General features: G+C 38.7%; 1 protein-coding gene across 2 annotated transcripts; it reads left to right on the top strand.

Moving 5' to 3' along the window:
* The first annotated feature begins 43,492 nt into the window (after positions 1-43,492).
* On the top strand, positions 43,493-116,414 carry FAM117B (family with sequence similarity 117 member B). Of its 2 annotated transcripts, none has more exons than XM_032860058.1 (8): positions 43,493-44,307; positions 80,898-81,049; positions 88,453-88,545; positions 89,806-89,919; positions 102,315-102,458; positions 103,970-104,138; positions 106,265-106,385; positions 112,466-116,414. In XM_032860058.1, exons 1-8 carry the CDS (start codon positions 43,710-43,712, stop codon positions 112,782-112,784), a joined length of 1,710 nt encoding a protein of 569 aa, XP_032715949.1. In that variant the 5' UTR covers positions 43,493-43,709; the 3' UTR covers positions 112,785-116,414. The 2 variants fall into 2 exon arrangements, with proteins under 2 accessions (XP_032715949.1, XP_032715948.1); XM_032860057.1 differs by having other exon boundaries at positions 43,494-44,307; positions 103,970-104,195.
* The last annotated feature ends 5,681 nt before the right edge of the window (positions 116,415-122,095 follow it).

The following is a 122,095-nucleotide window of genomic DNA, read 5'->3' as shown; positions in this document are numbered from 1 at the left end:
ATTAGTGGTAAACTACATGTTCAATATGTGTATAAAGAGCCAAAGAAGACTTTAGTGAGGAAATGATTATTGAGAAGAGTCTTGAAAGGATAGGTGGGGTTTCAGTAGGAAAAATGAAGGCAGGAAATTTGAAGTGACCAGAAAGAGATAAGGAAGAATAGGGACTGGAAATAAAGAAGAAGTAGATCCAAATATCTTTTGAAAACCAGACCCAGGTGTCTAGACTTGCTGTCGTAGCCAACGAGGAGACCAAATCTTAGCTAGGAAGGACCTTGACAGGAATTTTTAAAGAAGTTTGGACTGACAGGTATGCAGGATAGATTAGAAAGGAAAGTGATTAGAGTGAGGGCATGAAAGAAACTGCAAATAAAATGCAGTTTTCATTGTGATCAGTAAGTTCCTTTTTCAGAGGCTTATCAAAAAAATTTCTGAACACCCAGTGTGTAACAAGTACCATAGTAGATAAAAGACACAGCCCCACCCTCAAGTTTGCTCATAGTTGATTTGGAGAATATTATAGTACAGGTTGTAAGTATTATGATAGAGTGAAAGTCCAGTGTATTATGGAAGTACACAGCAAAGGTATCTAATCCATTCTTACTGAGTCACAGACAATTTCTCCTTTTGAAAGAACTTTCCTCACTGTCTTAAAATATGAGTAAGAATTAATTAAGAGATGAGCCATGGCCCTCTAAGCAGATGTTATAGCACCCATGAAGCCCTACAGAGGGGCTAAGAGGGTGGAGCTTTTTCAAGGGGCTAGGAGGATATTAGATTGGAATAGAGTTTGGGATACTAAGTGAAAGTTACGAAGAGAAATGGCACAGAAGAACCTAGATGACCCAGCTGGGACATATCACAAAAGAGCTAGCATGTTATGCTAAGAGTTTGGACTTACCCTGGAAGTCAGTGGAAGAATTTAAGCAGAGGAGTTTCCGATTTAAGTAACTCAGCTGGTAATATAAAGAATCAACTGAGAGGAAAGAAACTAAATATAGAAGCATAGGAACTAGTGTGGAACTGGCAAGAGATAAGGAGCGCCTTAAAACAAGGTTGAATCAGTGATGGAGAAGAAGCAGCAGCAGGTTGGGTCAGGATTAAAGAGAACCAGTGGGACCCAACAAACTACTGAGATGAGCACTGTAGAGGCAAAGATTGTAACCTCAAGGTCCTAATATGGCAAAAGAATGTGAGAAATTAAAAATCTCAGAGAATATGCAGCTCATTGCCTTTATAGATTTTTAAAATAGAACAATTTTGACATCATGTGTTCCAGTTTTTGGTTCCAAAAATGTGTGCAGACACCTTTCACTTATTACCTGTAGAAATGCTTCAAGAACAGAGTCTTCTCTAGGTAAGTCACACAGAAGTCCGATTTTATCTTTTTTTTTTTTATCTTTTTGAGTGAGTGCCTATCTTTCATTATTTATCTTTTATCTCTTTGAGTTGAGTCTACTACCAACTTGTTGCACATAGTAATATACTAGGCCATTGGGGGTGGTGCTTGCTATAAAAATGAGTTTCAAGAGCAGCCTTAAAAGGAGCAATAGCAAAAAAAAAATAAAAATAAAAATAAAAAAGGAGCAATAGCAATAAAAAGATAGCCTAAGATGGCAGATGGTGGAAAGATAATGAGGAAGGGTAGCTGGGTGATCTTCCAAGAAGTTCTCGAGTCCTCCTGCCGGGAGCTCCTTTCTCCCATGCTGTCCTCAACCTACTTAACTTCTCAACCCTCGAGCTCTTCCTTCCCTCTCTCCACAATTAAAAAGGATGGTAGAAAAACCCAGGAGCTATTAACTATTCAGGGACACAAGTATCCTAAATGCGTGTTTGGTTTGTTTTTAATTGGATAAAGGAAAGAGATAAAAGAGGAAGTTTTCTTTTGCTTAACCTTTCCATAGATTGAAACAATCAAGAATTTATGTAAGACAGCATAGAAGATATGCATAAATTCCCAAGGAAAATATATTCAAGAAAACAAATTATTCTCCTTAGATGTCATGTAGAACTTCAGACCTACTCGGGTCTTTTTTTTTTTTTTAAGATTTTATTTATTTATTTGAGAGAGTGGGTAGATAGAGCTTGAGGGGAGCTAGAGGGAAGTGGGGCAGAGGAAGAAGCAGGGAGACTGACACAGGATTTGTTCCATCCAGGATCATGACCTGGCCAAAGGCAGATGCTTAATTGAGCCACCCAGGTAACCCTACTTGGGTCTTTTAAAGTGAAAATTGTATTGTTTTTAAAGTAAGTAAATAAGTTTATTAAACTTGTTTATCCATGACACTGGTGAAGCCCTCTAGGAGTCACATACTCTCATATGTAGAAAAGTAAACATTTTCAGTAAAATTTTATAGTAAAAACTCTTAGCTGTATCTCCTTAACTCCCATTGCCCCTTTTAACTGAGTTTCAAAACCCCACTGTGACCTGTTGCAATAGGCATTTAGTCTTTTTTTGTTTGTTTGTTTGTTTCTCCCTACTTTAAGCAATTTTACACTCTGGTTGTTTTTGGTGTTTTTTTTTTTAAGATTTTATTTATTTGACAGAGAGAGATCACAAGAAGGCAGAGAGGCAGGCAGAGAGGGGGAAGCAGGCTCCATGCTGAGTGGAGACCTGGATGTGGGCTCGATCCCAGGACCCTGAGATCATGACCTGAGCCAAAGGCAGAGGCTTAACCCTCTGAGCCACCCAGGTGCCCTGCAATTTTACACTCTGTTGCCAGTCATCTTGTTAATACTCTTACCAAGTTACCCAATGGCTCAAACTCCTCAACCTGAAATTCCAAGTTGTAGCAATTTACTTTTCTAGCCTTATCTTCTACCACTCTACTAAATAGTTTCTAGTTACTTGTTTACTTTATATCCTTACTAGGTTGTCAGCTTTTTGCATCAGGAAGGGAGTCTTGCCTTTTTTTTTTTTTTTTGGCCTGAAGTACTGATTTTTTTTTTTTAAGATTTTATTTATTTATTTAACAGACAGAGATCACAAGTAGGCAGAGAGAGGAGGAAGCAGGCTCCCCGCTGAGCAGAGAGACCAATGCGGGGCTCGATCCCAGGACTCTGGGATCATGACCCGAGCCGAAGGCAGAGGCTTTAACCCACTGAGCCACCCAGGCGCCCCTGAAGTACTGATTTTAATTGATGGGTAAGCTGATACCAAAATAGTGGGGTTTTTAAAAATTTTTTTAAAGATTTTATTTAGTTCTTTGAGAGCAAAAGCAGAGAGAGAGAGAGAGAGAGAGAGAGTTTGATCGGGGGTGGGTGAGGGAAAGAGGGAAAGTGAAAAGCAGATGCCCCACTGAGCAGGGAGCCGGATGTGGGGCTCAATCCCAGGACTTTGAAACCATGACCTGAGCAGAAGGCAGACACTTAACCTATTGAGCCACCTAAGAGCCCTGGTTTTTAAATTTTTAAGTAGATTTTCATTTAACTTCCACTAATCAGGTTTCTTAATCTGAATTCTCTGTGTGCTTGAAAGTCATCTAACTATAAGTCAATCAGTGAAGTTATTCTGTGAGATTTGTGGCCTCTCTTTAGGGTTAAAACTGACCAAAGTGATAAGCACTGAGAAAATGTATAGATGTGAGAGAGAGAGAATTTTAAATAAATGAGTAATGATACCATCCATAAACTACTTTCAGCAGGTATGGTTTTAGAAAAAGTGAGAGTAAGTGGGTTTGGGAAAAGGTCCATTAGTTAAATACTTTTATCTTTTTTGGTTTTTACTGCAGTGTTTTTACTCTTTACTTTCTCAGTCATGTTAATAAAACAAAATCACTCTTCTTCAGGTACCCAGCAACAAGACGGTGTACCACTTTGACCACTAGGCGGCTCCCTTATTACATGTTCTAAGAACTGGAGCTGTCGCCATTCTTTTCCATGTCTGGCTGTGTCTTGTTAAATTTGGTTCACAATGTTCTCTTATTGAATCTGAATAATAAACAGAACAGGCTCCATAAACGCTATTTAACTTTAGAAGAGTCCAACGCTTTACAGTAACAGAGGAGATTGAGGTTACCAGGCAGAAAGTTTACAGGTTACCCCTTCTCCCCAGAAGAACACAAACACCAAAGCCAGGACTTAATAAACAAGACCTTGTTAAGACCTCACTTTAGTCCTGCAATGAAACATAATTTACAATTCCTGAGACACTAACAGAGGTGTCTAATACACAGTGGTTTGACATTTTCGTGCAACACTAGCATTTGCCAGGATTCTATCAAAGTTTAGCAGAGCTCTATGAAGGCATTTTATAAGCAAAGTTAGGCTTTAGAGTTTTTTAAAAACCATCATTGACTTTGGCTTTCTTGATATTCAATTTTTTGCGAAAAAATTTCTATTTTCTCCCCTTATTTTCTCTTCTCTGATTATTTTCTATTGTTAAAATTGCATTTTAACAATATTCAGAATTGTTGAATAGCCTTCAGGATTCCTCATTTTATGATATACTATCATAAAACAGAAAAAAAAAAGTATTAATTGCTCTAAAGCTTTCGTGTTTTTAAGTTTTCATTAAGAAGCCTTCAGATGCATAGGGGTACCTGGCTGGCTCAGTCCATGGGACATGTGACTCTTGACATTGGGATAATGGGTTCAAGCCCCACATTGAACGTAGAGCTTATATTTTTAAAAAATGAAAAGAAAGAAAAAAAAAAGAAAATTTCAGATGTATAAAATGACAGGAAGTTCCCCAAATATAAGGTCATATTTGGAATATTGGGTGGTAAATGCAGCTACCGATATCTCCTTTACTGAAGATGAAAGTATAATAAGGAAGAAAGAGATACCACTACATCTATCCTAATAAACCAAAATATCCAAAATGATGAGGGAAATGTTGAGCTATCACAGATCATTTCTGACTTGAATGTGACTCAGGTTGCCTCTTTCGGGAATGTTGAATAATTTTTAATATTACTTTATTACCTAAATCTGAGCAGCTATTTATTCATATGTTTTCAAAAGAGAAATTATTTACTCCCATCTTCCAAACATTAATCCTTCTGGATCTGAAGACTGTTTCTACTAAAACACATTGATTCAAGTCTTCCACATGTTTCAAGCAGAACCTCTTCAACTTGAAAATTCTTAGAAACATGAAGAATGAAGTCCTCACACAGGCTGTATAGGCAAAAACCAGAAAGGGCAGTAATTGACATCTTGTTGTTGTTACTGTTTATAGAAAGGGAAAGGGGCAGAAGGAGAGGGAGAGAGAATCTTAAGCAGGCTCCGTGCCCAGAGCAGAGCCTAATGCAGGGCTCCATTTCACAAACCCGAGATCATGACCTGAGCCAAAATCAAGTCAGATGCTTCACTGACTGAGCCACCCAGGTGCCCCATGACTTTTAACCTATGAAGAAAAAAGCTGCATCCTTACGAAGAGGTTCACACACAAATATTTTATATTCCCCAACCTGTTAAAATTAGAAAAATCAGAATTAGGATTCCTTTAATTCATAGATTGTCTGAAGTTTTGGAAATAACCTGTCTTAAGGTGAGTAGAATCAGTTAATTGTGCCCTGTGTAGATCTTCTTCTTAATTAGTTTTGATTTTCTGTATCATTTACATACCTAAGAGGATACATATAAGAGGAAACTAATTTAATATCTATTCTCCAGGAAAGGAATAAAATCATGATGAGCCTACAGCTGAATCATCCAAGTCCGTTGTATTTTGCTCGACCTGTATATTTAAAATTTGATTTTATTTGAATCCCTTTTTGGCAGGACCTGGACTCTTCTAAAACCCAGCAATTCTTAATTTCTTCTACCCATCAAGTCGTACTCATTTATGTTATCTTTTTTTTTTTTAAGATTTTATTTATTTATTTGACAGAGAGAGATCACAAGTAGACAGAGAGGCAGAGAGAGAGAGAGAGAGGGAAGCAGGCTCCCTGCTGAGCAGAGAGCCCGATGTGGGACTCGATCCCAGGAACCTGAGATCATGACCTGAGCCGAAGGCAGTGGCTTAACCCACTGAGCCACCCAGGCGCCCCTTATGTTATCTTTCTAATGTTTGTAAACTTTTGGTCTGTGCCCCCTGTTCCAGGAATTTCCATCGCAGGCATTACCTGGATATAAGGGCCTTGATGAAATGCTTGGCATATTGGAATAACTCAAGAGGAGAGCCGGCTAAAACTGAAGTAAGGCAGTTTGTTTTGCTCTCTCCACTGGTGAGCACTTTTCTTCTTTCATAAGAAGTTAACTATTATTTCTTTATTATTCCTCCATCTCTCTTTGAAACCCTGCACATGAACACCCATTCATGGGGTGAATGACTACTTCATTTTTTTTTTTAAACGTTGTTTGAAAAGGGAGGGAGGGGTGCATGGGTGTCTCAGTTGATTAAGAGTCCGACTCTTGATTTTGGCTCAAGTCATGATCTTAGGGTCATGAGATTGAGCCCTGCGTCAGGCTCTGCACTGGATGTGGAGCCTGCTTCTCTTTCTCACTCCCTCTTCCTCTGCCCCTCTCCCAACCACTTGCACTCTCTCTCTCTCTAAGTAAATAAATAAGTCTAAAAAAAATTTTTTTATAGCTGTGTTATTCTATCCCAATATGGCTTTCTTTAAACCAAAAGCAAACTTCTTTATGTAAGCATCACCATGCAAAATGGAATAATCAGCAATCACCCCTTACTGAACCCTGCCTGGTTGTTTTTACAGAGGTTTCTCTTTCTTTTTTCCCTTTTTGGGAGACTTCTTTCTTTCTGGGTTGTTTTTTTTTTTTAAGATTTATTTTTTTATTTGAGAGGGAAGGGGAGAGCAGGGGGAGGTAGAGAGGGAGAGAGAATCCTCAAGCAGACTCCCCAGTAGAGCATGGATCTGATGCAGGGCTCAATCCCAAAACCCTGAGACCAGGACCTGAGCCAAAATCAAGAGTCGGATGCTTAACTGACTGAGCCATCCAGGAACCCTGAGGGCTTCTCTTTATTAATGCTTTCTTTTTTAACTTGGTAGGAGGACAATCAGCAAAAATAGAAAAGGGAGGCCACTCTTGAGAAAAGAAAAAGAGACAGAAAGAATTTCAATTCCTGCTTTTAGAATGGTCAGACCAGAGAGAAGAGGCATTCAAAAACTTATTTGCTGTAGATCAGTCCCTTGCTTCGTAGCTAGTTCAACCAAAGATGTGTGGAGCTGTGTGCTACTGGCCTTCTCAGAAACTCACCTCAGTGTCCTTTCCCTTCACAGTCAAGACTTATCCATGCTGAAATCTATCTATCTATCTATCTATCTATCTATCTATCTATCTATCTTTCCTTCCTTCCTTCCTTCCTTCCTTCCTTCCTTCTTTTCTTTCTTTCTTTCTTTCTTTCTTTCTTTCTTTCTTTCTTTCTTTCTTTCTTTCTTTCTCTTTCCTTTCTTTCTTTTTTAAGATTTATTTATTTATTTATTTGCGAGAGAGATCATGAGTGGGAAGGGCAGAGGGAGAGGGAGAAAGAATCCCAATAAGACTCTGCACTGAGTGTGGAGCCCCACCCAGAGCTGAAACCAAGGTGGGACACTTAACCGATTATGCCACCCAAGTGCCCCTCTACAATTTTTCTGGTTGTAACCCTGGGTTATTTATTCTTTTAGTTGCTTGTGTCAAATGAAGCACTTGGTGATACGGTCTTAAATAGATAGATTTCAAAGTTAATATAAAATCTCCCCTACAATTTTTCTGCTCTGTACAATAAAGTCTCCATCTTGTTAGTCTCTTTCTCATATGCCTTATTTTGAAAAGCTCTCCTTATTTGTGGCTAACCTTTCTCTGTTTTGTTGTCACCTAAATTATAGGAGCCCAAATCAAAACTTTAATACTTTCAATTTAGTATATAGTGAATAATTTATAATTTCATTTTCCAAGGTTTATGTTTATTGTACAGCATACAGAGAGACCTCGCTAAGCAAATCTACTATCCAAAAGCCTGACTTTAGAGACTATAAATGGTTCTTCAATTAAAAGGATTTACCGGGTGCCTGGGTGGCTCAGTGGGTTAAGCTGCTGCCTTTGGCTCAGGTCATGATCTCAGGGTTCTGGGATCGAGTCCCACATTGGGCTCTCTGCTCAGCGGGGAGCCTGTTTCCCTCTCTCTGCCTGCCTCTCTGCCTACTTGTGATCTCTCTCTCTGTCAAATAAATAAATAAAATCTTTAAAAAAAATAAAATAAAATAAAAGGATTTACCAATACTTTTCTTAAAAATAAACTCTCCTCCAGTAGAAATAGTCTTTTCAGGAACATTTCATGCAAATTAGCATGTGTTTGTATTATTTGGGAGAGTAAGAAGAGAAAGTATTTGCAAATTGAAGCAATTTAAAGCTGCCAATTTTAAAGAAAGTAACACTATGTCTCTGTGTCATGTTATTCTACACTGCTCTTTCCCACACCTTTCTTAGGAAGTCTCCAATCAAAGACAAAATTTAAAGGGTTTCATTTCTACTGCTATCCTCCAGCCTAAGTAATTAAACTCCTCCCCAGATAGTAGGTAAAACAGAAATCAAATTAACTTCTCAATTAAAAGAAGTAAAAGCAAACATATGTATTAAAAATCTCTCTTCTTCTTCCTCTCTTCCTCTTCCTCTCTCTTCCAAATAATTAAATTGATTTGGACTCTGATTCTTTGTTTTGTAAGATTACATTTTAACTGAAACAGAGAAAGCAAGAACTTCCCTTAAAATTCAAACAGTTCCTTGAATTTTTCAGTTAAGCTCCACCCTTGGCAACTGACTTCTCAAAGGTATGAGCCAACACCCAAATCCCCTTTGTACCTGGGATTAGGGAACAATATTTCTGTGTGTGTGAGTGTGTGTGTGTGTGTGTGTGTGTGTGTGAGAGAGAGAGAGAGAGAGAGAGAGAGTCAGAGTCAGAGACAGACAACAATTTAAAGCTGAGAAAACTGGAATTCATAAAACCCTTTTGATCCCTAGAGTAGTGGAAAATCCATTTCACTTACATTGTTACCCAGAAGTTAGAAGTGGCAAAACATAGAGCCCTTACTGTCCTAGAAACATATCAGGCCACACTGGTAAAAGAAGTAAGTGGTTTGAATAGCACTGCCTATTCTTTTTTTGTTGAAAAAACACCCTCTTCCCACCTTTTTCCAGGAAACTACCTGTAGGAAGCTCCGCGCTTCTTTTTGTACTTACCAATTCTACACCTTTGTCTGGTAAACTCAGGAATCTGCATTTCCAAAGGGGGTGGCTTACATCACAGAATTCGTGGGTCATTTTAAAATGATTTCTTTCTGATATGGTCTAGGTTAAAGCTTGATTTCATTGTCATATTCTGGGTAGGTATGCTTTGCCACTTGAAAGAAAATTTGTCTAGTCTTGCATCTTCTGTAAGTAAGTAGGTTTTACCAGGTGGAAATAAAATTGTCTTTTTAATATGTAGGCTTATTATTTTGGGAAAAGATTAAATCCTTACAGGTTAGTTACTTTTAAAATTGACTAATTCATACATTCAACAAATATTTTTGATCATCTACCATCATTGTCATTTCTAACATATTTTAACCTATATATATTGGTTTATTCATGAAAAATGATATATTAGCTTATTAAAAAGAATAATAATTTTAAGAATAAATTTCAATTTTAAAGGTTTTCAAATTCAGTAAAATGGTTCATGTATGAACTAAAATATGCACTAACCAGATGAAAATGTCACATCATGTAGTGTGCACTCTATTTCACAATTTTAAACTTAAACATAAATGAAACTTTAAATGATTATATAGAATGAGAGAATAGAAATCCTTGTATATCTTAATCTCTACAATCACATGGTATCATTTTTTTAATCTACTGTTTAAATTCAAGAATATTACATACTATAGGAGTCTGAGATAAAAACTAGTCTCCAAATAAGCTGAACAATTCTGAACTGCTGTGAATTTATTCTTTTTTTTTTAAATTTTATGTGAATTTACTCTTAAAATGCCTTTGTGTAGATTAATCTGCACATCTTGAGAAACTGCTATTTAACTGGGAATTCTCAGAATCAACTTTTATGTAAAATAAAATGCTTATTGAAGCATAAGTAATACAAATGTGCTAATTTGAAGCTTCCACTAGTGAGACTCGGTAATAGCATCAATTGGTACAGAATTTATACCAACAAAAGAATTTGGGAGGGAGTGTTCCATCATTGACATTATTAGAATCAAAGACTAATGGTGATAATAAAAAGCAAATCAACTCCTAGTTTGTTTTTCTTATTGTTTTTAAACACAGCTCCTTATTGCCTGAGCTAGGAAAGTACTACCCCTCCTTCTCTGTTCTCGTTACCCAGCTGCTGACCAGAGCCCAGCGTGCTGTCAAGTGTTGGCACGCCATGTTGGGCAGAACAAATGAACTCCTGTGTTCATGGTGCTTCCAAGTTCATGGGAGATCAACAGAGAATAAGTAAACAAATAAGAATTTATAAAATTCAAAGGGCTATGGGGGAAATTAATCAGATCCAGAGATGGAGAATTATAAGAAATCTATTAGGCAAGGTGGTGAAAGAAGGCTCTCGTTCCTGGTGCTTGATGAGCAAGGGAGGGGCTGCAAATTGAAGTTGGCAGAATTGAAGTTGGCTTTGAAGAATTAGGCTTTTATTCAAAGCGCACAGATAAAAAAATCCAAGTTTTAAGCAGTGGAATGACATAAGCTTATGTTTCCAAAAGATGACATTGGCTACTATGTGGAGAACAGATTGAATTCTGGCAAGAAGAGATTCTTGAAAACCTGCTAGAGTATTTCTAGTCCTGGAGAAAGATACTCGTGGCTTGGCCTTGAGAGATGGCAATGGTGTTGGAAAAATGAGCAAGATGTTTTCAGTAGGAATGAATGAAAGCAGGGAATGAGGTAAGGCAAGTTGTCAAGAATGATGCCCAGGCATTGGCTTGCATAAGGAGGAGAATGCTGATTTTTACTTAAATGAGAAGTTTGGTAAGGGACATGTTTCCTAATAGTAACTTGATCCAACATGCATCTCTCTGTGAATTTTTAGTAGGTTTTTTTTTTTTAGTAGTTTTGTTTTTAATAGACTTTATTTTTACAACAGTTTTAGGTTCACAGAATAATTGAGTAGGAAATACAGAGAATTCCCATATACCTCCTGCCTCTCCTCCTCTTCTCTCCGCCCCTAGCCTCTCTATATCAACATTTCACATCCGACTGGTACATTTGTTAAAATCAACTAATCTACATTCACACATCATTATCACCCCAAATTAATACTTTACATTAAGGTTCACTCTTCTTGTACATCGTACAAGTTTTGACCAATGTATAATGACACGTATCTACCATTATAGTATCAAACAGAATAGTTTCACTGCCCTAAAAACTCTCTGGGTTCTGCTTATTTATCTCTCGCTTCTCCTAACCCTTGGTAATCACTGAGTTTTCACCTTCTCCAGGGTTTTGCTTTTTCCAGGATGTCGTATCACAAGAATTATATAGTATTTAGCTTTTTCAGACTGGTTTCTTCTCTTAGTAATATGCACTTAAGTATTCTCTATGTCTTTTCATGGCTTAATAGCTCATTTCTTTTTTAACATGGAGTAATATCCCATTGTATGGAAGTATCACAGTTTATTTATCCTTGGTTGACTTCTTGGTGTTTCCAAACCCTGCAATTCTGAACAAATCCATAAACATCAGGTGCAGGTTTTTAGGTAAAGAGAAGTTTTCAGTTCATCTGGGTAGATACCAAGGAGCGCAATCGCTGGGTCATATGGTTAAGAATATGTTTAGTTTGTAAGAAACCGCCAAACAGCCTTCCAAAGTGGCTATAACATTTTGCATTCCCATCAACAATGAATGTTGCTCCACATACTTGCTAGCATTTCATATTGTCAGTGTTTGGATTTTCACCGTTCTGTTGGGTGTCTAGTGGTATCTCATTGTTGCTTTAATTTGCAATTCCCTAATGACATATATGTTGAACATCTTTTCATATATGTATTTGCCATCCGTATATCTTTCCTAGTGAGGTAACTGTTCAGGCCTTTTGCCCATTTTTTAAAAAGATTTTTATTTATTTATTTATTTCCTACTCAATCTTTTTTCTTTTTCTTTTCCTTTTTTCTCTAGATTTTATTAATTTATTTTAGAGAGAGAGAAAACACAAACTGGGGTGGAAGGGACAGAGGAAGAGGGAGAAGAAGTCTCTCCACTGAGCAGGGCACCCAATGCCGGGCTTGTTCCATCCCAAGACCCCGAGATCATGAGCCACCCAGGTGCCCCTCTGTGTATTTCATTTTTTAAAGCTTTTAAAAGAGTTCTTTGTGTATATATTTTCTCATTTAAAAAAATCTTAATTTCACCATAGTCAACATACAGTGTTATAATAGTTCCATGTGTACAATATAGTCATTCAATAATTCTATACATTACTTAGTGCTTATCATGATAAGTGAACTCTTTAATCCTTTTCACCTGATTTACCCATCCTCCCACCTGCCTCCCCTCTGGTAACCATCAGTTTGTTCTCTATAGTTTAAAGTCTGTTTCTTGGTTTGTCTCCCTCTCTATCTTTTTTTCCCCATTTGTTCATTTGCTTTGAGTGAGATCATACAGTAGTCTTTTTCTGACTGATTTATTTTGCTTAGCATTATACCCTCTAGCTCCTACCATTTTGAGTTTATTTTTGCCTATGGTGTAAGAAAGTGGTCCAGTTTCTTCTTTTGTTTTTGTTTTTGTTTTTTTGTGTTTTTTAAATTTTTTTAAAAATAAACATATAATATATTTTTATCCCCAGGGGTACAGGTCTGTGAATCGCCAGGTTTACACACTGGTTTTTTTTGTTTGTTTGTTTGTTTTTGCAAGTAGCTGTCCAGTTTTCCCAACATCATTTGTTGAAGAAGTTGTCTTTTTCCCATTGTATATTCTTGCCTCCTTTGTCAAAGATTAATTGATCCTATACCTATGGATTTATTTCTGGGTTTTTTATTCTGTTCCATTGATCTGTGTGTCTATTTTTGTGTCGGTACCATACTTTTTTATTACTATAGCTTTGTAATACAACTTGAAGTCCAGAATTCTGACACCTCCAGTTCTGCTTTTCTTTTTCAAGATTGTTTTGACTATTTAGTCTTTGTGGCTTTATACAAATTTTAAGATTGTTTGTTCTAGTTCTGTGAAAAATGCTGTTGTTATTTTGACAAGGATGCCATTAAATAGGTTGCTTTGGGTAGTATGGACATTTAACAATACTTGTTCTCCCAATCCATAAGCATGGAATATCTTTCCATTTTTTTGTGTCATTTTCAATTTCTTTTATCAGTGTTTTATAGTTTTCAGAATACAGGTCTTTCACTTCTTTGGTTAGGTTTATTCCTGGGTGTTTTATTATTTTTGATATAACCGTAATTGGGATTATTTTCTTAATTTCTCTTTCTGCTATTTCATTATTAGTCCATAGAAATGCAACAGATTTCTCTATATCAGTGTTATATCCTGTAACTTTACTGAATTCATTTATCAGTTCCAGTAGTTTTTTGGAGGAATCTTCAGGGTTTTCTATATATAGTACCATGTCATCTGCAAATAATGGAAGTTTGAGCTCTCCCTTACTTATTAGAGGGCTTTTTATTTCTTTTTGTTTGCTGTGGCTAGGGCTTCCAGTACTATGTTGAATAAAAGTGGTGAGAGTGGACAACCTTGTCTTATTCCTGACCTTGGGGGAAGAGCTCTTAGTTTTCACCATTGAGTATGATGTTACCTGTGAAATTTTCATCTGTCACCTTTATTATGTTGAGGTATGTTCTCTGTAGACCCACTTTGTTAAGGTTTTTTTTTTATCATCAGTGGATATTGTACTTTGTCAAATGCTTTTTCTGCATTTATTGGAATGATCATATGGTTTTTATCCTTTCTCTTGTTGATATGATGTATTTCATTGATTGATTTGCAAATATTGAACCACCTTTGCATCCCAAGAATAAATCCCACTTGATCATGGTGATTGGTTTTTTTAAATGTATTGTTGGATTAGGTTTGCTAATATTTTGTTGAGGATCTTTGCCTCTATGTTTATCAGAGATATTGGCCTGTAGTTCTCTTTTTTTATGGTGTCTTTATCTGATTTTGGTATCAGGGTAATGCTGGCCTTATAGAATGAATTTGGAAGTTTTCTTTCCTCTTCCATTGTTTGGAATAGTTTCAAAGGAATAGGAATTAACTTTTCTCTGAATGTTTGGTAGAATACACCTGTGAAGTCAACTGATTCTGAACTTCTGTTTGTTGGGAGTTTTTAAATTACTGATTCAATTTTATTGCTGGTGATCAGTCTGTTCAAATTTTCTATTTCTTCCCAATTCAGTTTTAGGAGGTTATTTGTTGATAGGAATTTATCTGTTTCTTCTAGGTTGTCCAATTTGTGGCATATAATTTTTCATAATGTTCTCTTACAATTCTTTGTATTTCTCTGGTATTGGTTGTTATTTTTCCTCTTTCATTTTTGATTTTATTTGAGTCCTCTCCCTTTTTATTATGAATCTGGCTAAAGGTTTATCAATTTTGTTGATCTTTTAAAAGAACCAGTTCCTGGGGTGATTGATCTGTTCTATTGGTTTTTTGTTTGTTTGTTTTTAGTTTCTATATCATTTATTTTTGCTAGTCTTTATTATTTCCTACCTTCCACTTGTTTTGGTTTCTATTTGTTCTTTTTCTAGCTCTTTTAGGTGTAAAGTTAAATTATTTATTTAAGATTTTTCTAGCTTCTTGAGGTAGGCCTAAATTGCTATAAACTTCACTCTTAGAACAAGTTTTACTATATCCCAAAGATTTTGGACCATTGTGTTTTCATTTTCATTTATTTCCATGTATTTTTTTCTTTCCTCTTTGATTTCTTGTTTCAGTCATTCATGGTTTAGTGCAGGTAATTTAACCTTCATGTATTTGTGTTCTTTCCAGATGTTTTCTTGTGTTTTTTTTCTAGTTTCATAGTGTTGTGATCGGCAAAGATGCATGGTATAACCTTAATGTTTTTGAGTTTCTTAAGACTTGTTTTGTGGCCTAACCAGTGACCTATTATGGGAAATGTTCCATGTACACTTGAAAAGGGTGTATATGGGGTGCCTGGGTGGCTCAGTGGGTTAAGCCTCTACCTTTGGCTCGGGTCATGATCTCAGGGTCCTGGGATTGAGCCCCGCATCAGGCTCCCTGCACAGCAGGGAGCCTGTTTCCCCCTCTTTCTCTGCCTACCTCTCTGCCTCATTGTGATCTCTCTCTCTCTGTCAAATAAATAAATAAAATATTTTTTTAAAAAGGAAAAGAAAAGGGTGTGTAGTCTCCTGTTTTAGTTGGAATATTCTGGATAGAGAATCTGATAGATCCATCTAGGCCAGTGTATTGTTCAAAGCCACTGTTTCCTTGTTGATTTTCTGTTTGGATGATCTATCCATTGATGTAAGTGGAGTGTTAACGTTCCCCTACTATTACTGTATTACTATAGATTACTTCCTTTTATGTTTGTTGTAAGTTCCTTTATGTATCTGGGTGCTCTCGTTCTGGGTACACGAATATTTACAGTTGTTATATCTTCTTGTTGGATCATTCCTTTTGTGATTATTTAGAGTCCCTCTTTGTCTCTTATTACAGTCTTGTTTTAAAGTCTATTTTGTCTGAATAAGTATTGCTACCCTAGTTTTCTTTTGACATCCATTTGCTTGATAAATATTTCTTCATTCTCTTACTTTAAATCTGTATGTGTCTTTCAGTCTGAAATGAGTCTCTTGTAAGCAGCATATCTTGCTTTTTTATTCATTCACTCACTGTATGTCTTTGACTAGAAGGTTTAGTCCATTTACATTCAAAGTAATTATCGATACAAATGTACTTATTGCCATTTTGTTACTTATTTACTGGTTGGTTGTTTTTGTGGTTTTGTAGTTTTTCTCTCTTTCTTCTCTCACTCTCTCACAGTTTGCCGACTCTCTTCAGTTATATATTTCAATTTCTTTCTCATTATTTTTTGCATGTCTATTACTGTTTTTTATTTGTGGTTACCATTATGTTTATATATAGTATCTTATGCATATGCAGTCTATATTAAGTTGATGATTGCTTAAGTTTGAACCCATTCTTTTTTTTTTTAAGATTTTATTTCTTTAATTGACAGAGACAGAGACAACTAGAGAGGTAACACAAGCAGGGGCATTGGAAGAGGGAGAAGCAGGTCTCCTGCTGAGCAGGGGGCAGGATGCAGGGCTCGATTCCAGGACCCTGGGACCATGACCTGAGCTGAAGGCAGACACCTAATGTCTAAGCCACCCAGGAGCCCCAAGTTTGAACCCATTCTTTACTCCTCACTCTCCCATGATTTAGGTATATGGCGTTATACTTTACAGCCCTTTATTTTGTGAATCCCTTAACTGATTTTTATAGGTATATTTAATTCTACTGCTTTTGTGCTTCCTACATTTCTCACTCTTATTTATGGTCTTTCCTTTCCATTCAAAGTGTTCGTTTGAACATATATTACAGGGCTGGTTTAGTGGTGATGAATTCCTTTAACTTTTGATTTTCTGGGAAACTCTATCCCTCCTTCTCTTCTGAATGACAGCCTTGCTGGATAGAGTATTCATGGTTGCAGGTTTTTTTCTTCTAGCACTTTGAATATACCATGCCACTCTGTTCAATCCTGCAAAGTTTCTTTCTTTTTTTTTAAGGTTTTATTTATTTATTTGAGAGCGAGAGCAAGAGAGAGAGCATGAGTGGGGTGAAAAGCAGAGGGAAAAGCAGACTCCCCATTGAGCAGGGAGCCTGACGTGGGGCTTAATCCTGGGACTCTGGGATCATGACCTGAGGCAAAAATGGACACTTAACTGACTGAGCCAGTTTACTAGATTACCCCTAGCCTGCAAACTTTCTGCTGAAAAATCAGCTGACAGCCTTATGGGTTTTCCCTTGTATGTAACTGTTTTCTTTCCTCTTGCTGGTTTTGAAACTCTTTCTTTATCACTACTATTTGCCATTTCAATTACTGTGTGTCTTGGTGTAGACCTCCTTGGGTTGATTTTGTTGGGGGCTCTGTGTGTCTCCTGGATCTAGATTTCTGTTTCCTTCCACAGATTCAAGAAGTTTTCAGCTGTTATTTGTGTAAATAAATTGTCTGTCTCCCTTTCCCTTTCTTCTCCTTCTGGGATCCCTATAATGTGAATGTTATTACGCTTGATAGTGTTGTTGAGTTCCCTTAGTCTATTTTCATTTATTATTATTTTTTTCTCTCCTTGATCACTTTCCATAACTTTGTCTTCCAGATTGCTGATCCCTTCTTCTGCTTCCTCTAGTCTACTATGTATTTTGTCCAGTATATATTTAATTTCAGTTACTGAGTTCTTCATCTCTGACTGATTTTTATGTTTTCTATCTCTTTGTTGAAGATCTCACTGAGATCTTCCATTCTTTCCTCTACTCCAGTGAGTATCTTTATGACTGTATTTTAAATTCTCTATCAGGCATATTATTTATCTGTTTTGTTTAGTTCCCTTGCTATGATTTTGTCCTTCTCTTACATTTGTCTCTCTGTAACTCTTTATATGTGTTAGAAAAATCAGCTACGTCTCTTGCTCTTGAAAGTAGTGGCCTTCTGAAGAAGTTCTATAGTGTCCTGCAGTGCAACAGCCCATGTTCAACAGAACCTGGGCTTTAGGGGTGTCTGCTACGTGTGTTGCATGTGCCCTACTGTTATGGTTGAGCTGCATTTGCCTTCAGTCCAGTCATCTCCAATGGCTCTCTCTGCCTATTGTGTGCAAGGTTTGGTCCCTGTGTTGCAGTCTGGGGCTGCCTTTGGCTTGAAAGACCAGACCAGGCATTTTTCCCAGGGATGCAATAACACTGAAGTGCAGAGTGCTTTCCCTATATCTTCCTTTTGAGAAGCTTTTGTTGGTGGGTGGGGCTTGTAGTCAGACCCAGTGTCTGCCCCTGCACACTGCTGGGGCCACAGATGGACTGGTGTGTGTGGTTATTTTCCTTTCTCCCCAAGACAGGAATCACGTTGGAGTGGTTCTGTCCCTATCGGGGCTGCTTGCACACTCCCAGGTTTGTGGCACTGCTTTGGGTGAGCTCTGGCCAAGGGCTTATTATAGTGGGAAGATCTACAGGAGAATATGAGGGTGGAGTGTGAGATGCCAGAGAAATCCATGCTGGTCCACTGCAGGGGGTGGGACGTGCAGCCTCTTGGGAAAATTCCTCTCAAGGCCAGCCAAGTTGGAAGGGGCAGATCTGCAGAAGGGAGAGGCAATGCATACTGTTAACAAGGAAGATGGCGGGTATGCTGCTATGCTTTTTCCAGGAGGTATCCGTTTATCTGGGCTTGGGCAGGGCAGGGAAATGGCACTTGCCAGCTCTTTTGTTCTTGGAGAGATTTCCCAATGATCCCTACCCCTCCAGCTCTGAGATTAGTAAATGAATCTTCCCATTTACCCCAGGCATTTATCAAATTGTTGTGTCTATGCTATATCTCAGTGGGGCTGTTTGTTGTGCCGTCTCTTGAAGAGCAGTGACTCAGTTTCCTATTGCCCTCTCAATCTCTCAGGTGTTAAGCCCCACTTATTGTAAGAACTCAGAAGTTTAGGTCCTTCTGATTTTCAAAGCCAAATGTTATGGGGATTTGTCTTCCCAGTGCAGGTCCCTCATGCCTGGGGTGCCTGGTGTAGGGATCTTCTCCTCTCCCCACTCCACACTCATCATGTCCCTCCCTCCTCTGGATAGTCCAGTGGGTCATTTTGGCTCCTGACTGGGTCTCCACCCTTACTATTCTCTTCGGTGTGGCCTCTACATTTAGCTCTGGAGAGTCAGTTCTGCCAGTCTTCAGGACATTTTCTGGGTTATTTGTACAGATTTGGGTGTTGTATAGTTGCATCTGTGGGAGGAGGTGATCTTGGTGTCTTCTATTCCACTATCTTCCCCAGAAGTCCTTAGGTAACAGTTCTTTATCAGATTTATCTTTTGCAAATATTTCTTCCCAGTCCGTGGCTCACCTTCTCATGCTCTTGATTAGATTTCCGTTTTATATCTTCAAACCACTGTTTCATGTTTCATTTTAATTCAGTTAAATGATGAAATCTTTTATATTCTATAAGGCTTTCTTTTCTCTCTCTCTCTCTCTCTCTATATATATATATATATACATATATATATATATAAAGGGGGCAAGCAGGGGGCAAGGGGCAGAGGGAGACGAAGAAGCAGACTCCCTGATCAGTGGGGAGTCCTGTGGGACTCAGTCCCAAGACCCAGAATCCCAAGACCGTGACCTGAGCTGAAGGCAGATGCTCAACTGACTGAAACTCCCAGGCACCCTAAAAATAAATATATTTTATTATTACAAAGGCAATATGTAGTCTTCATGGAAAATTTAAAAAACACATAATTCGGAAAGAGAGGAAGATCCTGTGAAAAACTCTGGCACCTAGAAGACTAGTGGCCTTGGGAATATCTGGAAACCACACCCTTGGCCTGGGCAATTTGACAATACATGCCAAAAGCCTAAAAAAGATACCCACCCTTTGTCCCAACAATCCATGTTTAGAAATGTATTCCAATAAAATAATTGGATGTGTGCCCAGAGAACTAAATACAAGGATGTTCCTAATTGGAAAAAAAATTAGAAACAACTTATATTCGTTTGCTAGGGCTACCGTACAAAGCACCACAGACTGGGTGGCTTAAACAACGGGAATTTATTTCTCACAATTCTGGAGCCTAGAATCCAAGATCAATATAGCAGCAAGATTTGTTTCCTCTGAGGCTTCTCTCCTCAGAGAAGGAAAAACAAAAAATATTTTACTTATTTATTTGACCCAGGAAGTGGGGGAGAGCATGCACAAATAGGGGGAGTGGTAGGCAGGGGAGAAGCAGGTTCCCTGCTGGACAAGGAGCCTGATATGGGACTTGATCTCAAGACCCGCCCAACCGACTGAGCCACCTAGGTGCCCCAGTATTTTTTGATAACAGTTTTCTGCCATGTTATTTTCCTTTAGCCATCCTTCTAGATGGCCATCCTCTCCCTGTGTCTTCATATAGTCTTATGTCTTATGTCTTCTGCTTACGTCTATGTCCAAATTTCCTCTTCTTATATGGGGACCAGTCCTAGTGGATTAAGTCCCACCCTCATGACCTCATTTCAACTTAATTATCTCTTTTAAATCCCATCTCTAAATAAAATCACATTCTGAGATACTGGGGTTTAGGACTTCAACATATAAATTTTAGGGAGACATGATTCATCCCATAACACAACCTATTCCAAGAATTGGGAATTAATAAAATAAATTATGATATAGTCATAAATCCATAATTATAGTTCATATATGAGTTTTTAATTCAATTTAAAATATGGTATTAAAAATAGGTCTAGAAATTTACATGGCACAGATAGACTTTCATGATATATGTTGCTCGATGGAAAGAATGGGCTACACAATAATATGGGTATTTTCTTTTCTTTCTTTACTTCCTTCTTTCCTTCCTTCCTTCCTTCCTCCCTCACTCACTCATTCTTTCTCTTTCTCTCTCTTTCCTTCCTTCCTTCCCTTCCTTCCTAAGTAGGCTCCACACCAGCATGGAGCCCCATGCAGGGCTTGAACTTGCAACCCCGAGCTCATGACCTGAGCAGAGACAAAGAATCTCAACCAGCTGAGTCACCCAGGCACCCCTGATTCTTTTTCTTTCTCTGTGTGGAATAAATACACAAAAGCACAGAAAAATAGCTGAAAAGGCTTAACAGCAATTACATTTGGGAATTGATATGGTTGATATTAATTTGTTTTATTTCTGTTTACTTATTTGTTGCTTAACTATGCATCTACATTTTTTTCCACGGTAAGTTTGTGCACTATTTTAAAAGAAACTTCTCGTGACACAAACACCTTCCCCCATCCCCACCAAAAAAGGGGGAAATCTGCCCTATGTCTAAGTATTTTTTTAAAATATTTTATTTATTTGACACAGGAAGCGGGGGAGAACATGTACAAACAGGGGGAGTGGTAGACAGGGGAGAAACAGGCTCCCTACTGAACAAGGAGCCTGATGTGGGACTTGATCTCAGAACCTCCCCAACAGACTGAACCACCTAGATGCCCCAGTATTTTTTGATAACAATTCTCTGCCATGTTATTTTCCTTTAGTCATTCTCCTTTCCTGCTCCTAAGCTGAGTTTTAGTGGAAGATGAAAGCTCACTGTTTCTATTTGTCCCCATATAATGATAACCTGCTCATTTAATGTGCAGTGAAGTACTCAGTGTACTTAATTCTTTTTTGGAGATTATTTGGGAAGGTTTTTGCTTAATCATAAGGCATTACTGAAGCCAGTGACATTATGATGAAATGATTCATCTTGGTTTAGGGCGTATGATCAGATAGGCTCTGAGCTCTATTTTCAAATTTATAGAGAAAACTAAAAAAAAAAAAAAAAAAAAAAAAAAAAAATAGAGTGGATTCCCAGAAAGAGAGGAGGGTGAAATACATTCAGAGTCTTGATCTCTGTGATTTCTAGCTTAGGAGGCAGAGGGTGACTAGTCACACCTCATTCACAGGAGAGTGAACTATAGTCGTTTTTCTTCTAAAGTCTGCTATTTCTTCAGAGGCTGAGAAATTACTCTCTTTTAGGTCGGCTCCTCATTCCCCCACTTCTGTAGCTTGGGTAATTTATGCACAAAATAAGTAATGTTTGAATAAAAAGACAACAGCTAAGTTAAGACATGATAAAGAAATTTGAGGCTACATGTATGCAGATATACACATATCAAGCCTTCACTTTGCATTATATGCCTGCATGGCCATTGAAGCTTTTGGTGCACTGAAATGTAGCAGCTCCCTAGGTTGTTACATGTAGTAGTGATGGATTTAGTGTCACTACACCTGTGTAAGCAGGTGGTCTTCACCAAGAGCACAACTTGAGAATTTAGTCTTGTAATAAAGACGGTGTTTTGTATTGAACACCTTTGTTTACACCTCTGGCAAGTCTTAACAATTCGTCTAAAATTAAGAATCCTCTCAAGAGGCACATATTTCATAGACTGCTTCTTGCCCTCAACTTACCAAACAAACAGAGCTGCTTATGCTGATTTATCCATTTTCAGAGCAGAGTAATGATCATGCACTCCAGATTCCTAGCATTTTGCTTTGATCCAGAATAAAATTTGATTAAATGACTATTTACATCTATTATTTACACCGCTCTTGGTGAGCAGCCTTGATTACAGTGTCTGACCTCCATGCTCCTGGCCAGTAAGTGTGAATTAGGGATGCTCTTCAGGTCGGTTCTTGCAGTGGCCAGTCAGCCCTTACTACCTTGTAATACTTGGGAGTTGGTGAAAATGTTAAGAGGGGAAAGAAACCAGAAAGTTGCCTACCAAGGTGTCTCTGGCAGAACTCTCTTGAATAGTTGTTTGATCTTTGGTCAGACCTGGATTGTACTTAGATAAGAGATTATCAGTGAATATAGAGTCTTACAGGTCTTTCCTCTAGGCTGACAGCAATTCAAGGGCATGGGCCATGTCTCTGTCTTGAGAATTCTAGGCCTCGCACAGAACAGGCACATAATATATATCTATTCGATTTAATTCCCAATCAACCACCTACTTCCTTATGACCCTCATTTTATATATATTTTTCTGTTACTAACCTGGGATAGGATAAAATTCTATTAGGGTTATGAGGCTTGAATATTATTCTACTATTACTTGATATTTTGGAGAAGAATGACACACCTGAAACTAATGTAATATTATGTGTCAACTATACTTCAATTAAAAAAATAAACAAATGCATACTTTTTTTTTTTTTAAGTAGACTCTATACCCAACATGGGGCTTGAATTTGTGATTCCAAGAACAACAGTCACGTGCTCTACTGACTGAGCCAGCCAGGTGTCCCAAATCAATAAATATATTTTTAAAACATTAGAGATGAAAGAGACCTTAGAGATATTACTAGAGAATGCCTTCATTTTACAAATGGGAAACTGAAGTCCACAGAGGTTAAATGACTTCAAAGCTGGTTAGTGGCAGAGATGAAGCCAGAAGACTCCAGGTCCTTCTGGCTCCCAGTTAATACTAAATACCCCTGAGCCACTAAGAAGACTGCGTCTGCTCTAAGTTATACTGTTTGGTTTTTTTCTTTCCTCTTCTTCTACCTCTCTTCACATATTAGGTTTTTTGGTTTTGTTTCCCCCCTCCCACATGGACGTGAGATCAGCACGCAAATCAGAGAACTTGGAAGTTTTTAGAAAAACTGGGCTATATTGTGTTGTGGCCCAGCATGGTGGGGGTGGAAGTTTATCTTTCTGGAAAGGTATTATATTTTCTCATGTCCTCTGAGCTGTGGTCGAATGTGAGAGCTTACCCAAGTACCGATATCTTTACTGCTCAGTGAATGTACCTTGCACTGGAATGTCAGGAGACTGATTTCTCTTCTTGGCTCTGTCACCATTCCTGTGGCCTTGGGAAACTTAATTTTCCTCCATGGGTCTCAGTTCCTCATTTATAAAATATAGAACCTGGACCAAACGAGCCCTAAAATCATATGATTCTACCTGTTTCCACTTCTGTTTATAAACATTAAAAAAAACCATTTTCTACTTTTAAAGTAAAAGCCACACTTAAGCCCCCGTGGAATTTGGTCACCCTTACATTTTTATGTGAATGTTGACAGGTTTTCTCTGCTCTCTTTGGTATAACTGGAATGATTTAATTTTTTAATTTCATTTTTTAAAGATTTTATTTATTTAATTGACAGAGAGAGAGAGAATGAGAGAGAGACAGCAAGACTGGGAACACAAGCAGGGTGGGAGAGGGAGAAGCAGGCTTCCTGCTGAGCAGAAAGCTTGATGCAGGGCTCAATGTGTGGGTTGGGGATATGGGGGGAACTCAGTCCCAGGACCCTGGGATCATGACCTGAGCTGAAGACAGAGCTTAATGACTGAGCAACCCAGGCGTCCCCTAATTTTTTAATTTCAGTGGCTTCAATTACTATCTTCTATTTATCATTCTACCAAAGAAGTAATTGGCACAATGGTTAAAGTCGATCTATGAGTCTGTTCCTTCAAGCCTTATTTCAAGCATTACTTCGAAAATCTCTAAACCTCTTCTAGCTGTCACTCATCTGGAGTCACGCGGTGTCTATGGATCCTGTCGTTTTTGCTTCTTGTGGAACTGGGAGAGAGGGAATAGTGTCTCCTCAGGATCAGGAATCCTGGGAGGTGCCCGGAGGGGGAACATTGAGTAGAGGGAGGGAAAACGGCCAGAAGGCTGACTCTGCCATAGCAGGTGACAAGGAGTTAGTTGCAACCTGACTCCTCTCCCCACTGTGGGGTTACTGGCTTTGTGTTGTCTCCACAAAGTCCCCTAGACATGTCACGGCAGCCTATCCCCTGCCTCTTCTGCTTACATACCTCCACACCCCGGAATGGAGAATCAAGAGATCAGCTTTTCTGGCTGCAGTTGAAAGAGGCAAGTGGCCTGACTTATCCTGAAAATTACCCTGATGTGCAAAGCTGCCAAATGCAGTTGCTTGTTACCTGCACTTACAGGAACACGAGGCCCAGCGTGGCATTACTTTGCCTCTAGCAGACCTTTCTCTTTTGCATCAACTGTTTCACACCATCAATCACTCGACGGCATTTATGAAGTCCTTGCCTTAAGCGTGAAGGAAGGTTGAGAAGGAAGAGAAGCCATGATCTCTGGCTTTGAGGACAGAAATTGAGGAGAGAAGACTTGAGAATGCATAAAAACACTAAGTACTACATAAACAAGTATAAATGAACATAATGGAGAGTATTTCCAGACATTTTAGGAGTTAACTGGCATGATCAAGCTTGGGTGAAGTTAGTCAGAGAAGACTTATAGTTTCTTAGAAGACGGTCACTGCAAATTTAATTGAATATATGAATATACTTACCTAGAGAATCCGGGAAAAATTTTACAAAGGATTGAAATGATTACAGAAAACCCCACCAAGTCATATTCTAGAGAACACCAAAGACACAAATGAAAAAAAAATCACATGGCAAACATGTGAGAAGGGCTTGATAGAGAGACCGAGGAAGCTAAACAGGTGATCTGTAGAAATACACCTGAATGCCAAGCTGAGGATTGGATCTGATCAAATTTGTAACAGGGAGCCACCGGAGGTTCTTAAAAATGGAAATGGCATATGAAATCATCAAGGAAGATTAATCTTCCCACTATATATAAACTAATAGAGAAAAGTTAGTGGCAGGACCCAGGTCAGGGCTGTAGCTGTGGAAATGCGGTGAAGATAAACTGGTGGGATGAGAGGGAATCAACCAGCAGGGCTTGACCTGGGTTTGGACAATAACAGCCAACATTCACCGGTTGCTTTCTACGCGCGAGTCACAGGGCTGAGGGCTTGTCACGTGACTTAGGACTCTATGAGAAGAAATTAAATAACTTGCTCCGGATCATACAACATGAGTGAGGAACTGGAATTTGAACGGATCGCTGGCTCTAAAGGACTTAACTACTGTGCTAGATTGCATCTCTGAAGTCAAAGAGTAAGGGAAAAAATTACCCTAGTGCTGTAGCTGAGAGTTTGCCTTTCAGGTTCAGACTCCCTGGGATTTCATCCTGTCTTATGACACTAGCTATCCACTCCTGGATAGTCCACTGAAAATCCTACCCTTCCTTTTCCTTGTCTATAAAACTGGAAATAAATAGGGGCGCCTGTGGCTCCGTCGGTTAAGTGTCCGGCTTCAGGTCAGGTCATGATCTCAGGGTCCTCGGATCAAGCCCCACATCGGGCTCCCTGCTCAGTGGAAAGCCTGCTTCTCCCTTTCCCTCTGCTCCTCCCCCTACTCGTGCTCCCTTTCCCTCTCCCTCTCTCTCTTTCTCAAATAAATAAAATCTTTTTAAAAATGAGGATAAATAGTACTTGTGTCAAGGACTGCTATAAAGCAGAAAAGTGTTATAGTATGTACTCTACTCGTCCCAGTGCCTGACACTGAGGACAGAAATTGGTGAGTGTTCAGTAAATGTTAACTACCAATAAAATTGTTGTTATCATCCTACGTCTTGGATCCTGGCAAAATAGTGCTATAATTGCCAGAATAATAAAAAAGGGGAAATTTGGTTTAAGGTTATTTTCCTCTCACGAGTCCTTTGCTCTTGAGTTATAGAAGATTTAGGGATCAGTTGAATCACACTAAGGGATTTGATGAGAAATGTAGTGATGTCCCTAAGAGAAGAAAATGCCAGTCTTACAGATCACTGAAGAAAAATCATGCTAGAAGTGAGGGAGAGGGAGGGAGGCTAAGACTTTGGTTAGTGTAGAGTCTCTTGGGTTGTAGATAGGGAGGAATTGGATTGCCATTTTATTAACTTATAGATGAGCATGAATTTACCTTCCCCTTTGGTTTCCTCTTTTTCATCCTCACTATTAATAGACTGTGCATATACTGAGAAGTAATCCATGCTACAATGCTTCCTCAGAACTGTATGCACTGAAAACGCAGCTAGTAGGGAAACTTTAAAAGGACATTGCTTAAAGAAAAATACAAAAAGCAATAACATGACAGGTGACTGTCATTGTTCATAGATCAGAGGGCTGCTAGTCCTCTGAAGCCCTTTTCTTCCTAAAGAGAGCTCCAAGAGGTCTTTGTGCCCCACATGTAATGACTACTTAGGAGCTGAGTCAAACAAGGACTCTTATTTTAGTTTTCTAAATACCAAGTCTGGGCAGGCCTGTGTTTTCACTACGTGGGTGGGGTACGTGGTTAAGCTAATTCACCTCACAGGGTACCATGGCTCAGTTAATTCTCTCAAATGACCAGAGACAGCCTAAGTGGGGAGCTAAGCTACTTCCCACTGAGCTAACAGGAAGTAGGGATTTGACATTCTACCTTTCCAGTTCCTTCTGTATTCTGGCGTGGCTAAGTGATATTGAGAAAAGACAGAGTAATCATTGGTGATATTAGTGCTCTCAAAGTTATTCATTTGCAAACATTTATTGACAATGGTGAGTATATGTATAGAATACAATATCAGGTACATAGTAGAAAGTTATATGTTGTTGGCTATGAGCCAGGGTTTGGACTGCACATTTGCCAATATACAATATTTAATTGGATAAGTCTGGTGATGGGTATTAAGGAGGGCACGGATTGCATGGAGCACTGGGTGTTATACGCAAACTATGAGTCATAGAACACCACATCAAAAACTAATGATAGGGGCGCCTGGGTGGCTCAGTGGGTTAAGCCTCTGCCTTCGGCTCAGGTCATGGTTTCAGGGTCCTCAGGGTCCTGGGATCGAGCCCCCCATCAGGCTCTCTGCTCAGCTCGGAGCCTGCTTCCTCCTCTCTCTCTGCCTGCCTCTCCACCTACTTGTGGTCTCTGTTGTTAAATTAAAAAAAAAAAAAAAAAAAAAAAAACTAATGATATACTGTATGGTGACTAGCATAACATGATAAAAAAAATTGCATTTCTTTTTATTTTTAAGTAATCTCAGGCTCGAACTCACAACCCTGAGATCAAAAGTTTCATGCTCTATTGACTGAGCCCACCAGGTACCCCTTAATGGCATTTCTTTCTTTCTTTTTTTTTTTTTTTAAGATTTTATTTTTTTATTTGACAGAGAACACAAGTAGGAGGCAAGGGAGGGGGCGGGGGGGGGGGGGGGGGGGGGGGAGGGTGGAGCAGGCTCCCTGCTGAGCAGAGAGTTGGATGCGGGGCTCGATCCCAGGACCCTGAGATCATGTCCTGAGCCTAAGGCAGAGGCTTAACACACTGAGCCACCAAAGGTGCCCCCTTAACTGCATTTCTTTAAGCAAAATTCAGCTCTATCTACAGATAAGAAAGATTAGGTACAATATAGATTGGGTGCATTTTCTCACTTTTGAGAAGATGTGAAGAAATCCCAGCTTCAGTCTAGCCATGGCAAAGTGATGGCGATTACGCAGCAGTGACTGGTGTCTGTGAGCTCCTGTTAAGTGGTCGTTACAGAATTTGAAAGGACAAGGCATATTTCATGTACTAGTCTTCAACCATCTCCATCAAGCTGTTACCATGGAAACAGAAAACTTAAAGACTTCCTTACAATCATTTTGGAAGGGAAATGTCTATTTCTAGCTGATATTTGGCCTCCCTAAAGTAGAGTTTATGAAGAGTTTCTTATTGTCTACTATGTAGTGAGAAATTTAGCACAAAACAGGGAGCAACATTGTGGGGCAAAATGATTAGCAATCACAAAAAGGAAAAAACCCACTTTGATGAGCACAGAGCTAGGTCCTACAGGTCAGTTATGACCTGAATATAATTTAGGTACTCTAGAAGTAACTTATCTTCATGTTCTGTGGCCTGCCTCTCTCTAGCTTGCAGCTGAATAGTTTCTTGCCCTAACTATTCTCATAACCTTACAGAACAATCACCACTTTGAGATTAGATCTCCTTGGTTAGTGTAGAGAACACCCAAGTCATAAACTCAATATCAGTTACCAAAGATCATCTAGCTAAGCATTTTTTTTTTACCTGCTACATCCTTAAGGGTAAATAAGACCTAGCACCTCTTGATAGGTTTCCATTTTTGTCTCTACAGCTATGCCAATTAAATAGCTTTTTTTGAGAATCTAATTTTGTTTTCAAGAAAGATGAAGAATTTAGTGTTTCATACAGCCTATGTTAATACTAGTTCTGAAGCAAAGTGGAACCCATGGAAAAGAAGAATTTATTTCAGTCTATTTTACCACTTGGAACATTAATTCCATAAGGCAAATACTTTATTAAATTCTGCTGGTATTTAAAGCTTATGAAATGCATTTGCTTGGTTCTTTTAAACCACATTGAACTTTTTTCTTTGGATGCTTCCAAAATTGCATTGGAATTTATCAAATTTTAAAATGCATGTTCTTAGATACCACAATTTCCCCTCAAGGAATTTCTTCCAGAAAAATATTCCCATTAAATGAAAGACCATTCTGAACTTGAAGCTGCTCAGCCCGGTTTCTGTCCTTGGCTCCAAGAATGCCAGACAAGAGACTGGCCGATTCTCTTCTGAAAAAATTTAACAGCACAAGAGAAATGACTTTTGGAGGCCCTACAACAAAGCGGGTGGATTCCTGCTTCATGACCCCAAAGTAAAGCCCACCAAGAACAAGCCCCATTTGAGTACACAGAACTAACAACTACCTATTATGTGAAAGTCACTTGACATTTGAGGAATGTCTCTATCATGAAAGGCAGACACCAAAACAAAGGAATTTTTGGAAAGTAGACACAATGCAGGAAGATAAATTATATCCGTGAAACATGAATAAACAACAATGGAGTACTATATAAAAAAGGAAGGAGTGATCCAAGAATAAAGGGAGCTCTTGGAAATGAAAAATATGATTGCTGAAATAAGATATTCATACAAGCATTGGAAGACAAAGAAAAGGGAATTTCCCAGAAGGTAGATCTAAGAGATGACATAGAAACGGAGTAAAAGAGAAAGTAACAGGGTTAGTCCAGGAAGCTCAGGATTTCTTGAAAAATGGAGAGACAGAGATACAGAGAAGAGAACAGACTACATCAGAGTCCCTATAGCAAACCCACTTCATCCCATATAGTGCAAATAAAGAGATTTTTACCAAGTGACTACTTAAAGAATGGAAAGCAGGAAGGATTAGGGAGCACATAAAGGTGGTAGAGTGTCCAGAGACTAGTCTCAGTGAGAAACTTCGAGTCCCAGAGCAGAAGAGGCTGGGTCAGAGCAGATGGTGTAAATGGAAGTCAGTGACAACCCGAGCCCAGGAGGAAGGGCCTCCCAGGGGGAGATACAGCTACTGTTCGAGAGATGTGATTCTTCATAAGGGATACAGCAGAGAAGAAATACTCTGGCTTCTCTCTCTTCCTGTGATCTGATCTCACACTGGCCAACCCTAGCCAGAAACCAGCTAACAGAATTATAGTGCACAGGAACCATTCAGGGCAGGGCAGGGCTAAAACGAGTGAAGAGAAAAACATTGGTAAAGAATAATACAACATTTTCCCATCTGAAAAAAACAGCTGGTGTCCATCCCAGGGAATCTAAAAAACAAAATAAAACAGCGCCCTACATAAGGCACAGCATAATGAAATTTCAGAACACCATTAACAAAGAGGAGATCCTAAAAGCTTCCGGAGAGGAAAAAACAGATCATATATAAAGGATCAGAAATGACAATGGCATTGGATAAATGAACAGCAACACTGAATGCTATATGACAATGGAATAATGTCTTCACATTTCTGAGGAAACATTCTTTCCAAGCCACATTGTCAATCAAGTGCAAGGTGGAAAAAAGACATTTGCAAACATGCAACGTCTCAAAAAATTTACCTTCTATACACGATTTCTTAGGAAGCTCTTATAAAACAATGGAGTAAACAAACAAAGAAACACAAACGGAAGACTCTGGATTGAGGGAACTTGATATATGCACAGCCAAGAAGGGAATGTAAATCCTAGGCTGACAGCTGTGCAGAAATCCTAGAACATATCTTGTTTAAACAGAGCAGGAGGAAAGAAGCCTCCATTAAGATGTCTTTAAGGGAAAAAAATCACTGATCCTTTTCAGAGAGTTTTAACAATTCTTTGGAGGGTTTGGGAAAGGCAATGAAAATGAAGCAAATGACTGCTAAAGAAAATCAGCCTTCTAAAGCTATTTGATTTCTTAATTTGTGTATACGTATTGCTTTCATACAACATTAACTTTAAAAGACTCTCACAAGAATGCAAAGTGTAGGTACAAAGATATCATTATATCACTGTATGTTATATCACAAAATTGAAAATAACCTAAATGTCCATCAGCAGGACAATGATTGAATTATGGTATAGCAAATGATAGCATACCATGTATCCTTTAAAAAGGAGAGGGGCGCCTGCATGGTGCAGTTGGTCGAGCATCCAACTCTTGGGGTTTTAGCTCAGGTCATGATCTCAGGGTTGTGAGATAGAGCCCCACATCCAGTTCTACAGGCAGCTCCAAGTCTGCTTGTGATTCTTTCTCTCCCTCTGCCCCTTCCCCCCAAACCTGCTTGCATGCTCTCTCTCCCTCTCCCTAAAATAAAATAAAATATTGGAAAAAAAAAAAAAAAAAGGAGAGAGAATCTAGATGTATACTGAGTGAGTCTTAGAAATTTGTTCGGGATGGGGGTAACAGGTTTCAAAACTTGTACCCATAATGTAATATTATTTTTAAAGTAAAAAAAAAATTTTATAAGGGGGTGCCTGGGTGGCTCAGTCAGTTAAACTGCTGCCTTCAGCTCAGATCATGATCCTGGGGTCCTGGGATCCATCCCCACATCCATCCAGCTAGTTGCTCAGTGGGGAGCTTGCTTCTTCCCTGCCTGCCTCTCCCCCTGCTTGTGCTTGCTCTCTCCCTCTCTCTGTGTCAATAAATAAATAAGAATCTTTAAAAAAAATTCTTTTAAGTATATATTACCTTATATGTAGAAAAACAAAAGATTGGGGAAGTATGGATTTTTACTTTCTAATTAAATTTTTTAAATTTTTTATTTTTTAAATTACTTTTCAATGTACTAGAATTCATTGTTTATGCACCACACCCAGTGCTCCATGCAATCCGTGCCCTCCACAATACCCACCACCAGGCTGGCCCAACCTCCCACCCCCCGCCCCTTCAAACCCCTCAGATTGTTTTTCAGAGTCCATAGTCTCTCATGGTTCATCTCCCCTTCCAATTTCCCTCAACTCCCTTCTCCTCTCCATCTCCACATGTCTTCCGTGTTATTTCTTATGCTCCACAAATAAGTGAAACCATCTCTCTGCCTGGCTTATTTTACTCAGCATAATCTCTTCCAGTCCCAACCATGTTGCTACAAAAGTTGGGGATTCATCCTTTCTGATGGAGGCATAATACTCCATAGTGTATATGGGCCACATCTTCCTTATCCATTCGTCCGTTGAAGGGCATCTTGGTTCTTTCCACAGTTTGGCAACTGTGGCCATTGCTGCTATAAACATTGGGGTACAGATGGCCCTTCTTTTCACTACATCTGTATCTTTGGGGTAAATACCCAGTAGTGCAATTGCAGGGTCATAGGGAAGCTCTGTTTTTAATTTCTTAAGAAATCTCCACACTGTTCTCCAAATTGGCTGCATCAACTTGCATTCCCACCAACAGTGTAAGAGGGTTCCCCTTTCTCCACATCCTCTCCAACACACATTGTTTCCTGTCTTGTTAATTTTGGCCATTCTAACTGGTGTAAGGTGGTATCTCAATGTGGTTTTAATTTGAGTCTCCCTGATGGCTAGTGATGGTGAACATTTTTTCATGTGTCTGTTAGCCATTTGTATGTCTTCATTGGAGAAGTGTCTATTCATGTCTTCTATCCATTTTTTGACATGATTATCTGTTTTGTGTGTGTTGAGTTTGAGGAGTTCTTTATAGATCCTGGATATCAGCCTTTTGTCTGTACTGTCATTTGCAAATATCTTCTCCCATTCTGTGGGTTGCCTTTTTGTTTTGTTGACTGTTTCCTTTGCTGTGCATCTAATTAAATTTTTTTGTATTGAGTTGTTGTTTTAATCAGGATGGACTTTGTGTACTCAGAAAAATCAACATAGATGAATTTCCAATAAGATTACTTTGGGGCTTAGAAATCAATTTTTCCATACCTTCACTTAACAGTATTCATTTATCAAACTATTGTGTTTGGTATTGGAGAGACAGAGATAAATAAAATATATTTTCTGCCTTCAGTTTTATCACAGTCTGGTGGAAAGGTTTTTAAACTGCCCCGTGCTTCAGGGATAAAATAAATGTTTGATCTGAGTTTCATTTTCAAAATATATTTTAAATATTAAAACATCTGTAACAAAATCATTTAATTTAATATAAAAAATTTTAATACATTGAAACCACCACTTTTTTTTTTTTTCTTAAAGATTTATTTACTATTTTCTTTTAAAGAGAGAGTGTGTGTGCATGAGAGCTGGGGAGGGAAAGACAGAGAGAAAGATTCCCTACTGAGTATCAGGAGCCCAACATGGGACTCAATCCCATGACCCTGAGATCATGACCTGAGTTGAAATCAAGAGTCAGATGCTTAACCCACTGAGCCACCCAGATGCCCCAAGGGACCACCCTTTGTTAATGTCTACTGTCAGGTAAACTATCATTTTTGTCATATGTAAATTTTTCCTGTTACTTTAAAGCATATATTTGAATTTATTGTAAACATGTCATTATATAGAAAGGTTGTAGCTTTACCTTGGTCTTTTTAAAATCCAATGCGCATATGTCTGCTTCTAGAAAAATCTGCAGGTGACTGCGACCATAGCATGAGCGCATTTAAATACACAGCAGAGTTCATCTGCCTAGTGTATATTTTTCTTTTAAAGTAAACTACATCCAATGTGAGATTTGAACTCACATCCTGAGATCAAGAATTACATGCTTTACCAACTGAGCCAGCCAAGCGCCCACTGATGTACATTTTTATGTGCAATTATAAATAAATGGATAACATGTCAGGTAGCACAGGTAGAGTTTTGCAGGTTCTTTAATTTAGAGCTTATAAGTTTCCCATGTTTGACTTTTATAATATAAGATATGGACAGTTGCCTATTTTTGTGAACCAATTTTTAAAAGATTTTATTATGGACACTTTGAAGGAGACACAAAGTAAACAACAGAATAATGAACAACTTTATATTTATCACCCAGCTTCCACAATTACGAGCATGCTATCATTCTCATGTCGTCCAAATCTCCATCTGTTTCCCCACTTGATTATTCTTTCCAATAAACATTTCCTATCACTCCCATTTCAGGTTTCTGAATCTGTCTAGTTGAAGAACTATTTCCATTTGCAGTCATTTAGCTATGTTGATTAGCTTTGTTTCTCAATATTATCCAATCTAGAGGTGCCTGGGCGGCTCAGTGGTTTAAGCCTCTGCCTTGGGCACAGGTCATGATCCCAGGGTCCTGGGATCCAGCCCGGCATCAGGCTCTCTGCTCAGCAGGGAGCCTGCTTCCCCCGCTCTCTCTGCCTGCCTCTCTGCCCACTTGTGATCTCTCTCTCTGTCAAATAAATAAGTAAATAAATAAAATCTTCAAAAAATATATTATCCAATCTAAACAAAATACAGAAAAATGTTGGATACTGAAGCTTACACAAATCTGCACTTATCATTTACAAGTCCTAATTTCAAACTTTCATGTTCACCAGAATAACCTGATTTTTGAGATTTTTTTCTTACATTAAATTTTTTTTGGTTAAAACTAATAAAGAAACATGCTTTAAAGACTTCAAATATCGGGGGCACCTGGTGACTCAGTTGGTGAAGCAGCTGACTCTTGGTTTTGGTTCAGGTCATGATCTCAGGGTTCTGGGATCAAGCCCCACATTGGGCTCTGCACATACTGTGGAGTGTGCTTGAGATTCTCTCTCTGTCTCTCTCCTTTTGCCCCTCCCCCTGTTCATGCTCTCTAAATGAATAAATACATAAATAAATAGAATCTTTTAAAAAAAAAAAAACCTTCAAAAACTGTACGGAGTGTGGATAAAAAAAATGAGCATCTCCCTTCCCCTTCCTACCTAGTTCCTCTTTTCAGCGGCCAATTTCTTTGTTTTTTTTTTTTTATATTTTGTTTTATTTCTTTTTTAAAAAATTATTTTTATTAACATATAATGTGTTATTTGTCCCAGGGGTACAGGTCTGTGAATCATCAGGCTTACACATTTCACAGCACTCACCACAGCACATGCCCTCCCCAATGTCCATAGCCCAGCCACCCTATCCCTCCCCCTAAGCCCCCAGCAACCCTCAGTTTGTTTTGTGAGATTAAGAGTCTCTTATGGTTTGTCTCCCTCCTGATCCCACTTTTTTTTTAAAAGATTTTATTTATTTATTTGATAGACAGAGATCACAGGTAGGCAGAGAGGCAGGCAGAGAGAGAGGAAGGGACGCAGGCTCCCCACCGAGCAGAGAGCCCAATGTGGGGCTCGATCCCAGGACCCTGGGATCAGGACCTGAGCCTAAGGCAGAGGCTTTGACCCACTAAGCCACCCAGGCGCCCCCTGATCCCATCTTGTTTCATTTTTTTTTCCCCTCCCTACCCCCCACAACTCCCCACCCTGCCTCTCAAATTCCTCATATCAGAGAGATCATTTGATAATTGTCTTTCTCCAATTGACTTATTTTGCTCAGCATAATACCCTCTATCTAGTTCCATCCATGTTCAGTGACCAATTTCTTGAGACAATTTCCAGAAATACTCTCTGCATGCACATACAAGCATGTACATAACTATAATCCTTAAAAAAAAAGTGCTGGCAGTGTACACTGTTTTCTACCATGCTTTTGTTCATGACTATATCTTTTTAATGCATGGATCAGATCAAAGAGTTTCTGAAAAGGCACAGAAACTGCTGGTATAGGGAAACTATATCTCTAATAGCACAACATCAAGTGAACACAGGGAAGAGGGAGCCAATATCTTGCTTTTGGAAAGTAGAAAAGCCATATGATATTCGAGCTGAATCTTCATGGAAACACCTACGTGGCAGAAAAGTAGAAGATTGTTTTAAGTGATGACACTTACCAATTCCAGACCTAATTTATTTGGGTTTTCTTTTTTTTCTTTCTTCATGGCAATTGGCAGGTACAAAATATCTAGAGCAGCTGCTCGTTTGTCAAAAGTCATCCCTACTAGAGTGAAAGAATATTAGAATATGAATCCAAAGACCTGGGTTCTAGTTTTAGGAAAGTCATGTGACCTTTTTAGTTTCCTCATTTGCATAATGGGGATACCATGTACTTGTGTTTTTCACCAGGTTTTTGAGACTAGCTGCTGAACTCAAGTACTATCTTATGGGAAAGCAAATTGTCTTTGGGTCTAAGGGACATAGGTTTGAAGTCACTGTTCTGCTGCTGTGAATGGTGCAGTTGCTAAATCATTCAGTCCACTCACAGGAAATTATTGAGTATCTGCTATACTCATAGTGCAGACACTGTCCTAGGCATGAAAATAGAAGAGTGAAGAAGACAGGAACTTAAATTGTTTTTTCAGCAGTATGGGCTGGCACTGTGCTAAAACCAAGAAGTAGTGGTAAATCCTTAGGCAGTCTCATTTGCTCGCACAGCTACAAATTACATCTATATGCTGAAAATCCCCAAATTTATACCTCCTGGCCTGACCTCTCTGAACTTGAGTCTTACATATACAACTGCTTTTTCAATGACTCCTTTTCAATAATTCACAAGAAACTCAAACATCATACTTCCAAACCTAGACTGATTTCAGGCTCTCAAGGCTATCCCTCCCACCTCTCTTCCCCATCTTTGCAAACAGACCACCAATGACCAAGGGGTTCAAGCCAGAGATCTGGGGGACATCCCTGACAGCTCCTCTCTCTTACCTCCCACAACCTGGATCCACCTAGATCTTGAATCCACCCACTGTCTTTCTCTCTGTAATCCCCCATGCTTTTTTGTCCCCCCCTCTAAGATTTTATTTATTTATTTGAGAGAGAGGGAGAGAGAGCGTGCATGAGTGGGGATGGGAAGAGCAGAGGGAGAGGGAGAAGCAGACTCCCGACTTAGCAGGGAGACCCATGTGGGGCTCAGTCCCAGGACCCTGAGATCATGACCTGAACTGAAGACAGATGCTTAGCCAACTGAGCCACCCAAGTGCCCCATCCCCCTTGGTTCTTTGCAATAGACTCCTCCCCATTTTCCTTGCTACTTCCTGCTCCCCAACAAGTCATTGGCCACAGTGGCCAGAGGAGATTCCCAGCATGAAAGCAAAGGCAATGGTACTGATAACAAACACAAAACAAATTAAACAGAACTGAAAATATAAGAATTCCTTCATTCCCACATCTTTCTAGGAAGAATTCCACTCTCCCAATCAACCCCCCCACCCCCCACCCCAAGCCTGGGGCTTCTGTTGTGCTTATCAGGATAAATTTGGTTGAGGTGCAGATTTAGGTCAGAAAGCATAGATGGACTTACATTAACAAGGGCAGGAAATGGAATCTTGAAGATGAGAGAAGGAAGCCAACAAAAGAAGAGCCAAGTCCAGATCTGGCCCACTTTTTGGGGGTAATATTCAGAGAGAAGAGAGATTGGAGAGTGTTGCTGTGCTGAGTAGAACTTAGAAAGATAGATCAAGACTTTTTTTTATCATGTTTACTGAGACTCATACACAGAAATTTCCATTTTGTGCTTATTTCATAGACTTCAGTAAATATTAGACTGCTTCTCATTTTTATATTCAGTATCTGTTGTTTCCTTTAAGTGAGATCTTATGCTGATATGGGCAATGAGTGGGCTCAGCTTTATTTAAAATACACCACAGCACTTAAGATAAAATCTAAAACCATTACCAGGGCCTAAAAATCTCTAAATCATCTAGTCTCTATTTACCTCTCCAGTCTTCTCTCTGAACTCATTTCCCCTTTACTGACACTGGTCTTCCTTTGGTTCCTCAAGCACACAGAGCCTTTTCCTTCCTTAGTCTCTACACAGCTATTCCTTGTTTGGAATTTTCTTTCCATGGATGACTCATTCTTATCTTTTATGTCTCATCTAAAATGTCACCTTTTCAGAAAGTGCTTTCCACCTAGCTTAGCTAGATCTCCATTGTTGTTGTTGTTCATGGCAGTCTATGGTTTCCTTTGTAGAACTTTTGCAGGTGGTAATTTATTCACATGTGTGGTTATGCGTACGTGCACACATGCCTGTTTTGCTCATTGTCTGTCTCCTGCAGATTTAAATCCTAGAAGACAATGAGCTTGTGGGTTTGTTCATTGGTCTAGAGCCAGTGCCTCACAGTGCTCTGCACAGAGAAGGCTGCCAATGACTATTCGTTGAGTGAACAAACAAGCTCTTGTAGAGCTTAACATTGACAAGAAAATACAGATACTGAAGATAATGTGTTATGATGACTACAACAGGGAAGTATGGTGTTACTATGAACTTGAGGAAGCTAATTTAAGGGATACCTGGGTGGTTTAGTCAGTTTAGCATCTGCCTTTGGCTCAGGTCATGATCCCAGGGCCCTGGGATCAAGTTCCACATTGGGCTCCCTGCTCAGCTGGAAGTCTGCTTCTCCCTCTGCCCCTCTCCCCACCCATGCTCTCTCTCTCCCCCTCAAAAATAAATAAATTTTTTAAAAATCTTTAAAAAAAATAAAAAAGGAAGCTAATTTAAGTGGGGAGCAAGACAATCCAAGCTTTCCTGATCTAGGAACAGATCAGGAATTGGACTAGTAATGAGAGTGAGGAGTGTTCCAGGCAGAGGAAATAATGTGTGAAGGCCTTAGGACGAGAGTATGAAGTATTTGGGGGAAACCAGAGAAGACAGTATGCCTGGAGCCTAGAGAGGAAGAGGTAGGCCCATGGAATATGTGGTAAGCCTTAGGACTGGGAGCTTTGTCCTAAGAGAAATGGAAAGCTTCAGATAGTAGAGCAAGGTAATTAAGTTTGTAGTTTTAAAAGGCTACTACTCTAGCTGTGTGGGGAATGGATTACAGGTGAGGAACGGGGAGCCTGGAGAAGTAAGCTGGGGCAAGGATGATCTAGGGCGACTGGCTAGGTGAGTGTAAGAGGAAGACCAGAGAAGATAGAGGCATGGCTAGAGGCAGTGGTGAGTTTGGAGAAGATTGGTGGATTCACAAAATATTTAGAAGCTAGGGTAGTTAAGATATGGTGAGTCATTGGACTTGCCATAATGGAGCGTGAGAGCCACAATGACTTCCCCAATTTTGTTTTAGAATGCTGAGTAGTAGTTATTTAGACGAGGGAAAACTGGAGGAGGAGCCAGTTGTTGTATGTGATGAGTGGAGGGAAGATGATGATCCACCTGTGGACAGGGTTTGAGGCACCTGTGAGGGACACAAGGTGAGATGCCCGGAAGGCAGTTAAATAGATGGCAGTGTGAGGGTCAGTCAGTGGAATTCTGCGTACAAATGGGCTATCGGTCTAGGGAGTGAGTGGAGTCAAAGGCTTGGGATAGAGTCCCGAGGTCTCTTACCATTTAAGGGTCAGAGTGGGAAGAAGCCAGGAAAAATGACCAAGGAGTAGAGAGGTGAGAATAACACCAGAATGTGTGAAGCTATGGAAAGCCTTCATGAAATGTTCTTAGACAGGGACACCTGGGAGGCTCAGTCAGTTAAGCGTCTGCCTTTGGCTTAGGTCATAATGCTACGATCCTGGGATCGAGTCCTGGATCAGACTCCTTGCTCTGCGGAGAGCCTGCTTCTCCCTCTGCCTGCGCTCACCCTGCTTGTGCTCTCTCTCTCCCTCTGACAAATAAATAAATGAATAAAATCTTAAAAAAAATAAAAGAAAAGGTCATAGACAAAAGTCTCTTTGAAGCAGCAGTCAGATTTTGAGGAAGAACATCACTCAGCAATTTAAATTCTGATAATTCTGCTCTTTCATTAGGAAATTGTATACAGTAGTCCCCTCTTATCCAAGGGAGATACATTCCAAGACCCCCAGGGGATGACTAAAGTTGCAGATAGTATCAAACCTTATGTACACCATGCTTTTTCCCATACACACATACTTATGATAAAGTTTAATTTATAAATTAGGCAGAGTAAGAGATAAATGATAACTCATAACAAAATAGAAAAACATCCTGCAGTAAAAGTTACATGAATGTGGTCTCTCTCAAAATATACTTACTCACACTTCTTGTGATGATGTGAAATAAAAAGCCTACAAGAGGAGATGAAGTGACATGTCGTAGGCATTGTGACATAGTTAGGCTAATAGTGATCTCTAAGTATTTGTCAGAAGTGGGATCATCTGCTTTCAGACTGAGGTTGACTGTTGGTAACTGAAACCATGAAAAGCAAAAACATGGATAAGCGGGCTATTGTACCAGCATTTTTTGGGGAAGAGAATACCTCCTCAAATCCCATCTTAAAAATGACTATTTTCTTTTCATATTAGTATCTTACCCTTCAGTATTTGTTTATAATGCATAAACTTTTTTTTTGTATTATTGCAGTTACAATGGATACATTTTAGTTTTTCCATTTTGAAGTGAAATGAATTTATGATTTTGTAATTATCATTTTAGTGGTTGTATAATGTTCCATTAGATGACATTTTAGAGTTACAAAAGGCTATGTCTGACTTCACTAAAACTAAAGAAGAAAAAGAAAACTACAGGAAGATAAACTTTTTCTCAGAATACACCCTCCTTTACCAAAACAAGATCACTTTTTTTTTTTTTAAGTAGGTGCCACACCCTGTGTGGAGCCCAACACACTATGCGGTCCAACATGGGGCTCAAACTCATGACCCTGAGATCAGGAGTTGGCTACTTAGCCAACTGTGCCACACAGGTACCCTAAAAAGATCATTTTAAAGAGTTAGTTAAGAAAACACAGAAGCAAATGAGCCTATCAGTAATGTTGTCTTCTGGAGTTTAAATACAGATAAACCAATTTCAATATGATGCTTTTTCAACTTCATACATAAGTTGAATGATATCATAAGAACAGGGTTAAACCGGAGGGAGACATGTTTATTCTGTTGATCCTTGAAATACAATGACTTACTTCATAAACTGGGAAACTGAAGACCAGTATACCACCTTGATGTACATTGTTCTATATCTTCAACAACAGATCATAAAGTCAAGGGCAAGAGTAAATGATGCTTTTATGCATTGACATTATATCTTAAAAACAAGGGCACCTGGCTGGCTTAGTAAAGTATGCAATTTTTTTTTTAAATTTATCTGACAGAGAGAGAGCACAAGCAGGGGGAGGGGCAGAGGAATAGGGAGAAGCAGACTCCCCACCAAGCAGGGAGCCCAATGTGGGGCTCTATCCCAGGATGCTAGGATCACCATCCAAGATTAAGGCAGACACCCAACTGACTGAGCCACCAAGATGCCCGGAGTATGCAACTCTTGATCTCAAGGTTGTGAGTTCAGGGCCACATTGGGCGTGGATCCTACTTAAAAAAAAAAAAAAATTAAAAAAAAATTTTTTAAGAATTTTTTTAAAGATTTATTATTTTTTAAAGATTTTATTTATTTATTTGACAGACAGAGATCACAAGTAGGCAGAAAGGCAGGCAGAGAGAGAGAGAGAGACGGGGAGGAAGTAGGCTCCCTACTGAGCAGAAAGCCCAATGCGGTCTCCATCCCAGGATCCTGGAATCATGACCTGAGCCAAAGGCAGAGGCTTTAACCCACTGAGCCACCCAGGCACCCCTAAAAAAAAATCTTAAAACAACAGACTGAAGAGTTCTAAGGTATCCAAGAACTGTACACACACACACACACATATATAAACTTATGTGTGTGTGTGTGTATATGTATATATATATAGCTTTCTTTGATGACTTCACACCTTCAAAGTTTTATTTACAAGCCATCACCAATATCCTTTAGTACAAAAGGGCTAAAATGGTTAATACCTGCTTTCATTTGTTTCAAGTTCACCCCTAAACTGATGAGTGAGGTAAGCTGAAAAAGAGGCATTTTCTGGAACTGTAGTTTTCTCTATAAGAAACATGACTAGAAGCAGAAGGTGAACTCATGATTGATCCAAGGACACTTTAACTCTTTAATCTAGAGATTATGTGTTGAATTCAGCACATTAGCTCAGGAAAGCTAAAAGTCTCTTGCTCCTACAAATAGCTCTCTGGTTTGGTGACATCAAAAGTAATAGATCAGGCACATCTGAAACAATATAACATTGTGTATCAACTATACTCTAAATTTTTTTTATTTAAAAAGAAAAATAAACACACTGAGGATGGAGGGATTAATTAAAAGGGTAAGCAAGAATATAATAATCTTGAACTCATCAGGAAAAGAAAAATTGATCAGGAAGCCCCAAATATGAGGGCTGCTGAACTCCCTCAGTTTAATTCAGTTAAGTTTGTATTGAGCTCCTGCTTTGTGCAGGACAAAGTGTCAGATACAGCGTCCATGACATCTTTATTTAAAGGTTTATTTTATCTCTTATTCATTGTTTTAAGATGGGACTTCACTATCTGCATGGATCTTGTCGCCAGTTTCCTGTGTGTCCTGTCTCATGAGCAGCTGTTTTTGTCTTACCCCAGATTGTTGGGAACCGTAGTGATACAAGATCTTTTCCGAGCACCAGCCGGCTTAAGGCAGGTTCATGGGTCAAGGGCTTGGGGTCCTTTTTGTGATAAGGGGAGAGAGGAGGAACGGGTGATAAGGAGAGAGGTGGGCCTCTGAATCACAGGGAGGCTCTGGAATTACTGAGTATCTTCTATACACTATATTCTCATTTACCCCTTGGTTAGTTATCATAATTATATGAAGGAGATGGTTCTGCATTTTACAGATAAGGAAACTGGTTAGTGATCTATCTATCTAAGTTTATGGAGTAAGTGGCGGGTCTGGGATCTCCGAAGGCTTTCCTCCACAGTGCACAGTGTCCCAGTAGAATTTCAAGTCCAGAGTGAATCATACTGTGCCCTTCACTTTCACATTTTTACAAGACGAAGTCTGTCTAGAATGTACATCTAATAACCTAGTAAAAGAGGTCATGGGCAGGCAATTTGTAACCTGAGAAGTCAAGTCAGTATGTAGTGTTGGGTCTAACTTTCCTTTTGGGGGGGGGGGGAGGGCGTCTTTATAAGGAGCTCCTTAGATTATTTTAGACTAGTGTTATTGCGTGTCTCCCTAAATTCTTGCCCATACTACAAACACAATTCCTTCATTACACAAATATATGAATTTATAGGAGTGCAGTTCTGTCTGAAATAATGATGTATCAAATAAATCCCTTTGCAAACTATGGCACTTTACAAACTGGTAAGGTAGCACACATCTTTCCAAGGTATCGCGGAACAGTGAAGTAGCTGATTAAAATAAATTCTTGATGGCTGGAGATACAGGAAGGTAGCGATAGAGCTTGGTAACTGGACTTTGTAGCCACAATCTAAAACCACATTCTAACCAGCAATTTTAATCTTTCTGAGATCTGCCTCTTTGTAGAGATTTAAACAAATAAACAAAAAGGGGTCGAGGTGTAAAATGCCAATAAAATCAATTAACTCTCTCCTCTGGGCTCTGTCCAAACGTTGACGGAATTAGGACAGAACAAAAAGGGATGCAATTCCACACCCTCTGAGCTCTAAAACTGAGGTAAGAGGTAAAAGACTTCAGACATCCTTGGGACCGCTCTGGGTCGGGACATTCCCTTGGCAATATTCCAGAGTCTTGAGTCCCCAGGGCTCCCCCCAGTGGGAAGGGAAAGACGCGCGTGGCCAGGCGCGCGTACGCGTACATTCACGTGTACACACACATACACACGCGCGCGCGCACACATTACACATACACACGGCCTGTTTCCTCCGCTCCCCTTTCCCCGGGGGGCGGGGTCTCTTTCTCTTTAAAGAGCAGACGGTCTGGGCGCAAACCCAGGCTCTCTAAGGCCCCGAGGGCCCGAGACCCGAGCTGCTAGCAGCCAATGGGCGCGGTGGAGCGGCTCGAGCGCGGCTGACGCTACACCAATGGGCGTTCGCGGGGGGCGGGGGCAGCGGAGGAGACACTATTGTTGATGAGCAGGAGCGGCGGCGGCGGCGGCGGTGGCGGCAGCTGCACCACCTCGTTGCTGCCGGCCGCGGTCCGGGCGCCCCCTGCTCCCCGGATTCCGGCTTCGTCACCCCGTCGCGGGGACCTTCCCTCCGGCCTCGAGAATCCAACCCCTGCAACCCAACAACAACAATCGTCCCCCCCGTCTCGCCCAGTCACCGGGAAGGGGGGGGGACCATGTCCCAGCGGGTGAGGCGCAATGGGTCCCCCACGCCGGCGGGCTCCCTCGGGGGCGGTGCGGTCGCCACGGCCGGGGGAGCCGGGAGCCGCCTGCAACCCATGAGGGCGACGGTTCCGTTCCAGCTGAAGCAGCAGCAGCAACATGGCAGCCCCACGCGGAGCAACGGCGGCGGCGGCGGCAACAACGGCGGCTGCTGTGGTGGCGCCTCAGGCCCCTCAGGCGGCGGTAGCGGCGGCGGCGGGGGCCCGCGCACCGCCTCGCGCAGCACGAGCCCCACGCGCGGCGGCGGGAATGCGGCCGCGCGCACTAGCCCCACAGTGGCCACGCAGACGGGCGCGTCCGCGACGTCCACGCGAGGCACCAGCCCCACGCGCGGCACCGCGCCAGGGGCTCGCGGGAGCCCCCCACGGCCACAGCCCCCGCCGCCGCTGCTGGGCACCGTGTCGTCGCCTTGCTCGTCGCCCACCCACCTGTGGACTGGCGAGGTGAGCGCGGCCCCACCCCCAGCCCGCGTCCGGCACCGGAGAAGGTCCCCGGAGCAGAGCCGTAGTTCCCCGGAGAGGAGGAGCCCAAGCGCCCCGGTTTGCAAAGCAGGTACGTGCTGGGGACCGCTCGGCGAGGGGAAGGCGGCGGGAAGGGGTCCTGGGAGCGCGCTGCTTTCGCGCGGGGACTGCGGCGCTACCGCGGAGCGGGGCGGCCGGAGGCGGGGCTGGGGGCGGGGCCCGGGTGGTGCGGTGCCGCCTTCCCGGGGCGAGCCCGGCGCGGTCTTCACCGCTCCCTGTTTGTGTTGTTCACGCCTCTGCCGACCTTGCGCGGGTCCGGGATCGTGCAGGTGGGGCCGCTAACCTTGTGGTTGCGCTGAGACGTGTTAATAATAAACCTGGGATTCTGGCCGCCGACGGGTTACTGCTCGCCCTCCCTTGGGGGCGAGGCTGGGAGTGGTTTGTCACTTTGTTGAGGTGATAATGGTTACTGTTAGTATAGCACATATCTGCTGCGAAGTATTTCTCTTTCGCAAAACAGTTTCAGATTGTAAAGATCGAATTCATTAGCGTAGCAGATTTGGATCCCTGAAGACAGGGGAGGCTGGGAGTGTCGTGGGCATTTCCTAAGACCTGATAAGTGGGTAGCAAGAAACAAGTTAAGGAATATTCCTTTGGAAGGATTATGGGCTTTATCGTAGAGTCTGGGTGTATCTCTGAAATACTGATACTGTTTAGATGTAAAACCATTTATTTGTTGTATTTAAAAAAAAAAACACCGTTTGTCTTCCTTGTTATTATTTTAGGGACCAAAAAACCCTGTTGTCTTTCTGTGTACTTGGGAGCTTTCTTGGAAAAGGTTCTGAATGGAGCTGTTTGGTTCCGCTGGCGTCATTCATAAAGAGTAACTAAAAAAGAAATTGTGAAAGTGGAGAAATACTTGTCATCTGATTACCTCCGTTTTAGAATCTGCTGGAAAAAAAAAAAAAAGAAAAGGGTGGTTTTTAGCTTATGCATTTATATTATAGACATGTAGCTTTGTTTTTCCCATGCCAAGAGAATGTCTTAAGAATCTTTGAGGCAAAATTACTGGAAATTTCAGGAAACTTAGTACAGTACTTCCCAACCAAATAAAAGAGATTATTAAGTGGTTTCAAGAGTCCCTTCAAAAATGCAGGGAGCAGGATGAATCTTTCTTACTGTTATTTTATCAAAGAGTTTAGACAGTGGATACGTTTTTCAGAGAGATTGCCCTGGAAAGTGATCAGTAGTGTTTCCTAGTTAGAAAAAGACTGTTTTAAACTTTTTGAAAATGCAGGTTTTTTTCAACGTCAATTGTTAGAAGTACTAGAATCTTCCTCCCCCCTCAAATAATAGTTATCACTTTACTGAGCTCCTGCTGTATGTTTGGTGATTTACCTACAAGACCTCATTTTAACTCTCAGGGTAGGTTTCAGAGATTAAGTAACAAGTGGTAAAGTTGATACTTGAATTCTGCTGGGTGATACTCCAAAACCATGTCTTTTACATCAAGAGGGCAGCTTCGTGTTGTGTAAGATAGAACCTGGGTATATATAACACAGCAAAATTACACATGCCTAGGTTTTGAAGCATCTCTTAGGTGTACCTGGTGACCACGATTACTTCAGTTTGCCTTCAGCCGGCATAGTGTGGAAAGTGGAAGGGAAGAAGGAGGTGGTGACCCCAGTCTGATAACAAAATGTGGCTACCTGCTCAGCTGTGTGCCCCTTGAAGCAGAGCAGCAACCTGAGGAGAGCCTGGTTAAATTAAGTATTGGCAAAGAGTGGAGGAAGCTGTTCTTTTTTTCTGCTCTTTAAGACTCTTTTTTTCTGGAATCTCAGTCTCCTCATGTACTCTTTCTTCATGTTTCCCAAAGCTCCCTTGTCCCAGATCTGTCATTCCATTCATGCTGTAAAATTAACCCTTCTCAGAAGCTCCCCATCTCCCCACCAAAACCAAAAAACACAAGCCAGAAAATAAAAACTTCCTCCTCTAGCGCAGCACGCTGAACTAATTAGATGTGAAAGGAGTAGTGTCTGTCATTAAGTTACACTGAAGTGAATGTCTGATAACTTCCTTCCCAGGAATGTCTTGTTTCACTCTAGTGAGTTTTTATGCAGAGTACAACTTTCGGATTTCAAGTCTGCATAACACAAACTAGATAATTTGCTGTTTTCTTCAGACTCAATCTGGAAGGAGAGAAGAGGGAAAAAGGAGAATCTGTTTAATCGCCGAGACTCCTTTTTTGATTAAAGGAGAATTATCACCAGTTTCCAGCCTCAGTGAAATGTACAAATCCTTACAGGTAGTGGGAAAGGGACTGTAGTTTTATAAACCTCATATGACTCAAATTCCAGGGACCATCTAGATAAGGCTCCAACTTCAAGGTGTCTCTGATGCCCTAACCTTTTAGGGAATCCAGTATCTGAAAGCCTCTGAGTTGAAGGTGTCAGAGTCTTTAGAGGGGAATCCCCATTCTTCCACATTCCTACTCGGTTGCTTTATTCTCCCAGCGTTAAAGATAATCATTTGTTAATCCAGAACTTTCTTCTCTTGACTACTATAAAGTAATCCAAGCACCTATTCCTGACATATTTTAAACTTCTCACCTTCAGTGCCTGCCATCTCCATGGCAAACTGGTTTGCCATTAGGAACTGAGAAATGCTTAGAGAGGGTAACTAGGCAACAGTGTTAACTATAGATAAAATGAGGAAGAAAAAAAAATGAGGAAGAAGGTGAGGTTTGTTTTTGTGCTTTCCCTCCTTTTTTCTTAATAAAATGTCAAATAGGCATATTACAAGTGGAGAGGTGGCATATTAGAATAGGCTTTGGATAGGCAGTCTGGATTTAATATCAGTTTTCCACCACTTAGAAGCCATATGATATGGGGAAGTGAATAACTTTCTAACCCTAGACTTTCTTATCTGTAAAATAGGTGATGATGGAAGATATCTACTTTATATGGTGGTAAGGATTAAATGAAAGGAAATTGAAAAATACTCAGCACAGTATCTCGGTATAAAAGTTAGATATTGTGTATCCTATTAGTTTTGCTTCTAGTTTTAGTGGATGTAACATAAAGTTGCCAGTGTAGGCTTAGTTTTCATGGTTGTATGCAATCTCAGATTGGAGAGAATATTGCCTGTGAGCATCCAGAACTGTAGTTCAAGTGTGGTCTGTGCTTCATCTGTATCAGAATTACTTAGGGTCCTTGCTACAAATGCAGACTTTGAAAGTCCCCTACCGCAGGCCCCTGTGATTTTGTTATGCACCAAATTAGAAAAGCGGGCACTAGAAACCCCAAAGGAAAATAGTTTGAAAACTCATTGCAGAAGAGAACACTAGTGCAGTGTGTAAAAATTATTTTTGCAGTGTGGCTGGTATGTACATAGCAATATGTGTTTTTACTAATTTTCTGCTTACTTGTATACATTACGTTATGTATGAATTTGGTAGTTTATTAGAGTAAGGAAGTGGCAAGAGCAGCAACAAGAGATGGACTTCTCTGGACTAATAATCAGGAGGTCGGTTGCCAGGACTTCATATCTGCGGCATCTTAGACTTCTGCTTTCTAGTACTTTGTGAAATATGCAGCTTTAGGAATTCAGTGTTTCTCTAACTTTTGGAGGATCGATGCTAACGTCATACCTTCAGGAGAATCCTTTTGGTTTGTTATGTCTGTATTTTACCGTTTGAAGATGAGGCAAAGTGGAACCTTACTATTCAACATCTTGGCTAGCAGAATTTACATTTGATTCAGTTCTGTAAGGGCGCCTGGTTCGCTCAGTCGGTTAAATGTCTGCCTTCAGCTCAGGTCATGATCGCAGGGTTGTGAGATTGAGCCCTATGTTGGGCTTCACTCTGGGCGTGGAGCCTGCTTAGGATTCTTTCTCTCCCTTTCTCTCTGCTTCTCTCCCCCCTCCTGTCTCTTAAAAAAAGGCGGGGGAGAGGGGGGGATACTAGTAGTGTTTACAGTAGAGGATTGTCAGAAGGATAAAATCTTTTTAAACTCTGTGTGGTTATAGAAATCTCTCAATATTGGCTGTTTTCATTTCATCTTTATCATCCTCATCATCCAAGGGTTTAGACATTTGGGGTAATTTGTTAGTGGTAGTAGTATTTATTTTTTTTTTTTTTTTTTTTTTTTAGTATTTACATTCTTAGGATGTGTAGCATTTATAATTACTTAGGATGAGTAGAACATGAATTTGAGATGGGAGAGACTGTAGAATAGTAACTAAGGCATCGAGCATGTGAATTTAAGTGCTAAAGAAGTGGGAATGGCAAGGGGAAAAGAGAGTGAGGAGACTTTGATTTGGTAACCTGTTGGACATAGGGATTGAGAAAGAGGCAGTTGAGGATAATTGGTTGGTTGATGGTACTAATTGTGATAATACAGGAGGGAGTGCAAGCTTGTGAAAAGAAAATGAGCAAAGTTTAGTTTAAATGTTTAGTTTTTCTTCTCAGGAAATCCAGGTAAATGCCTAGATTGTGGCAAATACAGTTTTAGAACTCAGGAGTGCAGTTTGAATTGGGGCAAAAAGTTGGGACTCATTGATTTCAGTTCAGTAAACAGTCATTTAACATGTACTTCGTGCTAGGCATTTGCATGTGGGCAATGCTTGAAATGATGAGAATGGGTCAGATGATGGGGAGAAGGCTCAGGATAGAACTCTGGGAGAAAACAAGCATTTTAAGGGTAGAAAGAAAAGCCAGTGAGACGCATGAGAATGGAATGAGAAATGGTAGAATAGTGTTGAGAAAGCCAAAAGAAAGATTGGATTTCAAGGAGGGGATGATAAGGATTTTCAAATTCTGTGAAGAGAACAAGTAGGGTGGCCCTGGAGAATAGGCTTTTGAATTTGATGATTCAGATGATCATCAGTTGATGATGGCTGAGTGAAAGTAGATTGCTAGGGGGACAGAAATTGGATTAAAGTGGTAGGTGAGGGTTATTAAGTAAGGGTAATGAGGGGAGCCTGGTTGGCTCAGTGGGTTAGAGCCTCTGTCTTCAGCTCAGGTCATGATCCCAGGATTCTGAGATTGAGCCCCGCATGGGACTCTCTGCTTGGTGGGGGTCCTGCTTCCCCCTCTCTTTGCCTGCCTCTCTGCCTACTTGTGATCTCTGTCTGTCAAATAAATGAATAAATTATTTAAAAGAAAAAAAGTAAGGATAATGATTAAAAATGACTCTTAAGGAGTACAAATTTCTCTTATGTCACTGAAAGGAAGGAAAGTGACAAAACAGGATGAAGAGTTGAGCTAAGGTTCATTTGTTTGTTTATAGAGTGGGGAAATTTTATGCATGTTTTTTAGGTGTGGGGAAAGGATTCAGGGGAGAAAGAGACTGCTAGTATAAGAGAAAATGAAAATAGTAGATGGACCAAGGTCATGGATAATGTGAGTGGCAGTGGAATCTAGCTCACCCAGTTTGAAAATCTCAGATGTGACTAAGGACACTTCTTTCTCCGAGAATAAGAAGGTGGTGAGGGTGGGTTAAAATGACAACTTTAGCAAGAGAAGGGAAGGAAGCAGTAGAAGGGAAGGAAGTTGAGAAAGTCAGCTACTTGTGTGTCCAAACTCCTTGAAGAAAAAATGGCATAATTGTCGAATACTATATTTTTAAATTTAAATTTTGTTTTTATCAAAGTACATTTATATAATTAAAAATATCAAATAGCACTGGGGTCCCTGGCTGGCTCAGTCGGTAGAGCATGTGATTTTTGATCTTGGGGTGTGAGTTCAAGCCCCATATTGGGTGTAGAGATTACTTAAACCTTAAAGAAAAAAAAATCAAATAACACTGAACTTACAATCAAATAAGATGTTTTCTGGTCACATCTCTCTCTCCTCCTACCTCCTGCCCTTAGAGACAGTCCCTTTCAACTCTTAGTACTCTTTTTTTCTGGGGAAAGTTTTTTAATCACTTCTCCTTTCTGTTTGTTGTATCTTTTTGGAACTCCTGCTATGTGGAACCCCTTGGATTGAACTACTACTACTTTTCTTATTTCTGTCCTAGTTTATCTTTTTGTTCTTTTTTCTAGCGGCTTTATTTTATCTTCTTTCCTTTAAATTGATTTTTAAATCTTGGTCATCATATTTTCGTTTTTCAAGAGAATTTACCTTGCTGTGTGATTGTCAGAGTCTACTAAAAATGTTTATACAAGGTGTAAATACCCTCACAGTTGCGGTCTGCATTATCTTCAGAGTTTTTGTCTTGAACTTTTCTTCTGTCATGTTGAAAAGTAGTTTTCGATTAATATTTAAATAAGACCCGAAAATGCTGATTAGGTGTTCTGTCTGGCTAGGTCAGGATGGTGGACTGGGGGATCTTACAAGAGAATGATGACAAAAGGACTCTGTAGTATAGGGTTTTTTCCTGCCTGGTTTCCCAGGGAAGGGTTCTATAGTATCATGCCTGAGGTTAAATCCAGGGTCTGCCTAGTCTGCCTCTCCAAAGCAGTTTTTCCCAGTCTTTTTGCTTGGGGGATAATTTCTGTTTCTCAAGGAACTCCTGCTTTTATGGTCACTAAGCTGAGATATAATGGTATGTTGGTAATTAATACACTGAGTACAGACTGATCTCTCTGTGGATCTATTTGACCAATGTATTATAAGTTTATTCATTTTGTATAATTTTCCCTGCTACCTTTTCTTGGGGAAAAACAGTTTAGCTCACCTTTCTTGAAATCAGTCTTCCTTCTTTTCTCTTTCTCACCCCTCTTTCTTCACTCCTTCCTTTCTGTCCTTCCATTCTTTCCTCTCTTTTCTCCTCTCTCCCCTCATCTTTTCCTCCCCTCTCCCCCTCTCTTTCAGGCTCCATGTCCGCCATGGGGCTCAGACTCATGACCCAAAAATCAAGAGTTGTGTGCTCCACTGACTGAGCCAGCCAGGCACCCCAATCTCTTTCCCTTTCATAGACTTTTAAAAATTCCTAAGACAACCACAATACATTTTGCTTAAATGACTTAAACCAAATGGGATTTAATTTTTCTAAAGGTAGACTCAGTAGTGATGTTAGTAAAGTTGGTTTTTACAATATGAAAATTTATTGACAAAGGTATATAATAAAGCTATGGAAACCATAACCCAAGATAATATGAAAAAAATAGCCTGAGACACAATTTGTATAATAGTTTGAAAGAATTCTTTCCAAGTAATGTGATCTGTCTCAAATATAAGTTATGCAGAATTGTACACATCTGTTGGTTCCTTGATCTCTTTTTTATACACTAAAAGTGATGTTTCAGAAATAAAAACAAAATTTATCTCTTTAAGGCAATACATGTACAGTTTTGCTGTACAAATACTCAATTCTGGGTTGAACTTGAAGTGAGCACACCCACATTTCATTTTCAAATGAAATGAAACATTTCTGTCCTTGCTCTTGATGCTTGTTAAACAAGAAAAAGTTTGTTTATTCATATAAGAAGTTGAAAATGCAGCAAATTATTCATTGCTTTACTGTGAATGGCAAGGCACTTTTCTTTGCACAGAAATCTAGAACTTCTGTTGGACAGTTCAGGAAGTTTTGGGTTGAGTTAAAATTAGATTGCAGCTAATTTATCACTTAATATATCTGCCTTCAAAACTTGGTTGAAACATCTTTTCTGATGTTGTCTTTTTTCCTGTCTGTTGTCCTTGGGGGCTATACCTTTCTATTCCTTCTGTATTATAGGAGTATAATAGAAGAGCTTTCTGTTAAAGGCTTGCATACAGTGGAGGTGAAATGACCTATAGTTTATTCCCAGTAAACCTACATGAAATTTTTAGTTGACCATTCTTCTTTATGAGCTAGTGTAAAATTCTTCTGGGAGTAAACTTAAGTATTTTGGGGGGTTCTTGCTCTTAAAGAGCTGATTTTGTAGTTTTATGTTACAGTCTACCTACCAGCATATATTCCTCCCCCTGCTTTCCTTTCTTTTTCTGCAGATAATATGTACACGTGGTGAAAAAAATTATAAATAGTAAAAGAAAATAGTCTTCTTCAGACTTGTCTTTAAGTTCATTATTTTCAGAGAAATTAAGTTAGCTATTTCTTGTATTATTCCAGAGTTATTCTGTGGCATATACAAGTATGATTATGTGTGTCTGTGTTTACAAGGTTATTTACCATTCATTATTTCATCAGGCTTTTAAAAAACATTTATTTATTTACTTTTAAAGATTTTATTTATTTGAGAGAGAGAGATCACAAGTAGGCAGAGAGGCAGGCAGGGGTGGGGGGAAGCAGGCCCCCGCTGAGCAGAGAGACCCATGTGGGGCTCGATCCCAGGACCCTGAGAGCATGACCTGAGCCAAAGGCAGAGGCTTAACCCGCTGAACCACCCAGATGCCCTTTTTTTGAACATTTAGATCATTTCCAGTCTTCTGCTGTTCAGTGGCACATTATGTTAAATATTCTTGTTTATACTTCTTTGTGTACTTAAGAGTTTATCTGTAGGATGAATGCTTAGAAATGAAATTTCTTGGCCAGAGATAAACATTTTTCTTTCTTTTGTCAAGTATATGTCAGGACTTGGTATCAGTTCATACATGACTTCCAGGAGCCTGTTTTTTTTCCCCCCTGTCTTCCTTTGGATTACTATTTTTTTAAGATTGCATTTTATCTCCACTATTAGTTATTAGTTATATCTCATCTTACTATGTTGTTAGTGGTTGCACTCGAGCAGGACTGTCCAAGAGAACTTCCTACAGTGATGGCTATGTTCTATGTTCTGTGTTGTCTAATATTTCATGTTATAATCTTCTGTTAATACACTTCCATTTCCTGCCTCCTAAATATTCTGCTTCTCTATAAATTTGTAATTTATATTACAAATCCTGTAATACATTGTTACTGTTCTTACTTTAGATGAATATCTTTTATAAGCAATTAAAAATAAAAAATCTTTTATATTTACTCATTTTTACATCTTCAGTACTCTCAAATAGTGTGAAAAAGAGTCGTAGTGTGAATGGAAAAGGGCTTATTTGAGAAGCAAATAATTGATAGGACTTGTTAACTGATTACATTTGAGGGATGAGGGAAATGAGAGAGCATAATGAAGGCTGAGATTTTTGCCCTAATTGGGTGATTAAGTTAATAATGTTAATGACAACTGGTTTCATAAATGCTACTGTATTCTACAGGCATACAAAGTAGATCATACACTTTTGGAGCGTGGTGCACTGACACTTTTAATAATAACATGGACATTTTGGAAGATAAAAAAATTTTTTTACACTTCTACTTTAGCATTCTTTTTTTTTTTTAAGATTTTATTTATTTACTTGAGAGACAGAGATCACAAGTAGGCAGAGAGGTCGGCAAAGAGAGAGAGAGAGGAGGAAGCAGGCTCCCTGCTGAGCAGAGAGCCCGATGTGGGGCTTGATCCCAGGATCTTTTAACACACTGAGCCACCCAGGTGCCCCTAATTTAGCATTCTTAAAAATTATTTTACTTGGTGTTTTACTGAGATTTTCTAAGCTCTGGTAGTTTCTGGAAAACCATTTCACATCATTTATGTTTTCCTATTGTGCGTGTACTGATACTTCTAAAGATAAGGATGAGTAATGTCTCTTTATATTATTTTAGGACTTAAGCTCACTCTGTGCAGAGTAGCTTAAAAGATATTAAGAAGACATCCCTGGCCTTACAGACTTTAGAATTAAGGAGAGAGGCAATATAGAATTTTGCAATAGTCAAGGTTAATATTGATTTGTTCCATAAAAAGAAAATATATAACATTACTAAGAAGAGTAACATTGAATGGCAAAAGCCTGATAATGGCCATATGGGACACTGTCATGAGTCAGAGTGCTTTATGTATAGATATGGATTGCTAAGTGATTTGCAGGTAGATGCTCTTCACTTTCCTAGAAAGGAGTTGCATTAATGATATTGCTAAGAATTCTTGGAATGTCTGCTCCTGTAAATTGATTTAGTGCCATACGAATGCACCTGATGTACTTCAGAAATGTTATGTTTCTTGTATAAGAAAGGCTTGGAACCCGTATCTTTGGACAGTGTCCCTACCAGTTAATTTTTTTTTAAATATCATGTGGCCCACCCATTACTTCTGTTAGAATTAATCTGTGCCTTTCTCCCTTCTTCCTTCAGTTGGGGGAATTGAGGTAGGGAGAGCTTGTTAGATTTAAATGAGAACCAGTAAATATTTTGTTTGAATGAATGGATGGATTCCTGTCTTTGAAAAATACTTATAAAGACCCATGCCCCATCCTCGATTTTTTGGTCTGTTTTTTCCCTATTTGTTTGGAAGCCTTGGGTACAGTGGATTTCGCCTGAATACTTGAGTACTTGCTTGAGTACTATTTTTTTGCCTTATAAATGAACTTCGTGTATGAAAATTATACCGCTAGCTCAACCATTGAGTATATTATCTCCAAAAATCCTTGGCGTCCTCCTTTGGAGATTCCTTTAATACTGGAAGGTTGTATATTTCTAGTAACAGTTTATTAGATTGTTCTGGTCCATCTATACACTCTTGACTAATACTATTTATTTATTTTTTTTTTACAATTTTATTTATTTGACAGAAAGAGAGCGAGATAGGGAACACAAGGCTTCCTGCTGCACAGGGAGCCTGATATGGGGCTCAGTCCCAGGACCCTGGGATCTTGATCTGAGCTGAAGGCAGATGCTTAATGACTGAGCCACCCAGGCGCCCCTTGACTGATGCTTTTTAAGTTAATAGTATACTTTTCATTGCTAACTGGTTTTATTTTTTTTTAAAGATTTTATTTATTTATTTGTTAGAGAGAGAGAGAACAAGCACAGGCAGACAGAGAGGCAGGCAGAGGCAGAGGGAGAAGCAGGCTCCCTGCTGAGCAAGGAGCCTGATGTGGGACTCGATCCCAAAACACTGGGATCATGCCCTGAGCTGAAGGCAGCCGCCCAACCAACTGAGCCACCCAGGCGTCCCTGCTAACTGGTTTTAAAGCTAAGTGTAGTAAGACATTATAGAACAGTTTCCCCCTTTTAAAGCTTTGAAAAATGTAATGTTAAGCTTTTTTTTTTTTTCTTCTTAGAGTGTGGTGGGGTGTAAGGGGCAGAGCGAGAGGGAAAGAGAGAATCCTAAGCAGGCTCTATCTCCAGGGCAGAGCCTGGGTTTGGTCTCATGACCCTGAGTTCATGACCCGACCTGAAGTCAAGAGTTCTACACTTAGCTGACTGAGCCACCCAGGCACCCTATGTAATGTTAAGTTTTTAAAGTAAAGCCAAAAAAAAACCCATAACACTCTATGGATCTCAGACTTGTACCATTTAAAAAAATATGTGTGGGGGCACCTGGGTGGCTTAGTGGGTTAAGCCTCTGCCTTTGGCTCAGGTCATGATCTCAGGGTCCTGGGATCGAGCCCCTAATAGGGCTCTCTGCTCAGCAGGGAGCCTGCTTCCCTCTCTCTCTCTGCCTGCCTCTCTGCCTACTTGTGATCTCTCTCTGTCAAATAAATAAAGAAAATCTTTTTAAAAAATGTGTGAAGTGACATAAATTTTTTAATGAGTCTGAACCTTCAAATAAGAGGTAAGAAAGTGTGCTATGCTATTTGTATTGTAAGGTTGAAATCTCTACCAAGTTTATAAATTTTGGCTTAAGCATTCTCCTGTTTAGTGGACATTTGTTTCTATTTTCCTCCTTATAAATTACTTTAATAAAAATCTTTGTAATGTATTTCGGGGGCATTATGAATATACACTTATATATATCTTCTTTAGAAAAAGGTCCCAGGATTGAAATTATTGAGTGAAGTTTTTTTGTTTTTTTGTTTTTTTGTTTTTAAGATTTTATTTATTTGACAGAGAGAGATCACAATTAGGCAGGCAGAGAGAGAGAGGGAGAAGCAGACTCCCCGCCGAGCAGGGAGCCCGATGCGGGGCTCAATCCCAGGACCCTGAGATCATGACCTTGAGCCGAAGGCCGAGGCTTAACCCACTGAGCCACCCAGGCGCCCCTATTGAGTGAAGTTTTAAATAATGTGATTTTTTTTTTTTTTTTTGTAGCATTGCTTTCCGAAAAAGGATTGAATCACTTTACCCTGTCAACAGAAAGCAGTATATCTACCTGTTGCTGTGAAGCCTTGCCAGTATTAGACTTGATGCAGTTTCTTTAGTTTTTACCAGTTCAGTGTGTACAATAGTATACATCATGGTTTTCATTTGTATTTCCTTACATATTTCCATAGTGAGTATTTGAGACAATATTTTAATCATTCTCAGGTAGTAGCTACTTAATACCATTTAGTAAGAAACAATGCTGTTACTAATAACAGGGCTGAATATCCTTTTAAAATGTTTACTCACTGTTCATGTGGAGTCTTAACTTTGTATTTATTGACTGATGCTTTATTCACTGAGGATGTAGCATTTTTAGCTATTCCTATTTTTATTTTTATTTTTTTTTAAAGTTTTTACTTATTTGAGACAGAGAGTGAGAGAGATTGAGAGAACGAGTTGGGGGAGAGGCAGAGAGAGAAGCAGACTCCCCATGGTGTAGGGAGCTTGATGGGCTGCTCGATCTCAGGACCCCAGGATCATGACCTGAACCGAAGACAGACGTAATGGACTGAGCCATCCAGGTGTCCGCTATTCCTGTTTGGCAGGTGTGTGGGGTATAAGCTTTATTGAGGTATAATTTACATACACCAAAATTCATCCTTTTTAATATACTGCTGTGTGAATTTTGATAAATAACACAATTGTGTAACCACAACCATGGTCAATGTATAGAATATTTCTGTTACCCGTAAATGTTTCTCACACCTGTTTAAGCCAAAAGCCACTCCTTTTGCCTCTAGGCCAGGCTGCAGCAACCACTGATATTTTTTTTTAACATCATATAAATGAGTTACATAGTACTTTGTTTCTTGAGTCTGGCTTCATTTTCTTAGCATAATGCATTTAAGATTCATTAATGTGGGGCTCCTGAGTGACTCAGTTAGTTGAGAATCTGACTCTTGATTTTAGCTCAGGTCATGATTCTCAGGGTTGGAGATCTGATACTGCGCTGGGCCCCGCATTGGGCTCTGCACTTAACAGAGTCTGCTTTCTCTCTCTCTCTCTCTCTCTCTCTCTGTCCTCTCTCAAATAAATTAAAAGAAAAAAAAAGATTCATTAATGTTATTGCACATAACAGTAGTTCATTCCTTTTTATATCTAATATTCCATTATATAAATGTACCCCAGTTTGTTTATTCATTCACCAGTTGAAGGATATTTGGGGGTTCTCATTCCTGATACTAGAAATTTGTGCCTTCTCTCTTTTTTTTTATAGGCAGTCTTAGGTTTATCATTTTTGTAGATCTTGTCAAAGAACCAGTTTTTTGTTTCATTTACATTGTTATTTTTCTGTTTCATTGATTTCTGTTCCTGTCTTTATTATTTTTCTTTGTTCTACTTGATTTAGGTTGAATTTGCTTTTTCTGGTTGCTTCTCTGATGGAAGCTTAAATTACTGATTTGAGACTTTCTTTTCTAATACAAGCATTTGATGCTGTACATTTTTCTCTGAGCAGTTTACCTGCATCCCACAAAATTTGATTTTTAAAAAATTTGATTTTAATTTTTTTAGTACTTAATGCTGTGAAACAACACTGTATAGAAATTATCTTCTTTCATGAAGATAGAAGTGTTTTCAAATGTATGTGTGGAAGCATTAGGCAAGTGCCATTTTCTTCACTTTGTGCACCAACACTGCGTAGAAAGCATTTTAAAAAAATTTTTTAAATTTAATTTTACTTAATTTTGTCAATTAAATTTTAAATTTTAACATACCGTGAAAGTTTAGTATTTTGCATTTTCATTTTAACTCAGTTCAAAATATTTTCTAGTTTCCCTGAGACTTCTTTTTTGGCTCATGAGTTATTTATAAACATTTTGTTTGAGGGTTTTTCTAGATTGCTTTCTTTTATTGATTTTTAAAGAGAACACACTTTTTTTTTTTTTAAGATTTTATTTATTTATTTGACAGAGACACAGTGAGAGGGAACACAAGCAGGGGTTGTGAGAAAGGGAGAAAAAGGCTTCCTGCTGAGCAAGGAGCCCAGTGAGGGGTTCTATCCCAGGACCCTGGGATCATGACCTGAGCCAAAGGCAGATGCTTAATAACTGAGCTACCCAGGCGCTCTGAGAATATACTTTCTATAATTTCATTTCTTCTAAATATTTTAGGGTTTGTTTTATGTCCCTGGGTATGATCTGCCTTGCCAAATGTTTCATCTACCTTGACAAATGTGCCCTTATGCATTGTGCTGTTGTTGAATGGAGTGTTCTGTAAATTTAAATTAGATAAAATTGACAGTTTTGAGGTCTTCTATATTCTTGCAGATTTTCGGTCTACTTATTTTATCAGTTCCTGAGAGAGAAGTTGAATTCTCCAAATATAATAGTGGATTTTTCTTCCATTTCTGTTTGCTTTGGCTTTGTATATTTTGACACTTACTTTTTAATCTGCAGAAACATCTAGAATCATTATGTCTTTTGGGATTGACCTTTTTAATCATTATGCATTTTTTCTTTATCTCTCTGGTAATTTTCTTTGTTCTGAAACCTACTTTGATTAATGTTTGTGTGTGGTCTATTTTTTCTGTCCTTTCTATATTCTATATTTCCATTTTGTCTGCATTGTATTTGGTGTGTTTGTCTTGGAGACTGCATATAGTTGGGTTGTGGGGATTTTTTCTTTTTATTTGTTTGTTTGTTTTTTTAAGTAGGCTTTATGCCCAGTGTGGGACTTGAATTCATGACCCAGAGATAAAGGGTTGCATGCTTCACTGACTGAGCCAGACAGGGGCCCCGGGGTCTGTTTTTTGTTTGTTTGTTTTTGTTTTAATTTAACCTGATGATCTCTGTTTTTAATGTGTTTAGATCATTTACATTTAAAGCAATTATTATATTTTGCTATAGACCTGCTTTTTTATTATTTGCTGTTTTCCCTTCTTTTTTGTGTGTTACCCTCTTACCTGTCTTTGGATTACTTGGCTATTTTTTAATAATCCATTTTAAGGTAAATATTGGCTTTTTGGCTTTCTCTTTGTATAGATTTTTTTGTTGTTGATAGCTATGTGGATTACAATAGAGATAACTAACTTTTTACATCCTTCAAGTAAAAGGTAGAAATTCTTTAATCGGTTGTCTCTCTTTAGACTTTTCCTTTTATGCTATAGTCTATATATTACATCTTTATATGTTGAAAGCCTTATGCAGATCATATATGATTGTATGTATGGACCTGTACACTTTGCCCTTATAAAATTTGACATAATAATAATAATTGTTTTAGAAGAAAACTCAATGATAAAGGTTCTAACTGATTAAAATTTGATATAGTAAAGGTAGATTGGGTCTTTATTATAAGCTTCCTATTGAAAACAATTGAAATGGAAGAAAATTATTTTAGCAAAATAAGCGTGAAGTTGGAAAAAATAATTTATGCTCCTCAATAAATTAACCAAAAACTAAGCTGGCTCAGTAGAGTTTGCACTGGAGAGTACTTTGTAAAAAACTTGTTACAAACACACATATACGTACTCATAGCTTTGGGTGAAGATGTAGGGACTAAAGACTCGAAGAGTTAGAGAAGCTGTAACTGGGGCATCTGGGTTTTTTGTTTGTTTTTTCCTGTCTGAGTGTGTACATATGTACATTTATGTTCTGAAAAGTGTCGGGTATTTTTATGTGCTACCCGGGTTTCCACTGATCAGGTGGGGAAATGCAGTACAGATAACTTTTTTTTTCCTATCTTTTTTTTTTTTTAAACTTTCACTTTCTACTTGAACAGTTCTGTTTTTTTAATACTTTTAAATAGAATGTTTCGGGGCTCCTGGGTGACTCAGTGGGTTAAGCCACTGTCTTTGGCTCAGGTCATGATCTCAGGGTCCTGGGATCGAGCCCCGTATCAGGCTCTCTGGTCAGCTGGTAGCCTGCTTCCCTCTCTCTCTGCCTGCCTCTCTGCCTACTTGTGATATCTGTCAAATAAATAAGTAAAATCTTAAAAAATAGAATGTTTCATTTCTGTAATAAAATGGCTAATAAAATATCTGTTTGGTGGGTGCCTGGGTGACTCAGTTGGTTAAGCATATGACTCTTGATTTTGGCTCCGCTTGTGATCGAGCCCTGTGAGGGGCTCTGTGCTGTGTGTAGAACCTCCTTAAGATTCTTTCTTTCCCTCTCCCCCCAATCCCTGTGCATAAACCTGCTTGCTCTCTTTCTTTAAAAAAAAACAACAAAAAAAAAAACCCAAAAAATCCGAAACTATTTGTATTATAGCAGTGATTTATAATGGAGTTAAATGTTAAAAAAAGAAAGATTAAAAATACAGCATTAGTGTTAGTCCCACTTTTTCCAGGCCTCTGTTTGGACTGTTTTGGTAAATTTTTCTCTTTGAACTGGCTTCTTCTATATATGTGTTCTCTATTTTTGTAGAAATGTTGTTCTGTTCTTAAAGCTACTGAAGAAAATAATTACATCTAGAGGAACAGCTTTGTCTTGGTGCCCTTGGTTGGTACTTTTATTATGTTTTAGACCAATCTCAAGATGAACCTTAGCCATTGGGCCCCACTATGACATTTAGGGGTCTAAGTTAGAGTAAATAACTTACACTGGATTATTCTAGTTGAAGAGGTGTGCTGACTGTGTTTATTTTTGCTAGGTTTCCATCTTTTGAAGCCCTTTGGATAGTGGCAGTTTAGGGTAGGGAAGTGGTCGTCTGGTATGGTTGAACCACCAAAGAGTAGCGGACGAGGTCGTGGAATAGTACAGAGGATAGCAGTCGAGTTAGAAGTAAAATCACTATTAAATCAGTGTTCATATGACTGGTCAAAATGACTAGGTCGTAAAGATTTTACTGAGAGGTACCTGTCAGATCAATGGGCAGAACTACCCTACATGCATTAAACTTAGTTTATCTAGAATATCTAAACATTTAGGAAATACAATTTTTAAAATATTCTGTTTTATAGTTTTAAAGAGATACTAGTACTAATCCTCAGCTGACATAAGGATTTATTTAAAAGCGGCATTATTCAGAGTGTAGAACAGAACGTTGGATTTAGAGTGCAGTTTTCTTTATTTTCTGTATGACCAAAGAGGAAAGGAAGTATGTTTGAATTTATGCCTCTTTAATTGGATGCGTGCCTCCAGATTAGGCTATAGTTATTCCCATTTCATAGATGAGAATTCTTGGGACCCAAAGAGTTAAGTCATGTAGTATTTCTGAGAGTTAATAAATGTGGGATTTTGACTCCTACTTCATTTCGAGACCTGTTTTGTCCCCCCCCCCCCCCGAAGATTTTATTTATTTATTTGAGAGAGTGAGCATGAGCCAGGAGTTGGGGGCGGGGGGGGGGGGCGTGGCGGGAATGACAGAGGGAAAGGGAGAAGTGGGACCCTGGGATCATCACCTGAGTTGAAGGCAGATACTTAACTGAACCACCTAGGCACCCCACGGCCTATATTTTTAAATTTTGACACAATATTATTTGACATAATTTAGCCAACATTGGATAATTTTTACAAATAGATATCATAGTAGGCTGGATGGTTTGAAAGAAGACAAAAATAAAGCATTGTGTATACCAGAAGTTCCTTCCCTCTTCCTTCCAGTTGGAGGAGTATCTAGTAGTGAGTGCCTCTAAGATTGTCTAATATAGAAGTAGTCTTAGGGGAAGCAGAGAATAAATACACTGATAAATCAGTGGATAGAGTGATCTGGAAAAATTGGTTGAACAGGTTGTAAAACAGGGCATTTCAAGTAGAAATGTTTTTGAGTGTTTTAAAATTACATCAGTATTTGGTAAACACAAATATTATATTGTAATGTTAGAAATTTCATAAGAGACATGATTTCAAAAATAAAGCAGCGGTGATTCAAGGAGAGAAAATTGTAATTGAAAAAGAAAAGTATGTTTTGTTTTTTTAACAGTAGTTCTGAGGTAATGTCAGTGTGTTTACTTGCCAACAGGTTTGTCAGTCACACATAGTGTAGAAATCTTTTTACTTATGGAAATCTTTGTTTTTATTGCTGGAAGTGCAATAAAAATACCAACTTTGCAAAATTAATAATCAGGAAATAGTTTGCTTATTTTGGAAAGCAGAGGGAGGGGAGATGAACCGGAAGATTTTTTCTGCTGAAATTATTCAGATCGTTGTTTTTTTTTAAAATCTGTTAACTGAATCAAGCTTAAATTATAACAGCGATTCTTGGAGATATTTTGGCCAAGAGGGAACATAACTAAGAGAAATGTTCCTCACACTGTTTCAGCTGGAACTTTCAGGCATGTCATTGTAAAAGTATTTCCTTAAGTCATCCTTCAGAAAAAACAGTAGCCGACTGTTGCTTTTTTTTCTTTGGAATCCTCTCTTTCAGTGCTTTATTAGGTCAGAGATGAAGAAATGTTAAAAGCACCAATTTGTTTTACCCCTTTTTTTGATTTTTCCTTTGTTTGCTTCAGGTAGTATTTTTCTAGACTCTTGGTTGTAAATAACAACCCAACTTCTGAGTAGAATGGCAATAGAATTCATAAAATTCTGAATAACCAAGAACTTGGATAGATGGGTCCACAAGGATAAAATGTTTTCAGGATACTTTGTAATAATCCCTTAATCTTTCATCTGTGTCTGTTAACTTCACTCTGTTCTGCTGTCTCAAATTAACATTTATTGAGTATCTACTATGTGCTAGACACAATTTTAGTTGCTGGAGAAACAATTGAAATAAACAAATGAAATAAAACAGTAAGTTTGTGTCCTCAAGGATCATACTTTCTAGTGTACGAACTTTCTCTCCATAGCTGGGAACAAGGCCACAGACTATTCCAGACTCATATTTTCTTCTGTAAAACCCATGAGGCAAGTGGGCTTCTTCTCTACCAATTCCAGCTAAAAAAAATTCCAGGGAAGGACTTAGGTTTTGTGCCCTTTCCAGAACCAGTAACTACACCCAATAGGATGAGGTTCTATTTTTAACCAAGTCTGGGTCATTGGTTAAATGACCATGACTCTGGGTCATGCTGTTCAAAGACCAGAGTCTATTACCAAAAGAAGGAGCGAGGTCGTGAAAGAGTATATACTACACAGGCAGATGGTAGCTCTTCCCTGATGTTTACATTTTGAAGTTTCAGTTCTTGTATTCAGAGTTTCAAATGAACTTACCAAATATGCCAACACTTTTCTAGCTTTGAAAGCTTGAAGGTGTTGGTCTCTCTTCTATTTTCTAAATCAAGGGTAATTGTAGTCTTCAGTTTGATGCCCAAAGAGCCAGACAGATAATTTAAATGCTTCAGTATATTGTTTCCTATATTATTTGCCATATTGACAAGAGTGTTGTCTTGTAGAGTATAAAGACATAGTTTTAGATGTTCATGTTACATGGTGTTTTGAAGTTGCTAGGTGCCTCAACATTTCATTAATTTTAATGGTGGTCTCTAAGACCTGTAAATTTTATTTTTTCCCCCTTAATTGTATATTGAGCATGTATAGCTAACCAGTGTTTCCTTTATTGATGGATACATCAGAAACAGTAAAAATAAGGGCAGTTAGTTTTCACAAAACTGAAGATTCATTAGTTTATCTTCTAGCAAAGAAATGCAGTGGAATTTCTTTCTCTTTGAATAAAGTTTTGGCCCTGCTTAGTGTAAAAGTTTTTGAAAAGGTTTTTCCAGGGACACCTGGGTGGCTCAGTCGGTTAAGCCCCTGACTCTCGATTTCAGCTTACGTCATGATCTCAGGGTCATGAGATCCAGCCCCACGTAGGGCTCCCTATACCCCTTAGCTGAGGGAGTCTGCTTCTCTCCCTTGGCCCCCTCCCCTTGCTTTTGCTCGCTCTCCCTCTCTCTAAATAAATAAATAAAATCTTTAAAAAAAAAGAATAAAGGTTTTTCTGGTGGCTAATTTATCTACATGATAAAAAGTACAGTTTCATATAAAACTTGAATAATTTTCATGGATTCCAGTATGTTCTCCAATCTAAAAAATTTTTTAATAAAATTTATATTAGTTTATTATAGGGGGTTTAGATAAAAGGCCTATGCTTAACATTTTCAAACACACAATGCTGAGGAGGTGAACACCTCACCTGTGCCAGTATACATGAAAATCCTCCTCAGTTTAAGTTGAAAAATGATTGCAGGAAAATAGCTGGTAGAGGAGAACATGTTGAATATGTGGTCTCAGCTCAGTTTCTTTCTGATGACTTCAACATTAGGTCTTATTTTTAAATGAAACATGTTCTCTTCAAAATAGAAAGTATCTATAATTATGTTAAGAAAATATAAACTGTTAGGGCGCCTGGGTTGTTGGTTGGTTAAGTACTGACACTTGATTCCAGCTAAGGTCTTGATCTCAGGGCTGTGAGTTCAAGCCCACCTTTGGTCTCCTTGCTGGGGGTGGAGCTTACTTAAAAAAAAGTATGTATTGTCAAAATTTTAGTAGAATTTTGGTTTCTGTAGGAGGCTGTAGTTAAGAAAACAATAGGAAATTATCATATCAAGTGTACATTATTGCTCTGTAAATTGATATTCCTTAGCCTACTCGATTTTCCAATGGGAAGACTATGAAGAAAGCTCAGGGTCATTATGCCAGATATTAGACTTACCAGGAGAGGTAAACCTTTTCTGGAAAGGGCCAGACAGTTAATATTTTGAACTTGTATGCCATATACTTTCTGTCACAACAGTCATCTCTGACATTGTAGCAAGAAATCAGCCATAGATGACATGTAAATAAATGAGTATGGCTATGTTTTAATACAGTTTTATTTATAGACACTGATATTTGAATTTCACGTAATTTTTACATGACACAAAATACTCTTGGTTTTTTTTTCCAACCTTCTAGAAAGTAAATACCCATTCTTAGCTATGTGGCCCATGGTCATAGTTTGCTGATCCCTGCTGTATTCTATAATTGATCAAGGTGACAAGGAATACCTTCAGGGATCTTATAGCCTAGTGTGAGAGACAGACTGTTGAGTTCAGTAGACTGTGTGGCAAGCACTCAAGTGTATATTCAGTGCTGATAGGAACACAGAAGAAATGTATTTGGCCTAGAAAGTTGGGGAAAGTTTCTTGGATATGATTCTTTTTTATTTTTTTATTATTATTTTTTTAATCTACTTGACAGAGAAATCACAAGTAGGCAGAAGTAGACAGAGAGGCAGGCAGAGAGAGAGGGAGAAGCAGGCTCCCCGCTGAGCAGAGAGCCTGATGTGGGGCTCAGTCCCAGGACCCTGAGATCGTGACCTGAGCCGAAGGCAGAGACTTAACCCACTGAGTCACCCAGGAGCCCCTGGATATAATTCTTGAACTGGGTCTTAAGTAAGAGTGGGTGGGCTTTCATCAGGTTAAGAAGAAAGGAAGTTAGCCAGCCATACTCTATATCTGTGGCCTTGCCATGTTGACTGTATTTTGATTTCTTGAGCAAAATACTCTCTTCTGCCTTATGTCCATTGCACATTCTTTATTCTTCGCTTGAAGAACTCTTCCTGTCTACTTAACTCATGCAAATTCTTCAGGTCTCAGCTTGATGATACCTCTGTTTCACAAGCTTCCAGAGCAATCTGTTCTGCTCCCTTCTTAAGAGTCATTAGGTTTGGGGCACCTGGGTGGCTCAGTGGGTTAAGTCTCTGCCTTCGGTTCAGGTCATGATCCCAGGGTCCTGGGATTGAGCCCCGCATTGGGCTCTCTGCTCAGCAGGGAGCCTGCTTCCCCCTTTCTCTCTGCCTGCCTCTCTGTCTACTTGTGCTCTGTCAAATAGATAAATAAAATCTTAAAAAAAAAGGGCTTTATTAAAAAAAAAAGGTGGGGTCATTAGGATTCTGATTGCCTGTTTAGAACCTGCCTATCCCAACAGATGTAAATGAGCATAGTGCCTGGCAATATGTTGGTTTCAAATTATTTTTAATTTTTAAAAATAATATTGTACATGGCTAAAAGAAACTTATGCCTCATGGAAGGATTTAAAATGGAAAGTAAATATTCTTCTCGATGGCCCCTTATTAACAGTTTTTTTGGATATTCTTACAGAATTTTTGTATATGATACACTCCTGCACACATACCCCACATGCATCCTATATTTTATTTTTTATTCATTTATATTTAAGATTTGGTTTATTTATTTGTCAGAGAGAGAAGGAGAGAGAGAGAACACATGTGTACAGCCAGGGGGAGTGGCAGGCAGAGGCAGAAGCAGACTCCCTGTGGAGTAAGGAGCCGGATGTGGGACTCGATCTCAGGACCCTGGGATAGTGACCCGAGCCAAAGGCAGAAGCTTAACTGACTGAGCCACCCATGTGTTCCTTCATACATATGTTCTATAAATTTTTGGCAAATTTCATACTGTATACAGAGTTACATGTTTTTATTGTTGAACTTGGAATGTTTTCTATACATAGAGCCATTTCTCTTTTGAAGAGACTATTTTTAACTTTTATTTTTAGGTATAAACAATTTATATAGAATAGAACTCACTCATTTTATTGAGGGTGTATTTTATATGTAGATATACATGATTTAATAAATTTAATTGAGGGCGCCTGGGTGGCTCAGTGGGTTAAGTCTCTGCCTTCGGCTCAGGTCATGATCTCGGAGTCCTGGGATCGAGCCCCGCATCGGGCTCTCTGCTCAGCAGGGAGCCTGCTTCCTCCTCTCTCTCTGCCTGCCTCTCTGCCTGCTTGTGATCTCTCTATCAAATAAATAAATAAAGTCTTTAAAAAAAATTTAATTGAATACATAAACTAGGAGGTCATAAGTATATCTAGATTAATACTTGAAATTTTTTATTTTTTATAAAATACGTATGATGTACCAGGGATGGTTCTGAATGCTCTGCATAAAATTTTTATTTTTTTAAACAGTCTTCATAGGAGATCTTAAGCAGAGTATCATAATTATCCCCTTTTTACAGATGGGGAAACTGAAAGTACAGAGATGTAAATAATGTGCAAAATAATATATCTGGTAAATGATAGACCAGGGTTTTTAATCCACACAGTGTGGTGGACAGAGCCTCTGTTTTAACCACTGTATTCTATTGACTCTTTCTAGGAGCAATAGAAAAAATAGGAAATACAGGCTGGGCACATTTGGAGGAGTGTTTAAATGCCAGGTTAAGATTATAGATTTTATTCAGTGTGTATTGTGGAATCATTGGAAACTTCTGAGGGAATGAGTAACCTGACCAGATGGTAGCAGAATGTAGGATGGAGGGAGTGGGGAGAAACCTAAGGCAGACGAGTTTGGTGTAGTAGTTCAAGAAGTGATGGAAAGCTGAAATTAGGACCATAGTAATTGGTGTGGGAAGGAAGGAATGACTGGAAATATATTGTCTTGGTAAATGTTACAGTTTTTGTTGGGAGGGTTGAGAGGAGAGGAGAGGGTCAAGTGTTTTCGGGAGGCCAAGAGTGCTTCTACCTCAGGGCATTTTCACCTTGTTCTCTCCAGCATCGCTTCTCAGATGCCCTTGTCTCTCTCCTGTGTCTGTTCCTAAGGTCTTTACTCACATGTCACCTTACCAGAAAGGCTTTCCCTAACTTCTGTATAAAATGGCAACCCCTCAGGGGTGCTTGGGTGGTATAGTCTGTTAAGCATCTGACTCTTGGTTTCAGCTGAGGGCCCTGATCTCAAGGTCATGATCTCAGGATCGCGAGGTCCGGCTCACATCAGGCTCTGCATAGAGTCTGCTTAAGACTCTCCCTCTCCTTCTGGCCCCTGCACACTGTTGTTTCTCTCTTTAAAACAAATAAGTCTTTTTTTAAAAATGGCGACCCCTTGCAGCATGCTCCCTAACTCCTTCACCCCACTTTGTTTTTCTCTGTTGTTAGTATCTAACATATTTGTTGACTTAATGGTCTACTTTCCTTGTTAGAGTATGTTTTCCAAAAGCAGGGACCTTTCTCTTTTCTTCATTCCTGTATCTGTAATAGATGCTTAGTAAATATTTATCGAATGAATGCTGTTGAAGGTAGGCAAAATAGTATGAATAGAGAAGGGAATAGAAATGATAGGTTCAGAATTACTTGTGTATTGCTCTAAACATGCGGTAGGTAGTTCTAAATTTACATCTCATGCAAAGGAGAGAGAGAACTAATGGTATGGATGTTAATAAGTACAATATGTGTTTACTGAATGCTATTAAAATTCTAAAGTACCTTTTGAAATAGGAAGCTTAAGTTCTTTTTACTTTTTGTATTTTATTCCTTTATTGTCACTCTTTGAAGACTGCTGTTAGCAAGTATTTATTAGTTGCAGATGGATTTGTTTATTTTAGTTTGGGCTGGGGTTTTTTTGTTTGTTTTCAAGAAAAGTGAAGGACAACAGTGGGAGCCCAGAAAAGAGCTATGGCATATTTATGAACTGAAGTAGCATAACATTTGTTTACAGTTGGCTGGTGGTATATATGTGATAGGGCTAAGTCCTTGTTTCACCACAAAACATTTCCTCTTACTGCTTGTTTTGGACTTGATTTTGATATAAAAAAAAGTTGCTAGTGCCAGCTTCAGAATGATGAATTAAAGGCCAATCATTCCTTCGTAAAGTTTTACTTTATTTCTTTCCCTTCTTAAGAACTTTTATTAAAGGATCATGTCTAACTTTTTGCTTTCTATTCATGCCTCAGACTATCCAATGTGACTTCTGCCTGTTGGCTTTATTGAAATGGCTTTTGACTTTTGAAGGGAATGCAGTATCCTCTACATGCTAGTAATTTTATGTATTTTTTTCTTCTTAATCCTCACAGGGATCCAGAGGCAGTATTTCTCAAACTTCTCTTTCTTTGCAGGACCCTGGAATATACCTGTTTCTAGGGTTTCAATCAGTCCTCGTTTCTCTTATGCATCATCAGCTGTTTGTTTACCAATAGCTTTTTACACAGATTACTTCCAAATTTGTCCTTCTGGCATAGAACTCCAGACACACTCTGTAGACCCATTAATGTGTAAAACATTCTATACCTATATGAAACTTAGTGGGGGTGAAATTGAACTAATTATATTCTGGTTGCCCAAACCTGAAATTTTGGAAGTCATAATAATGGTAGATGCTGTTCACTGTGCATAAGCTTTGTCATTTAGTCCTCATAACATCCCTGTTTATTTTACAGATCCATTAAGAGAGGTTCAGAACAGTTAAGTAACTTAACCAGGTGACAGTATAGCTGATGGAGTTGGATTTGAACAAGGTCTGGATAGTTTCAGATTACATATTTTTTCTAATCTGCTGCACTTCTGTTCTGCTCCTTTCATCATGAACATAGTGCACATAGACACCCCTAAGAGGACTCAGTACTATGGTCTCTTGAAATGCTCAGGAATATTTCATGTCTTGATTCTGTTTGCCTTGCTCACTTGGATTATTTTAATAGCCACTTGATATATTTTCCTGACTTAGTTTATTCTCCATCCATACTGCTGCCTAAAAATTTTTACTAAAATACAAATCTGATTATGTCATTTCCCTCACGAAATCCAAAATCTGGGGTGCCTGGGGGGCTCAGTTGGTTAAGCTTCCAACTCTTGATTTTGGCTCAGGTCATGGTCTCAGGGTTGTGAACCCAGGCCCTGGGTCAGGCCCCGCACTGGGTTTGGAGCCTGTTTAAGATTCTTTCTCTCTCTCTGGGATGCCTGTTAAGCGTCTACCTTTGGCTCAGGTCATGATCCCGGGGTCCTGGGATCGAGTCCTATATCAGGTTCCTTGCTCAGCAAGGAGCCTGCCTCTCCCTCTGCCTCCTGTTCCCTCTGCTTGTGCTGTGCTGTCTCTCTCTGACAAATAAATAAAGAAAATCTTAAAAAAAAAAAAAAGATTCTTTCTCTCTCTCTCCCTTTGTTACCCCTCCCCTCTCCCCACCCCTGTGTGCATGTGCGGGTGCTCTCTCTCTTAAAAAAAAAGAAAAGAAAAGAAATTCAAGGTCAAGTGGCTTTTGCAATAATCCAAGTGAGCAAGGCAAGACCTTTTCTAGCCAATTCATGGTCATATTGCATCATTCTTTTGTTTCAGCCATTATAAAGTACATGTAGTTCTTAGAGCTATATTTCACTTTTTTTTTTTCTTTTGTCATGTCCTTTTCTATTGGCATGACTTTGGAACCAGGCAGTGAATGCAGGTTGTAAAACTTTTGTTGATCATGATAGAGAAGTTTGTTTGAGCAGACTATAAATTTGGGCTTTGAAGAATGTCCAAGTGAGGGCTCAAAAGGAAATGAGAAATGTATCGTTGAAAACTGAAGGAAGAGGGTTTCTTGTTCTGCCGTGGCAGAAATCTTAGCAACACTCTTGCCTTCAGTAGGATGGAGAGTAGGAAATGTGCCTAATGAACTAGGTGATCTATGGATCTGTGGAGATTTCTAAGCAAAATGTTGAAGGATTTTTAAGCAAAAATGTGGAAGAGATTTCTTCTTGCTGCTTTTAGTAAAATGTGAGGTCTCTGTGAGTCTTCCTCTTAACACTGTGGACATAACCAATCTTGTAGTATTTGTCATACTATGTTGTATGTCCTTAATTACATGTATTTCTTAAGTAGGCTGTGAGTCCTGTGACAGACCTTTTAATATAGTCATGTAGATCTTGCTCAGAGTCCAGTTATAGAGAGATTTACACTCAAACCTTGGCTCTGTCTCTTACTTTGTAACGGTGACAAGTTATTTAATTTTTCTAAACCTCTATTTCCTCATCTGGAGAACGGGATTAATGATGATAAACTCCTAAAGATTATGCATTCTGACTTTCACACTCACCACTATGTCACCAGTACCTAGAAGAGTCTAGTAATAGGTGTTTAATAAAGATTTATTGAATTAATGAACTGAGTAATCTCTGCCTCAGAGTGTTAAAATGAGGTAATGCATGGAAAGCAATTAGTACAATTCCTGATATGTATTAATTGCTCAATCAGTGTTAGCTGTATTTAGGTATTTTTTCCTCATTATTTTTATTTTCATCTTTATCCTCATTATTTATATAGTTCCATGTGCATCAAAACTATTCTGTGAATAAAATAACTCACTAAGCAAAAGATTTGTTTATAGTTCTGGATAATAGCTCAGGAATAACTTGATGTGATTATTTGCACCTGAAGAGATTTCTGCTTCTGGCCCTGAGGAGAAATCATCTCTGAACTTAACTTCCTATGGTAAACAGTGAGAAAATTGGACAAAAGACATGATACAGCTGTTTTTAGATATTGGACAACAAGCAGTGTGGGAATGTGATTCGTGAGAAAAGGGGAACAAGTAAGATGAGTGCTATTAATTTCCCTGGATTTCTGCTAGAAGACACATTTCAGAGCATAGTGCAGGCAGGGGAAGTCTTGTCAGTCCATTATGTCTGGTTGAATTGATGAGATAGAGATTGTAGTTCAGAGAGTTTGAAGTGGCTGAAAATTGCTAGACACAACTTCAGAGAAGAGGGAGCCATGTAGCAAAAGAGTTCTAGAGATCTGCATAGGGGCTTCCTTTAGCTGTTGTTAAAGGAGCGTGTAGAATGTGTGTATGTACAGTAAAACTCCATGAGCCTGGACAAGGATTGACTGGGGAGCTGTAAGTTGAATAATTCCCAGAGCTGAGGAACTGCTCATGCACTTAGTAGATAGAATGGTGAGACCTTCCCCCTGCCACCCCCTCCCCCCACTGCCTTTTATCACCCAGGATGTTCAGTAGAGATCCCAAAAGGACCATGCCTTAGTAGTAAGGCTAACCCAGATGAGAATAAAATCTACCCTCAGTCTGTTCTAAAACTTAAAAACAAACTTCAAAGATGAAGCCGATCCACAGGTTACTTAATTGACTTTTTTTTTTTTAAAGATTTTATTTACTTATTTGACAGAGAGATCACAAGCAGGCGGAGAGGCAGGCAGAGAGAGGAAGAATTAGGCTCCCTGCTGAGCAGAGAGCCCGAGGCAGGGCTCGATCCCAGGACTCTGAGATCACGACCTGAGCCCAAGGCAGAGGCTTAACCCACTGAGCCACCCAGGCGCCCCAAAGACTAAGATAACAAAGACAATAGAATTAACAGACAAAAACTGTAGAGTGGGCCTTATAAATATGCTCAGAGATTTAAAGGAAAACAGTGTAATGAGAAGGAAAAGTAAATTTTAAAAAGAATGAATAGAATTTGTACAGGTGAGAAATATTAAGTGAAATGAAAAAAATCACTGATTGGGATTAACAGCAGTTTTTTATCTGATGAAGGAAAAATTAGTGAACCTGAAGACAGCAGTAGAAACTATCCAAAAATTAAACAGAGAAAAGAAAGATAGAAATAAATGAACAGAATTTTTGTGATCTGTGGTATATTATGGGTATAATTTTACTCCAGAAGTAACAGGGAGAGGGGAAATAGTTTAAAGAAATAGTGACTGAAAATTTCCCAACTTTATAGAGATCATAAACCTACTGATCCATGGGTTCAATATCCCAAGCAGAATAAACACAAAGACCATACTGAGACACATCTCAATCAAATGGCTGAAAACTAGTGTTAGAGAAAAAGTTTAAAGCAGCTAGAGAAAAATGACGTTTTGTGTACAGAGGGATAAAACATGACAAATTTATTCTTAGAAGTAAAACATGACAACATAATGTAAGGACATCTTTTTTTTTTTTTTTTTAACTTGAACTTGAATTTGACATACCATGTTATGTTAGTTTCAGGTCTACAACATAGTGATTCAAGAATTCTAAAGAGTGCTCACCATGACTCCTATTCTCATTTTAAAATTTATGTTAACAATACATAACATTTGGTTTTTTACTATTACATTTAAAAATATATGAAACTACAAAGACCTGAAATTTATATTGAAATGCAAGTAGACAATATTGAAAATTGCTTCAAAAAACATCATTAAGAAAATAAAAAGGCACATCTCAGACTAGGCAAAAATCTTCACCTACATATAGGTGACAAAGGACTTGTGTCCAGAATGCAGGCATACCTTGGAGATATTGCAGGTTTGGTTCCAGACTGCCACTATAAAGTGAATGTTGCAATAAAGTGAGTCAAATTCGTTTTTAAATTTCGCAATGTATATAAAAGTTAACGTTATACTACACTGTAGCATATTAAGTGTGCAATAGCATTATGTCAAAAACAAAAACAAGGTATATACCTTAATTGAAAAATGCTAACCATCACGTGAGCTTTCAGCTAGTCATCTTTTGCTGGTGGAGGGTTTTGCTGTGATGTTAATAGCTGCTGACTGAACAGGGTGGTGGTTGCTGAAAGTTGGGGTGGCTATGGAAATTTCTTAAAGTAAGGCAACAGTGAAATTTGCCACATTGATTGACCTTTCCTTTCATGAATGATTTCTCTATGGCATGTGATGCTTTTTGATAGCAATTTTACCCAGAATAGAACTTTTTTCCAGAATTCAGGTTAAACCCTGCTGCTGCTTTACCAAGTTAATGTAATATTCTAAATCTTTTGTCATCATTTCAACAGTCTTCATACATAGCATCTTCACCAGAAATAGATTTCATTTCAAGAAACTACTTTCTTTGCTCATCTGTCAGAATCAACTCCTCATCTGTTCAAGTTTTATCATAGAACTGTAGCACCAATCTTCAGACTCTACTTCTAAGTTTTGCTGTTTCTGCCCTATCTGTAGTTACTTCTGCCACTCAAGTCTTGAATCCCTCAGTCATCCATAAGGTTGTGATCCATGTCTTCCAAACGCCCCTACATGTTGGTATTTGGACCTCTTCCCCCAAATCATAAATGTTCTTACTGGTATCTAGAATGGTGAATCCTTACCAGAGTTTTTCAATTTTACTTTGCCCACATCCATCCAAGGAATCACCATCTAAGTAGCTACAGTCTTATGAAATATATATTTTTTTAAGATTTTTATTTATTTATTTGAGAGAGAGAGATCACAAGTAGGCAGAGAGGCAGGCAGAGAGAGAGAGAGAGAGAGAGTGGGAAGCAGGCTCCCCGCCGAGCAGAGAGCCGGATGCAGGCCCCGATCCCAGGACCCTGAGATCATGAGCTGAGCCAAAGGCAGAGGCTTAACCCACTGAGCCACCCAGGCACCCATGAAATGTATTTCTTAAACAAGACAAGTCAAAATGACTCCTTGATCCATGGGCTGTGGAATGGATCTTGTGTTAGCAGGCACGAAAACATTGATCTGACTGTATGTGTATCTCCATCAGAATTCTTGGGTTACCAGGTGCATTATCAGTGAGCAGTAATATTTGGAAAGGAATCTTTTTTTCCTGATGAGTAGGTTTCAACAGTGGGCTTAAAATATTCAGTAAACCATGTTGTAAACGGATATGCTGTCATCCAGGTTCTGTTCTTCCATTTATAAAGCTTAGGCAGAGTAGATTTAGCATAATTCTTAAGGGCCCAAGAATTTTCAGAATGCTTAATGAGCATTGGCTTTACCCTGGTTACCAGCTGTATTAATCCCTAACAGAACAGTTAGTCTCTCATTTGAAGACTTAAAGCCAGGCATTGACTTCTCTCTAGCCATGAAATTCCTAGATGACATTTTTTTCCTATATAAAGCTGTTTCATCTACATGAAGAATCTGTTGTTTGGTATCGGCAATCCTCTTTTAATTATTTTAGCTGGGTCTTCTGGATAACTTTGTATAGCTTCTATATCAGTACTTGCTGCTTCATCTTGTACTGTTATGTTATAGAGATGGTTTTTTCTTTTTTTTCTAAACATTATTTATTTTTTTAAAGCAGGCTCCGTGCCCAACATGGGGCTCAAACTGACGACCCTGAGTTCAAGAGTCACATGCTCTACTGACTGAGCCAGCCAGGGGCCCCAAGGTGGCTTATTTTCTTAAACCTCATGAACCAACGTCTGCTAGTTTCCAGCTTTTCTTCTACAGCTTCCTCACCTCTCTCAGTGTTCATAGAATTGAAGAGAGTTAGGGCCTTGCTCTGGATTAGGCTTTGACTTAAGGGAATGTTGTGCCTGGTTTGATCTTCTATCCAGACCACTAAAACTTTGTCCATATCAGTAATAATGTTGTTTGGCTTTCTTCCCATTCATATGTTCACTGAAGTGAAATTTTCTTTTTTTAGTATTTTATTTATTTGTTTGACACAGAGATAACGAGGGGGAGAGAGAGAAAGTGTGTGTGCAAGAAAGCACACAAGCAGGGAGAGCAGCCGGCAGAGGGAGAGTGTGAAACAGGCTCCCTTCCACTGGGGCTCAGTCAGGATCCTGGGATCAAGACCCCAGCCAAAGGAAGATGTTTGACCAACTGAATCACCCAGGCACCCCTGGAGTAAACTTTTAATTTTCTTCAAGAACTTTTCCTTTGCATTCACATCTTGGGTAACTGTTTAGTACGAGAGTGCTGGCTTTTGGCCTTTCTTGGCTTTGGACACACCTTCCTCCCTAAGCTTAGTCATTTCTAGGTTTTAATTGAAAGTGAGGGATGTGTGATTCTTTTTTTCACTTGATCACAGTGTAGGGTTATTAATTGGTTTAAGTTCGATATTGTTGTGTCCCAGGGAATAGGGAGCTCAAGGAGAGGGAGAGAAAAGGGGGGACCTGCTGGTTAGTGCAGTGATCAGAACACACAGCATTTATCAGCTAAGTTTACCATCTTATATAGGTGTGGTTTGTGTTATCCCAAAGTGATTACAGTAATAATAACAAGGATCACTGATCACAGATACCATAACAAATATAATGATGAAAATTTGAAATACTGCAAGAATTATCAAAATGTGACACAAAGACATGAAGTGAGCAAATGCTGTTCAAAAAGTGGTACAGATAGACTTACTCAATTCAGGGTTGCCACAAACCCTTAATTTGTAGAAAATGCAGTATCTGTCAAGTGCATTAAAGTGAAGCACAATAAAATTAGATATGCTGGTATTTCTTTCCATAGACATTTTGAGGGATGGGGAGTATGTGTGTGTGCGTGTGTGTGTGTAGGAGGAAGTTTAGACAGTGGATGAAAAGGCATATACTTCATAGGAATTTAATCAGACTATGCATATTTAATATAAAATTGACTACATTTTACTTGAAATTAATGAGAAAAGGAAGCTAAAATGAAACTGAAGCAACTCCTCTAATTTAAATATTTCTTCCACAGAAGAAAAGATCTCTATAAAATTAAGAAAAGAGAGATCAGGAATAATATTTTTAAAATACTGCTAATGTATAAAAATATAAATTGCCAGTAAAATATGAATATTTTATAACTCAATAATTGAAATGCAAATAAAATGGTATTTTTCATCTTTGTCAGAAATTGATGAAGTACACTGCAGAATATGGGCAAATAAGTATTCTTAGGAGGGCAGAGTACTTTCTGGTGGAAAGCAGTGTGGCAGTACTTAACATTTTAACCTATGTATGTCCTTGGATATACAATTTGATGTCTAGAAATTTTTTTCACCGAGATAATTAAATGTAAAAAGATATATATTTGCCTCTGGAAATGTCCATCATTTATGGGTTTAAGTCAAGGTATATCTATTCTGTAGGACCATATACAGCTATTAAAAATGGTAATGTAGGGACGCCTGGGTGGCTCAGTTGGTTAAGCGGCTGCCTTCGGCTCAGGTCATGATCCCAGTGTCCTGGGATCGAGTCCCACATCGGGCTCCTTGCTTGGCAGGGAGTCTGCTTCTCCCTCTGACTCTGCTGCCTCTCTGTCTGCCTGTGCCCATTCTCCCCCCCCCCCCCCCGCAAATAAATAATCTTATTTTTAAAATGATAATGTCTTGTAGATTTATATTTATTGCAATGGAAATAGGTCCTCAACAAGCCCATTTTATTTCTCAGCAGTAAGTAATATCACACCTAATGGGGTCTCATTTACATAAAATTGGGTGAGTGGTAGACAAATTTCTGCAAGAAATAATCATTAAAATGGTTATCTCTGAGTGGTGGCCTTTGGGATTACTTTTATTTGTACTGTTAGGTTTCTTTATGAGGCGTATTTATAATTTTTATACTTGAAAAAGGAGAGATACCCCCCTCCCCCCGCTTCTGAGCAAATATGAATACAGCCTTTTAAGCCAGTACCTGATTAAGTTCTACAAATACCTAAATCTAACAAGGGCTGTAGAATGTGTTAATTTAATACCTAGGGGCTGTGGTTTGGGACACTGTACTGCTGTCGTTTTGAAGTCACTCAGGAACCTGTAGAACTGGTCGCAGATAGTTGGGGAGTTCTGAACTCCAGAGCCCAAGGCGACTGCTGTTTTTAGTGCCACACCCTGCTGTGGTTAACTTCTTCAAAGACTTGATTGTTAAAAACACAAAGTCAAGTTTGAAGCTTTGTTTTGTTTTGATTTACTACCCCCTACCCAGCTTTATTGACATAAAATTGACAAAGTGGTAAGATATTTAAAGTGCATACCTGATGATTTGATAAACCTGTACGGTGTGAAAGGATTCCTCCAATCTGTTTAATTCATGCGTCCATCACCTCACATACGTCTCATTCGGTTCTGCACTCCGCAAAGTTGAATTGTGCAGTGCTGTTAATCAGCCCTGACACCATATTACATGTGAGGTCTTCAGACCTTGTTTATGGTATAGCTGGAAAGTTTGTACCCTTTCATCAACCTCTCCCTATTTTCCAATGACCCAGCAATCGCTTTTCTATGAGTTCTACTTTTTTTTTTTTTTGAAGATTTGCATGTAATTAGTACCAGGCAGTATTTGATTCATTTGCTTTACTTTGGATTAATATGAGTATTGTAGTTTATTATGCACACTTGCCCTTGTTGATGAAGAATAGTAACATTAGAAGTCATTATGTTCTCTGCATTTTATCAGGTACTGTGTTAATCATTGGGATGGAGGGGAAAGAGAGTTCCTGCTCTCCAAAATCTCATTCTCTGTGAATTCAAGGGACATTCAAGGGACTACTTCTGTGAACCATGCTGTGGCAACACACGATAGGTCTCTTCTGACTTAAAAGTTGGTGTGTTTCTTGGGCTTGGGTAGCTGTTGAAGGAAGATTTTCCAGAGCAAATACCTGAACTGAGTTTTGAATTGCAGTTTAGACAGCCGAACTGAAGTTTGAAAGGTTAAACATGAATTAGCCATACCAAAGAAAGGGATATCTAGGGAAATCTAAGTAGAGACAAAGGTGAGGAGGCGTGCAAGGACATGGCACTTGTTGGGAACTGCAGGTCATTCAGCGGGTAGGGATTGAGTTGGTACAGGCAGTGGAGGGAGACTGGAGAGGCCTGATCAAGAAGGGTCTTGTCAGCTGTCAGAGAGGTTCTTTCTCAGAACTTCCTCATAAATACAGCCTTTGTTCAGGTAGGATGGGAATCTTTGAGTCATTTTGACTCTTGAGGCTCCTTCCCCTCCCTTAAACTCCGCCATAATTAAGCACCAAATCCTGTCGATTTTGGAAACTTAGATTGAAATGTAATAATGACAAGCTAAATGTAGACTGTGCTCTTTACAGCAGACTGTAACTTAGTCTTTTTAATTTCTAGGGCTTTGCACTGGCTCACAGACCTTTAGTAAATGTTCAAATGAATGGGTTACAGGAAGGGAGTTCCAAAGAGAGAATGTTTAGTATATTCACATGTGACCATGTATAATTTTTCTGATCTCCCATTTCATTATGGAAAATTTAATAATCTTAGGAGGCCTAGTTGAAAAGTCAACCCTTGGATAATTAAAAATCTTCAAAATGGAATCAGACCCATTAGTAAGGACTGTTTGATTAGTGTACTGGTGGGTAACTGAAGCAGCATCACAGGAGGGAAATAAGTACCAGACAGTCGGGGCGCCTGGGTGGCTCAGTGGGTTAAAGCCTCTGCCTTCGGCTCAGGTCATGATCCCAGGGTCCTGGGATCGAGCCCTGCATCGGGCTCTCTCCTCGGCGGGGAGCCTGCTTTCCCCTCTCTCTCTGCCTGCCTCTCTGCCTACTTGTAATCTCTGTCTGTCAAATAAATAAATAAAATCTAAAAAAAAAAAAAAAAAGTACCAGACAGTCTGGCAATTTCATTTTGATGAATATACCCGTTTACAGAGTATATGTGTCTTTTTTTTTCCCTCCCCCCAGCTGAGAACAATCTTCTTGTGACCATTCCAGTAGAGATTAATTTTTTAGTTTAAGGAAAATCGTGAGCATGTACATTTATTGCTTTTTACTTGTCATAATGTGAGAACGTGCTTTCTTGAACTTATGGATCTGTACTCTATTTTCTGTTTATTATAAAAGGAGGACTACGGAGAGATGGTTAGCATTTGCAACAATTAGGCATTGTTTTAGTGAAATAATTGTGCCATTTGGAAGCAAATTATGTATCTGAGGCATATCTGTGAAGCAGCTTTATGATTATCAACAACACAGCTGCTGTAACTATTATGTTAGTGGAATTGAATCTTTTGTTATATGGGTCAGGGAACCAGCAGCTGAACTTTTATACTTGTAACTATGCAAGATTCTTATTAAGACATAATGTATTACAAAGGGGGGTGGTCTCAAAGTGTTTTCATATATGGGCTTGAGAAGAGTAAGGTATTTGTTATATAGAACTAGAATGATAGCATTGTAATACAGTCCTACTTATGCATATATTTATATTTATTATTTTTAAAGTCTTTTCTTTCTGTAATTAATATTTTGAACCTTTTCTTTTTTTCTTCCTTGCCTGCTTGCTTGCTTTCTCTTTTTCCTTCCTTCCTTCCTTCCTTCCTTCCTTTCTCTCTCTTTTTCTTTTTCTTTCCGTTTAAAGCATAAATTACCTAAGCCCATTTCCTTCCCCCATTTAAAAAAAAGAGATATAAAGGTGTTTTTTCTGTGTCACCTCTCACTTCCCATTACCTCTAATTTTTTTAGTTTTTATTTTTTGCTTACATCTAAATACATATCCTGTGTAGCTTGAAATGGAAAAGACTTTTGCATATGGCTTCAATGATAGCTCCTGTAGCCTGGTTAATATAGTTTCATTGTAACAAAATCTTCCTGAGATATGTGTCATATAGAGCTGATTAAAATGGAATTTTCCCACAACTTTATCTTAACTGCCTTGTATCATTTTGAGTATAGGTGGTGTAATGGTAAGTATTTTGTGTGTTATACCTATTTAGTCTTAAAACCAAGATGAACATTTTAAAAATGGTTAGATATACATTTGTCTTATTTTCCGTTTTTCTGTAAAGGTGATTACAGTTGTAACAAATAATACAAGTTTTGTATACTTTGCCCTGTCTCCCTCAATGATAACATTTTGTAGAACTGTAGTACAATATTACAGCCAGGATATGGATGTGTTGTACAATCTATTCCTCTTAATTCGGATTTTTCGTTTGACTTGAACTTACTCGTGCATGTATCTAATTCTTGCACTGTTTAAGCTCCTCTGCATGTTTGTCCATCTATCACTGCAGTCAAGCTGAATAGCTCCTTATCACAAGGGTCTCTCTCGTTGCCCTGCTACAAGGCCGCTTCATTTTCCCTCTCCTACCTCTAACTTTGGCCACTACTAATCTTTAGTCCATTTCTAAAACTTTTTTCATTTCAGTATTGGTGCATAAATGAAACCGTAGAGTGTGTAACCCCGGGAGACTAACTGTTTTCACTCTGTCTCACTCCTTGGAGACTCATCCAAGTTTGTGTGCATCAGTAGCTTATTCATTTGTTTTTTATATTTATTTCTACATCGTTTAAAACCTAGTTTCTACTTTGTTTCCTTCATAATCCATTTTTAAAATACATATATTTGTTTCAAATCTAGGTGACAAAACACGACCACCATCCTCAAGTCCCTCCAGTATTATCCGCCGGACTTCCTCTCTGGATACTCTGGCTGCGCCGTACCTTGCAGGGCACTGGCCTCGTGATAGCCATGGGCAAGCTGCTCCTTGCATGCGGGACAAGGCTACACAGGTAGGTTTATTCACATTCTTATCCTGAAGTGTTTTCGCCTGAAACTGTTTCTCATAACATTATTTGTTTAATGCTGTGCTGAAATTCTTGAAACATTAGTGTGTATTAGAATAACCTGAGAAGCTTATCAAAAGTGCAGATTCCCAGGCCTGACCTCCAGATACTTTGTAGTAGGCTTTGGTTCAGGCTTGGAATTGTGCATTTTAAAGAGTTCCCAAAGTAATTCCAATACATAAGGATAATTTATGGACACACTTTTCACCCCATTTCCTCTTTATTGTTAGTTTAGAACATCAGAATATGTTTAATATATTGAATTTATAAGAGTAAGAATTAATTTACTTTCCATCTAACCCTTTATTTTGGTGCCAAAATTCATTATGTGTTGGGAGATGGGGATTATATTATGTTGCAGATAGATTCTGTAAATGTAAACATCCTGACAAAAGAGACCCTGGGAGCAAAGTTTTATACTTTCAGATTTATGAGGTTTTTTATTTTATTTTATTTTTTAAGATTTTATTTTTTATTTATTTATTTATTTTTCAATTTGACAGAGATCACAAGTAGGCAGAAAGGCAAGCAGACAGAGAGAGGGAAGCAGGCTCCCTGCCAAGCAGAGAGCCCGATGCGGGGCTCGATCCCCGGACCCTGGGATCAGGACCTGAGCCTAAGGCAGAAGCTTTAACCCACTGAGCCACCCAGGTGCCCCTTATGAGGTTTTTAAATTAAAAGAATCTTAGGAGGGACCCCTGGCTGGCTTAGTTAGCAGAGCGTGCAACTCTTCATCTTTGGGGTTGTGAGTTCAAAGCCCACGTTGGGTATAGAGATTACTAAAAATAAAGGTTCTTATGAAATCATTTAGATCTACTTCCTGATTTTACAAATGAGGAAGCTGAGGTCCAAGATCATAAAGCCAGGTGATGACTGCATCTATAGTTTCTTTCATAGCACTTACTATAATTAAAGTTAATCAGGTAGTTGTCTATTCATTTATTTAATGTTTCTTACACTCATTAGATGTTGAGCCCGTGGCCTGGCTTATCCATTTCTGTGTTTTCATCTCCAGGATTTAGTATGGCCCTGAGAGGATAAGCCCTCCAGGGTTATTTGCAAAGGAATGGATGAGCAGAACGATTAAAGCTGTATTGCTAGTGAAGAATGAAAATCAGTTAAAGAGTTAAAAGGTTCTTTATATTGACTGTTGAAAATCAGCTAAGGTATATCTTGACTTAGACTTCAAATTTACATCACTTATGGTAGCTTGATCCCAGCACTTTACGAAGAGAATGTCCTTTTATTAGAACCAAGTAAACACACTTTGTGGTTTTTGGATTTGCATTTTGGTTTCCACAATTCCACATGTTCTTGTTGGCCTTATTTTGTTTTCTGTTCTGATATTCTTGAAACTGAGTCCCACTGTTAGAGTAGATGCCTGGGATATGAGATTACCTTGAGGTTTATATTCCAGTGGCAAATACAGAAATGAAAACAGAGTCTGTGCTCCTCAAAATTATCAAATATTTTGAGAAACTGACTTTAACCAGAGTTGTAGAAGATTTTTCCCTTTATTCAAAATCCCTAAGTTTGCTGAGATTAGGGCATATAGTATGGAAAATGAGCACTTCCTTCTTGCTTTCTGCTTAATCTACGTGCCATGTTTAAATTACTCTGGGTATCAGAGTAATTTAGTACTCTGGTCATCCTTGAACATTTCTGCAACCCTTGATATCTCCTCTGCAGTTTCAGGTTCAGTGGGTTCAGATATTTTGTCTTATCAGTAAGAATAAACAATCCTAGAAGCCAGTGGGAGCCCACCTAGCTCTGACTACATTGAATTAAAGTATAAACCTCACACTTGCTTCACCTTTTTCTAAATGTCCCCCAAATTGGGAATGTTAAGGGTACAAATCTAAAGAAAACTTACAATTCTCATACTGTTTATCTTGCTTGCAGAGCTCACATTAGAATCTCCTAAGGTATGATGCAGCAGTAGCTGGGTGCTCTGCTCTTCCGTGTGCGTTAGTTCTCAGATTCCCTCTTGGTAGGTGTTGGATTCCCTAATGTATGTATGCTAGTTAATTAAGTCAGTTTTTTTAAGTTGTTTTCTTTTTTTTTAAGATTTTATTTATTTGAGAGAGAGAGAGCACAAGCAAGGGGAGCAGCAGAGGAAGAGGGAGAAGCAGGCTCTGAGCAGGGAGCCCAATGCGGGACTTGATGCCAGGATCCTTAGATTATGACTGACCCAAAGGCAAACGCTTAACTGACTGAGCCACCCAGGTGCCCCAAGATTTTTTTGTTTTTTTTTTAGGGAGAGAGAGAAAGAGCATGAGCTGGAGGAAGAGGCAGAGGGAGAGGGAGAGAGAGATTCCCAAGCAGATTCCATGCTGAGCATGGAGCCCAATGGAGGGCTTGATCTCATGACCTGGAGATCATGACCTGAGCTGAAACCAGTAGTTGGATGCTTAACTGACTGAGCCACCCAGGTGCCCCTTAAATCAGCTTTTTAAAATTTGGTAAAATACATATAACATAAAATTTGCAGTTTTTAGGTAAAACAATTAAGTAGCATTAATTACATTCATATCATTGTGCAACCATTGCCATTATGTTTCCAAAACTTTTCATCACCCTAAACAAGACTCTGTAACTCCTCTTTCTTTCTCCAACCCCTGTAACCACTATTCAACTTTCTGTATCTGTGATTTTGCTTGTTCTAGGTATTTCATATTCGTGGAAGCATATAGTATTTGTAATTCTATATCTGATTCATTTCACTAAGCATTATGTTTTCAGGGTTTATCCATGTTGAACCATTTCTTTTTCCTGGCTGAATAAGATTCCATTGTATTGGTAAAAAAAGTTTATCCATTTATCTGTGGACATTTGGGCTTTTTACAAATTTTGGCTATTCTGAACAATGCTGAAATGAACATTGCTTTATAGGTATCTGTTTGAATCTCCACTTTCAATTCCTTTTGGTACATATATAGGAGTGAAATTGCTGAGTCATATATTTAGCTTTTAGAGGAACTGCCATACTGTTTTTGTGGCAGCTGCACCAGTTTGTGTTCCCTCCGGTAATGTATAAGGACTCCCATTTCTCCATATCCTCACTAAGCCTTATTTTCCTGTTCTTTTTCAGTATAGCTATCCTAATAAGTATGAAATTGTATCTTACGGGTTTTATCTATATTTTCCTAATGATGAATGATGTTGAGCATCTTTTCATGTGCTTTTTGTGTATCTTCTTTGGAGTTAGTCACTTCTATGCCTTTGTTTCCTCTTTGTAAAATGGGAGAATAGTACCGATCTTTTAAGATTATTATAAGGATTAAACAAAGAAATACGTGTAAACCCTTAGAACAATGTGTGGCACATAGTAAGCATTTCGTAAATGCTTGCCATTAAAACTACTACCTTTGATTATTGTCAGAACAAGGATGGCATGTTGGTTTCCAGTCTTATGCATTTTGTTAATTGCTATTAGCTTCCTGGAGCATTATGTTGAAAAAGATTTGGGCTAACAGTTATTGGGCCTGATTGGCTATTTTTGCCCTTGATGAGAGGCCCCGGGCTCTTTTATCAGCCCTGGTCCATATAGTGCTAGAGCAGTAAGTATGATGGAAGTAATTTATTTTATATTATAGATGGGTACTTCCAGGGAGTTCCTCCAAGACTTTTGACAAAATATACCATGTCACCACTTTGAGCCCTGGTTCTTCATTTAAAAAAAAAAAAAAATTATGTATGAGTCTAAGGTCTAGGTATCTTAGAGATGAGTGGGAATGGAAAGAGGAGGTTCTGGAAAATACAGAGAAAGGCAGCGTTAAAATTTAGGAACATGGAGCAAGTTTTTAAGATGTTGATTGCCTATCCTCTGCTCCCCCCTCACCCCATTATTTGTTTTGGGTCATGAGCATGAGTGTGTGATTAAAATTCTATTGTACATGATTATTTGTGTCCTTACTTGACACAAAGATAGCAAAAATATGGCATCATTCCTTTTATTCTATATCTTTGGCACACTTTGGTCATTCCCTGTGAACTCAGAGTCTGAGAGTCTCTCTAGCAGTACTGTAGCTTGCCGTTGCCAGTGGAGCAGGGCTGGTCTGCCACTTCTGCTTTAGAGTTTGATACACTGCTTAATACTACATTGTCCCCAACCTCTGCCTCCTGTCCCCCCACCTCCCATGTTCTTTTAAAGATTCTTTTAAAAACTGACCATTTGGGAAGCCTGGGTTGAGCGTCTGCTTTTGGCTCAGGTCATGATCCCAGTGTCCTGGGATCAAGTCCTGCATTGGGCTCCATGCTTGGTGGGGAGCCCATCTTTCCCTCTCTTTCTGCCCTTCTCCTTGCCTGTGCTCTCACTTTCTCTCTGTTAAATGCATAAATAAAATATTTTTTAAAAACCTAATAAAATTAAATACTTTGTAAATTAGAGATTAAAATGCTGAATTACTGAAGGTAGCAGTTCATAGCAACACTACACTATGTCTTAGTGTTATGAAATGAGAGTACTGAAGAGGGGGATCAGCTTTTTAAAAAAATTACTTTTTGAGTGACTCTTGCATTTTGTATAAAACCTTGGTCCACTGGTTAAAATTGGTAATATTAAGAAGGAAGGAAAGTGTTAAAATCTTTTTTTCTTTTCCAGACCTAAATCTAATGACCTCTGTATAAGCTCTTTGGTTGGGTTCTCAGTAGCTTTGCCTTTCTTGGTTAAGCCGAGGATTCTGAAATAATCTAAATTTCTAGATGCTTTACCACTTCACTGGTGTTCCTGTCCTTTTTTCACATTTTTAGATCAGAAATTAGCAAAGCTGTCTATTGCTTTTCATGCTTACTTTTATTTTTCTTGCTTAATTCTCTTGTTCTCATTATCTTCAATTTGTTTTTAACAAATCTAGAGGAAAGTTTTATATTCCTTTGCTTTTCCTTGAGTTAAATTTTATACTTAATATATTTAGATTGCCCTAATTTTAAAGATCTTTTTATTTTGAAAAAGTCTCACTTATAGAAAAATGTAGGAACAGTAGATTAAATACCAGTAGACTCTTCACCTGTATTCACCAACAAACATTTTTCGTTTTTTTTCTTTTTTAGTATAGATAATAATTTCTGTTGTTACTATTTGCTAATTATTAGTAAGTAAGTCACAGACACTCTGACTCTTTTCAAATACTTAAACATATATATGAAAAAGGACTTAAATAAAAATTACCAAAGTGATTACCAAATCCAGGAGATTTAACATTGATAAGGTGCTTTTAAGTTTCCTCAGTGATATTCTCTGTAGTATTTTCTCCTGTAAGGCAGGATCCGGTCAAGAAGCAGACACAGAATTTAGATATTACGTTTTTTTAATATCCTTTAATCTGAAACAGTTCCTTAGCTTTTCTTTGTCTTTCCTGACCTGGTTATTTTTTAAGAGTATAAGCCAGTATTTTTGTTGAGTATTGTCAACTTGAGTGGTTTTGGTTTTTGTTTTTTTCCACAATTAATTCAAGTTACTACATTTTTGGCAGGAATACTATATATGTGATGTGTATATATTCTTTTACAACCTTGTTTTTTATTTAAGGACATTACTCTATCCATATAGAAAGATTCTCTCCTAAAAGGCCTGCCCTCCACCCTATCCGCATATAGAGAGGTATTGTTTTGAATAGGCCATATATTCACTCTTACACTACAAAATTTAAGAGGTACAGAAGCATATACAGTGAAGGAAGGATCTTCCTCCCATGAGGCGGCCACTGTTAATGTTACTTGTGTTACCATGTATATCCTTGCAGAGATATTTTACATAGTGTATATTCTTTCTAGTGGCACTGGTTAAAGGAAGTTGCTATGCACACTGTGGTGAGCCTTGAGTTTCTCACTTAACAATCTCACAGAGATTTTTGTGAATTTCCTTATTCATTTTTTATACCTGAATAAGTATTCTTTTGTTAAGACACACCATTATTTATTTATTTATTTATTTGTTATTTATTTAACAAATCCTTTGTTTACATTGTTCTAATCTTTTACTTGTAAAAATAGTGCTACTGGGAATAATAGGCTGTATCATTTTGTTCACAAAGATACATATTTTGTACATCTGCATGATCAATTACAAAAGAAGGTGAGTCAACAGTATGTGCATTTGTACCATTGACAGCAGTTGCTTAGTCCTCCTTCTGTAAAGGCTATACTAATTTGCAATTCACCAGCAATACAGGAAAGTACCCTATCAGATTGCCCAGTCTCAGGGAAGTTTTAAAAAACTTGGTTCTTACGGGTGAGATTGAGCATATTTTCACATACTAGGAACTCATTTGTATTTTTTTTTCCCTAATACAATGTGTTTGAATTCTGGATTTTGTATAACCACTAAGGATTTACCATTTGTGAGGCTATACTTTTGCAGATACCTAAATCAAGTCCAGACATTGTATAGATGTTAAGATTATGAACTCCAGAGTCTTAGATTTTTATCTTGGCTTTGCCACTTCTCAGCTGTGAGACATTAGGCAACTTACCAGACCTCCTTATCTGCACAACCTATAGAGCTTCTTATATATATTCAATCAGATAATAGGGTGAAGACCTTTCACTATACTTCTATGAAGCAAAGTGCCTAGCACATAATAAGATCACAGGAATGTTAGCTATTATTAGTATGCTCAACAAATGCTATACTTATGTAAAAATAATAACTAAGCATTTATTAATAATAGAAATGAGGGAAATAGGCAAAAATATTATAATTAAAGTAAGTGCTGCTAGAAGAATTTTGGGTTATTGTGCTATTTTAAATATCCTAGTACTTAATTTGCTTTAATGGGAATGCATTGTATAATAGAAAAGTGTATACTTTTTAAAGAAATGAAACCTTTTCAGGTTTATTGAGATAAAATTGACATATACAGCACTGTATAAGTTTTTGTACAGTATGACTTGGAATACACGTATTATGAAATGATTGTCACAGTGAGTTTAGTTAGCATCCATTACCTCATATAGGTAAAAAAAAAAAAATTTTTTTTTCTTGTGATGAGAACTTTTAGGATCTACTCTTTTAGCAGTTTTCAAGTATACCATATAGCAGTATTAAGTATAGTCATCTTACTATACATTACATCTCCAGTACTTACTTATAACTGGAGGTTTGTATCTTGAGATCACCTTCATCCACCTCCCCCTTTGAGTGCCTCTGATAAGCACAAATCTGATTCCTTTTTCTCTGAGTTTGTTTTTTAGATTCCACATGTGATATCATATGGTATTTGTCTTTCTCTGCCTGACTTATTTGATGGAACATAATGCCCTTCAGATCCATCCATCTTGTTGCAAATAGGGTATACATTTATCGTTAAATGGTTAACTTACCCCTTCCCTCTTTTTCTCCATTATAGACAGAGAGTGCATGGGCCGAAGAATACTCTGAAAAGAAGAAAGGGTCTCACAAGCGGTCAGCGTCGTGGGGCAGTACAGATCAACTTAAGGAGGTCAGGAAAATGGGTCCAAGAACTGGATGTGGAAGTTTGATCCCTTCCTTGGCTAGTTCCTTGAAGTTGTAGGCAACAAGGATTTGCCAGTTTCCATTGTTTTGTTTTGTGTTGTTTTTATTTTTTATTTTTTTTGGTTGTTTTGTTTACTTGAAAAATAATGAAAATAATTTATTACTTTGATTGGATGAAGATTTGAATGAGGGAAGTGTACACATTACTTATCAGCTTATGTTTTTCTTTCTCCTTTTGTTTTATTAAACCAGAGTCCATACCTGTTTTGTTTTGTTTTTTAAGATTTTTTAAATTTATTTATTTGAGAGAGAGCACAAGTGGGGTGAGGGGCAGAGAGAGAAGCAGACTCCCCGCCAAGCAGAGAGCCCAATGCAGGACTTGATCCCAGGAGCCTGGGATCATGAACTGAGCGGAAGGCAGATGCTTAACCGACTGAGCCACCCAGGCACCCCTAGAGTCCATACCTGTTAACATAACCTAAGCATCAGATGTATAAAATTGTAATGATACAACAGATTCACATTTATTATTGCTGTATATAATGGTAGTATTTTTGAAATTCAGTAACCCAGTACAACCAAGCTCATTGTGGCCCTTTGCTGATTACCATTTTCTGTGCTTACAATTATGATGTTTCTACTTTACATAAAATAGAACTGAAGATTTACTCAAGGAGTAATATAGAATATTGATTGAAATTATATTTGTTATGTAAAGATTGTGTCTGTGAATGCATTTCATGGCTTGAATTGATTTTTAAATACTGTTAAATTTTTGGAGCTATTGAAGACTAGGTGTTTAAAGAAATCTAAATAAAATCACTCATTTTTAGGACAGTGAGAATAATTTTCATTATTTTAAAATTCTTTCTGAAAGCTACATTGTTATTCTAAGTGCTGAAAACTTCATTGGCTTAGTACTGGGAAGCTCGAAGGCTCTGAACAGTGTTGGAACATAATTTTTATTTCTCTTCAAAAGTAAGATACACATACATGCACACATAATGGGTGGGTATATGTATATATATAAATTTCATACAATAAATCAGATTTTGTGACAGGGTTTTATTTTTTCTATTTGTGTATGTGTGTGTGTGTGTGTGAGAGAGAGAGAGACAGGGTTTTAAAAGAAAAGAATTATTAAGGAAGAATTTTACCAATTCTTATTAAGGAAGGATATGTTTTATGTAGCTTGGAAAACTCTGATGCACTTTTTTAATTTACTTTTTATTTTTCTCCTTTTCAGATTGCAAAATTACGCCAGCAGTTGCAGAGAAGTAAACATAGCAGTCGACATCATCGAGATAAAGAAAGACAGTCTCCATTCCATGGCAACCATGCAGCTATTAACCAGTGTCAGGTAAGAGCACAAATACTGCAAAATCCAAACAAGGGATTTGTTGTTTTCCTGCTGATATGTTATTTATAGATAACTCTTCCGGACAGAAATGTCCAGAAGCATATTTGAAACAGCGATTAAATATTGAATCAGCCTTAATTAAAAAAAAACCTAGAATACTAAGTTGATAAGCGATACTTTGCTTTACTGATCTGTGATTTGACTTTTAGAGGACATAGCTAATCACATATTTTGATTTCATATTTGTGTCTTTATCGGTTCAGTATACTGAGGCAGACTAATAGAGAAAGAGAAGCATTGGCTATAGAATCGGACCTGGGATGAACAACCTGTTTTAAGTCTCAATTTCCTCATCTGAAGATTGAGGATAATAATGATACATCTCATAGAATCTTAGTAGGGGAAAACCTTTAACTGCTTTGATTCCTGTAGAGAACCTTATGAACGGCTCTTGCTGGCTCACCCAGGGAGCATTTCTCTTTAACCGAATTGAAATCAGATGGCATCCTTGTCAAAAAGAGCAAGAAAAAGTTTGCCCCCGCTTTTTATAGGGTGATAGCTTCTGATAGCCAAGTATATGTGGATTTTTTTTTTCAAGAGAAAGTAGGAGTATATGTTTTTTTGAATTAATTTTGCCCTTAAATGTTGATACATGGGTCAAATTTGACTTCATAAATTTATAGTTTGGTTGTAGTTTCTAACAGCTTTTTTCCATTTTTAAGGTATTTTAATTATTAAATGTGAGTACACAGTAATACATTTAAAAACTTAAACTGCATTTATGTTTGGAGAAATAGAAAATACAAAATTGAAAAAATAAAAAATGAAAAATTTGAATAGACTAATAACTGTCAAAATTGGAATACTAACTCAAAACCAAACTCCTACTTTCAAAAGGCTATAGACTCAGGTGGCTTTATGGGTGAATTTGCCAACCTTCTACTCCCTCTAATTTATCCATTAATAATTTGTATGTATTTCTGAGAGATAAGGCCACCTTTTATCCCCAAACTTATATTTTTATCCTCAGGTAGAATAGGAGTTAAGATTGAACTTTATTGAATTAAGTGATATGTTTTAGGAGTTAGTAAGTTTCTGAAGTGATTTTTTTTAAGTTGCATTAAAATTAGCAATTAAAGTAGTAAAATTAACCAAAATTTGTCTTTCCCCTCTTAAAAGTTGAATAACATTATTGGCATTTGCACAAATTTCATGTTTAACTCTGAAACCTCTCTTTCCAGAGAAGGTAAGGACTAGAAAATAGAGTAACTTGAAAAGTAAATTTATGTAACTTGAGTTTTGTACACTTGACCCAGCAAACATCTTGAGTTTTTTGAGCACTCACAGCCAACCAGAGATGCAGTACATGAGCATCATGATAGCTGTGCCGTGGTGGTTGTGTGTCATTGAAACTTTCAGACTGTGGAACATGAAGATTCTGTGAAGTTAACAGCTTTGGTTTTTAGTTGGTTCTTTCTCTAGTGGAGAAAAGTACCACTTTGAGATTGTATAGTTTTTGAGGTCATTCCTCCATCCATGCAACATTTATTAAATATCTACCATATGACTCATACTAGTACTCGTTAGGGGATGCAGTGATAAATACTGCCCCCCGACCAAGTCTCAGATAGCTGTAAGTAAAAAATTACTACTCCGTGTCATGAATGTGTTGGTAGTGTTTGGGAGAGTTGACACTGTTACATAACGGGTATTAATTACCCTTGGACTGGCTCTGGAGCCATCTACAAAGGCTTTTTGGAGCAATTCGTGTCTAAGCAGATCCCTGAAAGCTGACTGAGCTAGTCTTCTAGAGGTGGAAGAAATCATGGCTCCAGGTAGGAGTACTAGTAAGAGATAAGGCTAGAGAGTTAAATAGCAGCAAAACCTAAAAGTCTTAATGTCTCACTTGTTAAGAAGTTTGGACTTCATCTTAGAGGCACCAAAAAACTATTTTTTTAAATGCAGCAGATTGATTTTAATAGTGGTTATTTTCAGTTCAGAGTAGAGAATAAATTTGGAGGAGGACAAGATTAGAGGCAGGAAAACCATTTAAGAATAGAGTTTATAGGGACGCCTGGGTGGCTCAGTCAGTTAAGGGTCTGCCTTTGGCTCAGGTCATGATCTTAGGGTCCTGGGATTGAGCCCCACATTGGGGCTCAGCAGGGAGCCCGATTCTTCTTCTCCCTCTACTGGTCCCCCTTGCTTGTGCTCTCTCTCTTTCTTTCTGACACACAAACAAACATAAATAAATAAAATATTTTTTTTAAAAAAGAATAGGGTTTATAATCCAAGTACGAAATGACAGTGGCCTAAAATAAGCTAGGAGCTATGGTGCTAGAGAGAATGGCCAAATCTGAGTGGTATTTAGAAAGCAGTAATTAATAGTTGAAGTCTATTAAGTGCTTACAATATGGCAAACACTACTCAGCTTTTGTATGTATTATTAGCACTTAATCCTCATTTTGGGGGTGGGGCTTGTTACTGTCCTTGTTTTACGGACAAGGTAATTAAGGCCCAGAGAATTAAGGAATCTTGTTTTAGGTCATATGAGACAAAGCTCATATTCTAACCCAGGCATTTTGCGTTCAGAATCTGAGTTTTTTTAATGTGTGTGAGGTGATGATCAGAGGAGAGCGGTGGAGAGATAGGACTAAAAGGGTAATGCCAATTCTAGCCTTTAAAATACGAGTTAAGGGGCACCTGGGTGGCTCAGTGGGTTAAGCCTCTGCCTTCTGCTCGGGTCATGATCTCAAGGTCCTGGGATCGAGGCTTACATCGGGCTCTCTGCTCAGCAAGGAGCCTGCTTCCCCCTCTCTCTCTGCCTGCCTCTCTGCCTACTTGTGATCTCTCTCTCTCTCTCACTCTGTCAAATAAATAAAATCTTAAAAAAAAAATACAAGTTAAGGGGTGCCTGGGTGGCCGGGTTGGTTAAGCAACTGCCTTCAGCTCAGGTCATGATCCTGGAGTCCCAGGATTGAGTCCCACATTGGGCTGCCTGCTCAGCAGGGAGTCTGCTTCTCCCTTTGACCCTCTCCCCTCTCATGCTCTTTCTCTCACTCTCATTCTCTCTCAAATAAATAAAATCTTTAAAACATAAAATATGAATTAAAAAAAATACATCCATCTACCTCACACCGTGTACAAAAGTAACTTAAAATGGATCAAAGACATAAATGTAAGAGATGATACTAAAAGCTCTTAGATGAAAACATAGGCATAAATGCGGGGTTGAATTAGGCTGTGGTTTGTTAGGCATGACACCAAAAGTGCAAAACAAAGGAGATACATTGGATTTTATAAAAATTAAAAACTTCTGTGCTTCAAAAGACACTTTACCAAAAAAGTGAAAATATAACTGACAAAATAAAAGATATTTGCAGATCATGTTATTTGATAAAGCACTCGTATTTAGAATATATACAGAATTCTTGTGGCTCGGTAATAAAAAGATAACCCAATTTTAAAATGAGCAAAGGATCTAAATAGGGAGTTCTCTAAAGAAGATATACAACTAGCCACTAAGCACCTGAAAAAGTGCCATCATTCCTTGTTCAGTAGGGAAATGCAATTCAGAATTCTAGTGAGGGTGGCAGGGATGTCCATTATCACCATTGCTATTCAACATAGTACTAGAAGTCCTAGCCTCAGCAATCAGACAACAAAAGGAAATTAAAGGCATCCAAATTGGCAAAGAAGAAGTCAAACTATCACTCTTCGCAGATGATATGATACTATATGTGGAAAACCCAAAAGACTCCACTCCAAAATTGCTAGAACTGGTACAGGAATTCAGTAAAGTGTCAGGATATAAAATCAATGCACAAAAATCTGTTGCATTTCTCTACACCAACAACAAGACAGAAGAAAGAGAAATTAAGGAGTCCATCCCATTTACAATTGCACCCAAAACTATAAGATACCTAGGAATAAACCTAACCAAAGAGGCTACGAATCTATACTCAGAAAACTATAAAGTACTCATGAAAGAAATTGAGGAAGACACAAAGAAATGGAAAAATGTTCCATGCTCCTGGATTGGAAGAACAAATATTGTGAAAATGTCTATGCTTCCTAAAGCAATCTACACATTTAATGCAATCCCTATCAAAATACTATCCATTTTTTTCAAAGAAATGGAACAAATAATCCTAAAATTTATATGGAACCAGAAAAGACCTCGAATAGCCAAAGGAATATTGAAAAAGAAAGCCAAAGTTGGCTGCATCACAATTCCATACTTCAAGCTCTGTTACAAAGCTGTCATCATCAAGACAGCATGGTATTGGCACAAAAACAGACACATAGATCAGTGGAACAGAATAGAGAGCCCAGAAATAGACCCTCAACTCTATGGTCAACTAATCTTCGACAAAGCAGGAGAGAATGTCCAATGGAAAGAAAGACAGCCTCTTCAATAAATGGTGTTGGGAAAACTGGACAGCCACATGCAGAAAAATGAAATTGGACCATTTCCTTACACCACACACCAAAATAGACTCAAAATGGATGAAGGACCTCAATGTGAGGAAGGAATCCATCAAAATCCTCGAGGAGAACACAGACAGCAACCTCTTCGACCTCAGCCGCAGCAACATCTTCCTAGGAACATCGCCAAAGGCAAGGGAAGCCAGGGCAAAAATGAACTATTGGGATTTTATCAAGATCAAAAGCTTTTGCACAGCAAAGGAAACAGTTAACAAAACCAAAAGACAACTGACAGAATGGGAGAAGATATTTGCAAACGACATATCAGATAAAGGGCTAGTGTCCAGAATCTATAAAGAACTTAGCAAACTCAACACCCAAAGAACAAATAATCCAATCAAGAAATGGGCAGAGGACATGAACAGACATTTCTGCAAAGACGACATCCAGATGGCCAACAGACACATGAAAAAGTGCTCCACATCACTCGGCATCAGGGAAATACCAATCAAAACCACAATGAGATACCACCTCACACCAGTCAGAATGGCTAAAATTAACAAGTCAGGAAATGAGAGATGCTGGCGAGGATGTGGAGAAAGGGGAACCCTCCTACACTGTTGGTGGGAATGCAAGCTGGTGCAACCACTCTGGAAAAGAGCATGGAGGTTCCTCAAAATGTTGAAAATAGAACTACCCTGTTGTGACCCAGCAATCACACTGCTGGGTATTTACCCCAAAGATACAAACGTAGTGATCCGAAGGGGCACGTGCACCGGAATGTTTATAGCAGCAATGTCTACAATAGCCAAACTATGGAAGGAACCTAGATGTCCATCAACAGATGAATGGATAAAGATGTGGTATATACAGAATGGAATACTATGCAGCCATCCAAAGAAATGAAATCTTGCCATTTGCGATGACATGGATGGAACTAGAGGGTATCATGCTTAGCGAAATAAGTCAATCGGAGAAAGACAACTATCATATGATCTCCCTGATATGAGGAAGTGGAGATGCAACATGGGGGGTTAAGGGGGTAGGAGAAGAATAAATGAAACAAGATGGGATTGGGAGGGAGAAAAACCATAAGTGACTCTTAATCTCACAAAATAAACTGAGGGTTGCTGGGGAGAGGGGGGTTGAGAGAAGGGGGTGGGGTTATGGACATTGGGGAGGGTATGTGCTATGGTGAGTGCTGTGAAGTGTGTAAACCTGGCGATTCACAGACTTGTACCCCTGGGGATAAAAATACATGTTTATAAAAAATAAAAATAAAAAAGAATTCCAGTGAAGGGGGGTGCCTGGGGGGCTCAGTCATTAAGTCTCTGCCTTGGGCTCAGGTCATGATCCCAGGGTCCTGGGATAGAGCCCCCCATCGGGCTCCCTGTGCATCGGGCTCCCTGCTCAGGGAGAAACCTGCTTCTCTCTCTCCCTCTGCCTGCCTCTCTTTCTACTTATGATCTCTCTCTCTGTCAAATAAATAAGTAAAATCTTAAAAAAAAAAAAAATTCCAGTGAGGGATGCCTGGGTGGCTCAGTTGGTTAAGCAACTGCCTTTGGCTCAGGTCATGATCCGAAAGTCCCAGGATCGAGTCCTGTATCAGGCTCCCCCCTCCCCCCAGTGGGGAGTGTGCTTCTCCCTCTCTTTCCCCTCTCATGCTTTCTCTTTCTCATTCTCCCTCGCTCTCAAATAAATAAAATCTAGTAAAAAAAGGAAAAAAAAAAAAGAATTCCAGTGAGATACAACTTTATCATTCTAGGATGGCTAAAATTAAAAAGACTGCTAAGTGTTAGGCTGTGGAGACATTGGAACCCTTAATATATTGCTGATAAGAATCTAAAGTGGTGCAGCCGCTTTGGAAAATAGTCTGGCAGTTTCTCAGAAAGGCTAAACATAGGGTTACCACATGACTCAGCACCTTCTCTCCAGGGTATGTACCCAAGAAAATTGAAAACATGTGTTCCCATTAAAACCTGTATGCACGGGCGCCTGGGTGGCTCAGTTGGTTGAGCGTCTGACTCTTAGTTTAGCTCAGGTCATGAGCTCATGGGTTGGGATTGAGCCCCATTGTCGGACTTCATGCTCACTCGACACTTGAGAGTCTCTCCCCACCTTCCCTAACCCCTGCTTGGGCATGCTCTTTCTCTCCAAAATAAATGTAGGGGTGCCTGGGTGACACATTCAGTTAAACATCTGCCTTTAACTCAGTTCAGAGTCTCAGGGTCCTGGGGTTGAGCTCCATATGGGGCTCCCTGTTCAGTGGGGAGCCTGCTTTTCCCTCTTCCTCTCCTCCCTGCTTGTGCTCTCTCTCGCTATCTCTCTCAAATAAATAAATAAAATCTTTAAAATAAATAGGGGCGGGACACCTGGGTTGCTCAGTTGGTTGGATGACTGCCTTCGGCTCAGGTCATGATCCCGGAGTCCCGGGATCAAGTCCAGCATCGGGCTCCCAGCTCCACGGGGAGTCTGCTTCTCCCTCTGACCTTCTCCTCGCTCATGCTCTCTCTCACTGCCTCTCTCTCAAATAAATAAAATCTTTAAAAAATAAATAAAATAAAATAAATAGGGGCACCTGGGTGGCTCAGTTGTTAAGTGTCTGCCTTCGGCTCAGGTCATGATCCTAGGGTCCTGGGATCAAGCCCCACAACTGGCTCTCTACTCGATGGGAGGCCTGCTTCTCCCTCTCCCACTCCTGCTGCTTGTATTCCCTCTCTTGCTGTCTCTCTGTCAAATGAATAAAATCTTGAAAAAAAAAATCTTAAGAAAAAGACTTGTACACAAATGTTCATAACAGCAAGTTTCATAAAATTTGGAAACAACCCAAATATTTATCAACCAGTGAATGGATAAATAAAATATAGTGTATCCATCAATGGAATATTATCCAGTCATAAAAAGGGAGTACTGGAGCATGCAACAGCGTGGGGGAACCTTGAGAACATTACACTAATTGAAAGAACCAGACACTAAAGAACACATATGATTCACCTTAAATGTCCAGAATAGGCAGACCTAAGGAGACACATTATAGATTGGTGATTACCTGTTGCTGGGAGGCTCAGGTGGAAATGGAGTGACTGCTGATGGGTAAGGGATTTTTTTTTAGTGTGTTTCTAAAATTAATTCTAATGGTTGCAAAATTCTTCAATAATCATTAAAACAGTTTTACACTTTAAATGGGTGAATGATATGGTATTGTGAGTTATATTTCAGTAAGCTCTTACCAAAAATATCTGCCAACCAGCATTAAAAACAAATACATAAAATTCAATATATTTGCCTAGAAATAATAAATGAGATGGTAGAAACCAAAAAGTAAACTGGAAGGTAATGTAACAGTATAGAGTGAGTACAGGTGCTTTGAGGTCAGACTGTTTAGCTTAGACCCAGGTCCTGCCACTTGCTAACTGTATGAAGCTCCTCAGGTTCTTTGCATTATAGTATCTGTTTGTTGTGTTGTCCTAAGGATTAAATTGGGATAGAATATTATAAAACACTTAAATGCAGTTCTTGGTGCACAATCATTGCTCAATAAATCTTAGGCTGTTTGAGGTAGGACCTAATATAAAAGAAGTAATGAACCAGTTGGGTTTTCACTAGGTGTTTCTGCAAATTTCATATTGAGCTTATTTTTTAAAGCTTTTATTTTTTTTAAATTTTGGGCTTTTTGTTTTGTTTTTTTGTTTTTTAAGTAATCTCTGAACCCAACATGGGGCTCGAACTCATAACTGCAAGAGTTGTATGTTCTACTGATGGGGTGCCTGGGTGGCTCAGTGGGTTAAAACCTCTGCCTTCGGCTCTGGTCATGATCCCAGAGTCCTGGGATCGAGCCCCACATCGGGCTCTCTGCTCAGTGGTAAGCCTGCTTCTCTTCCTCTCTTTCTCTGCCTACTTGTGATCTCTATGAAATAAATAAATACAATCTTTAAAAAAAAAATCATGCAGGTGTTTTCTGGCTATTTGTTAGAGCCTCAAGCAAGAAAGCCCTCCTATTGGATTTTCTTACTTCATATGGGCTGGGGACACTATAGTTTTGCAGCAGCCTAGGTGGGTTTGAGAGCAAAGGGATAGCGAGGTAGAAAAGGAAAAAAAAACTTACTGACATCTGAGGAATGAAGGGCATTGCACCTTAAAAATGAAAATTGCTGCTCTGCACTGGAATCTTCATATGCCAGTCCAGGAAGTGATTGCTATTCTTAAATTCTTAAATATTTTACCACTTAGAAATCAAAAGAGTAGGTACTTGTGGTACGTCCTTTATTAAACAGTATAGCTGCAGCGTAGAAGAACAAAGAGGGGGATGCGGGAGGAGAACAGTGATTGCTGGAGGCCAGGACGAAAGTAAGAGGGACAGGGCAGGAGGGATCAGAGCCACACAGAAGACCCGGTTCAAAACCCGTAAGATACGAAGGTTTTTTTTTCTGTTGCGTTCTGATTTTTTTTTTTCTTCCTCTTTTACCATTCCAGACAGTTTTCCCCTCCCTTTTGTTATGTTGGGTTCAGATTTGTTACATTCTGGCACACATTTCTCTCCTAGATCTCTGCTGAATTGCTGACCAGATCTTTTTCTATACTACTTTCCTCTTAAAGCGCATTTTTCTTCCTTTGAAAATTTAACTGTATTTCTTTTCCTTATTCAGCTACTGCTTCAGGGGTTTTCTTCCCATCTTTCCTCTCTCTCTGTTGTACACAGTCTTACCTCCACACTTTGAAACACGTATTTAAGTTGTAATGTAGCTTGATCTTAGAAGATTTACCTTTTGGTGGTCTTTTCTTTCTTTGTTGTCTCTCAGCTTTTAGACAGAATTTGATCTTGTTCTGTTTTTCAAGATTTTATTTATTTATTAGAGCAAGAGAGAGAGAAAATGAGTTGGGGGGAGCAGAGGGAGAGGGACAAGCAAACTCCCCACTGAGCAGGGACCCTGACGTGGGGGTCCATCCCAGGACCCTGAGATCATGACCTGAGCCAAAGCAGATGCTTAACCCACTGAGCCAGCCAGCTGCCCCAGGCAGAATTTGATCTTTAAACTGTAATATATATAGACATATGGAGAATGTTAGTAGAAAAATAAACTTTATAATGGTGATTCATCTAATTAAAACCCTTAATTGATTGGAAGATACTCTGATTTGAAGAGAAAGAAACAAAAGTTGAGAAAATAGGAGATCCTTGTTCTTGATGTTTCCAAAGGATAGATCTTAGGAGAGGAGGGATTTTACCTCAGTACAATGAAGAGCTTTTAATCTTTCAGTGCTGTCTAAAGATGATCTCTCAGTTAAAGTAACTCACTTATATTTGCATATACTGACTTATATTTAGAAATACAAATTTTATTACAGAAACCTATATAGATATGGGAAAAATAAATTACACACACATGCACATAAAATTCCCTAGGCATCCTTGAAATGAAGCGTGAAAGTTGAATAATTTTTTTTTTTTTTAAGATAGTTTAGAGTATGGTTTATGTGAGGAGTGAAATCAGAGGCCTATTACCTTCTACTTCTGGAACAGTCATAGTGTGTTTAATGAAGAAAATCTTTCCCAGGCAGCTTGAGTGGATTACTTTTCTTCAAATCATATAAGTAGTTAAAGTAATTACAGTTGAACCTTTGCTTCATTTACCTAAAATGCTGTGTTGACCTTAAGGAGGTGGCAGTTGTCTTTCTTTTCCTTCTTTTTTTTTTGCTTTGCTTTAAACAAACTAAACTGTTGATAAATACTTGCTGCTCTTTGGATTCTATTTGAGAAGAACTTCTTACCAGCTGGGTAGGGCGTGACTTCTCAGCTACCTTGACAAGCAGTAACCATGTGTACATTCGGTTATGATACTGGCAATTTCTGTGTATGTGCATTTCCCAACATAACAGCCAGAAAACTTAGGCTTCCTGTTACTAAGGTATTTATAATTCTAAAATCCAAGAAGTTCAGCATTTTGCAAAAAACCTTGTCAGAGCATCCTTCCCTTCTAGTCTCCTTTTTCATTTCTGTAACTTAGCAGTTATAAACCAAATGCATATCTGAAAATGCCATCCAGTGCAAGCTATTATTTTTGTGACATTGAGAAAAGAAAATTAAGCTTAGAGTTGAGTATCTTTCAGTTAAAAGGAAAAAAACCCTGTATTTATTAAATATGTACTAACTCCTGAGATCTTTCTTTGTCTCTGCCGGTGCTCTGCTCTGCCATTATTTCCGGACACAGGAAGAGCCCAGGCAGAGGGAGGATGAGTGCGTGACAGAAATGTTCTAATATACGCTCCACTCCAGACGAGTGAGCTGTAGATTTCTTCTAACTGCTTTTTTAGTCTGACTCTGTTTCCTGTCACCTCAGTACTTCCTTTCTTATATTGGATCAAGTCCCCATTCTTCTATAACCTTAATTGCTTCCGTACAGCCCCCACCTCCAAATAATAGCCACTTTGGGGTTAGAGCATTTTAAAAGGGGACACAGACATTCAGTTCATAGCACCAGCCTTGCTGAGTAAGCACTGTGTCTGATCTAGACTTCTTTAGGCAGTGGCAATAAGGAGATGGCTAAGAGGCAACATTGCTTAGTTATTCTTGGGCCCCTAGTCTGTCTCCCTTTCTCTGCATGTAACATGGGAAATACTGCAACCTCCCGCAGAGAGAGTGGTCTGAGAATGGAGTGAGAGGACCTGTGGTGTCCGGCCCAGGGTGGATGGATGCTCTAAACAGTAGCTACAATTTTGATTTTGTCTTTTCCTTCTTACGTATTTTATTTTTACAATAATTTCTTGCCTTTTTGCAATCTTTCTCATTTTCTTCTAGTAGCATCTTCTCATTTCCCCCTTTTTTAGTCTCTCTGTTCCCCAATCTTCTCTCCATACCCTCAAGTTTCTCCTATTATCTATTCTCTTATCACTTCCATCTCTCCTTTCTGTCCACTCCAGACTGAAGCTTCCTCTTGGCTTTTTTCTCGTAAATTTTCCAAGGATGGAAATTTGCCTTTCCTAAGGATTGTTGTTGTGTTAGGCTTATTTAAAAACATTTTTATTTATAAAGGTGAGCAGAAAAGAAGAGGAGAAATATAGGTTTAACAGGAAGTTCTGTATCAGGTAACAGGTTATATCCATTGAATGGAAACAAGTGATGATTGGAGGCCCTGTTACCTTTGTCTCCTTGCCCACCTTCCCCTGAAAGAGGTTTTTCAAAGAAACCACCCTAAACGAAGAATGGGTTAATCCCATTTCTTTGCTAGGTAGCTGGACAATAGGCGGGATGATCTTCTGGCTTGATGTTGCTGTCAACTTTAGCAGATACCTCTGTAATTCTAGTTTCATAGTCTACTTTGAGTATCTTGTCAGGAAAGCATGTAATATCCTTTAATTATGTAATCAGTTATTTCTTTTCAAAAGTAATATGCCAGTGGAAAAAAGAGGAAAATGAATTACATCACTTTCTTTCCTTAGCAAAACATATTAAAATAATCACAGTGGAAGTATAAATAAATTTCACAGGGAAGTTATTCTCGTGTCTACAGTCCTGCTGCTGTATGTGGACTTTGGGACTGATTTTGTTTTTTCCAACCAAAATATTTTTTTCTGATAAATCACCTTTTAAAAAATTTTTTCCCTGGAGGATAGTTGTGGCACTAGAAGACAATTTTAAGTTATTGTTCTAAAACCTGAACTCTGTTACAGTCATAAAAGAATTTTTGAGATTGACATTCTTTTAATATTTTCCTTTATTCCTACTCTCTTTACAGTCCTCATAGATGTGAATAAACTTCCGAGATTCTACTTTGATTATCTGGAGTTCTGGCTTTAAATTATATTTTGTGTATACCAAGGAACATGTTTGGTTACTCATGCTTTTTGTGAGGCCTGTAAACTTAATTTTATTTTAGAGTTATGCATGTCAACGGGAAGTATGCTTCAAACTACAGAATTTAAATGAAACCTATTAAAGCTCTCTTCTCCCTTCTCCACTGCTTTTTCTTCAGGCTCCTGTTCCAAAGAGTGCACTTATTCCCGTAATTCCCATCACCAAATCAACAGGCTCCCGGTTCCGGAATAGTGTGGAAGGATTGAATCAGGAGATTGAAATAATAATTAAAGAGACTGGGGAAAAGGAAGAACAACTTATAGTAAGTAATCTTGTTTCTTAAAATTGTCCTTCCACATTAACTGTTCTAATTCTTTAAAAAGTTACAGTTTCAGTTTCCATATTTACTTATGTTTCTTCCTTTTCATTGAGAGAGAATGAAAATTTGTCTCTCTTGAAAAACTTCGACCTTAGCAAGTGAATGAAAAGTTTTAATTTGTTTGCATCTCATAGAGATAACTGATAGGACTTAAATTTAGGTCCCTGAACAGAAACTACTTTTTGTTTATCTGTATTTAAAAATCACTAGACAGGTGTTATACTTCTCATCTGCTGTAACTCCATGTAACAAAAGTTTAGATTACAAATCTGTTGGGGACGGAGGTGTATGACTTCAAATACTTTCTAAGAAGGAATCTACCTGTTCCCTTACTGTTTGATTGTGAGTTACTATTTGGTTGACTTTATGATCATGAAGTGCAATTCTACTTACCTATAAGATGATAAGACATGGGGAGCCTAGGTGGCTCAGTTGTTTAAGGGTCTGCTTTTGGCTCAGGTCATGATCCCAGGGTGAAGGAATCGAGCTCCACGTCAGCCTCCATGCTTAGCCGTGAGCCTGGATCTCATTTTCCCTCTACCTCTCTCTCTCTTTCTCTCTCTCAAATAAATAAAATATTTTTAAAAATACATGTTAAGACATAAGAATGATTCCTATGGAAGACACAGAAAATTCCTGTATATATTTAAGAGCATGTCACAGTATATTTAAGCTTACATTCTTCAGTGAAAGAGGAATTGGGGAGTTTGAAGTAGTGTTTTATTGATGCTTAAGATATCTGCTCTGTGAAGATTAAAGGTTGGTTTAGCTTAGAAAGACATAGCTCCCCACACGCTGTTGCCCATACTGCATGATGAGTAACCCCCCTAATATAAGAGAGGAACATGAACCAAAGGGAGCTGGTTTTCCTGCCAAGTGAGCCACACAGGATTTCCTCTGAATGTTCTTGATTCCCCCCTATAATTACTGTTGCTACCATTAACCTTTCCCTTATTAAGGAAGGTTTCTTTGGAAAAACGGGGAGATGTATGTGGGCAGAGGATAAAAGTAACAGGACCTGTCATCAAATATCACTAGTTCACACAATGGCTAACCTTCTCTTCTGATATGGAACCTGGGGTTATACCTAGGTTTCTTTTCTCTTCTCTCTTTTAAACATGGCAGTTCTTCACAAGTTTAAAAATACTTAGCACATAATAAATAACTCAATCACTGCATTTATCATTCAGCAAGCTTTGACCACCTGTTGTGGACCTACCCCCGGAGTACAGAGTCATCGCATATGCTGCTCACTGCTTAGTAGGGCAGTCATATGAGACTGGGATGTCACTTAGGGAGCAACACAAAGCCTTTTTTCTCGATAGGCCTGATAAATGGGGCATTTCTGATCTGTGAATCATCTGGAAGAATAGGGGAGGGTTGATATGGGGTGCATTTCTGGTGAATTTTGAAATCAATGATAAAATACTTATGTTTTTGAAATTTTGTAACAGCCGCAAGATATTCCAGACGGGCATCGTGCACCGCCCCCACTCGTGCAGAGAAGTAGCAGCACACGCAGCATCGACACGCAGACCCCCGGTGGGGCAGACAAGGGGAGCAACAACAGCAGCCGTTCTCAGTCTGTGTCCCCCACATCGTTCCTCACCATCTCGAACGAAGGTAGCGAAGAGAGCCCTTGTTCGGCTGATGACCTGCTTGTTGATCCCAGGGATAAAGGTACAATGCAGGAGGAGTTTATTACCAGATCAGTGAGCACCCCCTGTTCTATCATTCATTCCGTTCATTTTGTAGTAGAACACACACACTTAAGGCTACTGAGGTAATTACTTTGACATACGTTCTTAACAGAGATTTTAAAAACTTGAAGTACAAACCAGTCAGGTTTTACTGTGGTGCCAAGTGATGGTCTAGTTGGGTGGGTTTATGGATTTTGGTTTGTATCTTTTCTTTTTTCCTTTTCCTTGTTAATACTAGTTCCGTATATGTTCCGAGAAACATCCTTTTTGGTATAAATGGACATTTGTCTTGAAAGACTTTGTTTTCTTTCACCTTAGTTGTTTTGTTTCTATTACCTTACTATTTTCAGTTGAACTTTAAATCTTCAAATTAATGTTTTTCAGAATATCTTTCCATGACATTTCTAACACGAATTAAGCAGACTTATGTCAATGCAAGATGAGTATTGAAGGCAAGCCCGTAGTGAAAGGTTGGAAGGCTACTTACAGTACAAAGTCCCTGTGCAACTCAGAAGATAACTTGGAGACTTAAGCTGTTTGAATATTAATTACTAATGTTCTTGCCTTTTGAAACAAACATGGCCTGTCATCTGTCTGTATCAGGGCAGTATTTTGTTAGCCTAACCCAAGGTACTCTGTGTACTTGAGAGCAATGATACATTTGTAAATTCTGCAGCCCAGTTTAGAACCTACTCCAAGTGTGTTGAATGTCCTAAAAAGTTACAATGGCCATTATTCAGTTGCCTAAATTACTGAGACTGTAACAAGTGCAAAGAACATAAGATTTCCTGAAGAAGTCCGTTAAAGCTATGGGCAGTTGTAAATGTTATTATTTGGAACCTTTTTTTTTTTTTTTTTTAACCAGCTTCTAGGTTAAGCAAAATATGGCTATTCCAGGCCCATACCCTCCACCAGTTAAATCACAAGCCCTGGGGGATCGATACAAGTACCAGTAGTTTTTAATGCTCCCAGGTGATTCCACTCTGTAGGAGGTCTGACACCTTTAACAGAATTCAGTCTTTTGGTTGGGCTGTGTGTTTCTTATCAGGAATCTGCATAATTAACTACTACTTATACTTATTGTTAGGATTGAAAGGAATAGTAAATACAAACCATTTAGCACAGCTCCTGGTACTTAGTGCTCAATCAAATGTAACACTGCCCCCTACCCTTAAAAAAATATGGCCATTAAACTCTGCCCCTTGTTTCCCATACTTTCTACTTTTACTTCAGTAGCAAGTTGGAACTCCATGAATTTTACGTAATGCTTTATTTGACCTTAGGAGAACTGGTGACTGGTTAGCTTCTCTGAGTTTCTTTTATAAGAAAACAAGGCCACAGTGCTACTGCCTGCAAAAAATTTATGGCTTAGTTGACACAGACTGAAAATTTAGGACACTTAGGTAATGTATTAGGAATTTTAAGTTAATGTAGTGGAAGCTGAGGATGTCAGCCCTGAACAGGAATGCCAGAGTTGAAGAAGTTTTTGCTTAGATAGGATTAATTTGGAAAGATTTCAAAACTTCAAGCTAGGAAGTTTTGGCAAATGACTGGAGATGAACCTGTTAGGTATGGGGAAGTTCACAGGCAGAAGGGAAGCCTTTGGTGTACATTGCTTCTCACTGCCCGGAGCAGAGATTGTATTTAGAGGAGCAGAGAAACTAAGAAATGCTGCAGGGCAGGCGGAGAGTGAATGACAGGCCACCTGTGGAGAGTCATCTCAGCTACGTGTGCTGGGAAGAAAGGAACCGGCATTTGAGTCTGACTGCTGGTCCTGAAACAGAAGTAGGGAGCAGGGTGTCCGTGTCAAGTGAGATAGGCCTAAGCTGTAGTAATTGTAAGTGGAAAAGAAATAAGCATTTTTTGTTTATGAGTTTATTTAGCCAACATGAATTATCCCCTCTTTAGCAGGCATTATGTCATATGAGGGGGGTGTTCTTAGCCTCAAGTAGTTCGGGGTGTGGGGGGAGGCCATGTACACGTAAGTGTATTATGACTGCATTTATGTGGTAATAATGCCTTAGTAATCCAGCATGCCATTTTTTGCAGAGAATGGGAACAACTCTCCTTTGCCCAAATATGCAACGTCACCAAAACCTAACAACAGTTACATGTTCAAAAGGGAACCTCCCGAGGGCTGCGAAAGGGTCAAAGTCTTTGAGGAATGCTCGTAAGTATCCCCACAATAACTTCTATTATGAGAATTTTCAAGTAAGTTGAAGAACAGTGCAGTGATTACCCGTATATCCGCAACCCAGACTCCTTAGTTAACATTCTGTTGATGCGTGCTTTGTCTGCACATGGTGCTGGTAGTTTCTGCTAAAGTATGTGGAAATAAGTTGCAGACATCATGACACTTCACTGTAACTACAATTTAATATTTGTCTCCTAAAAGTAACCATACTACTCCCACATAACCAAAATATTATTATCACACCAAACAAAATTAACAACAGTGCTTAATATCAGCAAATACCCAGTTTCTTTCAAGGATTGAATTCCCTTCAGATTTTGTGTACTTTTGGTCTCTAGTTCTTTAAACGGTATTAGAAATATTTTGTCTAGGGGCGCCTGGGTGGCTCAGTGGGTTAAGCCGCTGCCTTTGGCTCAGGTCATGATCCCAGGGTCCTGGGATCGAGTCCCGCATCGGGCTCTCTGCTCAGCAGGGAGCCTGCCTCCCTCTCTCTCTCTCTCTCTGCCTGCCTCTCTGTCTACTTGTGATCTCTTTCTGTCAAATAAATAAATAAAATCTTTAAAAAAAAATATTTTGTCTATCTGTATAGGAAATAGAGTTCTACTACTTTGTAGAATCAGGTTACGGTGATGACGATAATGTAAGAAGCAGATTTTAAATAGTGTCTAGGACCGTTGATACATGATTTCTTATGCTCATATTTCTGCTGACTGGTACTCTAGGGGAAGTACTATAATTTTAGACTCAAAATTTGCTCAGAATTAGCCTTAGTAATTTCAGTAGCCGTGGCTCCTCGCTCTGTAAGTGATGGCTACAGCATTGTAGGTATGTGCGAGACAGCGGATGAAGTACTGAACATTATTTGGGGGTGTAATGGTAGTACTGAGCTCTCGCTACTAGTCTTGCTATGGCTGCACGTCTTAGAGTCACCCTTCTGGGTTTTTCTCGCTTGTGAAACCTGAAACACAATGTGAAGATTGTCTAGCCTTGTCTGACTCATGTCATCGATCTTTTTCCTTCTTTATGAACATCTTGGAATCATTTTGAAATATGGCATCCTTTTGTTCATGTGTGTGATCCTCCGGTCAGTGCTTCCTTTTGCCTAAATGCTGAATAATTTTGCCACGCAAAGAGCATTGTTTTTGAATTCCCTCAGTTTCTTTTTTTTTTTTTTAATTCCTTCAATTTCTATACTAGGAAATCCCAGCTGTCAGCGTCCCATCTGCTTTTGTGACAGTAATTGAAAACTCCATTTTAGCAACTGCTCCCCCGCCCCCCCCACCTTGCCTTCTATGTTAGACTAAAAGCTTGACTGGTGCCAGCGAAAATTGAAGCAAAATTTCTCCAGACGCGTTCCACGGACTCCCTGAATCATTATCATCTGAAGTATGTGTTTGAGCTGCAGATTCCCAAGCCCATTCCAGGCCTGATGCATAAATATGGAGGCAGGACCAGGACTGTGCATCTCTGACAGACACCCCATTTTTTTTTTAAGATTTTATTTATTTATTTGACAGAGAGAGATCACAAGTAGGCAGAGAGGCAGGCAGAGAGAGAGAGGGAGGAGGAAGCAGGCTCCCTGCCAAGCAGAGAGCCCGAGCAGGGCTCAATCCCAGGACCCCGAGATCATGACCTGAGCCGAAGGCAGAGGCTTAACCCACTGAGCCACCCAGGTGCCCAGCACCTCATAATTTTTTATGCCCAAGTTGCAGATGCTGGCTTAGACTTTTCCAGGAGAGTTCTTAAGATGTAGAATCATTTTACTAAGTAAAAGTCACATGGGCCAAATGGACTTTTTTGGAATTGAGCTCATTGATTTACTCATTGGTAGTTAAAATTGCCCAAATGTGGTGGTGCCTGGGTGGCTCAGTCAGTTAAGCACCTAACTCTTGATTTTAGCTTAGGTCATGATCTCTGGATCTTGGGGTTGAGCCCGCGTGGGGCTTACACTCAGCATAGAGTCTGCTTGGAATTCTCTCTCCCTCCGCTCCCCCCCCCCCATGCTTACATGCTCATTCTTTCTCTGAATAAATAAATAAAATCTTAAAAAGATTGTCCAAATGCAGAGAAATCATTAGTTGGTTCAAAAGCAGTTTCAATTCCTTTTATAAATCACTGAATATTTGTTGTGTAGGTTGGCGTCTTGTGGTATCTAAGCCTTTAACTCTTGAATTTGGAAAATTTCTCAGGACTTAGTATCTGAACTATGTATATACTGTTACATTATTTGTATCTAAAGGGAGGGAAAAATGGATAGGGCTGTGTGTGTGTGGATGGATAGCTAGATTAGAGAAATAGAAGGTAAACCCTAACATCTTACATGTTTTGTGGCACATCCATCTGTTATTGGTAGGTAAACTTTCTCTTTTTAAAATGTACAGAGTTTGTTATACATTATACTGATATGAAGGATGTGTGGCATACAGAAACTTATTCTTTCTTAAACATTTTCATTACGTTTCAAAAATAAGTGAACAACAGTATCGTAACGATACTATTACGATAATGATACTGTTATGATAACAATATGTTACAGATACGAACAACAGTATCGTAAGAATGGATTCCTTAGAGGTAATTTTTAAGTTTCTGTCAATAAAACAAATGACTCAAGGTCTAAAAAAATTAGTCTCTTCTTACCTACCTCTGGCAAAATGAGAGCAAACCCACTGGGCACACTAGCAACAAACAAACATAAATTATCGGTCCCAGTTAAACATTTTAGGGTTATTTAATCATTCCTTGAAGAATATTTTTAACTCTTAACTAATGTTTGAAAGGCAGTAACTCGGGGAACCTGGGTGGCTCAGTTGTTAAGCAACTGCTTTTGGCTTGGGTCGTGATCCCAGGGTCCAGGATTGAGCCCCGCATCGGGCTCCCTGCTCCTTGTGGGAAGCCTGCTTCTCCCTCTCCCAGTCTCCCTGCTTGTGTTCCTTCTCTCACTGTGTCTCTCTCTGTCAAATAAATAAATAAAATTTTTTTTTAAAAAGGCTGTAACTCTGACATGAACTGGGGATTGGAGTGGGGTGAGGGTTGTTTCTAGAACTGTATTGTTTATTTACCTGAAAGAAAATGGGTGGTTGAATTTAGACCCAGAATTTAAACCACATCTTGTACTTTCAGTCTCTCTGTTCTTTGTGATACAGTACATACCATAGCCATATCGTCTGTACTTAGTCCTTTTTTAAAAAAAGTCACATATGCTATTTCTTCCTCCAAACTAATGAATTCCTTGGTCTTAGTTACCTTATATTCCTAGGTATTATGGCCTCTTTGCAGTATAGCGGTATTATTAAAAATATAACATGACCCTCCTCTCTCTCTCCCTCCTTTCAATTATAAGTAACTTGGATCCACCATTTTCTTTTCTGGTAATTTATGCCTGCATTTAAAGATACATATACAAGCCTTTAAAAAAAGATAAAGAATTCCTTGCATCAGTATAAGAATACCTAGAATTACTATGCAGCCCATCCATCAGGTTTTCAGAAAGTTAGCTCGCAACAGTTATATCCACTTGGAGAGACAATCCTTTTGGAATAATTTCTTAAGGAAAAATAAAAATTTAAAGTTAGTTCTGAGATTTTTTTTTTTCCTCTATTTATGCTTACTGAGTTGAAGAAAGCTTTGAAGTAGTATTGGTGCTTGTAGCTTCTGCTAGCGTAGGTATACATTGGTTTTCCACCCCGGTGCTGGATGATTTGTTTCTTGAGTGGTTTGCTTCTAGACAGATGTTAGAGATCAGGAGTGCTTCCTCTGCTAGGTTGGGGTGGCCACTGGAAGAGGGGACAAAGGAAGGTTTTTTTGTGGGGGATTTGGGGGATATTTACTGTTAATGTTTTGTTTGATCTTGGCACTAGTTCTTACTGTTTATATTATTTTCTGTGAGCTCTGTTTTAATGAAAGCAGTAAGGAAATTCATTTTTAACAAGATAACCTCAAAAAAATTAATTAACTAAAAACCTAGGCCTCATTTGGAGGATTGGTCTTTTTTCCCTAAGAATGAACGTTATTTCTAATAATTCCACCTTCAGAAGAAAATTCAAGCATTTTTAAATTATGGAAACCTAACCTCAACCTCCTGTTTTCTTTAAGGAATTGAAAACCACACTCTCATATATTAGAGGAGTGTGTTCCCTTCTTACCACTGATATATCCAAATACACTTGTGGCCCTAAAAGTACTTGACGTTTCCATTGTATATTAGAACAGTGCATTAAGTAAATCATCAGTTAAATGATTTCTTTGTTCTTAAATTACTGTATTTGTCAGAGCTGTCCTTGGGTAGGATTCACTATCAATAAAATCAGCCCACCAAAAGCATTGTCTACTTGGAGCTTTTTCGGAGGGGGTACCATTCCCCAGGTCTATTGTTTATTAATTTTTTAAAAGATATTTATTTATTTATTTATTTGTTATAGAGAGAGCAGAAGCAGGAAGAGCGGCAGGCAGAGGGAGAACGCTCCCCACTGAGCAAGGAGCTTGATATGGGACTCTATCTCAGGACCCTGGGATCATGACCTGAGCTGAAGGCAGATGCTTAACCGACTGAGCCCCCCAGGTGTCCCTGATTATTAATTTCTTACAACTCAGCCCAGATGTTACTTCCCTTGTAAGCTTTCTTTTACCAAATTCTCCCTCTTCCTCTGTGCCACAGGTTATCCACTCTCCTGTGCTACCTTTAAACCTTTTATAAGATATTTTTATCACATCTCTTGGACCCTTTACAGGAGTTCTTAACCTTTTTTTGTTCTGTGGACACCATTGGCAGTGTGGCAAAGATTAGGGATGCTTGAAGTAATTCATAACTTCTCTGAATAATGTTTTAAATGCAGAAAACATGGAAGATTACAAATGGGATTAATTATGTTGAAATACAGTTCTATTCCCAGTACCTCCCACCCCCCCCAAAAAAAACTACATATTTAATCAGTCTCCTGCAGATTGTTTCATTTGGGGGGTCCCCAGAATCTGTTGCAGAGTTGGCACACTTGAATTCAAATTTTTAAAATTTCATTAGGAGAGGTGAGAACTAACAATACTTTTATCATATGATCATTATTACCTTTTCCCACCTGAATTTTGATTTACTTAGGTTCTCCTACCTAATTTCTTTTTAATTTTGTGGCACTTCATATTTAACAATTTAATTTTTTAGTACCTTTTTTTCATAGAATACCATTAATACTAGTACCCGTTCCCAACCATTTGGGTTAGTTTTCAGGAGTACCTGGAGACAGGAAGGGACAGTGATTAGTTTTTTTTTTTTTTTTTTTAAAGATTTTATTTATTTATTTGACAGAGATCACAAGTAGGCAGAGAGGCAGGCAGAGAGAGAGAGGAGGAAGCAGGCTCCCCGCTGAGCAGAGAGCCCGATGCGGGGCTCAATCCCAGGACCCTGAGATCACGACCCGAGCCGAAGGCAGAGCCTTTAACCCACTGAGCCACCCAGGTGCCCCGATTAGTTTTATTTTGAGTTTACATTTCCATTATGTTTCTCAGACAACCATCTTGGTTAACTCAAAAAATTTGTTTCAGTCAAAGGGATTCTTAAGCACACTTGAAGAGAAAACTCAACACCTACCAAAGTTTAGTCATGCAGTGGTGGAATTTAGCAAAAGAGGGATATTGTGTGTCATTAATTGACTTGCTTTCTCCCTTCAAAATAGTACAGACTTTGGAAAAATCGTAGTAGTGGAACATATTTTTGTCTTTAAACATCTGGAATTTCTTTTGCCTTAGGAAATTGTTTATTCCTAATGGCTGTCTTAGATCTTCATTGAGATGCAGAGCTCGTCAGCCTGGGTCCCCGGTATGGTGCACGGGTTCTTCAGGGAACTGAAAGCAGCAAAAATAAATGATGTCCTTTTGGCATTCTAAGTACATATTTTGAATTATGTGTCTAATTCCATTTTGGCCCATAGCATTTGAAGCTTTTGATATTTCTTGTACATGTAAGTTATCTGTTTAGAAAAAAAAAAAAAACAATGAAAGAACTTACTTCCAGTGATCTGTGTGTGACTTAACAACAACCGGGTTGTCTGTTCTGTGCCTAGGCCAAAACAACTCCATGAAATCCCAGCCTTTTACTGTCCCGACAAAAACAAAGTGAATTTCATTCCTAAAAGCGGCTCTGCCTTCTGCCTCGTCAGCATCCTCAAGCCACTCCTTCCCACACCAGATCTCACCCTCAAGGGCTCTGGTCACAGTCTGACAGTTAGCACAGGCATGACCACCACGCTGCTGCAGCCCATTGCTGTGGCCTCCCTGTCTACAAACACAGAGCAAGACCGAGTCTCTCGAGGAACGAGTACAGTCATGCCCTCGGCCTCTCTGCTCCCACCACCAGAACCCATCGAGGAAGCCGAAGGATAGGTCACAGGGCTGTGTGGCCGGTTTTCCGAGCAACTGAGAACCTCCTCAGATCATTTCTTTGTGATGGCATCGCACGCCCAGTTGGCTGTGAAGTGTGCTCCAGCTCTCGGCGGGGACGAGTCACAGTGTAGCTTCTGGAAGAAGGCAGCGCCCTCTGATGGCTTTGCTCACTTGTGAAGGCCGATCCTCATTGCTTAGCCTGCTTTATCTCAAAGCACTGGTTGAAATAAGAAAGGTCTCATTCTTTACTTTTGGAGGGCCGGTATCACATCATTTTTTTGTTTTCAAATTAAACTTCTTAAAAAAAAAACAAAAACAAAAACAACTGATCCCTGCAAACATAATTCCTGAAGGGAGACATGAATGATGCTGCAAGAACCATCTTTTATATGAAAATGACTATTTTATAATACCAGTGTTACATTTTCTGAAACGTAGCAAACAGGATGTTCAAAGATTCTTTGGTGGCCTCTTGTTTCTTGTTTCCCTTTCTAGATGTGTGCTTTTCTCCGCTGTTTCCAGCTTTGGGACCAAAGGGATTGTTGACATTTTCCCAGCGATCTTAATCTCATGACTATGTTTTTCTCCCAAACAAGAATTGATAGGTAAATGCATTGAGCAAATATATAACAAGAGATAAAAAGCAATATTAAATGAGTACATTATGTGATTTATGTTTTTTGATGTCAGAAGTTTGTGCTTTGGGTGAAATACTTGTAAAACTGCTGTTTTCTTCACTACACCTGTATACATTTCACCATGTGGTCAGAAAAATTATAGTCTGGAGACAAGTGCTTTAACATGTTCTCACCCATCATTGGAACTTGGTTGAAAAGTCAGTGAGCCAAAAGGAAACTACCCAGTGTTGATGACTAGCTAGGAGTAAGGAGCCCCTTTGGATTTCTACAAAATGCTTATCACACGATCTCTCTTTATCATCACTGTATCATAGTTCCAAGAGGTCCTAAAATGACTGTGCATGGATTTCCTCCTTTGCTTTTGTGATGTTGTTGTCTCGTGGAATTGGTCAGGGTCAGTAGTTTGCCAGGAGTGTAATCCATTGAAATAGCAATCGGTAGTCACAGAATCTTGCGACTGACATTTTCTTTATGGTGGCTGACACTGAGATAATGTTGCTTACAGATTTTGCTAGTTTTCCCTCCAGCATTCCACACAGTGGGGAAGACAGGCCAGGAGAGCTTCAGAGCATATAAACAACAGAGATCTTTGAAAAATACATACAGTTTTGGATTTAGGCTCATCTTAATACAATCACTGCCAGTATCACATGCCAACAGTATTTCATGTTTCGTGTATGTGGTAGTGAAAGTAAGGAGCAGCTCTTTTTAAAAATGAGTTTCGGCAAACAGTATTGATAAAAAGCATCCTTCTAAGATCTTCATATACTACCTATGATGCAATAATTTAATGTACCTATACATACTATAGGGAGAAAAAAAATTTAAATACTTGTAAAAGGGATACAGTTTAGAAAGTTTAATATGTCAGTTTGTTCGGACATAAACCATCAGAGGAAACCTCATGGTAGCAATAAATCTTCTGAAAGGACTTCTTATACTCATGCACCTTTAAAACATCTAAGTAATTAAAATTATGCCCTATGAAGTTTAAAATGGAGATGTATTTAGGCAAATTAGATAAATTCAAACATTTGTATAAGTCTGTCAGGTTTCAGTTGGTAGCACTGCTGAATTTCGGTACCTTCTCCATCCAAAGCTAATTTACTTGGAATTAGTACACTGTGGCTTCTCAATCAGTAAAACTCAGTTCTTCAGGATCTAAATTTTCTGGTTTGTTGGTTTCTTGAGAACCTTGATTCTTTCTTTGCCTTGTTATGTGTCTTGACTTTACCATTTCGCCCCTGAGAACTGCTCTATCCAAAAGTACAGAAGAAAAGGTAATGAAACTCACCAGGTGAGTTGGTATGAATGGTAGGAGGAGGAAGTTAAAAACAAGTTTTAAAAACCCTCAGTTTTTGGGTTACTTGAATTTCATTAAATCTGTTCTTTACCTTACACTTATTTTCTGTCCATTCCTCTAAATCACAGGGGTGTTTTATAAGTAAAATGCCACTTTATAAACAGTTTTTCCCTTTACTCTGTTGTGCATATATGTGTGATCCACTTCTTTCTGTAGAGTTTCAGATATCCTGAATCTAAAGTAATTTAAAACCGGAATAGGAGAACAAGTTTGAGAGTTATTATTTACATAATCTTATAAGTGGAACTTTGAATGTTTGGTTGTAAGGAGAATTTGAATTTGCAGGTAAATTAATTGTGTGGCAACCGAAAATATCCCTTAGGTTTGGGAGAAATAGAGCCTGAGATTTGAAAGAAAGACAAAAAGGTCCAAGGTCCAAACAGCTCTAACTGCCAGTGCCAAAGGGCTGATTTTTAAGCGTATGAGCTTTATTGCAGTCTTGAAAAATATTAACCCATAGGTCCATTCAGCTCTTTTGCTTAACCGTTAGTTCACAGGTGGCTGATTTTTAAAAGAAATGGATCTACTTTCAAAAGAATATTTTCTAAAATTACATTCCATATTATCTTGTTATTCTGTAGAAAACTGTATAGAAGATAAATTAGGATAGCTTCAATGGGAATATAATTTAAATTTTGAAAAGTTTTAAATAAATTTTCTTCCATTGCAGGAAAAGAAATAGGTGGCATGTATATTTTGGCAAAAGGAGCTATTCTCTAGTCATTTTCTTTGTCTTAAGTTTCTTAAGTTATTTTTTACTCTTATGTCTTCCTTCTGATGATGAAAACATAAAAAAATTATTGTTTCTGATCATGACTAAGTCTCTTCCTTGTCGTGACTTTTGTTAGCAGTTATATTTTTAAAATACCTGTTCTGCCTCTTTGGTTAATATGACAAGCATGGATGCCAAAATTATTTTTGAACTAGAGTCTTCATTTTGTTTAAAATATTTCTTACTTCTTATGACAAGCCAAATCAGCCTTTTAGAAGGTGCTATTGCTAACTGTGGAGTAACTGGCAGCAAGAAAGCCTTTTTTTTTTCCTTTTTTAATGGTTGGCTTTTGCTGGAAAGAAGATATTTTTAAAAATGGCAGAATTTATAGCCTTCTCTCCAAGATTAGGACTGGGTTGTCAAGATTTTCTTCTGTTAAAGGAAATAAAAGAAAAATTGCCATTACTGAATTCAGTTTACTGTTTTAAACTTAAGATTCATTCCTTAATGCTTGGAATTTTGATGTCTCAAAACCGGACCAGTGGAAGTGCTAAATTTGCATTAAAAAAGCTAAGAATACTTCGCACTTTAAGGTTTAAGTTTTACTCTGCTTAAATTAATGATAAGCAGAGCAGCCCTGAACAATATTTTGTTTATACAATCCTGTTGAAGAATATAATTTATGGTTTTCTTTTTGAAGTCTGTATCTTTCATCTCTGTTTAAGCTGTGTAAATCTTTTTAAAATGCAATTTTTAAAAATTTTGTTTTTCTAACAAAAATGTCCCAAAAAATAGCATTTCCAATGGTGATAAATATTGTTATTATGTACTTATGTATTCCCTGTATCTGACACTTACTGCTGCCTCACAAGAAAATAGAACTTTTATGTTAAAAATAAAGTCTGTTCTTCTTGAGAGTTTTTTTCCTGTGTACTTTTATGAATGTTGTTACTTCAGTTCATATTTTCTTTTCAGACACTTCTAGCCTGAAATAACTTATAAATAGTACATTCTTTTTCACAAATGTATATAGAAAAATGAGTGTGTCTAAGTAGCAGGAAATGTAATATTGTCAGTTATTTCTTCTCTCTCTTTACTTGCTCTGGAACTTAAAGTACGTGATCTTTGTGGTAAACCGTGATAAACTGAAAGACAATACCTGTTTATAAGTAATTCATTACTTCATAGGTAGACATTTAGCTGGTACACTTAATTTTATCCTGAAGTACACATAGAGGATTTTTTCCTTTTGTTTGGTAATTCAGTTTTTCTAAATCAGCCATGTGCTTCCATAAGTACAGTGGTTTATATATGCAAGGTAGGTGTTCAGGCTCGGGGGTTTAGTCCATATGCATAGAGCGGAACTAGTCAGAGATGCCCAATGTGGGCTGTGTTGTACGGAGTCTGTATAACACGTAGAAAATAAGTCACCACAGCAGTCTGTCATAAAATTACATTGTAAAAAATTCTAAAAATTATTTGTGGGGGAAATAGCTCGAATTTGGGGATAGCTAAGGACTACATACTTACATTACAATGTAACATAGCGTCAGATGCAAAGAAGATCTCAGATTGGTTCCAAATCTTCACTTTTTTTTTCTTTTAGTCATTCCCCTCCAACTTTAAAGAGGTTGAGAGGAAAAAAAATACATTTTTTTAAAGATAGAACAAGAGAGAGCAAACAAGCAGGGGGCAGGGGGCAGAGGCAGAAGGAGAAAGAGCTCTCATGACCCTGAGATCACGATCTGAAACTTAGTGGGTTGCTTAACCAACTGTGCTACCCAGGTACTCTAAGAGGAGAAAATTTAGATCTCAAGTGGGTGTTCCTCTCTTCTATTTATTTGATTTTTTTTTCTTTGATTCATTAAATATACCACACACACAAAAAAACTTTTTAGGTCTGTAATCTTTTCCCTTTCAATTGCTTTTAAGTGATTGGGTGTGAGATACAATACCCTTTTCATAGCAGTTCCCTGCCAATGTGTCAATATCAGCTTTTTTCCTTGCTAAGATAAGGTGTGCTTTTAAAATATCTTTATTTTAAACTTCTAGAGCATGGTGTGGTATACAAATAGTCTTTGTATCTCTTTGGTTTAGTGTTTTCCAAACTGGGTCTTGAAATGAATGTAATGGGTCTAACCAGTGTTTTGTTTTTTTAATGAAGCAGAATAGAAAAAATAAATATTCATACATAAGGAGAGTATTATTTGTGTGTAAAACTCTTACTAGACGTAGATACACATTAGGTTGTAAAATAAAATCAATTTCTTACTGTGAGTTGGAATCAAAATGGTTTGAAAAAGACTGCTCTAGATACAACTTTTTGTGTGTATGCCTTTAGGTTGGTTTGGTATCTTAACAGAGAGGAGACTAGAGTCTTTAAGACATTGTCTCTAATTCCCTTTAATTAGTATCTCCAAATTGCTGGATTTGTAAAAATAAAATCCTAGTCTTTTCTGCGGTTCGCATCTTTTTCAAACTGAGAACTCACTTCTGTACTCCTTGTTTGATTTTGTATGCCTGTATGGATTAGTCTTGCTAAATCATTATGTTTTATAGATGATTGTCATGGAGTCTTCTCCATATTATTTTTCTCCAAGGTTATTTTTGAGATCGTTGGGATAATTGAGAGGAAGTGCAGCAAAAGCCCTGTATTTAGGGCCACAATTTGGTACCCGCTCTGGCTCAGCAGCTTAGTGGTCGTGGGAGCTTGAGCAAAGAAGTCCCCTTGTTGAGCTTTACTTTTCTTCTTGATGAGATGAAGGGAATAAATAGTGCTTATCTGGTAAGTGGCTACTGAATGTGAAAATAGCTTAACTTAAGAAAACTAGAAGCAAACACTTGTTATCTCCTTTATATTTTGGTAGATAAGTTTATTCAATCTTTAAGAAAGCCCAAAGTTTTCAATCTTAGGAAATGGTCCCATGTAGTTCATTTTCGCTTATAAAGTTGTAATACATTTAATCCTTGAACAACAGTTTTTTTTTTTTTCAATAAATACTGGAAAAAGTTTTAAAGATTTTTGACAGTTTGAAAAAACAAATGAACTACATACCTTAGAATTATTAAAAAAAATTAAAGGTATCTCATGAATGCATAAAATATGTGTGGACAGTAGTCTATTTTATCATTTACTACCATAAAATATACACAAAATATCGTAAGTTAAAATTTATCAAAACTTAGTTGCACACATAGCCATACATGGTGCCATTTATACTCAAGAGCAGTATAAACAAACAGAAAGAAGTGCTATAAAATAACTGCATAAAATTTACTGTAGTGCATCCTATGTTACTGTAGTAATTTCGTTTACCTGTTTCTATTTCAGTAAGTTCAGGTGTTACAAGTATCCTCTTAAAATACTGTGTGACATTTAAAAAAAAATTTTTTTTTAATGCTGTGTGACAATCATCATGAGCAGGTTGTCTTTTCAGTAAGTTACGTAGGACAGTAAAAAGTGATCGTGCAGTTCTCATGTATTTTTCGTGTTTAGTGCATTACCATAAACCTTGACTAACACCATGGGACCCATACAAAGTACCACTAGATATGCCGGATGTTCTCTCAAGAAGCAGAGGAAAAAAATAGAATTGTTTGATAATTTACCATAGCTTGAGGTCTGAAGCTGCAGTAGCAACACTTTTAAGATAAATTAGTATACGGACCGTTGTAAAAAAAAAAAAAAAAATGCGAAGCCACTGTAGCTACATCAGGCGTGAAAACCTTGCAAAACACCTTTTTATCTTGTATTGAAAATGCAGCTTTTATGTGGGTACAGAATCACTGTAAGAAAGACATACCTATAGACTAATGCAATATGAGAAAACCTGAAGTTACTATATGACAAAACAAAAGGAAAATGAAGGAATGATTCAAAGCTAGAGAATTTAATGCCAGGAAGGAACAGTTTGATAATTTGGGGAAGTGGTTTGGTTTAAAAAATGTCAAGATAACCGAACACCTTCTGATGACCAAGAGGCAGCAGATGAGTTCCCAGACATTGTAAAGACAAGCCTCATTAAGAAAATAATAGATGAGAGAGGATATCTGCCTGAATAGTTTTTTTTTTTTTTTTAAGATTTTATTTATTTAGCAGAGATGACAAGTAGGCAGAGAGGCAGAAACAGGCTCCCCACCAAGCAGAGAGCCCAATGCAGGGCTCGATCCCAGAACCCTGGGATCATGACCTGAGCCGAAAGCAGAGGCTTTAACCCACTGAGCCACCCAGGTGCCCCACTGAACAGTTTTTAATGCAGATCAAAGTGCCTTATTCTTTTTTTTTTTTTTAATATTTATTTATTTATTTGACAGAGATCACAAGGAGGCAGAGAGGCAGGCAGAGAGAGAGGAGGAAGCAGACTCCCTGCTGAGCAGAGAGCCCGATGYGGGGCTTGATCCCAGAACCCTGGGATCATGACCTGAGCCAAAGGCAGAGGCCTTAACCCACTGAGCCACCCAGGTGCCCCTCAAAGTGCCTTATTCTTGGGGGAAAATGCCATTAAAGGACATTTAATAGGAAGAAAAGTGAGCACTAGAATTGGAGGCAGGAATAGATAAGCTAATTCCACTGTTTTTGTGCAAATGTAGCTGGGTTTATGATCAGGACCGCCCTTCTCTATAAAGCTACTGATCCCCAAGTCAAGGGAAAAGATATCAGCAGCCAGTTTTCCACAACAAAAACGTCTGGACAAGGAGAACTCGTTTTCTGGGTTGGTTCCACTGGTGCTTTGTCCCTGAAGTCAGGAAGTAGCTTGCCAATGAGGGACTGCCTTTTAAACGTTTTTTTGATATTGGACAATGCCCTGGTCACCCTAAGACCCCGTGAGTTCACCAAAGACATCAAATTGGTCTACTTGCCCCCAAACACGGTGTCTAATTCAGCCTGCAGGTCAGGGGATCATAGGGACTTTTTTTTTTTTTTAAGATTTCATTTATTTGTCAGAGCACAACAGGGAGAACAGCAGAAAGAGGGAGAAGCAAGCTCTCCACTGAGCAAGGAGCTTGATGTGGGGCTTGATCCCAGGACCCCCAGATCAAGACCTGAGCCGAAGACAGACGCTTAACTGACTGAGCCACCCCGGGGGTCCCAAGGGACTTTTTTTTTTTTTTTTAAGATTTTTTTTTTTTAAATTTGACACAGAGATCACAAGTAGGCAGAGAGGCAGGCAGAGAGAGGGAGAGAAGCAGGCTCCCTGCTGAGCAGAGAGCCTGATGCGGGGCTTGATCCCAGGACCCTGGGATCATGACCTGAGCTGAAGGCAGAGGCTTAACCCACTGAGCCACCCAGGTGCCCCGGGACTTTTAAGGCTCATTACACACTGTACTGAATGGAAAATATTGTCAACACCATGGAGGAGAATCCCGATAGAACATCATGAAAGGCTTGAAGGAAGGATTACACCACTGTTACAGAAAAAGCTGTGAAAGCCATGAAACCCAAAAGAATAAATTCCTACTGGAGAAAATGGCGTCCACATGTTATGTATGATTTCACAGGACTTAGGACAGTCAGTCAAGGAAATCGTGAGAGATTGTGGATGTGGCAAAAATGTGTGTGTGAAGAGTTTCAGACATATGGTTCTTGGAGAAATTCAAGAGCTGACAGACACCACGCAAGAGGAATTAACAAAAAATGTGATGGAGGGGAGAGCTTCCCAGCCTGTGCCAGACCACGAGCACGAAGATGTAGAAGCAGCGGCACCAGAAAAGAGTGGACATTCGACAGTCTGGCAGAAGGTTTGCATATTCAAGACGAATTTCCACTTGTTTCATAACATGGACCCTTCTGTGATACAGGCGCTGAAACCAAAGCAAATGGTAGAAGGAGGCGTGATACCAAATAGAATTACTTTTAGAGAAACAAGAAAGCAAAAAAAGCATGTTTTGACATGACTGTGCATTTCCCTAAAGTTGACCCTGAGTGCACCTGCTTCTCCTGCCTTGTGTCCCTGCTGCCCTGGGGACCGTGTGAGGTCAAACGCGCCCCCAGCCCTGCTGCCCTGTCAGCACGAGGGTGAGGATGGTGATCTTTATGGGGCTTCCACTTAATGAGCAGTAACTAATCACGATGCCGTGCTGTTGATAAACTTAACCGTTGTGTATGTTGTATCTTCGTGTGGCGATCTGGAGACTGTATGGTGGGAGCTGCATGAGATGTTTTTGTGTCATCGTCGTACTGCCTGAGTGTTCATTGTGTAGAGCATCCTGTGCAAGACTCCCAGTGGATTGCCTGTCCTCACGCAGGCAGAAGGTGAGTGACGTTTAATGTAAAATTAATGTGTTTTGTTTATAACCTTGTTTTCAAGGATTACGTTTACCGTACGTTGTGCTTCTCATAATTGGAGCAGCTGTGTCAGCCTGTCCTCACAAGTAAGTGGTATTTTTAAAAAAGTACTGTTTCCAGTACCGTATTGTGGATGACACTACTGCTGAAGGTGGGCCGTAAAAACGTTACGATCCGCTCATCAGTGTATGGCCAGGCTGCTGGGAAGCCGTCAGGCTGATCCTGCTTCGCTATCAGGGTGTGAATTGTTCGCCTGTGAATAAGTATGAATTTCTTTTTCACATGATCTTCATTTTTTATGACTAGTGTTAG

The sequence above is a fragment of the Lontra canadensis genome, unplaced genomic scaffold (genome assembly GCF_010015895.1).
Source record: "Lontra canadensis isolate GAN:19392208 unplaced genomic scaffold, GSC_riverotter_1.0 scaffold18, whole genome shotgun sequence".
NCBI lineage: Eukaryota > Metazoa > Chordata > Mammalia > Carnivora > Mustelidae > Lontra > Lontra canadensis.
Note: the sequence above shows the minus strand (reverse complement) of the source record. Positions and strands in the feature narration are given on the sequence as shown.

What these genes read in the sequence shown, in the direction of transcription:
- FAM117B (XM_032860057.1), top strand. Translation starts at nt 43,710, where the DNA reads ATGTCCCAGCGGGTGAGGCGCAATGGGTCCCCCACGCCGGCGGGCTCC. An exon ending in GTACAGATCAACTTAAGGAG is followed by an intron (nt 88,546 to 89,805) that starts GTCAGGAAAATG and finishes TCTCCTTTTCAG; the next exon opens with ATTGCAAAATTACGCCAGCA. An exon ending in AAAGTCTTTGAGGAATGCTC is followed by an intron (nt 106,386 to 112,465) that starts GTAAGTATCCCC and finishes TTCTGTGCCTAG; the next exon opens with GCCAAAACAACTCCATGAAA.